We start from the raw sequence: 120,173 nt of genomic DNA, 5'->3' as shown, positions 1-120,173 counted from the left end.
CTCTTACCAAAGTCCTCAAAATCCAAGTACCCATGGAGTAAGAAGTCCAGTAGGTTGTTTAGAGAAAATGTGTTTTAAACAGTAGTTAATTAAATGACCACAGGAAAGACCCATTTTCCAGCATGGCTTTCTCTAAACAGCCAAGCCTGGGGGCCTGTGAGGCCAAGCAAAAGAGAACTGGCTCTCTGTGCATCCCACTTCAGAGAGAAACAGGGCCCAGCACTGCCCTGAGGTGAGGACAGAGACTGAGCCATCTGGGAATCTGTAGTAAGCTCAAACGTATACTGAAAACATGTATCCTTAGGAAAATTAGAATTCAGTGAGCCTCCCTTCTGTTGGACAGTGTTCAGAAGGTCCTGCAGGATGGCATCAAAACATTCTGAAGATTCCTTACAGGCTCTGCGGTTAACAGTCCTTAGTAATGCCTTTGTAATGCAGATCAGTAGTATTTGCCTGAAGCTTCCTGAATCAAGGCCTAAAAGTAAATGATTGCCCAGAGTGGACTGTGGAGAAAGCCTGAGACTACGCTGCTGACAATATATGAAATTTACAGTTGTAACCAAATCCACATACAAAGAAGGATTTGATCAACTAGCCCAAGAGACTACAACCCAAAGACAACAAATTCTTGCATTTACAAGAAAGAAAATCTCTCCCACCTCGGCCAGATACATCAGCTGCAAAACCACACAGATCAGCACCTTGAGCTAATAAAAGTTTTAGAAGTCAACTTCCACAGTGAAAATCAATGTAGGCAGAAGGTTTAGAACAGAATTCCCAGGTAGGGAGGAAGTGAATTTCAGAACAAGCGCTTAGGGAAGGAAATTCCTCTGCACATATTAGCCACATTGAGCATAGCCACCGTGCCAGCCTCAGTAGTGAACAGAACGTTCATTTGCTCTGTTACCGGTGGTAGAGAGATAAATGGCAAGGCAGGGCAGCTGTGAAAGCTGTGACTAGAGCTGTGAGGATGAACCACAGCAGTCCTACAGTTTCTGCTAACCCCTGTGACTTGCCAAGGTGTTCAAGCAGTAGAAATAAGGAAGCAGGTTAAGAAAAAAAAAAGGCAAGAGCCTTCTGATTTAAGTAAAGGTAACCAGACACAACTAAAATGAAGCAGTACAAAGAGGGGGGTGGTTTATAGACCAGCTGTTGGTGGCTGAAGGCACATAACTAATCAAGAATATAATAGGGGAGCTCCTGAGTGAGTGACAAAGATCCCAGCCAGTGACATCTGGAGGTCAGGCCTGCTGATCCACCAGCACTGGAGAGGAACACTGGGCCTAAGCCTTCAAGGAACCAAGCAAAAGTTGGCTCAATTCAGCAGATGCTCCCAACCAGATCAAAGAAACACCACAGTGCAAAGCTAACAAGATCAAGAGGGGCCACATAATCAGCTCTGGACCATTCTGGTTGAAGATACAGAGGAAGAATCCTAGGTTTGGGGAGGGGGAGGAGAGCTACAGCAACCGGATGCCAGGCTGCTTCTGCTGCCCCTCAGACAGCACTTCCAGGGCTGCTAGCTCTGGAGCCTTGGCTGTCTCACTATCAGGAGTCACAGATTCAAATGGCCACAGGGGCTGGACAGGAAATGCAAAGGAGTGAGGCAGTCCAGGTGGAGACGGGTGAGCTGGAGACCATAGTCCCCCTACGAACAAGGCAGGCCCTGCTCAGGTGCAGCTGATAGGCTGCTTCATGGGGATTCAGGTCCAGCGTTCCCTAAACTACTGTTTCAGAAGCCATTTTTATGTCAACTCTTGACTTTAAATGTTGGCAGCAGACCAAACCAAAGCACAACTGCAGGCCACGTCTCGCCCACAGGCTTCCCAGTTTGCAGCCCCTGATCTGGAGGCTGAACAAGAATCGCCCAGGTGCCTTAAACACCCCCACCGCACTTCTGAGGCCTTGGGGGAAGAAAGGTCTCGTGAATCTGACTGGAGAACAGGCCCAGGAACTGCAGCAGCTGGTGACGTTCCTGTTTACTTGCTACTCCATTGAAAAGAGAGCAGACACCAGAGGATCTTTCTAGTAGAAGCAAGTGTGGCCTTCAAGGAGCCCCAGACAAGAGTCAAAGATGAGATCACTCAGGTGGCTCAAGAAAGGAAAAGGATTTATTAGCCCATTTCCTGGACAGGGACCCGGGGGCAGTGGCCGGGTTCAGTGTTCTCACATTCAGAGGGAAGAAGAGGCAGCAGGGAAACCCGCCTGACCGCCTTCACTCGTTCTCATCTATACAGCTTTGTGCTCACAAAAACCATCCTCTTCTCCTGAAGGGAGGACACAGGGCCCGGAGGGAGAGAATGGCTTGGCTTTACTCTTGGCCTTTACAGACAGAGCCTGGGCTGGGGACCCAGGGCATCAGCCATTCTGTTCACACAGAGCAAAACTTGGGTCTAGAAGGGATGGGCAGCGGGGCTCTGGCCAGCCCTTCTGAAGGTCTGCTGCACCTGCATCATGCCCAAAGCACGGGCTGCTCCCGCTCCTTGACGCTTCAGGCAGATTTTAACTTTATTTATAAACAAGACGAAAATCCAAGCAGCATTAATTTAGGGGAACAAAAAATGGTTTAAAAAAAAACCATGGAGGGGCAGGACAAGGAGGTGGTGAGCATCCAGAAGAGGAGGAGGAGGAAGCAGGAAGAGCCAGTATCCCACTGGGTGCCGAATGTGCTTCTGCGTCTCCGAGGCCGGGGAGGCCCTTCCTTCCTGCTCCCCCAGCTGATGGCCAGACAGCAGAGGGGATGCTGTAGTGACTTTAGGACAAGCCCTGGAGCCCTGTCTGGCCACTGACATGGGGAGTACCATGGATTGACCCCAATCAACTCCCACCTTCACCATCACGCATGTGAAGAAGGTTTTAACTCTCCTGTCCAAAGTCCTCTGAGAATTTCTTCACTTTCAGGAGGTCATCTGCATTCACGGTGGGCCGAGTGGTGGCCAAAGACCGGAGCATGTCCGACTGCAAAGACAAGTGCTTGTGGGTGAGGGAGGCTGGGCTCCAGGGCCTCAGCCTGCCTTAGTCTCAGCCCCATGCAGTCCAGGGTGGGAAGAGCCCTGCCGCCGAGGTCACGCCCCAGCCCCTAATGCAGAACTCCCGTTGCCTGGCTTCTGCCTGAAGGCCTCCTGGGGCAGGGACACTCCCCTCCTGAGGCAGCTCATGTCATTTCCAGATAACCTACTTCCGGTTGAGAGAATCTAAGTTCCCATTATTTCTTAACTCATGTGAGAAACTCTTTTCTAACTGCACGCCCACCACACCAGGCCCAATGGCAAACACTTGCCTCACAGAACAGGCAAGACCAGGATAAGGAGAGGCCAAGAACAGTCAGATGAGAGGCTGCCTATGCAACTACACCAAATCAAACTGTGCTAACAGACATTTACTGGTTCCTTCTGTGTACAAAACAAGCTCTGTGTAGTCCTCTTTCCCCGCTGGCCACTTACCATGCAAACCACAGGCTCTAAGAGTTTGTCACCGGGAACATCCATCCAAGTCATCTCCATGGCCCCTGGGTCCCCTGGTGAGCATGGGGTCAGGAGGTCGTCGATCATAATGCTAGGGTTGGTGCGGGAAGGGCCACAGACCTGAAACCAAACAGGAGTTTGACTGGCTGGAGGGGTTGCCCCTTGGCATTTGGCGAAGGGGCAGGACGTCTCAGGTTTCTGAGTCCTGAGCAGAAGGTAATAGCATAGTATGAACAAATGCCTGGGTTTCTAGATCATCAGTCTGATCTGACTGATGCCCTTGGGCTGGGCAGTCAGTGTGGTTCCAAGTCTGATTTCAGAGGTTCGTGATCAGCATGCTATTCCAGCTACTATTCTCTGGAATCTCAATCTGTGGCCCAAATCCCTAGAAAGCTTCCTCTTCCTCATCAACTCCATCAAATCTCACCATAAGTGCAGTGACATCAAAATGTTTTTCCAACTGAAGGCTGCGTGCTCCATTGGCAACATCTCCCCAAATATCCCCAAGGCTCAATCCCTCCCGTCCTTCAACTCTTGACTCAGTGTCACCCAGTATGGCCTATCCTATAAGAGTGAAAACTACCCACACCCCCTCCAAACCTCAGAAACACCAGACCTCCCTCCCCGGCTCTGTCTTCCCCTCATCAGCCTCTAAAAAATGAGTCTTTTTTGTTTGTCGTCTGTCTCCCCCACTAGGAACGAGGCTCCTGTAGGGCAGGGATTTTTGTCTGCTGTGGTCACAAGTGTCTCCCCAACACCTAGAACAGTGCCAGGCACACAGCAGGACCCTCGGCGACACCTGACAAACACTTGCTGTGTGAATGGAGTTCCTCTTCATGGTGTGTGATTTTGTACCCACTGCTTTCAGACATGCAGCAGGGTCTACCACGCACATCAGCACAGTGCTGACTGCAGGGGTGGCAGAGGTGACAGTCACAGTGCCCTGTCCTCTAGCATCACACAATCTGAGATGGTCGCCCTCCAGCCAGAACTGCAGGGGAGGTGGAAGCAGGTGCAACCCCAGGCCCTGGAGTCAGAGAGCTCACTATGCACTTACCCTTGGCTCCCCAGGAGACCCAAAATGTGTCACCCAAGCAGCCAGAAAGCCAATATCCCCTTTCCTGTGACACTTTCTAAGCAATTCCTTGCTGGCCCGCTCACCTTTTTGAAATGTGTTGCTGACTGTACTTTCCTCACGGGCTGCATGAGGGAATCCCGCACGATGATGCTGATGTCTGCACCCGAGTAGCCTTCTGTCTTCCGGGCCAGCTCGTGGATGTTGGCGTCTGTGAGGTTGTGAGGAGTGCTCCCCAGATGCAACCGGAACATCTGGGCACGGGCAGCCTCCTCCGGCAATGGGATATAAATTCGCTTTTCAAACCTAGAGAGCCAAGCACATGGCAGGACCTGAGAGCGGATGGTGGGATGGTCTCAATGGAGAGGCTCGGGGGGCCCTCCAGAAGCCGGCTTCACTAAGGGCTCTGCAGACACGGAGAAGCCGCCAGAGAAATGGGGTCAGGCTGCACCCGCTGCTGCCAGCAGCAGGTTGACAACGGCTGGAGACAGATCTCGGCCCCTGGCTCCTACTGGGGAAGACTCACCTCCTTCTAATGGCTGAATCCAAAACCCACGGGATGTTTGTGGCACCAAGTACCAGAGTCCCATCATTGTTATTCCCCACCCCTGTGGAGAAAGGGAAACACAGACGCCAACTCAACACCTACAAGGATCAGTCAGAACCTGTGGGAAGGACCTCAGGGACTTTGAGTCCTGAACTGGAGCTGTCCCTGTGACACCACTGGCAGGGACCCGGCTGGCTTTACTTGGGTGAAGAGCCCTACAGCCCTGCCTGCCTTGGGAGGGGTGGAGAGGTGGCCGGCCAAGGCCACAGTAACCTCTCCTCAACGAGAAGGAGCTAAGAATTGCTTCTCTGATATCCCCTCCACCGAAAGGACAGTCAGATCCAGCCACAGCTAAATAATGACGCCCTAGGCTGGCTTTAGTGGGGGACGAGAACCAGGGAGGGGACCCGGGACTGGCACACACCCTGCATCTGGACCAGGAACTCCGTTTTGATCCTTCGGGCGGCCTCACTCTCATTTTCATTGCGGGATCCGCAGAGCGAATCCACCTCGTCGATGAAGATGATGGAGGGCTTGTGCTGCCTGGCCAGCTCAAACAGGTTCTTGACTAGCCTGTGAGGGTGAGACACAGGGTTGGGATCCACACACCTGCACACATGCCCAGCCGGGGTCCCAGGCACCACCTCTCCTCTCGCCCTTCCCTTGGAGAGACTGAGACGACAGAAAAAATGGTGGTAACAAGTCCTCCGGCAGCACTGCACTGAGAGGAAGAGCAAGACTTGGCAACAACTTCAAATCCTGGCAGCCCCGTTCATTAGCTCTGGACTGAGGACAAGTCACTTCCCTTCCTCCCCGCCTCAGTTTGATCATCTGCAAAACGGGAGCCGGTGTGGGGAATAAGTTAACTGCATAAAGTCCCCAACAGAGAACACTCAGCTGAAACCCAGTTCCTGTGAGCGCCTTTCCCTTCCCTTCATGAGGACTCACGGCTCCCAAGTTCCCTTCCAGTCTCTGCTGGCTCTGTCAGGACCGTGTCCCACCTGACGAGCTAGCAAGATACCCCTCTCCCAGCTACTCTTCCCGGCCATCCACAGCGGCTCCTCTGGGAGGTGATTCCAAGGGCAGGGAAGCTGGACCACGAGCAGCTGCCAGGGCTGCCAGGAGAGTGGAGCCTGGTGGCTGACTTACTTCTCACTCTCCCCCAACCACTTAGACATCAAGTCTGAGGAGGACACAGAGAAGAAGGTAGAGTTGTTGGCCTCCGTTGCCACTGCTTTGGCCAGGTAGGATTTCCCTGTGCCAGGGGGTCCAAAGAGCAGTATTCCCCGCCAAGGGGTACGCTTGCCTACGAGAAAGAATGAACTGAAGTAAGATTCTTCCTGATTGGGGAAAGGGAACAGAAAAAAGCAGAGGGGCCTTAGTTATGGTAAACACAGTCAGAAATGAAAAGTTCTACCTGACAACTTTGCTCTAGGAGCAAAGGAGTAAAGGGAACTAAATCACCTGCCAAGGGCTTGATCCTAGCCGTGGCTCATGACCCCCAGGACCTGGCAAAGTGACACTGGCTGGCACTGGTTCCTGACCCTGCCTACCACTGAGATGGTCGAGTCAAAGTTCTAGCCACAAAAGTGTTGCTGACACTGGAGAGAAGCCAAGGAGTAGATGACCGTGATGAGCAGCCCTTGGGCCCTTGCCTGCTAAGGGCAAAACAGAGCCGAGTCACCATCTGCCACCTGGGCACCTTCATGATGGGGGCCCTCAGCTGGTGGCCTCAGAAGCCTGATTTTTCTTTTTTTCTTTTTTTTTTTTGGCCACGTCACGCGGCTTGCGGGATGTTAGTTCCCCGACCAGGGACTGACCCGAGACCACAGCAGTGACAGCGCAGAGTCCTAACCACTGGACCACCAGGGAATTCCCAGAAGCCTGATATTTTTGCATCTGGGCCTAAAGTGGCTTAACTGTTACCTGTGAACAAGTGTGGGAATTTAATTGGCAAAATGACAGCTTCTTTGAGGGCCTCCTTGGCCCCCTCCAGCCCGGCCACGTCATTCCACCGAATGTTGGGCTTCTCCATCACGACAGCACCTGCAAGATGAGGGCAGAGCCTTCGACCTGGAGCCCGACTCGCCAGGGGGTCCTTGCCACGTCCCCCTCCCGTCACCACAGGCCTCAAGCCTCTTACCCATCAGCTGTTCTTGCAATTTCTTTTTCTCTGGATTATCCCCTTCACTGTCACTATCGCTGCTGGGAAAGGAGACAGAAGATGACAGGCTGGAGCAAGAGGCAGTTGGCAAGGGGGTTCTCAGAGCAAGGCCAGGCTCTGGCTGCCAGCCTGATGCTAAAAAGATGCTTTCCCTGATCACCAGTGGTGAGAGACCCGCAGACAGGCACGTCGGGGATGTCGGGGCCACACATCACCAGCACTCCCCTCTGGATCCTCCAGGAAACACTCTCATAACCCACCCTCGCTTCTTCATCAAGGGCATAAGAATCGTGGCATGTGTCCTCTCTAGGAGGCTGGTGAGGGACCTGTGCTTTGGCTGGACTTCAAGAGCAGCCAGGCAAGCACTTGGAGCTGTTACTGGCCTTTCATAGGCACTCAAAACAGGACAGCAAGTGGCTATGCCTCCAGGGCCAATCCCTATTCGGACATAAGTAACTTGCCATCCTTAAAACTCTTCCAGCCCTCCTGCCGCTACCTCAGCGTTTCTCGTACTCTGGGGAGTCTAAGCACAGGCGTGTCCTCTCCATCCAGGAGCAGGGCCTCCCCCTCCGGGGAGTCAACTGACACACCACCTTCCTCTCTCCTACTCCCCAGCTGGGCACCCTCCCCTCACCTCCAGGACACCACTGGCCTTTGTGCTCAAACCACAGATGGGAGGTGACAGGCTGTAGAGGGAACAGTGGCTTTAAAGTCAGAAACAGAGGCCCCGGGTGTGGGTCCAGACTCCATCAAGTACCAGCTCTGTGGCCATCCCTGAACCTCTCTGCGTCTGCTGCCATATCTGTCAGATGAAGATGAGAATAACAGCAGCTGACATTTATTCGATCCTTACTGCGCTCCAAGCCCCTCTTCTCAGGGCCTTACCCGCATCATCTCATTTGCTCCTTAGAGCAACACTAGGGGGAAGTCCCACCACCTTCCTCCTCCTACAGATGAGGACCCTGCAGGCGCAGGAGGGTCATGGCACTTGTCCGAGGTCACACGGCTAGAAGTGGCAGAGCCGGGCTAGATCCTGAGAGTCTGGCTCCCCACCTTGCCCGCAGCTTTTCCATACAGATCCAATGAGATGATGTATTGATAAGTGGAAGTCTCCTGTAAAATGCCTGACGAAGGCAGCTGCAGGCATTATCACTATTTTTTGTTTTGATTTGTTTTGTTTTTTTGTGTGTGGTATGCGGGCCTCTCACTGTTGTGGCCTCTCCCATTGCGGAGCACAGGCTCCGGACGCGCAGGCTCAGTAGCCATGGCTCACAGGCCCAGCTGCTCCGCGGCATGTGGGATCTTCCCGGACCAGGGCACGAACCCGTGTCCCCTGCATCGGCAGGCGGATTCTCAACCACTGCACCACCAGGGAAGCCCCATTATCACTATTATGAATAGAATTTCCCAAAAGGAAGGTGCCGGGAAAGTCCACAGCAGCATCAGCACCAAGATGATGGCGACACAGGAAACAGACAGCTGTTTGTGGGGGCTCTGGCCCCCACCAGGTCCTCCGCTCCTCCATACTCACCCCTTGCTCTCACTCTGGTTCTCTTTGACTGGCTTCTTGCCATGCTTCTCTTTATTTCGTAAATAATCCTTCAGCTTCTCTGCCCGGTCTAGGTACTGCATGCACTTGGCTCGAATGCTCTCCTTGGCCTTGTCGCTGTGTGCCTCATCTGCAAAGAGGAACCACGTAGGGGCCCCTGCGAGCCCCTGTGTGCCTGCCCTCCTCTCGCAGGGGCTCTGCGGCTGGGGAGGACCCCACGTGGGACTCACATTTGATAGCGTGCAGGAAATACTCCACGGCATGCTGGTAGAGCCGGAGTGCCTCCTCGTAGTTCTTGGCTTTATCCTCTTCTGTGGCTTTTGTCACCAGATCAATGGCTTTCTGGAAAGGCAAAACATGTAATCCAGTGCTTCCCAAGAGATCCCAAAAGCCCCTGGGTTCCAGGCAGCAGGAATACACTGATAAGAGATATTGCCAGGCCCGGGAATCTGTCAGTCACAGACCTTTATGTTGGCCTACTTGTTCAACATCAACTAGAAAGGCCCTGAAAGGAAGCTTTAAAAGACAGCCGTTCCTCTTCACAATACACTCATACAGTTAAAAGCAACCTCCTTCTCAGTCAAGCAGAAGCCTGATCAAATATCTCAGGTTAGGGCTCAAAGGGAGAGTTCACTTTCTATTTCACAGCTTCGGGGGAAAGAGAAATAGACCTGGACTGAGAGCCTGCAACAGGGCAAACCCCAGAACCAACTGATTGCTGTGCGGTTCAGCATGGAGGCCAGAAACCGCCCTTGACCTCATGGGCCAGAGAGAAGCCAGCCAGCTAGGAAAGTCCTCCATCGACCCAAGAGTTTTATGAGATGGACTTAAAGGGATCTCTGCTTCTTTCTACTGGCCCAACTCACTTCTCTAGGCATATCCAGTTTTAGAAACCACAGCTTTAACAACCCGGGAAGCACTACCAGAATTATCCTCTGCAGGCTGATACAGCACTAGACACCAAGGCAGGCAGAACCCACTGTATACACACAGTTCCGTCCACAGTGAACAATAAGCCTCCTGACCAGCTCTTGGCAGGGCCTGGGCATCTGTGCAGCCCTTTCTCATCTGAAAATAAGAAGTCTCAGAAAGACACAGGGAGTGCTACACAACAAACAGACTGGGACAGATTAGGCCAGGCTGATGTTAAACAAACTCACCAGGTTGAAGAGATGAGGAAAGGTGAATGTTGGCTACTGTTTTCAAGCTTCAGCTCCCTACAATACTTACAAATAGATAATGGCTAGGCACCCTGAACCTTCCTGCATAATTTGTTTAACCACAGCTTCACGTGTCTACTCTCCTCCACGAGGCCCTTTGTCCAGATAGACGTGAAAGTGGTGCTCCTATCACCAGTGGCTTCTAGTTTCCAGAACACACACCCCCAGTTCCTTGGACTTTTCCACTCTATACACTTTGCTTGGGTCTGTCCTTTTGAAAGGGGGGTTCAGAACGATACTCCAGGTATGCTCTGCCTCTCACATGGCAAGGCAGGCCCATCCCCTCCCTCCTTCTAGATACTCCATTAATTAATGCACCTCAGAGTACCTTCGGTTGTTCTGGCAACCATAAATAGTTTTTCACATACAAGAGGACTGAGTTGCAACTTGGAGACAAACAGTTTTGCATAACAGGATGGAAAGGTGACAAATAAAACTACCAGCCCTGCTGAATCTCTAGTAACAGGTGTGCCAAAGGATGAGGATGAAAGAAAAGGGTAACAAAGATTGCAACGACTCAACTCTGCCTTTGTAGCTCCAAAGCAGCCACAGACAATATGTAAACGAATGAGCAGAGATGTGTACCAATAAAACTTTATAGATACTGAAATTTTAATTTCATGATTTTCACATATCATGAAATATCCCTTTTTTTCAGGCACTTAAAAACGTAAAAACCTAGGACACGATGTTTAAGTGAAAGAAGCCAGTCACACTGGACCACATATTATCATTCCATTTATATGAAATGCCCGGAATATGGAAATGCATAGTGACAGAGAGTAGATTAGTGTTTGCCTAGGGTTCGGAGGAATAGAGCGATCAGGAGGGGGGGGGTGTGACTGCTAAAGGGGCCAGGGTTTCTTTCTGGGGTGATGAAAGTGTTCTAGAAGTGATTGTGGTGATGGATGCACAACTATGAATATACTAAAAGCACTGAACTGTACACTTTAAATAGGTGAATTGTATGGCATGTAAATTATATCTTAAAAAAGCTGTTCTTGGGCTTCCCTGGTGGCGCAGTGGTTAAGAATCTGCCTGCCAATGCAGGGGACACGGGTTCGAGCCCTGGGCTGGGAGGATCCCACATGCCGCGGAGCAACTGGGCCCGTGAGCCACAATTACTGAGCCTGCGCGTCTGGAACCTGTGCTCCGCGACAAGAGAGGCCGCGATACTGAGAGGCCCGCGCACCGCGATGAAGAGTGGCCCCCGCTTGCCGCAGCTAGGGAAAGCCCTCACACAGAAACGAAGACCCAACGCAGCCATAAATAAATAAATTTTTTTAAAAAAGCTGTTCTTTAAAAAAAAATTAAAAACATTCTTATCTCACAAGCCCAGTAAAAACTGGGCAGGTGGGATCTGCAGGCCATGTTTGTCGACCCGTGTGATAACAGCTTCTGCTGGTGGATGGTGGGGCTTGGCTTTGGACTCCAGCAAATTCCTGGCTTAGTACCCCACTGTATTCCACGCCTCTGTTCCTCTCTTTTTGTCCACCTGGAGTAACCATCCCTCCTCCACCTCCAGGTATCTGCATGCCCCCCCCCATCCTTTGACCACCCAGCCAAATGCCTCTTCTTCCATGACCTCTTGCCCAACTCCCCCAAGCACTGTGTCTTCATCACTTAATGAACACTTAGTATGTAACCGACACTGTTAAGAATGCTTTTTACCTGACTTACTCAATCTAGAGCCACTATCACAACAACCCTATACAGGGTATTACCCCACTTTACTGACAGAAAACCCGAGATTCCAAGATCAGCTAACGCTTGCCCAAGGTCACATGCTAGTGAGTGGCAGAGCCGAGATTCAAACTCAGGTTTGAGGCCAAACAGTTTCTGTTTTCCGGCCCAGCAAAGGCCGGCAGCACCTGGAGGATGGGTCAGTCATGCATCCAGGTGGCGCCACCCCAGCACCACCCGACACGATCTAGGGAATGAATGAAGGGTCTTTGCCCGAGAAGAGGAAATCGGAGACCGTGGAAGGAGCGGGGGTTTGTTCGAAGGGAAGCAGGAGGAGGAGAAGGAGGAGGAGGAGGAGGGGAAGCCAGCGGCCCGACCGCAGGCCCGAGCTTCCCGGGTGTCGCTTGTGAGGCCCGGGAGAAGCTGATCCCCAGGGCAGTCCCGGGGCGCCGGCTACACGTAGCGGCCTCGGGGCTCTGCGCGGCCGAGGGAGTCGGGCGTTCTGGACGGGAAGCGACCCTCGGCTCCGAGCGCGAGAAAAGAGAAACGGGCGGAGGCGACGACAGGGCGACGGGGCGGGGGCGCGAGGCCAGGGCTCCGAGGAGGCCGCTCGCCCGCCCGCTCGTAGGCCCCGCCGCGCCTCCTTCGGCCTCCTCAAGCTGGGCCGGGCCGCGCGGCGCCGAGGTACCTGGAGGGTTGACGTTGTCATTTCATCTCCTGGGTCCGCCCCACACCCCGCGGCGCTGCTTGCAGCCTCGGTCCGGCCCCGAGAGCCGAGGAGCTGGTCCGGCGCGGGGAGCCCGGCGGGTCGGCGCTGGGCGCGGGCAGGGTGGCCACTCGCAGGGGAGCGGAGTCCGAGGACGAGCGAGTAGCGCGGCCCAGAGCGGTCGGGCCCGAGCCGCGCGGCTTCCCCCCGGCGGCCACGACCGGCACTGCAGGCGCCGCTCCCCGCCGTGGCTGTGGAACTAGGGCCCTGACGGGGCAAGGGGCGTGTCGGGGGTGGGGCGGGACTGGGGTCCCGAGGGGGCGGGGCCAGACGCAGAGCGGAATGGAATCCTCAAGTCCTGGATCCCACTTTGAATAAAACAGCACCTATAGGGCAGTTTTTACTCGCACAATAAGCCTGACTTCCCAGAGCTTTGGGTTCCTGATGTTTAATAGGGTATAATAATAATTAGTATCTACCTTGTCTGCCTTTCGGAGAAAATGAATGAGCTAGCTAATGTAAACAGTGTACCCCACACTGGGGCTCTGTCCCTGGTAACGGTTATTATGAGGCCGGTGGCGCTGTCTGAAGCCAATTCTGTTTTCCTTTATACTACTTTTCTCCTTAGGAAAGTGATTTTCTTAGGCCTCCAAAGCTGGGGGCTCTACCCAGGTGAACTTAAGCAGAGCAGATTGGTTGTTTCACATTCATTGAGTTCAGCATGTCTAAAAAACCAATAGGAAGGATCTAGTAAAGAAAGCTAGCCTACGGGAATAGGACCAAAGCCTAGGTGGGTGGATTGGCTGCAGACCTTACAGTGGGAGCAGAGAAGATAGGTAGGCAACTGCCTACCTAGGCTGGCCAGAAGGGAACAAGAAGTTGGGAGAGTACCTTTGGATGGATTCTGTTTTCTTGGTGAATTAGAAGGAAAGAGGATCTGCTGAGAGAGAGGGAGAGAAGGTAGAAGGCCTGGGGTGTGAGGAGAGTAAGAATGGTTTGAAATCATTTCAAGTGAACTGTGTTAAGGGCAAACCTGGTAAAGGGTGGCAACTTCTATAAATGTATAGAGATGACAATTTGCTTTGGATTTTTCTCCCCGGTACTCATCCGCTCGAGTGCGGGTTCATCCATGAGGCTGCCATGAAGATAGAGCAGCAAGGGAATTCACAGGTTTGGTGAGTGTGGTACTGCAATGGAATCAGGGCCAGGTAAGGTGGGAAGTGAATAGGGAGAAAGTAAAAGTGTCAGGGGACTAATTGAGGACTCCAAAGACTGAAGGATCTCCAGTGGGAACACACTGGAGAGGGATGCTTCAGTTTTTAATTTTGGAAATGGCTGTTTCAGGTATAACACAGTTGAGGGGCTACCATGGGAGCTGGAGGATGGGTGAGATGGAGTGAAGGGGCCATCATCACACACGGGGAGTTCAAGGAACCAAAACACCCGGTGCTGAGCATCCCTGTGGACACCGGAGTCAGGATAATGGCAAGAGTGGCAGGACAAGGCCTTTGAGGAGTCTAGGTGAGATGAGGAGGCAGACACCCTCCAAATCATGGCTTCTCAGCTTCTACCCTGAAACACTGCTCTTTTAGACACTCATGGTTGAGTGGGGAGGCTTTCATTTGATGTCTGGCACCAATGATGTTATGTTATAGTCACTATACTTTTGCATCATTGAGAGCACAGGGCTGGGGTTTTTCCAGGGGCCTGGCACAAGACAGATACTCAATATCTGCTGGAAGAACTAATAATTAACTAAAGAATTAATAAGCAAACAAGAGAGGGACCTAACTGGTGGATAAGTGTGAAACAGAGAAACTGAGAACATATTAACTCCACTTATTTGATAGACTGTTCCAGCTGGAAGACAGAATTAAAATGAAAAGGCCCTACAATTAGAGAGGTTTGTATTAGCCTGCTAGGGCTGCCATAACGAGATACCACAGGGTGGCTTAAACAATAGAAATATATTTTCTCACAGTTCTGTAGGCTAGAAGTTCAAGATCAAGGTGCTAGCAGGGTTGGTTGGTTTCTTCTGAGGCCTCTTTCCTAGGCTTGCATATGGCCACGCTTTTGCTGTGTCCTCAGAGTCTCTCCTCTGTTCACATGAGCCATGGTATCTCTTTGTCCAAATTTCCTCTTCTTATAAGGACACCAGTCAGATTGGATTAGGGTCCATCTTAATGGGATCATTTTAACTGGATCACCTCTTTAAAGGGTCTATTTCCAAATACATTCTGAGGGGCTGAGGGTAGGGCTCAATGTATGAATTTTGGTGGGATACAGTTCAGCCCATAGCAAGGGCTGGCAGGGTTGAGATCCACTGGCTGTGTTCATCTTCCCTTTGTTCTGCCTACTCTGCTCTGACCTCTTGCTTAGCTTGTCTTGCGTGAGCCTGCTGTCCAGACACTGACTGCTTTATAAGGCAGAGCTTCCGGGAGGAAGCCCCGCCTCCTAGAGGAAGTTCTGTCCTGAGCAGCCACTTCTGATGATGGGAAAGCATAACTCCTCCCCATCCCACTTGATCACTGGTCGTTGACCTTCTCCTAGGATGCTAGCTTGAACACAGGCTCTGAGGACACCTCATTGCAGTGGTGTTGCCATTGCTGGGGATGGAGGTGTGAATGATGGAAGGAAAGGAGGAATAAAGGCACTAAATCTAAGTTTTTTTGTGGGCTGGCACATGGAGCACGTTTAGGCTTGATTCTGAATCAGATCAATAACTTCATGTTCTAACTTTTCACTAGAGCAAAAATCAGATTCTCAGCTCCCACATTTTAGGTAGAAAGTCATTGACTTGCAAATGCCCAATTCCATTTGCTCTTTTTATCTTTAATTTAAGTAGTTGATTTACAATGTTGTGATAGTTTCAGGTGTACAGCAAAGTGATTCAGATATATATATATATATTTTTTCAGATTCTTCTCCATTATAGGTTATTACAAGATGTTGAATATAGTTCCCTGTGCTATGCAGCAGGTCTTTGTTGTTTATTTTATATATAGTAGTGTGTATCTATTAATCCCAAACTCCTAATTTATTGCCCCCCCCTTCCCCTTTGGTAACCATGTTTGTTTTCTATGTCTATGACTCTATTTCTCTTTTGTAAATACATTCATTAGTATCATTTTTTTAGATTCCACATATAAGTGGTATCATATATGTCTTTCTCTTTCTGACTTACTTCGCTTAGTATGATAATCTCTAGGTCCATCCATTTTACTGCAAATGGCATTATGTCATTCTTTCTTATGGCTGAGTAATATTCCATTGTATATATGTACCACATCTTTATCCATTCCTCTGTTGATGGACATTTAGGTTGCTTCCATGTCTTGGCTATTGTAAATAGTGCTGCTATGAACACTGGGGTGCATGTATTTTTTAAAAAATTATTTATTTATGGCTGTGTTGGGTCTTCATTTCTGTGCGAGGGCTTTCTCCAGTTGTGGCAAGCGGGGGCCACTCTTCATCGCGGTGCGTGGGCCTCTCACTATCACGGCTGCTCTTGTTGTGGAGCACAGGCTCCAGACGCGCAGGCCCAGTAGCCGTGCATGGCTCACGGGCCCAGTTGCCCGGCAGCACGTGGGATCTTCCCAGACCAGGGCCCGAACCCGTGTCCCCTGCATTGGCAGGCAGATTCTCAACCACTGTGCCACCAGGGAAGCCCCACATGTATCTTTTTGAATTAGAGTTTTCATCTTTTCCGGATATGTGCCCAGGAGTGGAATTGCTGGATCTTATGGTAAATTTATCTGTAAGGTTTTTAAGGAACCTCCGCACTGTTCTCCATAGTGGCTGTTCTTTCTTGCACAGCACTTTTCTATACTGGGTTCTGTTGATGCTGAGAATGTGGCACTTGTTGTAAACCCAAGCTTGGACCAATGAATCAACTCTGCTTAGCCAATACAACCTCATAAAATCAGACTATACAAACTCCAGCATTCTAGGGTTCATGCCAAGGAGTAGGTTCTGAGCAATTTGTTAAGGAGCTTCTTGGTTGGGGGCACGAACAGTGTGGAGGAGGAGGAATAAAAACAAGGTTCAGGGCTTCCGTGGTGGTGCAGTGGTTAAGAATCCGCCTGCCAATGCAGGGGACACGGGTTTGAGCCCTGGTCCGGAAAGATCCCACATGCCGGGGAGCAACTAAGCCCGTGCACCACAACTACTGAGCCTGCACTCTAGAGCCCGCGAGCCACAACTACGGAAGCCCACGTGCCTAGAGCCTGTGCTTCTGCAACAAGAGAAGCCACTGCAATGAGAAGCCCATGCACCGCAACGAAGAGTAGCCCCCGCTTGCTGCAACTAGAGAAAGCCCGCGTGCAGCAACGAAGCCCCAACGCAGCCAAAAATAAATAAATTTATAAAAAACAAGGTTCAGGTAACATTTTGAAGAGGTAGGGCCAGGGCAAAATTCTGCTGAGATATCACACAAAGTGATTGATACCGAAATAAATGGAGCACTGATCTCCAAACATGATTCTTGAGAAACCATCTCTCACTTGCCCCTCCTCTGTGTGACTCGAAGTTTGATAAAGCTCAGATTGATCCAGTGATTAAGCTCCCATCACAAAGATGGTCAGTGGTAGAACCAGAACCGAAACTAAGTTCTTAAGAGTTTGGAGTTGTTCTAAATCTGTTTAAAACTGGCACCAGGGGGCTGGCCGCTGAGCCTGAGCGTCCAGAGCCTGTGCTCCGCAACGGGAGAGGCCACAACAGCGAGAGGCCCGCGTACCACAAAAAAAAAAAAAAAAAAAAAGGCACCAGAAGAGGCCAAGATGTGACAACCAAACACATGTGATGCTGGATAGGATCCTGTGCCAGAAAGGAAAAGGAGACATTGTTGGGACGATTGGCAGCACTTAAATGGGGTCTGTGGATGGGTGGTAGTGTTGTACCAAAGTTGACTTCCTGATTGGGAGGGCTGTAGGGTGGCAATACAGGAGAATGTCCTTGTGTTTGTAAAGTACACGCTAGAGAATTTAAGGGTGATGAGCATCATGGCAGAAAAAGACAAGAGAGGGTAATGGAACAAATGTGATAAAATGTTAACAACTGGGAAATTTGGGTGACAGAGATGTAGGAGTTCTTTGTACTGTTCTTAAACCTTTCCTGTAAGTTTGAAACTATTTTAACATTCAAAAATGAAAAAAAAAGTCTAAAAGCAGTTGTTTTATTTACAGTATAAAGGTTACAAAGGTATATATGTATTTATATATATAATACCCTTAAGTTGCAAATTTCATTGTAATGTACAATGCTCTATGTTGATGTGCAACTCAAGGGAAAGTGTTGTCTATGCATTATACTTACAGAGTACACATAAAGCTTTTTTATTATTACGAACACAAATACTGCCCTGATTTATGCCATGGGTTTTGATTTGGTAGTCTGGTGATGCCAGAAGACTTGAGACCTAAATTTTAAACAACACTTAAAAAGAAGTCTTGTTTAAATACAGGGTTCCAAAAGGAAGGAAAACACCAGAATATCACATACTTCTAATTCTTTGTAGAAGTGTCATCCTAGCTTTCTAAGTCTTAATACTTAAAAAAATGAGAGTTGCGTAGGATGGAATACATACAAGAGGGTATAATCAAAGTTTGCACAGATTAGCCAAAACAGGCCTTTATAGGTAGTGGTTTGCCACATTATTTTTTAAAGGACCTTGGGTCTGGTACCACAAGGGAAACAGATTCTTTGGGCACCCAGGTCTTATCACGCTGAATCCATCCAACAGACTGTAAACATAACACTGGAGTCCTAACTAGAGAAAAACAATCAGAAATTGGTTCTTATGATAGGGCAGATATGCTTTAAGGTGTAAAGAGTATCATCAAGATTGATGACTGGGCTAAACCCCAAACTTAGTTTAGATCATTTCTCCTCCTCCAAATTCTGTTAATTCACAAAACAGAGGTGAAAAAAATGTAACTGACACCCACCTGAACAGGACTAAGATAGAAGGAAAGCACTTCTTCCAACCTAGGAGGAACAGACACTTAACATGACAATACTTATGTGCTGGTTCCAATAGTATAGGATACAATCATTAGCACCTGATTGTCAAAGGGTAGGTTTAAAGTAAAGACCAAGACATCGAAGGCATGACCTAATTTGTGTGCACAACTCCAGGATGCTGAAAACCAAGGGGAAGGAGCCCATGAGACTGTCTTCCCTATGCCATTCCAATCACTGACCTCTCAGGGCCTTTCTGGGCATGACAAAGGATGTTGCCTGAAAGGCTGCCTCTAGTGATAGATGGAAGGCAAGCTGGATAGAAAGGGACTGTTACTGAAGGAAAATATGGAAAAACTCACACAACTGCTCTTGTTTTTTTTTTTAGGTGCCCTTTCTACTGAGTTTGAATGTCCGAGAGTGTTCTAGAATAAGTGGAATTTTTTTAAGTTTTAAATATCTTCATTATTTTGGTCTCTCAGATGGAGCAACAGTCTATCTACCACATGTAAGGACTTTCAGCAAATGAGATGTTTAAAGGCTGTAAATGTGAAAATGACTGGGTCAGCACAATCTATAAAATGGGTAGATGAAATATACATTTATCTTTTCTGTTTATAGTTAAAAGAAACTTTTCTTTAAAAAGGCTTTCTCACTGATCCACTTTGGGCAATAGAGCTAACTTTTTGTCATTGTTGTTGTAATTTATCTTACTAAGGATATTCTACACTAGTCTCCTTCCCAAACTAAAGCCTGATTTTGAATTAAAAAATGATGCATGATGAAAAGACAAACCTACTAAAATGTGCTTGGAGTTCTTTCATGCTGGCAATGGATCAAAGACTGAGCATCCTTTTAAATATTTTCCAGTTTGCCAGATAAGCAGAACTGCAGATATGCTTTGGTAAAAATATGAGGTGGTTACTTACATAACCCCTGACTGATAAATAGATGGCATGGTGTGATTGAGAAGTAATGAATTATGTGCTACTTGAGGGCAGGAACTTTCTTTTGGACCTTTCAGAGTGCCTGTGAAGAACCGTACATTAATAAATGCTTATTAGATGAAAGAATCCATGAATTAATATATCATTAACTAGGTTTGCAGTTTCAAAAATTTCTCTAGAGTCCCAAAGAACCTTTTGTCTATTCATAAGAGACTTCTATCACTTTGGAAGAGGTGATAATCAGGTTCCAAAGGTGTACATGTGACTAGGATAAAAACTTTTGCATTTGTGTCAATGGCAGGGAGGTAAGATTATTACAAAACTGAGTAAAGTACTTACAGGACTCAGAAGTTAGAAATCTACCAGAATACCTAATCTTACAATAAAATGAAGCATCATTTCTCTGTTACATCCTTTTAGTTTCAACCAATCTATTTTGTGGCAATTCAAGGATTACAGTTCATTTGGTAGATTTTTGTTGACTACAATCAAATGTTCATTGGAGAGCAAGCAATCATTTACAAATGGCATATTTATGCGTTATATCAAATGTAGATTCACTTTTAAAACCAGAATATGCTTTGGTTCAGTCACCTAAAATGGAAAGGAAGAATAGAGGTGACAAGAAATTAAGCTCACGTTTATCAAGTTTATAAAAGAAGAAATCTTGTTCAAATATTTTTCAAGTTAATACATAACAACCATTCTTCCAGTTGGCAGTGTCAAAAAGAGACAGATGTGTTCTATTGTCTATTAATTGCACCCTACTTTAACTTGAAATTATCACTGATCTGCTAGATGTGTGTATGTGTGTGCTTTAGAGAAAGGGTTTCAAATCAACCACTTAAATAGTCTATTACTAGTGTAAAATAAATTTCACTGAATATCCTTATACCATAGGAATAGCTATATTGCTCAAAAACACGTAATCCTGATATATAGCATAATTATTTTAGAATTGTCTGTCATCACACATTTATTGAGTGTCTCTATGCCCAGCACAGTGAAATATATAGCTTAAAAAGGTGGGCGAGGGGCTTCCCTGGTGGCGCAGTGGTTGACAGTCCGCCTGCCGACGCAGGGGACGCGGGTTCGTGCCCCGGTCCGGGAGGATCCCACATGCCGCGGAGCGGCTGGGCCCGTGAGCCATGGCCGCTGAGCCTGCGCGTCCAGAGCCTGTGCTCCGCAACGGGAGAGGCCACAACAGTGAGAGGCCTGCGTACCGAAAAAAAAAAAAAAAAAAAAAAAAAAGTGGGCAGGGGTTGGGGGACTGCTGCTGTCAGTTTTTAAAGACAGTATGTATAACAAAATAATTCTAGATTACCAAAAAATTAAAATAGGGACACAGAGAGAATGGTAGCAGATGTCAGATTCCTCTACTTTGATCTAATGGAGAAAAAAAAAAAAGCCACAATAAGAATTCAAATTTAAATGAAAGAGATTTCCAATCTCAAGGTAGGATATAATACCACCTGGCATGTAATACACCTGACAGAGATATATAAAACAAATGAATATGACTATAAGCAAATTCAACTTAAAGTTTAAGCAGAATCCCAAAGAAGTCTCTTTTCCTTACACAGATATGCAGATCTCAATATGCTTTGAGACCAAAGAGATCCGGCATTTTACTTCATTGGATATTGAAAAAAAATGACCTTTGGCTTTCTAACCAGCCATTTCAATCATGGCATCAACAGTGGATGGCAGCGACATGGAAATGTATGCTGGATATTTGGATGGTTTAAATATTATGTACAATCAATAGCTTATAACCAGTGAAAATAATAAGAACATAATTCAGCACAAGTGTCTAAGATACAAAAAATGGAGAGAAAGTGCTTAAGTCTACAGGTCTTCCCTGAAAGCTTCAAAAATGTTTAACTCTTTGAGTAAGTAGGGCTTTTAATAGATTTTGCATAGCAGCTTACAAGATAATTTGAATTAAAAATATGGATATAAATTAAACAAGGAGACCTGGAGGTTCTCTCAAAATTAAAAAAATCCGTTATAACCTTTTCTCAAAAGTGGACACACTTTTGTCCATCAAAACCATTTACAATGAAATGTATTTTTTCTAGGAGAAACATAGTCTTGTCCAGATTCCACACAGTTTAAATTTTTTTTAAAGAGTCAATTTTGGTTTATTAGCTAAGTGCATTTAATCGGCTGAAAAAAGCTTTGTTACCATTCTGTTAGGAGGATAAATTAAGAAAATAATCAGTAACAACTTTAATCATTTGTTGGTTAGAGAGATTTTTCCACTTATAAAAATATAAGAAATAAATAATTTGATCCCTCCTGCATGCAATAATTTTCAATAACAAACTTTGTGAGAGTACAGATGATAAAAACAAGCACTATCAGACTTTAGCTAGCCTAAAAAGTGCTAAAACATGGCTTTACAATAGGTGAATGACATTTAAAGTAATATTTTTGATTCCTGTACATGTCCCAATATTTAATCTGAAACTCTACTAGGTAGCTGAGTTTACAGTTACAACTACCTAATAAATACTGTATAAACATACATTAAAGTATTTCTTCATATAAAATATTAGATACTAATTTCCAGGTGAGATTTGTTTGAAGACTTCAGGAAAGGACTCACCTTTTCCAGAAAAAGTATAATTGAGCCTTTTCTTCCTTTCCTTACCGCCCCCCCCCGGGGGGAGAGGGAGCGGAGACGTTTTAGAGAATGAGGAGGAAGAATTTTCACACACCAATTGGCTGCTCGTAGGCGTCTGTGTGGAATGTGGAGAAGACGTCTAAGCCCCGGTTCCCGAGGGCACAAGGAGTGTCCATCGGAATGAGGGGGCACTACTCTGCAGCTCCATTCCACTCTACACATGGAAGCCCACCACATTCTCAACAATTGTCCTATTTCAAAATGAAAAAGAAATGAAAAGTCAGCTGTTCTATAAAAGATGTGAAATATCAAAAATGCCCCTCTTCAGTTATCACTTGAAAATAATTTGCCACACTTTGGCGTCTGAATACAAAATACTTATTTATCAAGGCTGTCCCATTCATAAAAAGCACTTCATTTGTGGTTTGAAAATCCCACAAACTCATTTAATTAAAGAACAACCTGGTCACACATGATTGGAAAGCTGCTGAAGTATGTTAAACAAGCAGCTGAAGGGCTCTTGCTCTTGGGGCGCTAGTGGTCAAAAGAAACCCTCCATACACTTTCATTTCACATTAAGACTCAAAAGATACTAGAAACCTATGGATCTTGGTGCTATGACAGCTAAAGCTTGAGCAAAATGAGCCGAAATGCACACAATGCTTACCTCTCCTGCCCACATTTTAATCATACCTTTTAACAGATCTTTTTCATCATATAAGGAATGAGCAGCGTGGCTCAGAAGTTCTCCCAGAAAATATTCTCAGTGGCTTAGCCTTTCATACTAACACAGAAAACCTCACCACATGGCTTTGCTGCAAAAGTCTGTGACTGCATTGTTCGACTTTTCAGATTAATAATACTCTCACTGCCAAAAGCGTCTAAGCTCACTTATCTGAGGGTATTGTGTGTTGAAATCCTGCTTCCAGAAACCACAGCTGGATCTTCAAGATTCTTTCTTCTCTGATTTGCAAACGTATCCCAGATGGAACCAAACTTAGATTTATGAATTTTCAAAACATAAAAAAGCTCTTAAAAGATATATTCTAGTCTAGATTTCAATTTCCAGTTTTAAGTAGATGAGACTTTGGGGACTGGAGCTGGGGGAAGAACTCAGTTATGGGGCGGGGGGAAGACAATGCGGTTACAATGTCCAACTACAACTCTCTCTGTTCATGAGTCTGCTCTTTTATATGTCCCACCTATAGGCCAGTCTGCACTCAAACCAAACAACTCTTGCTTTGCAAAGAGTACATTTGTGGGTTTGGGGTTTTTTTTCTTTTTCATCTTTGGACTGCTACCCTTCTCCACCCTCCATAGTGCTCATGTCCTCTTATGACATTCCTGATAACTCTAGTAAATGAGAACTATTCCTAGAACTCTCTTCAGAGAGCAGAGAGAACATAAAAGTCAGTGTTACCTTTTCTTTCAGATCTGGGGACTGTGCTAACCTTGACATTTTATATAGCTATTATACTATTTTAAATGTTTTCAGATATATACTCCTTCATAATTAGGAAAAAGAAGCTGAGTTCTCCAGTACCACAAAATCAGCAATCTTACTGCTGCTATGTCCTAATGATGATACCTGGCAATGCTTAGCAAAGCCCAGGTAGCTGTTCCATGGTCTCATCACCCTGCCCATTGTAGGATGCATCACTGAGCCAGCACTGAATTAGAGTTGCTGATGCATGCCACTCTGCTGCCACAGAGGGAGAGGGCCAGGGCCAGGATCCTGCATGGACTCACACAGCTCAAAGCAATGTGACATGATGTTTGTGCTAAAGAGTGAGCTGGCTTCGCTGACAAAGTGTACTCTTTAAACAAGCTGGCTCTCCAGGATTTGTCTTCCTTAAATAGATCTGCCAGCTAAAAAAGATACCGCACTAAGGAAACCCACCTCAAAAATTATTCTTCAATATTAGATAGACGATCTCCCTGGAATGGCAGTGATATCCAGTCATTCAAACTAATAAAGCTCCACTAACCCTAACCAAAGGCACATTTGGTAAGCAATAAAAAATGGCTTAGGCTAAAATGAGGATTTTCCTTTAAAATAAATCTTATCCCCTGGCTCCCACCAAAGATAAAATCAGAAAATGCTAAAACAAGCAAAACTTTTCTTTCAAAGCAGTGGTTTCCAACTTGTTTTTCAAGTTGGTCACTACTAGAAAGGGAGTGGAAGGCAAGGTAAATCAAATCCTGCAAGTTCTAAGCCTTAAAGTTAGCACTTATGAGTGGCAAAGCCTGTGATGCAGTGGGAAGTGATGGCCAGGGTGGGATGCACGGAGAGCCAGGACAGATGAAGAACCCTTTGGTGATGCAATTCAAGGACTTCCTAGGGTAGAAGGAGTAAGTGAGGACAGTAAAATCCAACAAAATGTATAAACTATATGGAGTGACCAAGAAGCATGGGCTGCTGCACACTAGCACCTGGTAAGAGATAGTTGTCCTAAGCAAAAGATCAAGGCTAAGCCTGAGACAAATTCTATTGGAAGAAGAAAAAGAAAAAAAAAGAAACTCTTAGATGTTTGATTATGTCCAAAACCAAAAAGAATGAGCCACCCTTCTTATCAAGGGAAATAAACCTAATTACTTAGAAACCACATTAGGAAACTAGACAATAAATCAACAGCCTTATTTTGGAGCTTACTAGAGTCCTAGAATTTCTGGCAAGGTAGCTTGAAAAAGGCAAGCTCTTCTTTAAACACGGTTGCAGTTCAGCAGTGATTTGCAGGTCCTTGTCAAGGCACTGTGCTGGAGGAGAGAGCAAAGAGCTTTCTTTTTGTGCTTTGAGGTGGAAATACTTCTTGTGACATTCAAGGCTCTTTACTGATTTTTTTGCTGCTCATACAAGCAGTCCCATGCGGGTGACTTTGGCCGACAAGAATGTGTGCAACACAAATACTATCGGCTTCGGACAGGAGTGCAGGTCCATGGTCTGTGGAGAAAGGACATTATCACTGCTATATACAGATGCTTTAATAAACAAACATGCAAAATAAATAAATTTGGACGTGATGTTCTACTTTTCAAAAAGAACTTGGATAATGGATGTGCCAGATTTATGGCAACTCTTTGGAACTTAGAGCCGCAAATGGAAGTGTACTCTGAAGTAAGGTTATTCTATGTCATAATTAAACACCAATGTGAAATTTCACATCCACAATTAGGACACTATTGGTGGTGTACTAGATTCCACCATGCCACGTAGGAAGATGTAAAGGAAAGAGGAATATACTATATGAAAACCACTGACTGTAAGTATATTTCCCAGGGCGAATCACAGTGAATTCAGCTGAAGTGTGACCATCTATGTGTATGATTTTTGATACCCCTTATCGGTTTGTGGTGGGAATGACAACCCTTGAAGCTAGTTGGGAGGGCTAGTTATACCCTTCTCAGCACAGGTCTCTAATTTGGACAGCTGACACCAGATGAACAGGCTTTTGAAGTCTATGGCTATCCATAGTTTCCTAAAGGTTCATCATTTAAAATAAGATTTCTAGACACAGTTTTCTCATTTGGAGTTTGAACTTCATTATCCCTAAGATCTGTTTCAGTTCTAAAATTTCAAGATTCTGTTTTCCAAATTTATACCTATCGTGACTGTGTCAGTGGACATAAGATTTCACGTATAAGACAAGACTTGAACTACTGGCTCAATACTGTTAAGAGAGAAAACACATGACTTTGACTTCTTTATCATGATTTCTGAAGTACACTTGACACATTTCTCTAGCTCTCCAAGGGGACTCATGAATTCCTGTCGATATTTCCTTTAAAGGACAAGGAAGTCAAAAAAGATGATGGCTGTATGTACATATCTCCCTATCTTTTTTTTCTGATCAGCAGAATTTCTGTAGCAACTGTCGCTTTATTACTTTTAACTCTTATCCCAACAAATTGCTGATAATATCAATGGATAGAATTCATTTATTAAAGTTTGCCAGGTTTAGTATTTTGTATCTTATATTTGTTAAAAGCCTGTTTCTTAAAATGGCTATCTATTTTTTCTTTCTAAAATTCAAACAAAACTTTTAAAAAAGGGAATGATTTCCTAATGGGAAAAAAAAAACAGTGAAACCCGAAAACCAAACCCATGCACCTTTGAAAACTGAAGAAGAATTTCCTGGCTCCAAATGGAATATCAGTCTGTAAGCCCATAATTTTCTATAGAAGAGGTAAGAAGCAATAAGGAAGAAAGAGAATACCTATAAGAATAAACACGTTTTTCAGAAACACGCTTACCAGTTCTCCTTCAGGACCACCAAAATCCAGATACAGATTTCTGATGCCATCATCAGCAGACATTTTCAGCCTTTCGAAGGGGTAGCGGTACAATATGCTGCTGGAACCTCCATTTTCCCTGGAGATAGTGAACCCACTTTCATAGTGGACAGTGAGTCTTACCTCTTGGCCATTTAATGTGCAGCCTATTGAAGACAAGAAAAAACATCATTAATAAAGTTACTACTTCAGTTACAAAGTGATAAAGGCTTCTCCTGACTTCTAAAAAGGGAAAAGAATCTTCTTGAGAATGTGTGATACCTAACCTATTTGGAACATCCTGAAGTGAGTTTTCTTTTGGTCACTCAAGTCAACATCTTGATTGAGATGAGGAAGAATTTCTAACTTTCCTTGACATCTGATCTGATTTAGTTCAATTCAGTGAGTACCAAGTGAATACTTGTGCTGACAATAGGCTGTATATGGTAATGGAGAAGTAAGAGGTATGGTCCCTGCTCTCAACACCTCACAAACGACAAGCATAGACATGAAATCCCTAACTGCTTAAGGTAGATGGTATAGAACATGACTGAACACCAAACTGAATAAGGCCAAAGTCAAGGAAAGGTTTCCTAGAGATGGGACTTGAGAAAGGCCCTAAAAAACGGTCACACTTGATAGGTAGTGAGGAGTAAGAATAAGGTTTCAAGTGGGCAAGAAGGAGGAACAACCAAAGGAGAAACAGCAGAGGCACCTTTCAGGGGCAGTAACATGGATTGGTTGGTATTTGAGAAGTCACACTGTCCGTCCTATCAAAGATAAAATTCAGAAGATATATCTGAATTGATGGAACTAAAAAAACTGATCATCAAGACTGGCAAATGTCTTCTGTCAAGACTGGTGAAGTCTCTGTTTCACTAACACTTGAGCAGTTTTGTTCTCAGTACAGAGGCTACAAGTGAAAGGCCCTCTGCAACATGGGAATTAACATAGTCCTCTGAGAGCTGAGTTTACAACCACCTAAAGGACCAGAGTCGAGTGAGGCCTGGTCACTGTGAACAGGAAGAATGGCTCCCAAACAAGCAAGTCCTCATACTCAGTGCAATGTATCCTTGCGCTGGACATGAAAAAACAATTAGTCAAGGCAGCTGGCATGTTCAAGAGAAAAGGAAAAGGAATAACAAATATTGGCATTGTCCCTTTTCAGCACTATTCGAATAGGAGAGTTTTGAACAGTGAACTTTGAATATTTATTACCTTCAGAAAAGGAACCTGGTCAGGGGGGGACATGGATAAAATTAACTACCTGTGGAAGTAATCCAATGCAATAATCTCTAAACGACTGGCTGAGGGGTTTGGAAGAAGAACAAAAAGATCCCAATCAAGGCAACCAGGGTACAGTTTTCAAGAGAATTTTACTCTATTAATATCCCTGAAGCTATAGCTTAGTAGGGTATTGAGGTCTGATGAGAAGGGTCAGTTCTAGTCTAGAAAAGAAAAGCTCAAAGAATGAGGTCCACCCAAGTCCTTACAGCACTGGCTGGAGAAGGTCCAGTGCAGGCGGGCGAGGATTTCTGCCTGCAGGTGTGTCCCTAGTGGAGCGAGATCTGGCCAAGGCAGCCAGCAAAGGCAAGCCATTAATCTTTTTGTATAAGAGATTTCTTACATGTTCTGCTTAGGATTGTTTCCCCTCAGGGGGGAAGGAAAGGAAAGGAAAGCAAATATCAGTGTCTGTGTGTGTTACTTTAAAAAAACAGCATACTGTTTAAGATTACCTCAACTTTGAAAAGGAGAAGTAAATGTCATACTGAGTATGTTTAGGTTTAGAACTCAGTTTGTCAAAAACTTATAATATCAGATTATATATATATATATTTTTTTTTTTTTTGCGGTACGCGGGCCTCTCACTATTGTGGCCTCTCCTGTTGCGGAGCACAGGCTCCGGACGCGCAGGCTCAGCGGCCATGGCTCACGGGCCCAGCCGCTCTGTGGCATGTGCGATCCTCCCGGACCGGGGCACGAAACTGCGTCCCCTGCATCGGCAGGCGGACTCTCAACCACTGCGCCACCAGGGAAGCCCCAATACCAGATAATTTTTTTTTTTTTGCGGTACGCGGGCGTCTCACTGCTGTGGCCGCTCCCGTTGCGGAGCACAGGCTCTGGACACGCAGGCCCAGCGGCCATGGCTCACGGGCCCAGCCACTCCGCGGCACGTGGGATCCTCCCGGACCGGAGCACGAACACACGTCCCCTGCATCGGCAGGCAGACTCCCAACCACTGCGCCACCGGGGAAGCCCCACCAGATAATTTTGAATGAGAATATGAACTGGCCATAAAAATGTTGTGCCTAATAGTCTTAGTTAAATAGCCTCTCCCTGAATAGTAATAAAACAGTTGAGGCAATGTGATTGCCTCACCCTCAGAGGGTCTCAGGAGTAATGAACCAAAGAGAAATAAGCCTCTGACTCTGATTTTAATGGGGGCGGTGGTGGGGGTGGGGGTGGGGGATGGGGGAGGGAGGGAGAGAGAGAGAGAGAGAAAGTGTGTGTGTGCGTGTGTGTGTGTGCGCGCGTGTGCGTGGGCAGGCACCTATGAGAAGTGGCCCTATTCTGATGGGACAGAATCTGGGCCTCATTAACAAAGCTCTGAGCTGGTCCAGGTGGCTTGTTATAACCATCCTGATGTCTTTTTTAAAAAATTAATTAATTTATTTATTTATTATTTTTGGCTGTGTTGGGTCTTTGTTGCTGCATGAGGGCTTTCACTAGTTGCGGCGAGCAGGGGCTACTCTTTGTTGGGGTGTGAGGGCTTCTCATTGCGGTGGCTTCTCTTGTTGCAGAGCACGGGCTCTAGGCACACAGGCTCAGTAGTTGTGGCTCACGGGCTTAGTTGTTCCGTGGCACGTGGTATCTTCCCGGGCCAGGGATCAAACCCGTGTTCCCTGCATTGGCTGGCAGATTCTTAACCACTGCGCCATCAGGGAAGTCTCCATCCTGATGTCTTGATTCAACTAAAATCTTCAGCAAGATGGGGGCCCCCGAATCTGGCATGGCAGAGTATCTCTTTGACAAGCACACCCTGGGAAACAGTGATAATGAGAGCTAAGCCTTAGGCTGGCTGGCTTCCTGTAGCCACGGGGATGACTTCCCTGCATCAAGGCAGTGCACGCATGTTTGGGTTACCTTTACCTTTTCTGTAAGTTGTACCAAAACATCTACAAGTTCTTTCCTTAGTACCATTCTTTAAAATAAAGTAATTTGGTACCCCCCCAAATAATAATAATATAAACTATTCTGTTTTTCATTTGAAAATCTAGAGTAGTGGTTCTCAACCCATTAAAGTTCCCCCAAACCTTTGGACCTTTTAATGCCCTAGCCTACTGAATTAAAGTCTATGGAGGAAGCAGGAACTAACACACCATTGTAAAGCAATTATACTCCAGTAAAGATGTTAAAAAAATAAGATAAAATAAAATCTATGGAGGTAGACCTTAGGTATCGATATTATTAAAAAGCTCTCCAGGCTATTTCACAGTGCAGTTGGGGTTGAGAACTACTGATCTAGAGCATTAACACCTGTTTTGGAGGTACAATTCTAGATGATTATGCTGACCTTATTTAATTGGGTAAATATTAGACACTGGGATTGGGGAAAGAGGGCCAATCTTTGGGCCCCAGTACCATCCATTATTTTCAGCCCTAGACTTCCCAGGAAATCCTCAAACTAAAATTCTAATATTTTTTAGTTTCTCAGTAATATTATATTATAAAATTCTTTACAATGATGGTTTTGGTGTATGGGACTAATCAATGGTTCATTAGGCAAAAAAATAAAAATTGTTTTTCAGGTTATACAAGTATGATACAACTTTAATAATTCAAACAACATAAAATTAGCCTGCAATTGCACTTGGTGTTAGGGATGGAGTAACAGCCAGGGGTGTCTTTGGCACAAATTACTCAGGAATGAAAGGCAATGCCCACTTCAACAGCTAAGATATGGGTGTACATACATTTCCACCCAATTCCTCCTCTCTCCCCTCTGTCCCTCTTCCAGGCTAAGACCAATCCCTCCATCTGTGTTTTGGATCCCATCCACTGGGATCCCAGATCCCAGAAACTGTCCAAGGTTGATTATTCCTTCTTCCTTTTGCATTTTCAACACCTCCCTCTAAGTCAGATCCCTTCCATTAACTTTTTTAGATGTTCAGGTCTCTCTCATTATTATAAGAAATGCCACTACTCAACTCTTTACCTTCTTCTTTCTACCACTCCCCTCCCCTCCTCTTCACAGCAAAATATCTTAAAAGAGCTGTCTACACTCAGTTTATCCATGGTTCACCTTCCATTCAACCCTCAGCCCTCTGCAGGCTGCCAGTGCCATCACACCCCTAAAAATCTCTCTCCAAGGGCACCAATTATTTCCATGTACCTAAATCTGACCCACGTCTTTAGCTAGTCTTGATACTTGTAGGACTCATTGTTGGCTGTCTACATTATTCCTTTATAGCCAAACTACAATTTTATTCAGGTTTCTAATCTCTCCTAATGTGTTTCAGGGAAGGACGACCTCAACTTCAAGGGAAGATAGTCTCTGGGCCAGTCAGAGCACAGCTTTCTCCTGGTGACTGCCATTGGTCCAGGGTGTGGATATGAACCTATGACTGGGAAGAGAAGACCCACTCCCCCTTTACGCTTGCTCTCTCTCTTCTATCTAAAATACATTTCTTAAATGTTTAATCTAATTTCAGAGGGCATTTTCTCTTAATTCCAGCCTAAACCATCCAACTGATACATTTAACCCTACTGGCTATTCCTCTCCTTGAAATCCTCTTCCTTGGGCTTCCATGACACTTACTGTCCTCACCTGCCCTGGTTTTCCTTCTACTGCTCTGGTTACTACTTCACAATCTGCTAAGTGGCAGGGACATTGGCTTTTTCAGACCATGGGGATATTGTTGAGTGTAATTATGTATATTAAAGATAACTTTCGGGCTTCCCTGGTGGCGCAGTGGTTGAGAATCCGCCTGCCGATGCAGGGGACACGGGTTCGTGCCCCGGTCCGGGAAGATCCCACATGCCGCGGAGCGGCTGGGCTCGTGAGTCATGGCTGCAGAGCCTGCGCGTCCGGAGCCTGTGCTCCGCAATGGGAGAGGCCACAACAGTGAGAGGCCCGCGTACCAAAAATTAAAAAAATTAAAAAATTTTAAAAAAAGATAACTTTCTTTAAGTAGTTCCCTAATGGTAAAAAATTTAATAAAGCTAAGAGGAAAAAAAGGCTCATTAACTAATAATAAATAATAATCCATGTCATTGTTACACTGAGATGAATACTGGTAAATACAATCTATGTTTTCTACTTTGTGTCTTTTAAAATGAGAGACTGCTGGTGATTACCAGTGTATTATGAAGAACAAAGACGCTAATGTTAGGACTTTCCTTGCAGTCCAGTGGTTAAGAATCCTCCTTCCAATACAGGGGACACAGGTCCGATCCCTGGTGGGGGAACTAAGATCCCACATGCTGCAGGGCAACTAAGCCCCGGCGCCACAACTAATGAGCCCACACACTCTGGAGCCTGCGTGCCACAACTAGAGAGAAGCCTGCATGCTGCAACGAAAGATCCTGCGTGCTGCAACTAAGACCCGATGCAGCTAAAAATTAAATTAGTTAATTAATTAATTAAAAAGGACTCTAATGTCAAAGTAAGTCCATGCTGCAAGTCCTGTTTCTGCTGCTCTGGGGCCAGTTACTTGGTAGGAGGGCTCTGGGGGCTCCGATGTTTCCAGTAAGACCCTTCAGTGGCTGCAGAGCTGTGTCACCCTGGGCTCCTCTGGGCCTTCCAGAACAACCCAGAAGAGAGTGGGTCTTGCAGGCTGGGCTTTGAGTGGGCTGCCCAGGATGCTCTCAAAGAAAGGATGAGGTAGCATTCTCTGTTACTGCATGGAAAAGCCAGCCCATCAAGTATAATCAGTGGGCTAATCACACTCAAGAGTTAAAAAAGAAGAACATGACGCTGTGTTCCTTTCTTATAGCTATTTGGTCAAAGGCATGAAGCAGGTCTTATTTGTTTCTATTTCTCTCATCACAAAGCATAGTACTTTGTAAACAATTAAACACTAAGCATTTGTTGATTTAATGAATTAAGAGAAACTGATAATGTATATGTCCTCCAGGAGTTTAATCTGCCCATAAGAATAAATCATTTAGAGGAGGAAATGCAGAGGCTTAAGACACTGCATTTTGAAAAGATCCCAGTTCAAGTTCCAGCCACACTAACCCAAATTTCTTTATCTTGAAAATGGAGGTAATAAAACTTGCCATACAGAGTTGTGTGTTAGGGTTAGATGACACATGTATCTCACTTGTGACTTATAACAACCCCAACATGTACTTATTATTCTTTTTGTTTCTGTCTTTCCTACTTCAAAGGAAGGGGCTACACTTACCTTATTTATTTTAGTATAGTCAGTAAAAGCAGAGTATATACTCAATCAATATTTGTTGAGTAGAGGAACAAAAAGAGATTCAAGAGAATTTCTATGAAATTGAGAACAACATGGTTAAAGCAAACTTTTTTCATATATGCTAACACTCTAAATACTTTAAAATGCCCATTTTTCTTCTCCTCTTGCACAGTCTCTGCATACTTTTTAACACAACTCCTACCTATATCTTCTACTTCTTAGTCTTCATATCACCAAGCTACAGAAATATAAAGTATCTTCATGAAGTTCATGTATGATTTAAAAAATTTAACAGCATGGGTAATTGTTATGATGAAATTAAGCTTTTTTTTTTTTTTTAAATTTTTATTTATTTTTATTTTTTTTGCGGTACGCGGGCCTCTCACTGCTGTGGCCTCTCCCGTTGCGGAGCGCAGGCTCCGGACGCGCAGGCTCAGCGGCCACGGCTCACGGGCCCAGCCGCTCCGCGGCACGTGGGATCCTCCCAGAACGGGGCACGAACCCGCGTCCCCTGCATCGGCAGGCGGACTCTCAACCGCTGCGCCACCAGGGAAGCCCCGAAATTAAGCTTTTAAAAGCATACTTATTAAAGTTCAAACAACTACACACACTGAAGTGTATGTATTTTCATATTTTCAATTCCTGTGACAAATGGAAAATGGTTTTATGTACCTGAGGGTATTAACTGCATTCTCTGCCTAGTCATCTTAAAGTTATATTTGCTAGAAGGAAAAAGTCCTTGTGTACCAGAAGGATTACTGATCAATTCTACTCTAAGTATAATCTAATAAAGGCTTAAAACTAAATGCACATTATAAAGATAACGTATGGCATTCACTAGTCAAATCTTACAAGTAGTCACTGAAATTCTTCTAAATGCGTAAACCATAACCAAACACATAAGAGACAAAAAAAAGCTCAACTGATTTTTTTGTCAACTTCCTGACTTTCTTTAGACCATAAACACCTGAATATGTAGTACGATGTGCTTCAAATATAGTTTTAAATAAACCTTTCTGAATCTCCCAATAGTTTAACAGTAGGTGATAACATGCATCTGAAGGACATGCTGGCTTATGTATGTATGTGTACATACATGTATGTGTACACTAAGCATATACATCACATTAAGACGTAACAGACTACGTGCCTACACGCATGAGTACATGCATGCATGTATGCACACGCACACACACACACAAACACATTTTAAAGAAATTCTGGTTCTCATCAAAGCAGTTTACTTTCAGCCAGTTTAATATTTCTGGCACAACTCTAAATACAGAGTAAGTGATTCATAAGTACATCAATTGATCTGAATTGTGGAAATGAAAGTCTTACCAAGGTAATATTAAGATAGAGCTGTGAATGACAACAAAAAAGTTCAAAGTTACCAAAAAATATGTTCTTTTGCCCATTTAAAAATATAAGGAAGCAGGTGGTCCTTATTCTCCCTCTCCTCAAGCCATCTGTATTTAAAACCGTAAGCCAAGGACTGAATAGACTTTGGTTTCCTGTAGTATGAAGTTTAGCTGCCAGACACCAAAGAAGCAACACGAAACTAAAAAGTGTTAAAAAGCCACATTGCACTCTTTGTTTTGTGAAGCATATCTCTCAGGATCCTTGAAGAAGATTATGGTGACCCCATATGCCAGCGATGAGTGTGCTGGCCTGACCCCTCGGACTCCACACAGGAACACAGAGCATCCAGACTTTCCAACTGAGGACTTCCCCATCCCAGAAAGCACATTCTGCGGCCAAGACAAAAACCAGAGCCCCACAGTCCTTAATGTGGTGACCAACCACTCCACAGAGAAAATGGATAGGAGACAGGCAAGTGAGAAAGTGAGAAACCACACTGCTGATGTGGTGGCTTTGGCCAAAATCCAAGGTGGGATCTAGGCACTGGTGTCATTGCTTGAATCATCATTGTGGTTGTGAGGAAAATATAGAGTAGGTCCTAAATAGATGAAGAATTGTGCTACTTTGACAACATTGAAAAAGCTCTCCTTGTGCCAGTGTTAGATGACCCATGGAAATGCTGCCCAGGCAGTTCTAAAGCCATGGAGATCCCTAACTTTCCAAAAGCAATGGAAAGGAATATAAATCACAAGACATTCTGCTCTCAAAACATTTTCTCTTTTTGTATAAATTCTGTAAAACTATGTTTATAAAATAAAATACTTAGAAAACAGGAGCAAAACTAAGTAAACCAACTTGCAATCAAGATATTCAAAGTAACTAAAACCATATTAGAAACTGTAACTGTGTCTTCATTTTGACTACTCTCTGTTCTTGTTAAAATGAAAAGCAATCTGGAAATATCTATACATAACCATATACATAAATATATATGTATGAAACCATACTTCCAAATTCATATAGACAAGCCACAAGAGGGCACTTCAACAATAGAAAGAGACCATGAGACTTACTTCCTTTAGATGCTTATTTCAGTACTTACTGGGCAACACATTTTCAAACTTTGGAAGAGAGACTCCTATTCCAAATTCTCTTTACTTTTCTACAGCTATAAGCTTTGCCAGATGCTCCTCTTTTTTTTTTTTTTGCTGTACGCGGGCCTCTCACTGTTGTGGAGCACAGGCTCCAGACGCGCAGGCTCAGCGGCCATGGCTCACGGGCCCAGCCACTCCGCGGCATGTGGGATCCTCCCGGACCAGGGCACGAACCCGTGTCCCCTGCATCGGCAGACGGACTCTCAACCACTGCGCCACCAGGGGAGCCCAGATGCTCATATTTTTAAAGGTGTCTATCCATGTCCCAAATCTTAACTAGAGGGTCAATGCATCTAGTATTTAGTAAATGAGTCCTTACACTATAAAGATTTAAATAATGAACAGTAAAACTACCATGTTGTACAGAGAGTGTTGTAAATGTGTTCAGAGCCACGTAAAAAGCTCATGAAAACTTTGCTACCGAAACAGAGAAACCCAGTTTCTTTCCATCGTGATCACTTTAAGGTGCCTTATTTCAGAACATTTTTAAGTCTGGCATACAGGATAATGGTTTTTACCTTAAAATAAAGTATAACAGTTCCATTTAATTACTATTAGAAATGAAATGCTAGGATCTGTACCTAGAGAGACTTCCTTGATCAGCTCAGCAGCAGCATGGCAACCCTGAACAAGTATCCGGGTCCAGGTCGATAGATCCCGATGCGTCTCCACCCGGAAGAGATGCATCTCAATGCCCTGCCGAGAGCCTGTCCTGGTAGCAAACGTAAGGTCAGATCCAAGTGAGGGTGATCGACATCCGGAGCCAGAATGAACCAACCTAGAACCACAAACAAATATCAAAAGTAATTAATGCACTGTCAGAGGAAAATGTCCTCTGATTTTATGCTGATTAATAAGCAGAAAATTATAAAAGCCATCAGCAGTTTTTAGATAAGTGTATTTCAAAAAAAGATTATAGTCTTTGAAGTAGATACCATTCTGTTTTCCCATAAAATGACCCCTGGTGTCACAGGCAGAACACTAGGCTGGATGGCCCAAGGCCCCCATTTCCCATTAGCTTTGTTTATGCTCCCAAGAGGCCATGCGTATCAAAAGATTCAATTCTGATTAAGAAATAGGCCCCCACACATGCGTATCCTCCCCCATTATCAGTATCAACAGCATGGCACTTTTTTACCAAGGATAAACCTATACTGACACATCATAATCACTCAAAGTCCAGAGTCTACTTTAGGGTTCACTCTTGGTGTTGTGTATTCTATAGGTTTTGACAAATATATAAAGACATATAGCCATCACTATAATATACAGAGAATTTTCATTGCTCTGAAAATCCTCGGTGCACTGCCTATTCATTGTCCCTCTCCGTACAACCACTCATCTTTTTATTATCTCCATAGTCGTACTTTTTCCAAAATGTCACAGTATAAAGCCCTGTCAGATTGGCTTCATTCACTTAGTAATATGCATTCAAGGTTCCTCCATGTCTTTTCAGGCTTGATAGCTCATTTTTTTTTAGCGCTGAATTGTCTGGGTCTACCACAGTTTATTTATCCATTCACCTACTGAAGGATGCCTTGGTTGCTTCCAAGTTTTGACAATTAAGAATAAAGCTGAGTATACCAGAAATTAACACATTGCAAATCAACTATACATCAATTCTAAAAAAAAAAAGAATAAAGTGGCTATAATAAACATCTTTGCATAGGCTTTTTTAAAATATAATTTTTCAACTCCTTTGGGTAAACCAAGGAGTGGAATTTCTGGGTTGTAAGGTAAGAAAATGTTTGTAAGAAACCACCAAACTCTGTCAAAGTGGCTGTACCATTTTGCATTCCCACCACCATTGTATGAGAGTTCCTGTTGCTCCATATCCTTGCCAGTATTTGGTGTTGTCAGTGTACTGGATACTGGCTATTCTAATAAGTGTGTAGTGGTTTAATTTGCATTTCCCTGATGATATGTGATGTGAAACATATTTTCATATTCTTATTTGCGAACTGTATATTTTCTTTGGTGGGGCATCTATTCATGTTGTCCTTGGTCCATTTTTTAATGAAGTTGTTTTCATTCTTTGGCCTGTGCTGCATGGCTTGCAGGATCTTAGTTCCCCGACCAGGGATCAAACCCATGCACCCTGCAGTGGAAACATGGAGTCCTAACCACTGGACGGTCAGGGAATTCCCAAGTTGTTTGTTTTCTTACTGTTGAGCTTCAATAACTCTTTGTATTATTTTGGATAACAGTCATTTATCTGATGTGTCTTTTGTGAGTATTTTTCCTAGTCTGTGCCTTCTCTTCTAATTCTTTGACACTGTCTTTCACAGAACTGAAATTTTTAGTTTTAATGAAGCCCAGCTTATTAATTATTTCTTTCATAAATCATGTCTTTGGTGTTGTATCTAAAAAAGCCATTATAATGCTCAAGGTCATCTAGGTTTTCTCCAGTTACCATCTAGGAGTTTTATAATTTACACTTAGGTCTATGATCCATTTTGAGTTAATTCTGGTGAAGGGCAAAATTTTTTTACATGTGGATATCTAGTTGTTCCAGCATGATTCATTGAAAAAGACTATATTTGTTCCACTGTAGTGCCTTTGCTACTTTGTCAAAGAGTAGTTGATGATATTTACAGGGGTCTATTTCTGAGCTCTCTATTCTGTTTCACTGATCTACATATTTGTCTGTACTTTCATCAACACTACACTGTCTTGATTACTGCAGCTTTATAGTAAGTCTTGAAGTTGGGTAACATCAGTCCTCCAACTTTGTTCTTCAATTTTGTGTTGGCTCTTCTGGGTCTTTTGCCTCTCCATATAAACTTTAGAATCAGTTTTTCAATATCTATAAAATAACTTGCTAAAATTCTGACTGGGAAAAACTGACATCTTGAAAATATTGTCTTCCGTTCTATGAACATGGAATATCTATTTATTTAGTTCTTCTTTGATTTTGTTCATCAGAGTTTTGGAGTTTTCCTCATATAGATCTTGAACACATTTTGTTAGATTTATATTTAAGTATTTCATTTTGGGGGGTGCTAATGTAAATGGCATTGTGTTTTTAACTTCAAATTCCACTTGTTCATTGTTAGTATATAGGAAAGCAATTGACTTTTGTCCACTGATCTTGTATCCTGCAACCATGCTATAAGAGCTTATTAGTTTCAGGAGTTTTTTGCCAATTCTTTTCCATTTTCTACATAGATTATCATGTCTTCTGAGAACAAAGATAGTTTTATGTCTTCCTTTTCAACCTGTATACCTTTTACTTCCTTTTCTTGCCTTACTGCATTAGCAAAGACTTCCAGTATGATGTTGAAAGGAGTGGCAAGAGGGGAACATCCTTGCCTTGGGCCTGATCTTAGTGGAAAAGCTTTGTGTTTCTCATCATTAATTATGATGTTAGCTGTAGATTGTGTGTGTGTGTGTGTGTGTGTGTGTGTGTGTGTGTGTGGTATGCGGGCCTCTCACTGCTGTGGCCTCTCCCGTTGTGGAGCATAGGCTCCGGACACGCAGACCCAGTGGCCATGGCTCATGGGCCTAGCCTCTCCACGGCATGTGGGATCTTCCCAGACTGGGTCACAAACCTGCGTCCCCTACATCGGCAGGCGGACTCAACCACTGCGCCACCAGGGAAGCCCAGCTGTAGATTTTTTGTAGGTAGTCATTATCAAGTTGAGAATTTACCATTTATTCTTAGTTTACTGAAAGTTTTAATCATGAATGGGTGTTGCATTTTGTCACATGCTTTTCCTGTATCTCCTGATATGATATGATTTTTCTTCTTCAGCTTGTTGACGTGATGGATTACACAAATTCATTTTCTTTTTTTTTTGTGGCAGGGTGGTCACACCATGCAGCATGTGGGATCTTAGTTCCCTTATCAGGGATCGAACCCGTGCCCCCTGCAGTGGAAGTGTGGAGTCTTAACCACTGGATCACCAGGGAAGTCCCTGTGCAAATTGATTTTCAAATGTTGAACCAGCCTTGCATATCTAAAATAAATCCCACTTGGTTGTGATGTATAATTATTTTTATACTTTTTTGGATTAGATTTGATAGTATTGTTTTGAGGATTTTTACATCTACGCGCATGAGAGATATTGGTCTGTATTTTTCTTATAATGTCTTTGTCTGGGTTTGGTATTAGCATAATGCTAGTCTCATAGAATGAGTTAGGAAGTATTCCCTCTGCTTCAATCCTTTGAAAGAGACTGTAGGGAATTTTTTCCTTAAATGTTTGGTAGAATTCACCAGTGAACTCATCTGGGTCTGGTGCTTTCTGTTTTGGAAGAACTTACACTCTTCCCAAAAATTAACTCAAAATACATCTTAGAGCTAAACGTAAAATGTAATAGTGTAAAACTTCAAGAAGACATTTTAACAGAAAATCTAAGTAATCTAAAAAGATACAACACCAAAAGCATGATCCATAAAGGAAAAAAATGATTAAGTTGGAGTTCATTAATTAAAAACATTTGCTCTTTGAAAAACACTGTTAAGAGAGTGAAAAGACAAGCCACAAAGTAGAAGAAAATTTATGAAAACATATACCTGGTAAAGGACTGTATCCAAAATACACAAAGAAGGTTTTATTTTTTTAAGAGATCACTTTTTAAATAAATAAATAATTAATTAATTTTATTTTTGGCCGCATTGGGTCTTTGTTGCTGTGCGCGTGGGCTTTCTCTAGTTGTGGTGAGAGGGGTCCACTCTTCGTTGCAGTGCATGGGCTTCTCATTGTGAAGGCTTTTCTTGTTGCGGAGCACAGGCTCTAGGCATGCAGGCTTCAGTAGTTGTGGCACAAGGGCTCAGTAGTCGTGGCTCGCGGGCTGTAGAGCACAGGCTTAGTAGTTGTGGTGTACGCACTTAGTTGCTCCGCAGCATGTGGGATCTTCCTGGACCAGGGATCGAACCCGTGTCCCCTGCATTGGCAGGCAGATTCTTCACCACTGCACCACCATGGAAGTCCCCACAAAGAACTCTTAAAACTCTACTTGCCTATTCAATATTCATTCTCTCATTCTTCCTTAGAAATAGAAAGCTGCCTTTATCCCGAATGACAACATGCACAGATAAAAAGAGTATTTCCCAAACTTCTCTGAAGAAAGAGATGTCCAATGAACTGCAAGCTGTTAATGGGTAGGATTACCAGAAAAGCCCCACAACTGGAGAACAAGGCAGCAGGTATGTACCCCTTCTGTCCTTTTCCTCTTCTTCCTCCTGGCTACAATTTGGATACGATGGCTAAAGCTTCCAGTAACCATCTTGAGCCATGACGCAACCTTGAAGGGTAGAAGCCTCTTGCTAAGGATGGCTGTTTTCTTTTACATAAGAAAGAAATAAACACCTATTTTATTATTTTATATTACTTTTGCTACAGAGTGTGCTTCCTAGTGATCATAAATATGCAAATGATGTGTTAAATAGGCAGTCAGAATATAAGTCTGTGATTCTGTCTGGATATATAAATTTGGGAGTTGTCAGTGTATAAGTGATATTTCAAGCTATGGTATCAGATACAATCACCAGAGGGACAGGGTAGTTGATAGAGATCTGAGCCCTGAAATAAGCCAATGTTTAGAAATCCAGGGGACTTTCCTGGGGGTCCAGTGGTTAAGACTCTGCGTTTCCAATGCAGGGGGCTCGAGGTTCAATCTCTGGTTGGGAAACTAAGATCCCTTTTTTTTCTTTTGGCATGGTGCGGGCCAAAAAAAAAAAGAAAAGAAAAGAAAAAAAGAAATCTGGAAGATAAGTAGAGATCAACAAAGGGGGATAAGAAAGTGTGGACAGGGAGTTTAGTGCAGAACTGACAGAACCAGGAGAAACCACTAAAAAAGTACAAAAAAGAAGCTGCAAAAAATTTTTTTCAACTACTTTCAGTAATTATACTGTTGGTGATAACGTTGTAGTAGTAATAATAGTAGTACTATTCTGATATGTAATGTGGGATAAAGCAAAAATGCAATTATGGGATGTTCTACTGTGATCATCTCTGGTGTCCTTAAGATCTGCAATACTGGATATGGGAAAAAGGAAAACCAGATTTAAGATAGAAGACATTAAGTGATTACACTGTAGTCTCAAACTTGAAATGGAGTATCAGTGTGAACTGTGTATTTTATGTTTAAAAAATATATATATGTATATATATACACACTTACACATACTTCCTACCTCTGTCCATCAACAAAGGCCTATAAACAATAACTAATCCAATAGTAACAAATGTAGTTAGTGCCCAAATTGAACCCCCATCCCCTCAAAAAAATAAGAAAGTGAGGCTTCTTGGAAAATGTCAGATCTAGAGCAGAAAATACACAAGTTAAGTCCTGAGTATTCTATCATAATGGATAATATGGCAATTCTCAAACACTTTTATATATTTTAAAAATCCCTTCAACTGGGCTTCCCTGGTGGCGTAGTGGTTGAGAGTCCACCTGCCCATGCAGGGGACACAGGTTCGTGCCCCGGTCCGGGAAGATCCCACATGCTGCGAGCGGCTGGGCCCGTGAGCCATGGCCGCTGAGCCTGCGCGTCCGGAGCCTGTGCTCCGCAACGGGAGAGGCCACAACAGTGAGAGGCCCGCGTACCGGAAAAAAAAAAAAAAAAAAAAAAAGAATAATCTTAAAAACTATTTTCAGATAAAAGGGAAAGAACAGAGCTTCATGTGCCACTCCCCATTGCTTGCATTACCACCTTAACCATCCCCGCCCCGCCCACCCCTGCCCAGTCCATGGAAAAATGTCTTCCACAAAACCAGTCCCTGGTGCCAAAAAGGCTGGGTGGTTTAAAACATATTTTAAAAATCCCTTCACCTGGGCTTCCCTGGTGGCATAGTGGTTGAGAGTCCACCTGCCGATGCAGGGGACAGGGGTTCGTGCCCCGGTCCGGGAAGATCCCACATGCTGCAGAGCGGCCGGGCCCGTGAGCCATGGCCACTGAGCCTGTGCGTCCGGAGCCTGTGCTCCGCAACGCGAGAGGCCACAGCAGTGAGAAGCCCGCGTACCGCAAAAAAAAAAAAAAAAAAAATCCCTTCAACTAACAGTGAAAAACTTGCAACAAAGAAAATCTTAATCCCAGATGGCTTTGCTAATGAATTCTACCAAATATTTAAAGAAGAATCAATGCCAATTCTTTATAAAGTCTTCCAAAAAAACAGAAGAGGCAGGAATACCTCCCAACTCTTTCTATGAGGCCAGTAATATCCTAACATCCAATCCAAAGACAGCTCGAGAAAAGAAAACTACAGACCAATATCATGTATAAATATAAGACACGAAAATCCTCATCAAATTACTAGCAAATTCAATCCAGCATGACCAAATAAGATTTATCTCAGAAGTGCAAGGTTGGTTTAATGTCCAAAAATCAATATTGTAATTGATTTATAAATTAATTTGATTTAAAAAATTCTTTTTAAATTGACTGACTTATAAATTGATAAGTAAAACCATATAAATAGACTAAAGGACAGAACCCACATGATCACTGTAATAGACATGGAAAAAACATGCCCCAGGGATTTTGAATTGCCAAAATAATCTTGAAAAAGAACAAAGTTGGAGGACTCACACTTCTGATTTCAAAACTTACCACTAAACTATAAAACTGAGAGTCCAGAAATAAACCCTCACATTTATGATCAACTGATTTTTTTTTTTTAAATTTATTTTGGGCTGTGTTGGGTCTTCGTTTTTGCACGAGGGCTCTCTCTAGCTGTGGCTATCGGGGGCCACTCTTCATCGCGGTGCGCGGGCCTCTCACCGTCGCGGCCTCTCTTGTTGCGGAGCACAGGCTCCAGACGCGCAGGCTCAGTAGTTGTGGCTCACGGGCCCAGTTACCCCGCAGCATGTGGGATCTTCCCGGACCAGGGCTCGAACCGATGTCCCCTGTATTGGCAAGCGGATTCTTAACCACTGTGCCACCAGGGAAGCCCGATCAACTGATTTTTGACAAGGATGTCAAGGGACTTCAATGGAGAAAGAAGTCTTTTCAATAAATGGTACTGTGATAATTGGATTTTCACATGCAAAAGAATAAAGTTTGACCACTACTTCACACCATATAATAAAAACTGACTTCACTTGGATAAAAGAATGAAATGTAGAGCTAAAACTATAAAACTTTTAGAAGAGAACACAGGATTAAGTCTTTGTGACATTGGATTAGGGAAAGCCTTCTTAGATATAACACAGAAAATGCAAGCGATATAAGACTGATAAATTGGACTTCATCAAAATTAAAAAATTCTGTGCTTCAGATGACACTATCAAGAAAGTGAAAAGAGGGACTTCCCTGGTGGCGCAGTGGTTAAGAATCCGCCTGCCAATGCAGGGGACATGGGTTTGAGCCCTGGTCCGGGAAGATCCCACATACTGTAGAGCAACTAAGCCAGAGCTCCACAACTGCTGAGCCTGCACTCTAGAGCCCGTGAGCCACAACTACTGAGCCTACATGCCACAACTACTGAGTCCATGTGCCACAACTATTGAAGCCTGCTCTCCTAGAGCCTGTGCTCTGCTACAAGAGAAGCCACCGCAATGAGAAGCCTGTGCACCACTCTCCACTAGAGAAAGCCCATGCACAGCAACGAAGACCCAACACAGCCAAAAAACAAAAAAAAATAATATGTTCACACAAAAAGTTGTACCTGAGTGTTACAGCAGCATTATTCATAACAGTCTAGTCAAAAAAGTGGAAATAACTCAAATGGCCATCAACTGATGAATGTGCTATATCCATACAATGGAATATCATTCAGCCTTGAAAGGGAATGAAGTTGTGACATGTGCTCCAACTTGGATAAACCTTGAAAACATTACACAAAGTGAAAGAAGTCAGACATAAAGGGCTCTATAACATGATTCCACATATATGCAATGTTCAGAATAGGCCAAATCTATAGAGCCAGAAAGTAGATTTGTGATTGCTTAGGCCTGGGGGAGGGGAAAATGAAGAGTGACTACTAACGGGTAAGGAGTTTCTTTCTGGGGTGATGAAAGTGTCCTAATATTGATTGTGTAACTCTGTGAACATATTAAAAACCATTAAACTTTATACTTTAAATGGGTGAACGGTATGTTATATGACATATCACAATAAAGCTGCTAAAAAAGTAACAGTGAAGTATACATATGGAAAAAAGAGAAAGCAGTTCTCTTTAAAGTCATTAAACTATTCAACACTTTGTTTCAAGACAACCATTTAATATAGTTTAATTTATTCACTTCTTCTAAAAATATTTTCCCTATTTTTAACAAGTTCGAGGTAGATCAGTATAACAGAACAAACACGGTACCTCACTATAAGGAATCACTCAGCAGATAATGTTTTCCACATAGGATTTTTAAAAACTTGGGTGAGAAATGTATACCAAAGAGAAATAAATAAAATGGCTTGTTCTTAGCTTCACTGTAGGCTGTATACCTGTAATATTTTTTCTACAAATTTGCTAGTTCCTTCCTTAACTCCTCTAGCAGTAACCTGAGCAAGATGACATCTAAGAGTAAATGGATGCTCCTTCACATTTCCTTTCATTGCCAGGGAGTCACTACTGGTTCAGATAAAAGACAAGCCTGTGTATCTCAAGGAAAAGGCAGTTTCTTCTGATCTACCAACTGGTTTAGCCAAGTTAATTACTATAGTTCTCAGTCCTGGCTCTATATAGAATCACCTGGTGCACAGCTTTTAAATATTACTGATGTCTGGCTCCGTCCTCAAACATTCAGATTTAACTGGTCTAGGGTGGGGCCCAGTCAACCGTATTTTACTAAAAGTTCTCCAGATGATTCAAATGTGTAGCCCCAGTTGAGAAGCGCAAAACTATTGGTTTGCCAACTTTTTGGTCTTCAACAAAGGAGGACCGTTTGTTGAGGACACTTCAACACTCTTAAAAACTGAGGGGGCTTCCCTGGTGGTGCAGTGGTTAGGAATCCTCCTGCCAATGCAGGAGACATGGGTTCAAGCCCTGGTCCGGGAAGATCCCACATGCCGCGGAGCAACTAAGCCCGTGGGCCACAACTACTGAGCCTGTGCTCTAGAGCCCGCAAGCCACAACTGCGGAGCCCCTGTGCCACCACTACTGAAGCCCGAGCACCTAGAGCCCGTGCTCCCAACAAGAGAAGCCACCGCAATGAGAAGCCTGCGCTCTGCAATGAAGAGTAGCCCCTGCTCGCCGCAACTGGAGAAAGCCTGTGCTTAGCAACAAAGACCGAACGCAGCCAAAAATAAAAATAAATTAAATAAAATAAATTTATTTTTTAAAAAAGTGTTTAAAAACTACTGAGTACTCCAAAACACTTTTCTTCATACGGATTATATTTATTGATATTTACTATAATGAGAAATTAAAACAGAAAATTTTAAAATATTAATTCATTTAAAAATAAAAAATAAAATGGTTAGATGTTAATATAAATAACTTATTTGTATTAAAATAATATTTTCCAAAACAACAACAAAACATTAATGTGAAGAATAGCATTGTTTTAAATTTTTTGCAAATCTCTTTAATATCCAGCTTAATAAAAGAGAGCTGAATTCTTATATGTGCTTCTGCATTCTGCTGCACTATGCAGTTTAAGTATGCTGAGCCTCACACAGCTAGGCAGTTGGACAAGGAAGGAGTATTTAATCGCCTTTTCAGATAATTGTGGTTATCTTTCTGTCTACCAAACCAAAACTCAACAAGCGGATTCTTAAACGTTAGTTGCAGTGTAGGATCTGAAAACTTATCAATAAAGTTTTCATATCCTGTTACATTAAATAATCCTTTGGTCTCTCTTGTAGCTTGAATAGATCTTTCTTACCCTCGCATGATTTTGTAGCATCATGTATTGGTCATTTGGAGTATATTTTTTCATTGAGTTATGCACATTTTCCAAATGTTAAAAGCATTTTATTATATCAAAAAATCACATTTGCTAGTATCACCAATGATCTCATAAGACAAGTCTTTCAGTATTGGGAAGCCATGAAACTCACAGAGACAGATACTAGTTTTCCAGAATTCTAATTTTTGTTTGAAAGCTAGAAATTTATAATTGTTAACAAATACCATCAGTGTTTTCCTTAAATGACAAATTCATTTTGGTTATTTTAGGAAAAAAAAGTCTGACAAATACCAAAGTCTGACCAGCCACAGTTTTGTCAGCCAGTTGTTTTTTCAAGTGAAAAATGGTGTTGCATGAAAAAGCCCGCTAGTTCAGCTTGCAACTCAACCATACATGCTTTCCTCTGCAACAACTCTCATACCTCAGTATGCAGCAGAAGTGGACTCTGAGCACTTCCCACTTCATCTCACAGATTATTAACAAGATGAATACTCAAGGGTTGAGATTAAATAAAACTAGTAATTTTTACTGATTCAACAAAGGCATTTTGAGGTTAAACTGGCATGTTTTCTCCCTGCAAGTCCATACAGTTTGGTGCCAACTGCCTTGATTCATGCTAAGGTACCAGCAATTTTACCAACCCTCAGTGCAAATGTCAACAATGAAAAAAGCAAACAACATCTTAGTATTACTGTGAAAATAGTTTTGAACTTACAGACCCCCTGAAGAAGGAATCCCCAGAGGTATATGAAAGTATAATTTGAGAACCACCTCCCTGGGCTGATCCCTGTAGAACCAACATGCCAATTATACATTAGCTATCTCAGCAAGAGTTAAATAAGTTTCAAAACTACTCCACATATGATCCAAGTAAGACAAAGTATGAGGAAAGTGATAGGGTGTATTCTACCAATTCAGTTTGATTGCTAATCCCAAATCAGACATTAAAAAATATAAAGTCCAGGATAATTTTTCCTACAGATTTGATTATGAAATATTTGGCAGAGGGAATCTAATTCAAACCAGCTGCTGGACTCTTGCTGCACAGCAGTTGGTTAGAACACACTGCCAAAAGGCCCCTTTAGTGGGGAGGCTAGATGAGCTCATGCAAAGGCGTTTCAGCAGCTTTTGCCCCGCAAGTCCCATAAGCACAACACCACTCAATTTTCCACATCATAAAGCAGCCACACTTTCTCTGGATCGTTTTCTTTTCCAGTCAAAGAAAGATTATAGGAAAACACTACAAAATTCACATCCTGCAAAATCCATGGCACCTATATCTATTTTTCTACCTGTATCCTGTACCTGGCTTTAACCTCAAGAAATGTGTAAAATAAAAATAAAATAAATAAAATAAAAATCCTCTTCATTTATCACTTTCATGTTTTTACTTAATTCCTCAACCATCCCAAAATATCAGCTATTAAGTAAACACACACACACATACTTTTGGTTTCCAAGAATCTATAAATGTGCAAGCCAATATAAATGGTTAACTCATGTTAATTTATATGACCCTAACAGTGTTCTTTGATTTTTAAAATTTATTTTATTTATTTATTTTTGGCTGTGTTAGGTCTTCATTGCTGGGCGCAGGCTTTCTCTAATTGTGGCGAGCAGGGGCTACTCTTCGCTGAGGTGTGCAAGCTTCTCATTGCGGTGACTTCTCTTGTTGCAGAGTACGGGCTCTATGTGCGTGGGCTTCAATAGCTGTGGCATGTGGGTTCAGTAGTTGTGGCCCATGGGCTCTAGAGTGCAGGCTCAGTAGTTGTGGCGCACGGGCTTAGTTGCTCTGCAGCATGTGGGATCTTCCTGGATGAGGGTTCGAACCCGTGTCCCCTGCACTGGCAGGTGGATTCTTAACCACTGAGTCACCAGGGAAGCCCTTCTTTGATTTTTTTTTTTAAATTTACTTATTTTATTTATTTATTTTTGGCTGCACGGGGTCTTCGTTGCTGTGCGCGGGCTTACTCTAGTTGCAGCAAGCGGTGGCTTCTCTTGTTGTGGAGCATGGGCTCTAGAGTGCAGGCTCAGTAGTTGTGGCACACAGGCTTAGTTACTCCGCAGCATGTGGGATCTTCGTGGACCAGGGCTCGAACCCATGTCCCCTGCACTGGCAGGCGGGTTCTGCACCACCAGGGAAGTTCCCTTCTTTGATTTTTGAACTGCAATTAATTCTTAATTTATCAGGGACTATCTACCTTTGCTACTGGATCATCAAAGTCCTTAATCTTTTCCTTCTCTGTATGTTTATGTTACCCTTGTGTGTGTGTATGTGTGTGTCTCATCCACTCATAAGAACATGTTCCAAAGTATTAGAATTAGTGAAAGTGAACAGTCAGCCCTTTCTCATTATGTATCTCATATGTATCTCAAACTGCCTCTTTCCTCCACACTAAAAAGACATAAGCACACCACTTTCTGGCTTTGCTTCTCTCTACTGGATACCTTCTGGTCTGGGTTCCTCCTCTGGTCTCTTTCAGTGGTGATACTTTAACCCCTCTGGGAGGCAGAGGATGATTAAGCCCCCTTAATTCTATCAAGAAGTGACTTAAACCAATTCCATCTGGCCGACACAGCCACATGGAAAAACTAAACCTCTCATCTGCCTGTCACCTTTGCTCCTAATCCACCAGTACTTCCTAAGCAAGGAGTGAAGAATCCTTTCTGTTTCATTAATTAATTAAACGTATTAAGAGGGACTTCCCTGGTGGTGCAATGGTTAAGAATTCACCTGCCAATGCAGGGGACAAGGGTTCGAGCTCTGGTCTGGGAAGATCCCACATGTCACAGAGCAACTAAGCTCGTGTGCTACAACTACTGAGCCTGTGCTCTAGAGCCCTTGAGCCACACCTACTGAGCCGGTGTGCCACAACTACTACAGCCCGTGTGCCTATAGCCCGTGATCCACAAGAAGAGAAGCCACCACAATGAGAAGCCCACGCACCGCAACGAAGAGTAGCCTTGACTTGCCGCAGCTAGAGAAAGCCCACATGCAGCAATGAAGATACAATGCAGCCAATAAATAATAAAAAACAAAAACAAATATATATCTGAATTCCTCACATTAATATGAAACTTTCACTACTCGTAAAAACTGTTGGTTTAGAGCTAAGCTCTTCTTTTAACAATGTCAAAAAACCAATTATACTTTTTACACAAATTCTTCCTTGACATATTTTCACTTAATAATAAATAATTATTATAATTAAAGAAACTAACACTTACTTGAGCACCTACAATGTGTCAGGTACCACTGTAGGCATTTTAAAAGTATTGACTCATTAATACTCACACCCACTCTATCTCATTAGAGTCCACTTAACAAATGAAAAATCTGTGGCACAGAAAGATTAAGTAACAATGCTCCTAATTACCTAATATAAGTAGCTATTAGGAACTCAAACTCAGTTTAAGGATTGGTCTTATTCCCTTCTATTAAATCTTGTTGGCTTTTGGGGTTTGTTTTATTTATAACAGCTTTACTGAGATATAATTCACACACCATATACTTTACCACTTAAAAGTGTATATAGTTCAATGGACTTTAGTGTAATGAGAGTTTTGCAACCATCAGCACAATCTTAGAACATTTTCATTACCCTAAAAAGAATCCCTATAACCACTAGCAGTCACTCCCTATTTCTCCCAACTCCCTCCCCGTCCCCCGCCAAAAAACCCCTGGCAACAACGAATCTACTTTCTGTCTGTATAGATTTGCCTATTCTGGACATTTCATATAAATGGAATCATACAATATGTGGTCTTTTGCATCTGGCTCCTTTCACTTAGTATAATGTTTTCAAGGTTCATCCATGCTGCAGTGTGTCTCAGAACATTTTTTTTATTGCTGAATAATATTCCATTGTATGGATATGCCACATTTTGTTTATCTGTTCATCAGCTGATAGACACTTGGATTGTTTCCACTGTTTAGGTGTCATGAATGATGCTGTTATGAACTTTCATGTATAAATTTTTGTGTGGACATTTTTCATTTCTCTTGGATATACAACCTAGGAGTGGAATTGCTGGGTCATACGGTGACTCTATGTTTATCCTTTTCAGGAACTTTCAGATTTTTCCACATCAACTGCACCATTTTATACTCCCACCAGTAGTGTATGAGGTTCCATTTTCTCCTACATCCTAGTCTACTCTTGCATACTATCTTTTTAATTATAGCCATCCTAGTGGGTGGGAAGTGACAGCTCATTGTGGTTTTAATTTCCAAGTCCCTGATGGCTAATTATGCCAAGCACCTTTTCATGTGCTTATCGGCCATTTGCATCTCTTCTTTGAACAAACGTCTACTCAGATCCTTTTCCCATTTTTTAATTGGGTAATTTATCTTTTTATTATTGAGTTGTAAGAGTTCTTTATATTTTCTAGACACAAGTCCCAGATTAGATATATGATTTGCAAATATTTTCTCCCATTCTGTGGGTTTTTTTCACTTTCTTAATGGTGACATATGAAGCAAAAAAGGCTTTAACTTTGATGAAGTCCAATTTATTTATTTATTCTCTTGTTGCTTTTGCTTTGGTGCTGTATCTAAGAAGGCTCTGCCTAAGCCAAGATCATTAAGATCTACTCCTGTATTTTTTTTCTAAGAGTTTTAAATCTTACTTATATCTTTTCCTTAGTTGCAAATTAATACCACACTGAGAGTACCCACACAACCACCCCATTTCCTTGTTTAGTACCAAAGTACCTTGGTGGTCTAGGTCCAGTCTAGTCAATGTCCAGAAATTATTTGTTTATGAGATTGTAATTTCTATATTGAACAAAGGCTCATCTAGGGGATGTCATAGGTTTCTGCTCCATCCCTCCAGTAACACCCAGTTAAGGAAATGTCAAAGGATATAGCTACCCTCCTTGCATTCTATGATCATAACTAGAGCATAAGCCTCTTCCATAAAATTTAAGCTTAAGAGATCTGGACAGTCATATTCATAAGCTCTAACTCTTTAGAAAATATAAATTTAATTGCTCTAATTATATCTACTGAGACATGTCTACATGTTTGTTACAATTCCTGTCATGCTCCCAATATAACTTAGACAGAGAAACTCTAATTTAAGTAAGAGAATTTATTTCAACTAAGATTTATTGAAGGCCTACTATACACAAAGCATTATGGGAAATGCTGAGCTAAGTCAAAGTTCTTGACCTCAAGGAGGTTATAATTTAGTGAGAATTTTAAAAATAAATAAATAAAACCAGAGAAACTGATGGTTAAATTCAGTCTTTCTGAAGGACCATTATGTCCTGAAGGAATTAATGAGGGCACACTTCCCTAACTCTGAGGCTCAATAAATCCTTTATCTCTATTCTGTGATCTAAGGCCTCCAGCTCTAAATTACACAGAAACTCCTGAAAAGCTATGTGAAAATTATATTTTTATAAAAAGAGTGATATATGTAAGGGAACTTGGCAAATTGAAGGAAATCCTACATAACATAGAAGTCTTCCTGGAATAGAAGAATACTCTGCCTCACGTGACTCTCTGTCTGCTGAAAGCAGGAGCCCCCATACTGTTGCCAATGGGACATACCAGATGGCTCCACCATTTAGCCTTTCTGACTACCAAGTATTTTCTGTGGGGCTCCCTTTTAATGTGTAGTTTATGAGCTAGATCAAAACCTGATTCTTTTTTAAGCCCAAATAACACCAAACATGAACATGTTTTCTAGTTTCACACTAGATAACTACTTTCTAGTTATTTCTTAAGACATCTTGGTCCCCAAATCTACATTTCTCTATTCTTTTCCCTTCCAACTCCCCATATTGGACATGCTAGAAACATCCTGTTGCTTCAGGTCAAATAAACGTTTATTTGATGGAATCAAAATTATGTACTCTTATACTAGAAAGAGACGCTGAAGAATGTTTTGGCTGAGTTGTGTGGTTTATCCACGGTACCACAGTCTTGTTTAAATGATTTCATCACTCAGTCAAAATGCTGCCACTATTTCAGTGGTTTTCTAGTCACAGTCAATAAAGTAAAGGAAAAAAAAACAATTTACTTATCTTCATGACTAAGCAAGTCTTGAAAAGAGCAGTTAGGAAGCTGCTTCAACAACTTAAAAAGTACACGCAAAAATACTAGTGACAGAAACCATTTATTTTGAGCTAGGAGCTGCAAAATAATCAATAAAGTTGTGAAAGAAAAGTTTTTGTCTAAATCAACTACATCAGCTACTTAAATGTTATTTTAGCCGCCTAAAAGATAATAGAGTTCATTTTAAAATTCTTTAGTAGATTTAGAGGAGGATAGACATTTTATTTTTTGTCTTAAGTCTTACCTTGTGGCAACAAGAGGGTAGCTATGACACGGTGATGCCCAGGCATCCCTTGTCCACGGCATACAGTCATAAAGCAGCAAATCCTTTTCAGTCACAGCCATGAGGACAGGTCTCCACTGTTGTCTTCCACCATCTAGTTTTGCCTGTTACAGTGGTGAAATCCAGAAAGTAGAGCTAACTATAATGATCTGTAACTGTAAAAGTTCCTTCAGTGACGGCCTAAGATAGTGGGTCTCTATTCTGTTTCCCCTTCCTAACAGATGAGAGGAAAAGGAAACATCCCATCAGGTTCCTTCTCACTGGCAGGGATTCTCCACTGGGAGGTGTGAGGTGGATTGTGTAGTTTGAGAAAGCTCTCCCTGAGTGAGTTACAGACAATTTTCTAATGATATGACACAGTTTTTTCCCTATTCCACAATAACTAATTATCACCAATTCTAATTAAATACATAGTACTCTATTCAAAATGATAATAGTTTTAATATGTCTGATGTGGGAGTAACATCTTCTAAGTACAGGATAGAAACTATTACCCAATGAGTCTGTATAATATAAACATCATTGTTTTTCCAAATATTTTTGATCAAGACCTACAATAAGAAATACATTTTACATTGCAACTCAACACATACATATAAATACTGAATTTAAAAATTTCCCAAACAACACAATTCCTTTACTTTGTACAACGTACTCTGCTCATTTCTATTTTACCTTTTTTAAATGCCAATATTACCAATTATGCTGTATTTTGGAAAACACTGATATAAACTATTGTCAAAGAGTTCCCCATTATAGTTCAGGAAGTTTATGTTTCAGTTTCAAGTGTACCATTGCATTTAATTGCATAAAGTTCAGTTATCTCTATGATGGTTTAAAAATGTAGGAAAACAACCACTATTTATACATATTGTCAAGGATCCAAGACTAAAAAACAAAAGACTATGTTCAAGAAAAGCCCTGGTATCATCAAAATGTTTGCCTTCATAAGAATAGACCTTTGAGCAGGGAACGCTTAACAACAGGGTATTTTAACCCTCATCTTTTCTGCTCACTATCACTGATGGCTTCAAGGTGAATTCAAATTGATGAACCACTTGTCTCTTACTTGTCTTCAGATCCGCTTTTTATTTTCTCTTCCTTAATGGCTTCTGAAGGTAATTTGAACATGTCAGAACACCTTAAGAATACATCTATAATCTGAAAAGTGACCTGAGTGGTTCGGTTCTGTGCTATAACATCTACCACTGGGACACTTTTCTCCTAGCTAGAGCCATGAGCTGATTCCAGGAAGGGGAAATGAATTCCAGCCAGTGAAGTCACCCATGTTCGACCCTGTGCTGAAAGCACAAAATACATGACCCAACCCTGAGAATTCAAGCAAAGTATGGTAGAAATAATTAATACTTTCCTTACCAGTGAACCCAAGTTTTCTAAGACTCTATATTAGTCTAAAGTAATGTCTGGAGGGAGAGTATCAGCTGTAAAGAGGTTCTCTTGGATTCTTAAATTTTGGGGTCATAGATACCCCAAAGGGATTTCTAGTTTATGTGCACTACTAAGTCTTTGTCTCCGAGATTGTTATGGATAATATTTCATAGGGAAAATAATGTAAAAATGTATCTTCCCAAACGGATAAAATGACTATCTGATTTTTTAATTAATTTTTTTTTTGCTAAGTTATAAGAGAGATTTTGAACACTAGATCAGAGTATATGCATTTAGAAAACCTAAATTAAATGTATTTCTTCCCAAAGAAGAGAAAGGAAAACTGCTAATGCCAATACAAGCAATATGCAATTTCAAGACAGAGAACTTTTCTTTCAATTAACAATTTTTAAAAAGTGTTTATTCTTTAGCTCTTTTGAGTCCTTAGTTTTTGGAAAGTATCTTTTCCCTCTTCTACTTACCATTGGAGAAAAATGAAACCTCAGTTTAAGTCATTCTGTTTGCCTGTTTGCCTTAACTCATAAGGATACTGTTTGCTTTCACTGGAATCAAAATGCCGCCTGCTATATGTAATATGTGTTTTTGGTTGTGGTATCAGTACAAGCAACCTTGGGACTCCACTACATGGGTGCAAAAGACTGTAGGTGTCCTCACAGCAGAAGAAGAAGGAAACCTCATGTCCACCAGACATCCTTCAGGACTTTTCTGGCACCTGCAACAGTATGGCTGGGGCTGGTCTGCCTCTGGTGTCTCTAGAAGGGATGGCAGGTCTCTTGATGTTTGGACTATCATACTGGGACCAACTTCTGGCTCTGGCCACTAGCCTCTTGTTGCAAATTACGTGTCCTCTGAGTCCTCCTGGCTCTGATCCCAGAGGTGTTTTTTTTCCCCCACTATCAAGTTTTTGGCCAGAGAAAAAAGGGATACTAAAGTTAGGGTTCTGGTTTGCTTGTGTTTTCAATACCCACACATGTATACACCTGGCCAAACAATAGCCTTCTCCAAATTTTATTTTCTAATAACTAGAGTTGAATAGCACTAAAGATGAAAAATTAATAATAGTTATTATTCATTCCCTAAATCTCTTCATCCCACAAGTCTTTTTAAGAGGTGATGTACTCCTGCTATTCATGTATTTTATTATTACAAGAGAAAACATAGAGCAAAAAATAAATTGTTCCACTAATCCTGATTTAGTGCATATGTTCCTAATTTGAGTCTTTACACAGTTTGAGAATAACCAGGAACAAGGTATGAACTGTGAAAACAAAGCTTTCTTTGGCTGTCTTGGCTTTTCTACCAACACTCAAATGCTTAAAAATACTTATTTTGTAGGTAACATATGTCCCCTCATTTGGTGGACTTAAAGAAGATTCCCTCTTAAGAATATAACCAACTAAAAGGTAAACCATCAGTCACATAAAAATCAGTATCAATAAAGATAGAAGTGCCTTGCACAGAACAGATTATCTATTGGTTACCAAACATCTGTAGCATAGGTTTTCCCTATTTTAAGCAAACTCAATTTATAACAATGTGAAATAACAAACAGATAAGTTAAGGAGAGATCATTTAAAGTTAAATAAATGATAACTATCTTTTCTTTACAACTGAAACAGTTTCATTCATATGCAAGCTTTTCAGGAAACACATCTATTGCTAAAATAAATGCTTACGTATTTTTAAAAGACTACATGATCTAAAATTATCCTGACCATTTTCATACTCATAGAATTAAACAATCTTACCGTTAAAAAAGGCAACTCTTATCAGATACGTAAGTTCATTATAATACCTCTGAGGAATGGTATCCAGTCTTGCTTGAACAACTTATTCTAAGTGTATTTGATTTGGGTAACCCAAACAACTACTTGGAAAAAGTAAAAATCATGAATAGTTTAGAAACAGCACTTTGGATTAGTTCCATGATACTATTTTTAAAGAAGTTGAAACTTTTCGACTTGGTATTATTTTCCAACCCTGAGCTTGTGTTCTTGGACAGTATTTTATAATTAATGACTTGTTTGCTTGCTTTTTGCATGTATATATGTAGACAAAGGAAAAAAATCAGTGAACATTTACTATTTACAAAGCATTAGGCTAAGTTCTCTGGGGGCTAAAGATTTGGGAAAAATGTGCTCCTATCTTCCAAGAGCTCACAACTGAGTGGAGGAAACACACACATAAATACAGTCCATAAAGTGCAGATTGTGATGAATTTGTGGCTTTATTTTTCTCCTCTCTACTTGTCTGTATGTAGCATAAACCAAATTAAGTTCACTTTAAAGGTCTGGCAACTCTCATATGTTGCTGGTGGGAATTTAAATTAGTTCAATCTTGATGGAAGGCAAATTTGGCAATATTTATCAAAATTACAATCGCATATATCTTTTGTGGTAGTTTAAAAAGATGTCCACAAATTCTTTACCATTCTTCCCTTTAAGAGCCAGAGCCCTGGGGTATAGACTGGACTTAGTAACTCACTTCTAATGAAAAGAATAGAGAAGAGACCAGGTCATAAAAGGTATTGTGGCTTCCATCTTGTACTCTCTGTCAGATCACTTGCTCTGACAAAAACCCACAGCCATGTCTTGAGGACACTCAGCCAATCTTGTGCAAAGGCCGGCATAGCAAGGAACTGAGGACTTCTGCCAATAAGCAGTAAGAAACTGAGACCTCCTGCCAACAGCTATATAAATGAATCATGTTGAAAGTGGACCTGCCAACCCAGTCAAGCCCTCAGATGACTGCCACCCTTGCTGACAGCTTGACTGCAACTTCATGAAGCATCCCAGACCAGAACCAGGAAGGTAAACAGCTACGATTCCTGATCCTTAGAAACTGTGGGAGGTAAATGTTATTTCAAAGTCACTAACTCTTGGGGGTAATTTGTTTTATAGAGATAGATTACTAATATACCCTTTGAACTTGCGCTTCTGGGATTTATCCTACAGGTATAGAAATATCCCCTGTTCTATGAACTCTAACTATCAAAGCTCAGGAAATGATGTAAAACTTTGGATAAATCCCTTTCTAACCAAAGTTTTACTGCTCACTACTAGAAACTTAAGAACCAAATACATTCAGATAATGTGTGTTCCCTTGTTATCTGATCTATCTGAACTCAGGAACCAAAGAGTTTGGAAAGCACATGTGTGAAAGGACAAACTACAAGGTTATTCATTATAGCATTCTTTGTAATGGCAAAAGATATGACAACAAAACTGGGGGGAGTGCTTATTTAACTACAGCCACACGATGGAAAACTATACAGTTGTAAAAAAGAATGCTCTCTGTGCTTTGATATGGAAAGAAACCAGCAAGGTATAAAGTAGTGTGCATAATATGCCATCTTCTTTTATAAAAGAGAAAAAGAAGAATATATATTCATAACTGTTTTTATTTACATAAAGAAATCTCAAAAGACTCAGTAGAAAGGAACGAAAGTGATTACCTCTCTGGGCGCAAAGGGGTAGGAATTAGGCGGATGGGGGACCAGAAGGAGAGTAAGACATCACCTATTAACTTTTTATTCTGACCTTGGAACTATGTGAATGTATTACCTTTTTAAAATCATGAAGATTTCTAACATTGCTGAAACCACAGAACAATTACCACTCAATCGAGGTTTTCAAGCAGCATATAAAAATACAGAAACAGTGATAAACACAACTAAAAGACTAAAACTTTCAAAGTCGTAAATACTTATACCATGATTTTCATTAGTTTCTTCTGCTTAGTTACTCTAATTATGCCTCCTAGAAATCATCACAGTACTAATTCTGTGTTCTAATTTATTAAAATCATTATTTGGAATGTTCGTAAAATTTCACGGCTGAAAAAAATCTAAATCGGTGGAGTCCGAAATCCACTACACAATCACCTGGGGGGCCAAATGAGATTTCCAGGCCCCGCCATCGGTCCACCAAATGTGAACTCCTGATGGGGAACATGGGGAGCCAGACCTGGAAAACTGTATTTAACACAAAACAACAAAATCTGTCTGGGCTGATACTGATGCAATCCCTGCCCCCTTGCACACACGAAGGAACTCGGATGCAAAGATATGAAGGCACTTTTAAAAAGATCTACAACCAGTGAAAAACAGAGCTAGCACTTGAACAGTCATCTCTGAATCCCTATTCTGTCTTCTGTTTTCAACTCCCTCTGGCCCAGCTGACAGTGAAGGACCAGAAAGAAAAAGGATGTATGGTAACATCATGTAGAACTTTTAGTTTCCCGTTTGCCAAATTTGGATCTAAACTAACTTGGATCATATCCTTCCTTTCCCTTCACCCAACATCTACTTAGGTTTTCTTGTTTCTCTTCTTTTCATCTTTCAGTTGTAGAAGACAACTATACATGTGTTTAATGGCTTGTAAAGTGTTTTGCATATTTTATAATTTTCCCAGACCAGGGGAGTAAGCCTGTTGTCCCTGAAACTCTGTCAATAGACTAGAACAGGAATTGGGAAACTGACTTGTGGGCCAAATACAGCCCACTACCTCTTTTCATAAATAAAGTTTTATTGAAACAGTCACATCTATTCATGTTCGTATTGTCTATGACTGTTTTCTTGCTATAATGGCAGAGCCAAGTAGTTGTAGCACCAATAGCCCTTTGCAGAAGAAGTTTGCTGATCCTATTCTAAAACCGTGAAAATTATCTTCAGTCATTAAGGACACAGATGTTACTAAGAACCCCTTTTTAGTTATGTTATGATGATGATGATCATGACAGTCAATTCTTCTGGTGGAGGTGATAATTAGCAACAAACAACTAAACACTAGGGGAGGAGAAACAAAAGACTAACAAAAGATCTGCAAGCTAGACATCCAGGGCCTGACTGCATGATAAACATTACAGACATATGAAATGGGGGAACCATCCTGGCTCTGAGTAGTGACCTGGTGAGACCCTGCCCTGCCTCCCAGCCTACCTGTTCTGCCAGCCAGGCAATGTGCTTAACCTCCTTGCTGCCTCCTGCTGTACTGGTTGCACCAAGCATGGCATTGAGTTCAGCCAACACCTGTGGGAGGAGAGCCATTATGTTGGTGTGGATAGCTACGAACCAGGAGTGTGCTGTGGCTGTATCCTTGCAACGTAGGATCAACGTGTTCCTGCTATCAGGAGAATGTAGCTCTATCAATCTGTGTGGAAAAAGAAAAAAAAAAGTGAGCTAGATCAGAAGCCATCAAACCTGCCATGGTTTAACATACATAACTGAAAATCTACTTTTACATTCCAGAATATAAATACTTTCTCTTAATTCCTTAGGGTCTAATTCCAGAGAGATCCACATGTGGAAAGATCATCATTGGAAAGACTAACTACTGGGTCTGTTGTTTCAGTATTAATGTAATGATCTAAGATAAGGGAACCTATCGTAGAGTCTGTAGTAGAACACTGCACTTTGCCTTAATTTCCATGTCAAAGAAATGAAAAGTGTGTTTGCTGAATCTCATAGGCACATTGTAAAGAAAGAACTAATGTTTTTTTAAATACTTAGAAAACTCTGGTATACAGTATTGCTAGGTATATAGAACCTACTGCCAAACAGTGAACTGAAATTTCCACTGTGTGAAATAAAGAAAATAGCTGAAGAATGACTCTTTACGAAAAGTTGAAATTGTTTTTGAGGGTCTGGGTAACATTATATGATTAAATCATCCACTGAGTCATGGTAGAAGAATAGTTAAGAGATTTTCAACTCTATGACTATTATTTGTTAATACTCAACTGTGAACAATCTATACTTCAAAAGTAACTTTTAGGAATTACATAAATTTTTTTTAAAGTACACTCAACAAATTCCTTATGAAGCAATCTGTTGGGTACTACTTTGTGTTTTGATCAAAGTTTTTGCCAAGATGAATTTTAAAAATCATTCAATAGGGGCTTCCCTGGTGGCGCAGTGGTTGAGAGTCCGCCTGCCAATGCAGGGGACACGAGTTCGGGCCCTTGTCTGGGAGGATCCCACATGCCGCGGAGCGGCTGGGCTGCTGTGAGCCATGGCCACTGGACTGGGCCTGTGCATCTAGAGGCCACAACAGTGAGAGGCCTGCCCACCGCAAAAAAAAAATCATTTAATAAATGACTAACATATATACACTGCTGTGTTCTAACAGTGAACATACATATCTTTTAAAATGGAAAAAGAATTTGGTAGGCTGGAAATTTACAAACTGCCACTGACCCAAGGAGAGATCTTTTTATTCTTTCATCTTTCTGAAGATAGTTTTTGCTTCCTTGAAGCACTGTCACCAGATCCCACACCACCTGTCAAAGATGACCGGCTTACATGTACACTAGCATTTCTGCCTTGAAGCTTGCATCCCTCTCTTTTGTCCTGTTTAGAAATTCCTTTACAATTCCAATATTTTAATTTGCCATACTTAATATGGCAAATATTCATTCTCATTTGAACTCTGGTCAGTCTACCCTTTCTTAAATAAACACCTATTGAGAGCCTACTGTATGCCAGATACTATGCTTCACACTGTGTTAGACATACAGCAGTGAAAAAGATAGGCAAAAAAACTAGTCTCTACTCTCACTGGGACTATCATCTAATGGGGAAGGCACAAAATTTATAATTAACTAATACACAATTACAGGTTACAAAAACTACTTCTATAAAGAACTGTGATGACTACCACAAAGTTCCTGGCTAAAAAAGGCACTCCCAAGACGGTAGTAGCAAAGCAGGACTGCAATGGAGGCCTCTACACCTCTGGGGCACACTTACCAAGCTGGTGTCATGCTGTGAGTCAATTTATAAACACATCTACCTGGTAACCTACTTACCCACTCACGTGCCTTCCCACTAGACTTACCCTTCTAGCTACCTGAAGGTCTAGCCACCCGTCTATCCATGTTTCATATGCCTTCACAGTTCTAGGACAATAGCTAAGTAGGCCAGAAAGTTCTAGAAAATAGTCAAAACATAAAATAAGATCTGTGACCAGCCAAAACACTTCACAAAGCCCACACCTGAAGTATCTTTAGACAGCAAGTCATAAGCTATCCTGCTTTCTGTTTTAGTTACAGTTCTGATGAATTTATTTGATTTCCTATCCTATAGCTAAATACAGTGAGAAGTAGCTTGGGATTAAAATTTAGAGGGTTTTGAATAGTAGGTTAAGTCTGCATATTAATTGGTAAGCAACATGGTATCACTGAGGATTCTCAACAAGGGAATGATATGACCAAAACAATGAATTAAAAATAATTTTATGAGATATCTGTACACCTAGGTTCACAGCAGCATCATTCACAATAACCAAAAGGTGGAAACAACCCAAATGTCCATTGATGGAATGGATAAACAAAATGTGATATATATATATATATATATATATATATATATATATATATATATATATACCACAAGCTACTTGGCATGGCCAAAAATAATAATAATAATAATTTTATAGTGGGATGTAAGATGGATTACAATAGAGAAATGGCCTGGGGAGGTTTAATTGGATCCAAGAAGGATGAGACTACACAGAGCTCACCAGCAGGACACATTCCTAGTCAGGAGGAACACCTCCATCCTAAAAGCTCAGCAAAAGTAGAAGAAGAGAAGAGATTTCTGACAAATAGCTTAACATTCATGTTGACCTTTATTTAGTCCTCTATATTACTTTATAATGTTTTTTCTTTCTAATGTTATTTTCCGCTATAACAATTGTTGCCGTCATGGTCCTTAACATAAATATTTGTTGGCTAAAAAAAGATTATATTTTCTAAAAGAAAAAATAGTTATACATTTATTATGGGAAGATTTAAAATAGTATATTACACTCACTCCCTGGCTCTGAACTCCTGGAAACTGCTGATCCTTTTACTGTTTCCAAGGAATCAAACTGTACATAAGCTTTTCAGACTGGCTTCTTTTACTTAGCAATATGCATTTAAGGTTCCTCCATGCCTTCTGTGGCTTGACAACTCACTTCTTTTTATCACTGAATAATAATAGTCTACTGTCTGGATGAACCACAGTTTGTTTACCCATTCACCTATTTATTGAAGGACCTCTTGGTTGTTTTCAAGTTTTGGCAATTATGATTAAAGCATTTGTGTGTAGGTTTTTGTGTGGACATAAGTTTTTGACTCCTTTGTGTAAATACCAAGGAGCACAACTGCTGGGTCACATGGTAAGACTACGTTTAGCTTTGTAAGAAACTGTCAAACTGTCGTCCAAAGTAGCCGTACCATTTTGCATTCCTACCATCAATGAATAAGCCTTCCTGTTACTATACATCTTTGCCAGCATGTGGTACTGTCAGGTGGATTTTGGCCATTCTAATACGTGTATAGTGGTATCTCATTGTTTTAATTTGCAATTCCCTAATGGCATATGATTTGAGCACCTTTCATATGCTTATTTGCCATCTGTAGTTCTTCTCTGGTGAAGTGTCTGTTCAGATCAGGTCTGTTGTTCATTTTTAAATTGGGTTGTTTTCTTATTGTTGACTTTTAGGAATTCTTTGTAAATTTTGGATATCAGTCCTTTACCTGATATGTATTTCACAAAGATTTTCTCCCAGTCTGTAGCTGATCTTTTCGTTCTCTTACCAGTGTGTGACAGTTAATTTTATGTGTCAACTTGACTGGGCTAAGGGATGTCCAGGTAGCTGGTAAAACATTACTTCTGGGTGTGTCTGTGAGGGTGTTTCTGGAATAGATTAGCATCATCAGTAGACTGAGTAAAGAAGATGGCCCTCGACAATGCAGGTGGGCATCATCCAATTCACCGAGGGCATGAATAGAATAAAAAAGTGGTGGTGGGGGGCAAGTTTGCTCTCTTCTTGAGTTGGGACAACCATCTTCTTCTCCTGTCCTCACACATTGGCATTCCTGGCTCTTGGGCCTTTGAACTCGGGGTGAATTATAAGACTGGTTTTCCTGTTTCTCCAGCCAGCAGACAATGGATCATGGGACCTCTTGGTCTCCACAACTGCATGAGCTAACTCCTATAATAAATAAATAAATCTATCTAACCATCCATCCCGTTGCTTCTTTCTCTGGAGAACACTAGTACACAGTGTCTGTTACAGAGCAGAAGTTTTTAATTTTAATGAAGTTCAACTTATCAATTTTTTCTTTTATGTACTGTGCTTTTGGTGCTGTATCTAAGAAGTCACCACCAAACTTTAAAGGGAATGTTTAAAAAGCATAATCCTACAAGCTCAGGGAGAAGAGAAGAGCGACTACAACAAAATTTTGGAAGCTGGCAAACAGACAGAGCAGACCTAAGAAAAGTGGGGAGAGTCAAATCCAAGCCGATCCATGTTGCAAAATCCTGAAGAGGCTGGGGAATTGGAGGCACCAGTTACCTCTGGAAGTGGGAGTAAAGCACTCAGCTAAAATAAAGAGGCCGGCTGACTGTTTCAGCATTCCCCACCCCCAGCGGCCAGTGACTGCCACACCCTCAACCCAGAAGAAGATTCATATCCACCCTCATTCCACCAAACTAAGTGCAAGAGCCAGTGATGTCCTTAATTTAGACCCTATACCAGGCTAGTTGTTTTCTACAGAGGCTATTTATTTCCAGCTGGTTGTTTTGGCACTGTAACCAGCTTAACATCCTTAATCGCATGCTAAAAGTTGTTGCAAAACTACGACAAAAAATTTCTTTCACTCCTCCTACTGACCTACTTAGCGCTAAAGGCAGGAATCAGTTCATCCTTCTCTGGACACAAAACATTCACCTTCTGAAAAAGCCTTTATACCTCATGTAGTTCCTGGGAGAGTCTCTCAGACACAGCTCCTCTGCCACAGTTTAAACTCTGAAAATCCCGATGTTAAAGATCCTACTTATTAATAACTGAAAGAAAGGAAAATAAGTCTGATATAAAATAAACTTAACCTGATTAAGCAGGAAAAGATCATGTGACCACTAGGCTGGAAAAAGATGAAAACAGGAAATAAAACAGTTCCCAGGACAGAATCACCAATTTTTCATGAAAAGAGAAATTTTGCAGTATTTCTTAAAAAGTGATTGTAAAATAGAAAATTAAATTAGAAGAAACAAAAAATAAACTCCAAAATAGGACTAATGATTCTAGGATCCAGAAGTCTGCCTTTAAAGAAGCACCCCTTAGAGCTGATAAAGGGGATAAAATGTTTCCTAACGTCTACTGCTGTTTTAAAAGACAAATTCAAATGAAAATTCTACGAATAAGAGTTTGGAGGCAGTCTGCCAGTCATTGTTTGGGCCCACAGGAGAGAGGAGGAGACAGCTACAGTGTGAAGAGTTCTGGCCTCTGGTCAAACCACTGAGGATTTCCTGAGAAATGCAATTGCATTCTGATCAGATGAATCAGATCATGGTTAGGTCCACAGAAGCATAGGATTCATAAGTCTAGCCTGCTTAGTAAAGTCTTTGACATAACTTATGTGTTCAATTTAGTAATAATCATGTTGTTTTACACATCATAAAGCCAAAATTTACCTTTTACATGGAAAACAGACAAAGTGAAGATGACCCAGACACTGTGAACCAGCTCAATGATAACAGATTTACATTTCCGAAAAGCAGCGTTTAAGAACTCCTTGTCCTCGCTAAACTCCGCACTGCCCACAATGCTGTTTGCTAAGGAACAGGCTCATGTTCTCTCCCTGGACTTTGTCATTATTTATTTAGCTTTCACTTTCCACAATGAACCGCTTATAACTATCAGAAGCATCTAGTGAGGTCTTGAGGACTAGAGGTGGAAGAAGCGAACAAACTTCCTCCCCCTCTTTACTTATTCATTCTGATGGTCAGCACTTTTTCTCAGCTTAAGATAGTGAAACTAAATCAATGTAGTAAAACAGAAAAAAGGACGCTTTCCTCTCATGTCAAATAAGTTTTTTATCTAGCAAGTGAAGTCTTTACATTAAAATGAAGGATGAACCACAAAGAGATTCCACTACATACACATCAGAATAGTTAATATTAAGAAGACTGACACTACCAATACTGGCAAGGATGTGAAGCAATGGAAACTCTTGCACAGTGCTGGTGGGCATGTAAAATGGCACAACCACTCTGGAAAAAAGCCTGGAAGTTTTTTAAAAAACTAAACATACACCTACCCTTTGAGCCAGCAGTTCCTAAGAATTTATCCAAGAGCAATAAAAACGTATGCCCGCAAGAGCTGTACAAAAATATTCATAGTAACTTTATTAATATTAGCTCCAAACTGGAAATAGCTCAGGTATCCATGAATAGGAAAATGGATAAAGAAACTATGTTATATTCATAAAACATAACACTACTCAGCAATAAAAGAGAGTTATTGTTACATGCAACAAGAAGAATGAATCTCAAAATTCTTACGCTGAGTTAAATAATTCTATCACAAAAAAGTACATATGATATGACTACATTTACATGAAGTTTTAGAATAGCTGAAACAGATCTATGACAGCAAGTCAGAACAGTAGTAGCCTTGGAAGGTGGGAGAGGGAATTGACTGGGAAGGGGCAAAGGAAAACTTTCCAAGGTAACAGTAATGTCCTGTATCTTGACAGGCTTGGGTTACATAATTTTATGCATCTGTCAAAATTTAGGATTTGTGTATTTTATTGCATGCAAATATTGTCTCAAAAGAAAAAAGCTACAACGAAAACACTGAACTCTATATGCACGCTTGAGTAGAGAGAAGTATTCTAACGTGTGCAATTCACTTTGAAATGCAACAAAGAAAATTAAGATGGATTGACGGATGGATAGGTGGGCCAATCCATGATAAAGTATATATAGTAAAATGTTAATGGTAGAATCTAAGTGATGGAAAAATGAGTGTTGGCTATAAAATTCTTTTGACTCTGCTGTATGTTTGAAGATTTTCATAATAAACTGTTCGGGAAAAAATGATGATGGGAATCCACTTGCCTATGTAGGGCTTAAATACCAGATTCATAATTATTTTCCAGATTAGCAAATATCTAAGCCTATTCCTTGTCAGAGTTTTACAAAAGACTATGTGGAAGATTAAGATTTTCAAATAGAAATATGATCAGTTATATAAGGCTGCAATGTGATAAATATCTTGGTGACAGATGTCCTGATGAAACTTATTTTTGCTGTTCCTAAATGAACTGTTTTTCTCCATGGCTTTAAATGTTGCAGCTGTGTTACCTGTCATGACATTTCCTTTGACAGAGCTGAGATAAATTTAAGGATCAAAGAGCTCCAAGTGATTTTACAGATACTATCTTATTTATCCTTGAAGTAAAAGAACAGAGTTGAGCAAGCATTATTATGTCCATTTTACAGAAAGAAAAAAACAGGAGGACAGAGAAATTAAGGGACTTATTTAAGGTCACAAGGACACCAATAACACCTATAATAATAATATATTGAGAGCATACTATGCCAATTTTATAATTGTTCTCTTATTTAATCCTCATATAACCTTTCATTTTATACAGGAGGAAACCAAGGCTTATGAAAACAAATAGTTTGCCTAAAGTCACAAAGTCCATCACCCTAACTTCAGTCTAATTAGTCAATGGCTCTGAACATATTTTTCTACCAAGACACTTAGGATAGATGTTCACATTCCTGTGGGTATAACCAAAGTTAAGCATAATTTTGCCAGGTACCTGCAATTCTACTGCTTTTCTTTTTCTCCAGAAAGCCCACTGGAATGCAAGAGTGACATTAGAATAACCTTGAATCTCTTCCAACTTATATTTTACAAAAAGCAGATCATTTGCAAATTTGGTACTTTTTTTTCTCTTTTTGGCTGCGCCATGCAGCATGCTAGATCTTAGTTCCCCAACCAGGGATTGAACCCGTGTCCCCTGCACTGAGAGCACTGCACGTGGAGTCTTAACCACACGACCATCATGGAAGTCCCCAAATTTGGTATTTTAAGTAACTTTGGAAACGAATTACTTTGCAGCATTAAGCCTGATAATCTGCAAAAGCCTAACTCTTCTAAGACCTATCCTTGTAGAGTAATAAGTAGACTGATCATCTTACTGAAGAGCACGATGTGATGCAACTCTTGTAGCCCAAACTGCCCTCTCCTGTTGGTTCTGAAAATCTACTTCAAACTTGACCATCCACCAAATGGCTTTAGCATATACGCTAAAGAGAATGCAGCCCCAAGTTTTAATAAAGGTCAAGGTTACTGAGCTCTAAAAGATGTCTTAGTGGATGATAAACAAGCACCACTTTCAGCAATACAGCCAAGTCATATCACCTTCCTCCTTCCTCCTCTCCCTACTCCCACAACCCCAGCGTGCTATAGAAATATATCAGCAGCACTACAGGTGCTGTAGACTGAATGTTTGTGTCCCTGCCTCAAATTCATGTTAAAATCCTAACCCCAAATGTGACAAAATTAGAAGATGGGGCCTCTGGGAGGCGATTAGAGCTATCTAGATTTCTCTGCCATGTGAGGACATAGCAAGAAAATGGCCATCTATGTATGAATCAGGAAGTGGGCCTTCACCAGACACTAATATGCCAGTGCCTTGATCTTAGACTTCCAAGGCTTTTCCCTAGCTGTGAAAAATAAATTTCTGTTGTTTATAAGCCACCCAGTTTATGGTATTTTGTTACAGCAGCCTGAACAGACTAAGACAACAATCTATTCTCATTCTCAGAAATGATTTACAGGGACTTCCCTGGTGGCACAGTGGTTAAGGATCCGCCTGCCAATGCAGGGGACACAGGTTCGAGCCCTGGTCCGGGAAGATCCCACATGCCGCGGAGCTACTAAGCCCATGTGCCACAACTACTGAGCCTGTGCTCTAGAGCCCACGAGCAACAACTACTGAAGCCCACGCGCCTAGAGCCTGTGCTCCACAATAGAAGCCACTGCAGTGAGGAGCCCACATATTGCAATGAAGAGTAGCCCCCGCTTGCCGCAACTAGAGAAAGCCTGCACACAGCAAGACCTAAAGCAGCCAAAAATAAATAAATAAATACATTTATTTCAAAAAAAATTATTTATTATGAAGGGACTTAACCTGAATACTTTCCTCAGCCTGACAATCAGCTGACAAATTTAATGTCTATTTGTTCTCTTTATCACATTGTAACTCTATTCTAAATCCTTCTCCATAGTCCTAACTACATAATTGTTTTTAAGTCCATGATTAACAGATCAAAGTCTCTACATAAATATATCTCACTTGAGAAAAATTTTAATTTGGATTTAAGAGGCAGAGTTGATTATTTACTTTACAAATTAGATTCTTTTATCTTTATTTTTATTGGAGCATAGTTGCTTTACAATGTTGTGTTAGTTTCTGCTGTACAACAAAGTGAATCAGCCACACATATACATATTTCCCCTCTTCCTTGGATTTCCTTCTCACTTAGGTCACCATAGAGCATTTAGTAGAGTTCCCTGTGCTTTACAGTCTATTCTCATTAGTTATCTATTTTATACATAGTAGTGTTTATATGTCAATCCCAATCTCCCAATCTATCCCCCCCCCGACCCTGGTATGCTTAAGTGCAAATCAGATTCTTACTGTATGAAAAAAAAGAAGCATTTCTTTAAAGATCAAGCAGTTCTGTATTTATATATGATTCAATATACACACAATCTTTCACAAATAAACCTGTATATAACAAGAAGTAATTTCTATGTCTTGAACTTTTAAAAGAAAGCAAATAAAAACAATACAAATATATCAGAATGTAATTTTCAAAATATGTATACATGGGAATTCCCTGGCGGTCCAGGGATTAGGACTTCGCTCTTTCACCTCTGAGGGCTTGAGTTCAATCCCTGGTCAGGGAACTAAGATCCCACAAGCTGCATGGCATGGCCAAAAAAAAAAAAAAAATATATATATATATATATATATATATATATATATATATATATATATATATATGTATGTATACAAAGTTAGCAGTTAAGACTTTTTAAGCTGCTATTTCTTGAGAACCTACTACGTGTTTGGCTCTATGCACAGGGCTTCATGTGTGTTATCCCGTTTAATCTGCCCACTGAGTTAAGCATTATTCTTCTTATTATTATTTTTTTAATCACTGAGAATATGGAGGTTTATAGAGGTGAAGGAACTCGCTCAGAGCCTCCCTTGGAGCAGGTGACCTAGTGTGGATTCAAACCAAGGTCTGTGTGTTTGCAGAGCTCAACTCTTTCCAGCATACACATAATATATTATAGAGCAGGAGCTTCCATGTCCCCATGGCCTAAAATGCCCAAGAAGGTCATTCAGCTTCTTGCTGTCTTCTGTGAACCATCCCATCCTGATTAGGCACCTGGCTGTGCATTCAGATCAGAGGAGAACATAAAAGCGAAAGTATATTATAAAAAGTTTGTCCTTAACTATGTCTTTGGACTAGTTTCTTTATCTCTTTTTTTCCCCTAATCTCTAACCTAACACTAGGTTTACCAGTACCACATCATGGCATTAATGAAGACAAAGTCATAGAACCCAAATGGTGATAGAACTAGGAGGGACATTAGAAATTATCCAATCCAATGCTCTCGTTTCACAAATGAGGAAACTAAGGTCAAAAGAAGCTAACTTGCCACAGTCACGTTACTAGTTGATGCAGCCTCACCTATAATGAAGATCTCTGATTCTTTTTTCTTTTTCTTTTTTTTTTTTAAAGATCTCTGATTCTTTACACTAACTATAGTATAAGGAATTTCCTCCTATGATATATTTTTTTAAATTTCTTGGACAAGACTTTTTAGATTATTAAGTAATATTCATAATGAATAAACTAATAGTAACACTCCAGAAAGGTTTAAAATGAAAAGTAGAAGCCTCTTCTTTCCTTCTATCTTCTAATCCCATTTCATTCCCCAGGCATAACCATCATTAAGCTTCTTGTGTGTTCATCCAAAATTGATCTATATATGTACATATATGTGTGAAGTAATTTAAATATGGAAGTCCAAAAATGATTCTCTCATCTCAGACTGACGTTTTCCTCTATATAATTTAGTCAACAGTCATATTATTGCATAAAAATACGCAAAGGGAGAAAGTAATATTGCAACATATCTGTAAGTTTGCAAAGCTATGAGTACGATGTTCTCCTTAGGTACAGCTCACCTGTTTTCCAGGTCCGGCATGCTTAGGTTTCTAGCAGCGAAGCACATTTTGAGAGGGATGACCTTCCTGTCCTTGGTGCTGTTCTGGTGTTTTGGAGAACCGGAGTCCTCACTGCCACTAAAGCTAGGTGACTGGGGAGCTGCACCTTCCCATGGCAGATCTGATACTAACGATGGCTTCTTGATATATGGTGTTACTTCTCGGATGAATTTAACTATGAACAAAAATCAAAGAAGAATGTTAGTATTTTTACTTCCTATGAAAAATAACAACTGAAATATATACATACACGAACTATCTGGCATGAAGTGAAAAAATACACGAAGTGAAAGAGCCAGCACACCTCCTTAGGATTGGAGGGTGCTTTAAGAGCACGTAATACAAATGATATACCACTACTCTATCCTAAAAACTTTAACTTCTGAGTCTTTGCATATTGTTGCTTCTTGCTTAGGACTCCTTTCTCCCTTTGTCGGCCTGGTCAACTCTACTCAAGAGTCACCTCCTCAGCAGCCTTTCCTGTTCACTCTCTCCAGGGTATTACCATTACTCTTTTGAAGCAACCTCTATGCACCCTGGGTTGTAATCCTTTGTTAATACTTCAGTTTCCCTGCTGGCTGCGAGTTAGCCAAAGGCAAGGTTTACAATTTATTCAATCTTGGTGTCTAACATCCAGACCAGTGCCTACTCAATAAATGTTTGAATAAATGAGTGAAGGAAAAAATGAACAATTAAATACCTGAATTATTTCAGTAGTTGGCCATCATGAATGAATCTGGAGATAGATTCAGTATCTCCTGAGACAGCCCCATCTAGCTTTAGACAACTCAACATTTAGAAACTTGAAACTTCCACCCATTGGTTTGCTGACTACAGAGGCCATATAGAACAAACTTAATCTCTTCCACGTGAGAACGCTTCAGATATCTGAAGACTGAGATGATCTCTCTCTTCTCCAGACTAAGCTATGAATCTCTACTTCAATTCGATTCAATTCAGTCAACATTTTTAGCTACCTTCCAAGTATCAGGCATTAGGCTAGCCACTGAGAATACAAAAGCAACTTAGGCATGGACCCTGCCTTCAAGGAATGCCCAGTCTAGTAAGGCAGACAGCTTTGGAAACAAACCATTATAGCTTTGAAAAACAAGTACAAAAACAGAGTCAAAAACAAGGTATTTCTATTAACGGTAGCCCCAAATTAAGATATAGCTTTTAATATACGTGAAACGTTTTTCTTTTAAGTTCAATTTTAAGACATATAAAATACTTCTTTTACCTCATTCATGACTGGCAACTACTATCATTTGAGGCACTGTGCCCTTATTTCAAAAACTAGATAAACTGAAGATTATTAAATCCTTTCTTAGTAAAATATTAAAAAGCATTAAAATGTCAATAAATCGTTGAATGTAGATAAATCAGTCACCATTTCCTCTTCTAACATCAATATACGTTACACCAGTAATCTACCTCCTCTAAAATTCCACTGTGGTAGGTCATTAGAGTAGTATCATGGGAACTGAAAAACTAGAAAGATATGATCATTATCAATGCTTATCAATGACATAATAGCTAGTATTAATATTTTATAGCATTAGAAGCTTTACAAGCCTATGAAACTTTACTAAGAAAGAGATTACTAAATCTAAAAAATAATCAGCTATGTTTCTAAAAACATAGGTAACAAGTCTTTAGAATATTGTTTCATTTTTGAATAGGTAATACATGCATATAAAACAAAATTCAGGGTTTCCCTGTTGGCACAGTGGTTAAGAATCCACCTGCCAATGCAGGGGACAAGGGTTCGAGCCCTGGTCTGGGAAGATCCCACATGCCACGGAGCAACTAGGCCCATGCGCCACAACTACTGAGCCTGCACTCTAGAGCCCTCAAGCCACAACTACTGAGCCCATGTGCCACAACTACTGAAGCCCGTGTGCCACAACTTCTGAAGCCTATGTGCCTAGAGCCTCTGCTCTCCAACAAGAGAAGCCACCGCAATGAGAAGCCCACGCACCGCAATGAAGAGTAGCCCCCACTCGCTGCAAATAGAGAAAGCCCGCATGCAGCAACAAAGGCCCAATGCAGCCAAAAATAAATAAAAATAAATAAATTTTTTTAAAAAGAGAGAGAAAAAAACAAAATTCATAAGGTATAAAAGGTTGTATAATAAAGAGTACGTATTTCTAGCAGCCCATTTCCCATCCCTGGAGGCAATTACTGTATGGTCTTCCAGCAACAGGCTAAGCATGTATGAAAATAGACACCCATATGTGTATATACATAAATACACATAATGGTAGTATATTATGCTTACTGTTTCCACATCTTGCTTTTTTTACTTAGTAATATTGATAATAATCTTTTATAAGCATAGCATCCTACCGCTCACTCTACATGATGTGGTGACAGAGAGGCCTTTGGAGTCAGACCTTGTTCAAATACTAACTACTAACTGTGCTTGCTACTTCAGAGCTATGTGACCTCACCTGACAGTTCTGAAGTCCTCATCTATAAAATGGCAGTATCACTAAGCAAGTAAAAATTCTAGGCACATGCTAAACATTCAATAAATAGTAGGTGCCTTTCTTCTCCTTCCCTTAATTAAAAAGCTAGAAAAGTTAAAAATTTTAAACAGCAATCAGTAGAAGAGGCAAAATTATTTTCCTATGTTATTCAAGAAGATCTGCTGAAGTTAAGCATAATTCTAGAAAATATAATAATGCTAATGCCAACATTTAGAAAGAGTTTGTGTGTGTTTGTATGTGTGTGTGCTTTCTATGTATAGTTATAATACGTGTATTTCTAGGTGGAGAGAGTAAAAGCTAACTGCTTCAGGTCACCAAGGAGATTTTTTTCATCCTAGAAAAACTAGCAGGGGCACAAGCAGTGTATCCCATGAGCAGCTGACTCAGGCATTTCAATACATGCTTTAGTTTAGCTTTGTGCTTTCAAGAGAGAATTAGATCACAATAACTTTAGCAGAAATTCTTACAGTTTCTAGTCACTGCCAATGGCAGAGAGTTACTTTTTAAACATTTAAGGCAGTATACTAACTTTTGGGCTACCAATTGGGGGAAACTAAAGACATTCTAAATGACTACTCCTGAATACTACAGTGGTTAGAAAAGCACGCTTTATGATATACTCAGAAGTTCGTTTGATCACAGAGTAGCATCAATGAGTTGATTACTACACATATTTAAATAAAATAGACATACACACATAGCCTATTGCATGGCCTTATTAAAAGAGCAATGAGTTTCACTTGAGTTGATGACAATGGCACCCATATCCCCATCTAACTGGTTATTCATAATGGCTGGAGAACCATAAATAGACATCTGTTTCTAATTTACCTGAGATTCAGGAAAGGTGAAAAGTTAAGGGTGCTGTGTCTGAGTCCTGTTCTTAGACCTCCCCTGTTGCCACAGTGCTTTAACCTGGATACCCGGCAGGATAAGCAAAGTCTCTACACCATCACATGGCATTCAGGTCAACTCAGAAAACGTGATATGGGGACTTCCCTGGTGGCGCAGTGGTTAAGAATCCGCCTGCCAATGCAGGGGACACGGGTTCGAGCCCTGGTCCGGGAAGATCCCGCATGTCGCGGAGCTACTAAGCCCGTGTGCCACAACTACTGAGCCTGCGCTTCAGAGTCCGCAAGCCACAACTACTGAGCCTGTGCACCTAGAGCCCATGCTCCGCAACAAGAGAAGCCACCGCAATGAGAAGCCCGTGCACCACAATGAAGAGCAGCCCCTGCTTGCCGCAACTAGAGAAAGCCTGTGCACAGCAACAAAGACTCGAAACAGCCAGAAAGAAATATAAATTAATAATAATTCAAAAAAAGAAATATGGGACTTCCCTGGTAGTCCAGTGGGTAAGACTCCGTGCTCCCAATTCAGGGGGCCCGAGTTTGATCCCTGGTCGGGGAACTAGATCCCGCGTGCCACAACTAAGACCCGTCGCAGCCAAAATAAATAAATAAATAAAAATAAAATCTTTAAATTAAAAAAAAAGAAACTGTGATATATTTCAGAGTTATTTCACTTTTCCTGATAGTTAAAGATCATCCTCAAAATGCTTAAACTCTGATGTTCATTGTAGTTTAGGTGTTTAGTTGCTGAAGTTAATCTTTCTTTTATGCACTGCTCGCTCTTATTGAAAATGAAGGGGCTTCTCCCCCACCCTAAAAGCATCACTATAATCCCTTCTCTTTAGAGTGACAAAAAACATACACATGTACTGTACACACACCTGGAAAGACATCTGGGAAGATTTTCAGCAAAATATCAATAGTGCCTAGAAATATGCATATGACTGCCTTTTTTTTCCTTTATGTAGTTGTGTATATTTGAAACTTTGATGAGCCCATATCATTTATAAAAAAAACAAAAAACCTTATTTAAGAAAGGAAGAAAATTTATTCCTAAAACTTGCTCAAACTTTAAACATGGAACCACCTTAAACTAAAACCTTGTTGAACCTTCTAAAACTATAATGCAGGGGATAGGATCCAAGATCCAACTGATTCTTACTGAATTCCATGCTCTAATGAATAAGGTTACAGGGGTCCATGTATATTAACAAGGTACACAGCTATCCTGGTTTGGGGCATTAGGCAGAATCTGATTTTAAACCGATGCCATTTATATGGCTTTTAAAAGCTTATCCAAAAGATAATTTATAGTGCAGAAGTAGCCTACGGCTGTAGACACAAGTACTCTGGTATATCAATCACCTTCCCTTATAAACATCAATCTCTCATATAATCATTATTTTCCTCTCTAATTTCTAATGCTTATCGTTTTCCTATCTCTTCAAGTGACCTTTACTATGAGTTTAACTGAAACTAAATGGATCAGACAACGTAGGGAGAATCGTGCCAATATTTCCCCTGCTTTTGCAAACAAGTTTGTTTCTGACCTATCCTTAGGGTGGAAGAGCTGGCTTTTCATTTGTCTCAAAAGTGAGTTACGTTGACATCACTGTTCAAGTATTCTCCCAAGAAGTTTCTCCTCAACCTCATCCCAAGCCCCTCCTCCAAATCAGGAATCTGGTAGATGGCCACCAAAAGCATTAGGGAGGAATTATTTTATTTTTCGTAAACAGCCTTTTACATTCTCAACTTGCAGGTGTCTTTCAGCTCAAGTCTCTTGCCATTTAGTGTCTGAGTAGGCCGCACAGTCTAGGGTTTGGTGATGTAAACCCTACACGTGTTCAGAGTGACTCTGGTTTCATTATACCTTTCCATTTTAAAGTATCAATAACATTGCACATTCTCTAATTTATTGAGCTCCTGCTATGTGCCAGGAACTGTTTGGGGAACCTAGAATAATACACCCATGAACAAAACATGCAAAAATAAAAAAGGATAAATGTAATGAATAAGTAAATTATATTCTAGAAAAACAAAAACTTACATTCACATAAACTTATGTTCATATATGTTCACATATATAAATTTTTTTAATCAGCTCTATTCCTAAGTGCCCACACTGGAAACAACCCAAATTTCCTTTAATGGGTAAATGGAAAAATTGCAGTATAGCCAGGGAACAGAATATTACTCGGCAATGAAAAGGAAAACAAGAGGCTTCCCTATGGCACAGTGGTTAAGAATCCGCCTGCCAATGCAGGGGACACAGGTTCGAGCCTTGATCCTGGAAGATCCCACATGCTGTGGAGCAAATAAGTCCGAGAGTCACAACTACTTAGCCCGTGTGCCACAACTACTGAAGCCCATGTGCCTAGAGCCCATGTTCCGCAACAAGAGAAGCCACTGTAATGCAAAGCTCGCAAACCGCAACAAAGAGTAGCCCCCACTCGCCGCAACTAGAGAAAGCCCATGCACAGCAACAAAGACCCAACGCAGCCAAAAATAAATAAACTAATTTTAAAAAAAAAAGGAAGATTAACTGAGCAACTTGGATGAATCTCAAAGGTATTATGCTGAGTAAAAGAAGCCAGTGTCAAAAGGTTACATACTGCATGATTCTATTACTGAAAAGACAAAACTGTATGAAGACAGCCATGGGGAAGATGTGATGAGTTTTTTTTGAGTGTAGAACTAGCTTATATCCTTATTATGGTGACCGTCACAAGAATGTACACATTGGTTAAAATTCACAGAAGTGTATACCATGTGGGGGGCAGGGGGGAGCCAATTTTACTGCATAATTTAAAAATTAAAATTAGTAAATTATATTTAAGTTATGAAAAATTAAGTGTTATGGAAAAGCGTAAACAGTAAGGGAAGGCAGATCAGAGTGCTGCAAGGGGGTCAATTTGCGACTGTAAATATGGTGGTTAGGTGAGCCACCTTATGAAGACATTTGAGCAATGACTTAAAGAAGGCGGGGAGTCAGTCAAGGGAATATTTGGGAGAAGCATTCCAGATGACAGAAAAGTGTTAAATTAAGTAAGGCCAGTGTGACTAGCACAGGATAGTAGAGGGGGAAAGAGAGAAAAGAGGGACATAAGGGTAGAGGGAATGGGAGGCAGCTCACGTAGGTCACTGTAAGGACTGTGGCTTTTATTCTGAATTGGGAAGCCATTGGGAGGTTTTAAGCTGAGCAGTGATATGATCTAACTTGTATTTTAACCATTCTCACTACTTTGTTGAAAACAGAGTGAAAGAGGGCAAGGGCAGAAGCAGGAAGACCAACTGGGAGGTTATTAGAGGTGAGAGATTATGGTAGTTAGACCAGGGTGATAGGAGTGGAGGTGAGAGGGGTCAGATTCTCTACTGAAGGTAGATCTACTCAGATGCCCTGATAGACTGGAGAAGGGAGGTTGACTTATCCTTAGGGTGGATAAGGGGGCTGGGGAGAAGAGAAGGAACAGCAAAAGAGACAGGAGACCCACGAGAGACAAGTCTTCCATAGAAATACCAGCCTAAATTAGTACCAAGTTTACCCAAACTGGAAAATGCCTTGTCTCGATCTTTCTCTCCCTGACTTGGTTCCTTCCTCTCTTTACCACTCCTTGAAAATAAAAACTTTATGCTTGCTGTTTCTATTTTCTCCTTTTGCTCCTTAATCTCTTCTGAATAAAACTGCATTCTAAAGACTAGCTCATGTTTTCTTACTCACCCAATCTAAAGACCCTTTTTCTCAATCCCTATTCTTGACCATTCCAACATCTGACAATACCCTCTATCAACTAGTTTTTACTCCTCCTTTCTGGCCATTTATTTTCTAATGCCTGCTTCCTCCTCCTAGCCCTACAGGTATTTGTTCCCCAAGGCTCTGATTTTAGCACTTTCTGCTCACTTTATCCTCTACTCTCTAGCAACTTTTTTTTGTTAATATTTATTTATTTCGCTGCACCGGGTCTTAGTTGTGGCAGGCGGGCTCTTCAGTTGCGGCTCCAGTCTCCTTAGTTGTGGCTCACCAGCTCCTTAGTTGCGGCATGTGGGCTCCTTAGTTGTGGCATGTAAACTCCCAGTTGCGGCATGCATGTGGGATCTAGCTCCTTGACCTGGGATCAAACCCGGGCCCCCTGCATTGGGAATGTGGAGTCCTATCCACTGCACCACTAGGGAAGTCCCTCTCTAGCAACTTTCAGTACTGGATCTTTAGATTTAACATACATCTCGAGAACCAATTTCTCTTGTTGGCCCTGATTTCTTTCACCAGAGTGCTGCCCCAACCCTTCAAACTTAACATATGCACATGTGAACCGATCTTCGTGATCTTTAATCTCCTCCTGTGTGCGCTGCTTTAGTTATTAGCATTAGCAGCACCATCTTCCTAGCCACACAGTGGCTAAACCAGTAGTGTAGCAAGTCTGGTGTAAAGCCCAATAATCTGAATTTTATTAAAGCTCCCTCAGGTGGTTGATTCTCATGCCCATGATGCTTTGGGAACCACTTCTGTAAGCCTTTGTAGACTCCTCCCTCTCCCTAGCCCCCACATCCAATCAAGTGCCAAACCATCTCATCCCACCTCTGCAATTTTTCTCTAAACTACCTACTTCCCTCAATTCCTACCACCGACATGCTCTGGATCACCCAAACCATTGTAATGGCCCCCTCTTTTTTTGTTAATTGTGGTAAAATACATATAACATAAAATTTACCATTTTAACTGTTTTTTACGTGTACAGTTCAGTGGCATCAAGTACTTTCACACCGTTGTGCAACCATCACCTCCATCCATCTTCAGAACTTTTTCATCTTCCCATACTGAAACTCAGTACCCTTTAAACAATAACTCCCCATTCCTTTTCCCCCAGCCCCTGGCAACCACCATTTTACCTTCTGTTGGCCTTATCCTTTCCCCTCAGATAATTACACTGGCAAATAATGAAAAGAAAATGAAAACAAATATAAAAATTCCTGATTCTACCCCATTTCCTTCCACGTGTTTTAGTCCTTTACTTAACATGGTAACATACATCTTCCCATGTTAAACTCTTCATAAGCATCATTTAAAAATAGCTATAGAGCATTCCATCGTGTTTACCATAATTTATTTAGGCGTTCCCTAATTTATTGGGCTCTTACTTTAAGTAATGCTATAATAAATATATTTTTCAGGAGAGAAATTACTGTATCAAAGGAATATTTAAGACTCATGATAAATATTGCAAATTTCTCCTCAAAACGATTATACCATTTATACTCCCACAAGCAGTATATGAACATGTCCATGTCAGTAGACTTGTCAACAGGAAGTAACCTTATTTAAAACAATCTTCGCTATTTTAATGGGTGAAAAATGGTATGTATATATGGCAACCCAATCTTGATCTCCTGCTTCAACAAATGCAGGATGTTTTTATTTTCTTCTCTTTAAAAGCAGGAAATTCATGTCTCTACACTTTTTTGTCTGAAGACATGGGAGGAATGATTTGTGATTTATGACAGTGAGGAGTTACAGAATTATCACCAGAACCTTAAATCTAACACAAATTTGAGCAATACTTCTTTGGATGTGCTGTACTAGCATTTCCAAAGTCATACTTAATTTCCCATTATTGCCTTATCATTTAACTCTGTGAAGTTAGCTCCTTTTTCCTTGCTAGTCATCAGGAGGAAAAACTCCCCAGCAAAGAAACCAAGCATGTCCTAAGAAGCTGTACATGTGCTTATGTGATTTCAATGTTCTGCTTTAAAAAAATAACTATAGTTTGTGTTTGTCCTGAGATTTTCAGTTCACTTCATTACCCATGTTTCCTTCTCCATTTCACTCCAAGGCCTGTCCAAGTCAATAAAAGTAGGAGATATATTCTTTCTGAGGATCTCAAATTACTACTAAGATGACATGGAGAATTCAAGTTTCCTTTTAAACCTCTTAGATACAGTGGAATAAATCCAAACAAACCAGAAATAAGGTATCTCTGAAATTTGTCCCCAGCAATTAAAATTTCAGGATTTTAAAATTATGGCCCTTTATAATAAATTTATGCAAACTGGCAAAAAAAAACCCATATTTTTTTGGCCTCAATCAAATTCTAACATGGATATCTATTACTTTTATTCAAAAGTATTAGCTTTCACGCTTTTATGTATACAAACAGAACAAACTAGATTGAAATAATTTGCGTCTTTGGACTCTTTACTGTATAATTTCTCCTTGGCAGTCTTCTTCAACTACTAATCTTATATGGTAAAACCAGTTGTGGGTCATTTATAAAGTAAATATTTTAAACATGAATTTAAAGTGATTTTCTTTGGACTGTTTCTTCAAACTGCAAAAGAATATGCAAGCTTTTCAATTTTTTATAAAAAAAAGTTTTAAACACCTTAGTTTGCATTTTTAAATGTTTTTGTAAGGAAGACAGCTACCGGCATATTTCCCTGTGGAAACTGCTAAATAGTAAGTATGTGTGTTTAGAATCCTTTATATAACTAATCCATAAACAGGAGACACTGCATTTGAAAAATTACTTCAAATTACCTATTATTCTTTTCCTTTTGGTGTTGAGATTTATATTTATTTCCTATGACAGGTCTCTGTTTTTATAAGTCAATTCTACTTTTAGTACTTCTCCCTCCCCTGAAAGGAAGTACTGCTTTATGTGAAACAATGGTCCTATCTGTTTCATACCCTTCTTGCTTACTTCAAAACATACAAAGCAGAGAACTGTTGACAATGGTAGAGAAGTCTTGACCATCGATAGGATTAGAAGAAATAGAAAGATAAAGACTTCAATTTCATTTTCACTAGAGTAGAGGCAATAAGAAAGGCAATTTGCATAAGGCTGGTTAAGAATAATTTATATTGCTTCGGAGTCTCCTGCTGAAATATGAAAGCAGAGGCTAGTTTTGCTTTTTAAATTTTTTTTAATAAACCCTATCAGATTCTTAAAAACATCGTAAAATGACTCAAACTCTATAAAACCAAAGGTAAAACTAAGGGTATCAGAGTTACTAAGTGAAAAAAGTAAGCCCTCAGTTTCATGGGTTTTTTTGTTTGTTTGTTTGTTTTCGGTACGCGGGCCTCTCACTGCTGTGGCCTCTCCCGTTGTGGAGCACAGGCTCCACACGCGCAGGCTCAGCGGCCATGGCTCACGGGCCCAGCCGCTCCACCGCATGAGGGATCCTCTTGGACCGGGGCACGAACCCACGTCCCCTGCATCGGCAGGCGGACTCTCAACCACTGTGCCACAAGGGAAGCCCATCAGTTTTATGTTTGAAAAAATTACATATACATTTGTATGTTCATAAAGTACTCAAGAAAAATATGCCAATTTGCACCAGGACATGGAAGCAACCTAAGTGTCCATCGACAGATGAATTGATAAAGAAGATGTGGCACATCTATACAATGGAATATTACTCAACCATAAAAAGAAACAAAATTGAGTTATCTGCAGTGAGGTGGATGGACCTAGAGTCTGTCATACAAAGTGAAGTCAGAAAGAAAAACAAATACCATATGCTAACACATATATATGGAATCTAAAAAAAAAAGTTCAGAAGAACCTAGGGACAGGACAGGAGTAAAGACGCAGACATAGAGAATGGACTTGAGGACACAGGGAGGGAGAATGGTAAGCTGGGATGAAGTGAGAGAGTGGCATGGACATATATACACTACCAAATGTAAAACAGGTAGCTAGTGGGAGGCAGCCACATAGCACAGGGAGATCAGCTCTGTACTTTGTGACCACCTAGAGGGGTGGGATAGGGAGGGTGGGAGGGAGATGTAAGAGGGAGGAGATATGGGGATATATGTATATGTATGGCTGATTCACTTTGTTATAAAGCGGAAACTAACACACCATTGTAAAGCAATTATATGCCAATAAAGATGTTAAAAAAAGTAAACAAACAAAAATATGCCAATTCACTAATAATGGTTATATCTACATTTCAATTACAGTGACTTCTATTTTTGAAGTTAACTATTTCTACAATGTTTGAACTTTTAAATAATAAGCATATGTTCTATCAAATAATAATATTAAAATTAATTTTAAATATATGCCATCAAATAACAAAGAAAAACATGGATTAGAACGTAATTTCAGGAAAAGATTCAATAGCAGAAACAACGACAATGGGGGGAAAATCACTATTCAATAAATGCTGAAAGAACAGTGGGGTATCAGTGTGCAATTGTCTTATATCTGTATCTCACACCCTACAATGCATTTGCTAACCTACAGTTGATGCCCTTTGGATAATTTTTGTAAAATCACTGAAGTGTAAATACAGAGCAACAAATATTAAAGTCAAATGAATCTCAGTTCAAGTCTTGATATTACCACTTAACTTTTGAGAGGTTTGAAGCACATAATTCACTTGTCTGAGCCTCAGTTTCCACATTTGTTAAACACTGAATACCACCTTCAAATGGCTGTTGTGGGAATTAAATGAGATAATGTATGAAAAGTGCCTAGGCCTGTGTACGAGTACAATTAATACAATATACTCTGGACAAAGTATAGTAGAGTAGACAGAGGCTAAGATATGAAATTAAATAGACTAAATTTGAATTTCAGTTCTGTTAATTATAAACTTAATGATTTGGACAAATAATTTAACTTTTCTATCTCAATTTCTAATCCACAAAACTCTAATACTAACCCTAATACCAACTGTCCTGAATAACTGAGAGGATTAAATAAGATTAACTGATAAACTAAAAGTAAATTGGTTAAGACAGCCTGGAAGATAGCAGGCATTAAACATACATAATCTACAGAATGGGATCATTATGCAACATCAAAGAATATCTGCAAAGGGTAGTTATCTCCAGGAAAACAGCAAGTCAATTGTTCTTTGTCTCCCCTTTCACAAAAAGACCAATTTTTGACAGCACATAGCCTTCCTCATTAATATTTCTGTAACATTCCACGTATCACTATTAAGGCACTTCTCATATGTCACAGTTTCTGTTTTGGCCATCTTTTCCATTTGACCAAGGGTCTTTGAAGGGATTAAAAGTTAAGACCAGGGCTTCCCTGGTGGCGCAGTGGTTGAGAGTCCGTCTGCCGACGCAGGGGACACGGGTTCGTGCCCCGGTCCGGGAGGATCCCACATGTCGCGGAGTGGCTGGGCCCGTGAGCCATGGCCACTGAGCCTGCGGGTGCGGAGCCTGTGCTCCGCAGCCAGAGAGGCCACAACAGTGAGAGGCCCATGTACCGCAAAAAAAAAAAAAAAAAATTAATCTTATTATAAGGAGTCAATAACGGATTAAAACAGTTCTTCTATAAGTAAAGAAAATCCTTGTCTCACAAATCCAATGTATATACTTTTATATATTCCTGACATAAATGATAGGAAACAGTTTTTTACTCTTTAAAAAAACTGTAATGTTTCCCCCTCTTCAACAACAAAGAACTCTCTCCTATATGCAAAGCATGTAGGATATTTTTAAAGTTTAATATACAGACTGTGTCCTCAAGTTGTTCAGTTGAGATGGAAAAGGAAGATATGTACCCTCCCCCCCAAAAAAGACCAATTAATAAAGGAATAACGACAAAAGGTAATATGTGATAAATGCTATAAAAGAAGTATAAATAAAATGTTACACGTAATTGGATGTTAACAACAGCAAACAAAATGAAATAACTGAAAAATACTTAATAAAAACACTAATAATGTTTTTCCACTAGACCAAAAAAAAAAAAAAAAAAAAATTCTAGCAGTTTAAGCACAAGGAAATCCTTATCCGTTGCAAAGTGGATGTCCCGGACTAGCTGGATAACACCGGATGGTTTGTTTTAGATCGGCACTCCGAGTGATAAACTATAGACGGAAACAGAATATTAACCCAGCACAATAGCTGTGTTCAAGGGGTCAACAAGCACTCCATCCTGAACATCCAGTCAGTTACCACTGGGGAACAAGAATACCATCCAAGTTTCCCTCTCTTTAAACACTTTGTAATTTTTCTTATTGTACAAAAGAACTGCTATTAGTAACTGCCAAGCTTTTGTTGTTACTAGGGATTTTCTGACCAGACTGGCAGAATTAACTGAGTTCAGGAAGAGGAGAAAAGACAAAGATGTGTTCATGTTCTTTCCCTCCTCATTCTTATATAACACATGACTAAGGAGTTCAGCTGTAGTGGACTGAGAATTGTCAGAGTGCACAGAAACCAGATACTGTACTGAATGTTAAGCGACAGTATAATGCACTGGTCAACCCACAACAAATTACTGTTTTCACTTATAATTTGTTTTATTACTTTTTAAAATTAAGGGGTAATTTTTAAAAAGATGGAACAATTTGAACATCAAAAAGATAATAGTGGTATGGGATTATAAATATCCATGAGTCCACACTGATATAAATAATTGAATAAATAAATAAATGGGAGAGATGAAACAGCTCTTTTTTTTTTTTTTTTTTTTTTTTTTTTTGCGGTACGCGGGCCTCTCACTGCTGTGGCCTCTCCCGTTGCGGAGCACAGGCTCCGGACGCGCAGGCTCAGCGGCCATGGCTCACGGGCCCAGCCGCTCCGCGGCATGTGGGATCCTCCCGGACCGGGGCACGAACTCGTGTCCCCTGCATCGGCAGGCGGACTCTCAACCACTGCGCCACCAGGGAAAACCTCGAACAGCTCTTATAGAAGAATTCCAATTAGGGAATTCTCTGGTGGTCCAGTGGTTAGGACTTTGCGCTCTCACTGCCAAGCACGGAGGTTCAATCCCTGGTCTGAGAACTAAAATCCCACAAGCCATGTGATACAACCAAAAAAACAAAAAGAAGCATTCCAGTTAGTAAGTGTCATGGGACTTCCCTGGTGGCACAGTGGTTAAGAATCCACCTGCCAATGCAGGGGGCATGGGTTCGATCCCTGGTTCGGGAAGATCCCACATGCTGCAGAGCAACTAAGCCCGCAAGCCACAACTACTGAGCCCGCATGCCATAACTACTGAAGCCTGCACACTCTAGGGCCCTTGTGCCACAACTGAGCCCACGTGCTGCAATTACTGAAGCCTGCGTGCCTAGAGCCCATGCTCCACAACAAGAGAAGCCCGTGCACTGCAATGAAGAGTTGCTCCCGCTCGCCCCAACTAGAGAAAGCCCGTACACAGCAACGAAGACACAACGCAGCCAAAAATAAATTAACAACTTAAAAATAATAATATGTTTGACTGTACATAATTTTTTTAAAGTGTCAAAGGAATGAGAAAAGGAGAAAATCATCATTAGAACACTACAGTAATAACTGTTGCAGGCCAGACCCACTGACAAATGCTAAAATTAGTGAGAAGTTTAAAGAATAAAGGTGAAAGTTCAAATAGTTATAGGATACCTGCAGTCTCAACAAATCTCTCCCAAGATATTTATTAATTACAAAAGGGAAAATAGTAACTTTATGTGGAGAAATTCAACAGTAATCAAGGTTTACATCACTAGTATAAAGACATATTGATGTCATGCACCCTATCCTCCCATATATACAGAGGATATATCACTTCTGTAGTATTCTTGCTCAAAAAATACATAAGCTCTGTGTATTCATGATAAACCAAGAGATAAATCCAAATTGATAGACATTTTGTAAAATGATTCAAATGTTTCAAAATCAATTACCACAACAAGGTTAGTTAACACATCCATCACTTCATATAATTGCAATTTTTTGTGTGTGGTGAGAACAGTTAAGATCTATTCTCTTTGCAACTTTCAAGTATATAATACAGTATTGTTAACTATAGTTACCAGGTTGAATATTAGATCCCCAGAACTTATTCATCTTATAACCGGAAGTTTGTACTCTTTGACAAACACCTTTCCATTTCCCCTGCTCACTTTTACTTTTACTTCATTCTTAATGAATCAGAGTAAATATGAGAGGTCAGAATAATGACAAAACCAAAGAATAGTGTCATTCTAGAGGTATCTACATTTAATCCCAAAATTCCAAGACAAATATTCTTGTCAAATAATATTAAGTAATATTATAGAGCAGCTTTGGATACGTGAAAGTTTGCCCTTCCAATTGACAGCCAATTTGTGTCAATATTAGCTTCCTATAATCAGTAAGAGTGCTTATCGTGACATTATATTTATCTTCATGCATGCTAAATCCACCTCTCTCCTGGAGATTATTCTAGGAAAGGAGAAAGATTCAGCAGTGTAGTAAGTACATTTGAATCATAGAGCTAGAGTCAATATAGCCTAAAAAAATTATCATATTTGAGAAGATTCATGAAATAGCTATCAATTTCAAGTGTATTACGTTTGGCCCCCTATACACACACACAGCCATCCAGAGTGTCCTGTGGACAAATACTAATCTAAAAATAGCTAACTTACAAAATTTCAGAGATAGAGGAGACCTTAGTGATAATTTTGTACAAACTGTTCATTTTTAAAGATGCTAAACTGAAACCCTATGAAAAGTGAAGCTCAAAGAAATCAGACAACTTCTTGCAAGCCACAGTCTGTGGCAAAGCCATGGCTAAAAGCCCGTGTCATCTTTTCCTGAATACATCCTTAACTTTCAGTTTGGTTTTTGAGATAGTGGAAAATCATAAAACACTATTGGTATAGATTACTCAGCCGCCAGTACAAATGAGTCATAACAAATTTGCTCACTGGGTCTGTATAGTTAAAAAATGGAGTAATCAGGTCTTATCTAAGATTAACATGATAATCTCACGTGTGTGAGAGCAAGTGAGCACTTCAATTCATGTTTCAAGAATGGGAAAAAAGAAAAAGGACAAAATACGATGCTGGCTAACAATCTCACAGAAGGGTACATTTTACTACAATTACTTTGCCATTAGCATATTTTAAAAACGCAGGTCAGAGTCCTTTCACCCTGTGGTAATTCACTTTTTCTACATCAGACACAAAACTTTAAAATGAATAATCAGGGATCAATACTTAACTACCTAACCTGCCCACACTGAAAGCAAATGGTGCTCTCTGAGCCCTCAGCAGCACAGAGGAGACTGAACAGTCAGAACCATTGTTTCCTTCCCTGCCGTGGGCATGGCAGCAACTTTCACTAAAAATAGAACTACCATACGACCCAGCAATCCCACTACTGGGCATATACCCTGAGAAAACCATAATTCAAAAAGAGTCATGTACCAAAATGTTCATTGCGGCTCTACTTACGATAGCCAGGACATGGAAGCAACCTAAGTGTCCATCAACAGATGAATGGATAAAGAAGATGTGGCACATATATACAATGGAATATTACTCAGCCATAAAAAGAAATGAAACTGAGTTATTTGTAATGAGGTGGATAGACCTGGAGTCTGTCATACAGAGTGAAGTAAGTCAGAAGGAGAAAAACAAATACCATGCTAACACATATATATGGACTCTAAGAAAAAAAAAATGTCATGAAGAGATTAGTGGTAGGACGGGAATAAAACACAGACTTACTAGAGCAAGGACTTGAGGATATGGGGAGGGGGAAGGGTAAGCTGTGACGAAGTGAGAGAGTGGCAGGGACATATATACACTACCAAATGTAAATTAGATAGCTAGTGGGAAGCTGCCGAACAGCACAGGGAGATCACCTCTGTGCTCTGTGACCACCTAGAGGGGTGGGATAGGGAGGGTGGGAGAGAGGGTGACTCAAGAGGGAAGAGATATGGGAACATATGTATATGTATAACTGATTCACTTTGTTGTAAAGGAAAAACTAACACACTATTGTAAAACAGTTATACTCCAATAAAGATGTTTAAAAAAATAAAAACTTTAGTGAAACTCAGAAAAATGACCACTGTGCCTTTCTGAGTCTGACCTAAACATGGTGGAGAACTACTATGAGGGTTAATGAGATAAAGCTCACAAAGCAGACCGGGGCTCTGAGGAAACAGGCTCCTCTCAGCACCACCATCCCTGAATGATGAATAAAATATATCCCACGTCTTCAAGAAGCTCTAGAGGACACAAATATTCAATCACCATCCTCACTACTCATTTAATGTTCAAAAACAGAGTTAAGTGTTTTGTTTTATGTGTACAATTTCAGTTAACCTCATAATAACCCTATGAGATAGGTACATTATTACTCCCATTTTACAAATGAGGAAACTGAGGTCTAAGAGGAAAAACTTGCCATGTGCTACTATGCCATTAAATAGCAAAAAGAAAGACCAACCATGTAAGTACTACTATTATTTTACCAATGAATAATTACAACTCAGTATATTAAGCACTATTACGGAACTATATATAGAATGTATTATACAAGGTAATAGGAGACTTGATCACTGAAAGATAGCAGAAGTGCCCCAGGCAGACAAGGTGGAAGTGAGCATGCCTGGCTGGGATTATAGCATAAAGTCAGGACACGAAACATTCAGAGAAAACTAAGTAGTTAGGAAAGGCCAGAGTGCAGAGTTCAATGTGAAAAGCTGTGATCTGTTCTTGAAAGGTTGTTGATATTTAGTTAAGGGTTATCAGATACCATGAAAGGTAGCCCTGGCTGTTATGGATTATTCCTCCTTAAAGAGCTACCAAGGTAATTATACAAAAGAGAAGAAGTACTCTAAAAACTGTAAGACATTTTCCCTCAAAGCAGAGCTTGAGATCACTACTGAAACACAGATCACAAACTTCATAATAGAACGGATAAACGTATATTTTTTAAAAATTGAGTTAAAGAAAGGATACAACATAGATCTCGCTCATGAACTATACACATCACTTGCGTTGTGAATAGGACATTAGTATAAGCTGTGTGCTACAGAGCCCCTGCCCTCAAGTAGTAAAATGTAATCAGGTCAAAGGGTTGCCTGTTTGCACTCCAAAGATACCTGCACAGGATATCTCAAATTTGGCCCCAGCCTAATCTACGAACCTATGTAAAAAAATAACAAAAGCCACATAGGAAATGTTTTCCAGTGCAACTTGTTTCTTTATTTATTTCAAGTTTATACTGAAGAGTAGCTAAAGAATGATTTAACAGCATTAGGATCTTTACGTTTGAAATGGTTAATTAAACAACCTTAAAAAAAATACACATACACACACACACAACTGCTGTTGACATTTATACTTAAGAAAACAGAAGTTGTTTCTCTCCAAAGTATCCCAGAATATTCTCCTAAGCACTGGTCCAATGAATGTAAGATTTCTTTTTTTTCTTCTTCTTCTTTTCATTGCTTTAAAACAATTTAACCTTTATTTTATTTTTTATTTATTTATTTTTTTGGCTGTACCACACAGCATGCGGGATCTTAGTTCCCTGACCAGGGATGGAACCCGCGTCCCCTGCAGTGGAAGTGCGGAGTCTTAACCACTGGACTGCCAGGGAAATACAACCTTTATTTTTTTATTACAAAAGTACTCTGTAAATATTTTAATATTATAAAAAGTACATAACATAGTAGATGAGAGGGCTCTGTGAAACCTCCCTAAACAGAAACAAGGCTGGGGAAAGGTGGAATCTTTAATTTTATATATTTTCCTATTGATTAGGTTTTTAAAGTATTTGATTATTTTGTGATAAAAAGCTATTAAAAATAATTAAATAATAAAAATGCAGCCCATTCCTAATTAACAAATGCTTACAGAAGACATTTTTCTGTAGGGAAATTGGAGATTAATTACCTACATCTTGTCCAAATAGTATTACTTACTGGAGAGATGAGTAATAATGATTGCTAAGCAAAAAGTTAAAAGGTAGGAGGCCAAGAGTTGCTTCCCATACTCCCAACGCTCCCTAATGAGCATAGTTTAAATGGTTGCATTTAAGTATTTTTAAGAAGCATTATTAAAAACTTCAGTTTTATTTGAGGAAAAGTCATTATCCCACCTTTTCCTCTCTTAAATTCACCTAAAGTTACTAGGACCTTAAAATTCTTTTGGGAGGATCACTAGGGAGCCATGTGTGTAAAATCTGAAAGAAGTAGGCTGGAAATGCTAGATACTGAGAAGAGGAAATGGGAAGGAAAATATTATCCAATTAAAAGAAAAAGCCATGATGTTGCATCTCACAGACAAGATGCCAGAAGCACCCCCCACCCAGAAGGATCAGTGGGCAAGAGAAGGAAGGAAAGAGGAAAGAGAAAACTGGAGGTCTTTCTCCCTGCCTTACTAGGGGTCTGTGAAATATGAATTCTGGTAACAACCTCTTCCCTGGGATGGGACTGAGGGCAAATGAAGAGGAAGTATTTCATATTACTTCCCTTGAACTCTAAGAAAGTAAATTAGGTCATGCATATGAGGATTCTCCTTTTGCTAAAAGGTCTGACTCTGTAAATAGCCAGTTAAAAATATAGCTTCAGGGAAACAAACTGCATAAATACCATGACCATACCTGAACAACACAGCAGTAACATAACAAATAATTTCCATTTCCACTTCCATAAGTGAATTCATCCCAACAGTCAAACTAACGATTTGAACTAAGTAGAAAGGTAATTTGATGCCAAGAAAGATGTGGTAAGCTGAAGAGTAGAAAAATATTTGTTTAAGCCACAGACTATTTAACTGAGATGGATTAATGAAGGGGCCAATGTTACAAATTTCCATATGTTGGTAGAACATTGAAAATATCTTGCTTCAGTTTAAGACCGGATGTTCTTAAATGTTTTAGGTTTCCCAAAGCTTAAATCTGTAGTCAGTTCATTTAGGTTGTGGGCAATGTATTTAACTTGAGATCCTTTCTTTCCATAGAGCAAAATTAATAAATCATCTGTCCCTGTGAAGAATTTGTGTTTCTGAAAGAATTTTAAACCTAAGCTAGGAAGGCCTGAGGTGTTAGTCTAAAAGGCATTGTGGCAAAGTCTGACTTCTTAGAAACTACTTGTCTCAACATGTTTTTCTTTTGAGGAGCAATAAAATTCCATATATGGAATAAGACCTGATGGCATGAATACAGCCCAATGAATCTGGTGCCAGGTGGGAGATTTCTGGTGTTCCTAGTGACCTTATGGAAGCACCAGGACCAAGCAGCAATGCTATCTACTTCTGCTTCCTCATACTCCGAGCAAAGGGCGACAGTCCTCACCATTCTCTAGCTTATAAGACAACATTAAGAGAAGGTTCTCAATAAATAACAGATTCCTATTGCAAAAGAAGAAGAAGAAGAAGAGGAAGAAGAAGGAGGAGGAGGAGAAGGAGGAAAGGGTTTGAGGAACTGTTTTAAATGGAAAATGCAAAAATCCAAAAGATAACATTTTTAGAAATTCCAATAGTGCATCAAATTCACAACCTATATTTAGTATGAATAGTAACCATCACACTATCTTCTACTATAAGCTCTTTAAAGGTAGGAATTTTTGTTTGTTCAAAATAATTCCAACTAAGCAGGGAGATGTGAGGACTTACTCCTGCCATCTTCATAAGCCTTAGGTGAAAACTGGGAAGGATAAGAAAAACAAGAAAGCCTCTAAGCCAGAGAGAAGAGAGGAAGGAGACAGGGCCAGCGGCTACACACACTTAAACAAGTAAGTAACTGTAAAGAAATTTGCCTAGGTCATGGTTGAATTTGATATGCTGGTAAGGGACCACAGAAAGGCTGGGAACAAAAAGATGTAGCTAAACATTATAGATATTCAGTAACAGCCGAAATTATAGGAGCAGATGACCTAAACACTGGGTGTCTACGAGGGAGATGAATCATGGCCTTATCGGCTCCTATTGCTTTCTTGACCTGCTCCTAAACTAGCTAGCACCAGTTTCTCCAGACAAGCAGAATGAGATCCTAAAACGATCCAGGTATGAAGCATAGAAGAGAAGAAAGATTAACATTGTTTGAACATCTATTATGTGCTGGTTACTTTATATATTTTATGTAACCTTCACAATCATTTGACTGAAAAAGAAACTGAAGCTTAACGATTGTAAATTATTGGCCTTCCCTGGTGGCGCAGTGGTTGAGAGTCCGCCTGCAGATGCAGGGAACACGGGTTCGTGCCCCGGTCTGGGAAGATCCCATATGCCGCGGAGCGGCTAGGCCTGTGAGCCATGGCCGCTGAGCCTGCGCCCCGCAACGGGAGAGGCCACAACAGTGAGAGGCCCGCGTACTGCAGAAAAAAAAAAAAAAGAGTGTAAATTATTTTCCCCACATCATTCAGAACTCTAGGTCTGCTTGGTTCCAAAGCCAATGCTATTTCTACAATACAACGCAATTATCCACATAGATTCAGTCGGGTGTATTCTGTTCTACAGTACTTTTTTGTGCCCTGGAAGAGAGGCAATGCTGGCTTTCTGATCACCTTACTTTGTTGACCCACAAATTTCTGGACCTTTTAATTTCTACTGGACCATAATAAGCCACTGATCCCTAGCTCTTGCCTTGATGATAGCCCCCAGGCTGTGCCTATACTGGCTCATGACAGCTGTGCAGCTTACTCCTACTTCTGAGGAGACACTGCTGGGACAGGATCATGAAAAGGCATGCATGAACAGCCAGCAAGTTAAAGACATGTAAAAGCAGAATTCTATGGGGGTCAAGACTTCTAACTCTACCATTCTCACTAGTGGAAGGGATAAGGAAAGAGTTCACAATAGTGGATATTTCAGAAATACTTTAAATCTATGGGATTTTTTTTTGTTATTTTGTAGCGGCAGCTTTATCTCCAATTACATTGTGCTCAAACAAATATTAAAATTCATCTTCCTTCTCACAGTAAATGCTGCAGATTATCGCAATTCACTCTCCACCCAGAACCAGAGAGGGCAAGGGAAACCTGACTTGAGATGAAATATTTTAGGAAAATAAATAGCAAAATTGATCAATCAATTGATCAATGAATAATTAAGAGTTGATTGCTCAAAGAAAATGTGTTAAGACAAACTCAAGATTATTACCCTCCAAATAAGAAACCTAAAATAACTGTTCAAACTTTTTCCTGAAAATCTGAGAATAATTTCAGGTTGGTATTTTTTTGGTAGTGTTCTTGTGGACAATAAACACAATCTAACAGGATTAACATTCCTTCCAGCTGTAATCTGTACCCTAACCTGGTTAATACCCAATGATTCAGCAACTGTTCCCCACCCCCAAATTAAAAATACATTCCTTTCATAAAGAATTTCAGATTTCTTCAAATGGATAAAATGAATATCTTACTAAGCAGTATTAAAGGATTTTATGTCCTTGCCTCCTTAATCCTTTCTATTTTGCCAATGCCATCCCCCACCTCCCCCCCCACCCCCGCATTCAGTACATCAACATCACAAAAATAAGTTAGCCCGCTGCTTTAAGTACAGATCTGCATTTAAGAAAGTCTTACAAGTTATAAAGACTGCTACTTTTGGTTCAGTGCATTTTCTCCCATTTATTAGTGTTAATGAGTGGTCCTTCCAGTTCTGTGACATTAATAACATTACAATGTTAATACTGTACAAGATGCTTAAATAAAAGGTAAGGCATCAAAAAAAAAGGTAAGGCATCAAAATCCTTTAACTCATCATACATTCACATGTAATACTTCATTATGTCAATGGCAACTTTTAGGCCAGGATGCTCTTTTCCTGAATGGAAAATATGGCTTTCCTGAATATTCTGCTTTAAAATCAGGCCCTTAGAGGCCCTGAAGGTGTGATGGGGGGCAATTACAAAAAGCCAGAGAAAGATGACTCAGTTTGTCTCAGATTCCAATGACACACCACTGAAGAGGGAACATACATAAATAAATAGGCAGCAGTAGTGTTTAGTAAAGGGTTTGGTAAAAGTTACAGTCTCCTGCCACTACCCCTCAAAGAGAAATAATGAGAATCTTTAAGGTAGAAGAAACTTACCAGTCAGGTGAGGGCTACATATAGCAAAGAAAAGTAGTCAATATACAAAAAATTATTTCAAGATGAATCGATTGTAGGTCTAAACTTGAAACACAACCATAAAGCCTCTGGAAGAAAATATGGAGCTTTGTGCCCTTGAAGTAGGCAAAGATCTCCTGGACAGGAAACACAATACTACCATGAAAAGAAAAAATTTCAGCTCATGTAAATCCACCGTTAAGAAACTGAGTAGACAAACTACAGGATGAAAAAAATAGCCAGGGCTTCCCTGGTGGCGCAGTGGTTGAGAATCCGCCTGCCAATGCAGGGGACACGGGTTCGTGCCCCGGTCCAGGAAGATCCCACATGCCGCGGAGCAGCTGGGCCCGTGAGCCATGGCCACTGAGCCTGTGTTCCACAACGGGAGAGGCCACAGCAGCGAGAGGCCCGCGTAGCACAAAAAAAAAAAAAAAAAAAAAAAAAAGTCACAACACACACGTCTAACAACATACCTGTGTCCAGAATATATAGAGTTCTACAAATCAACAACAAAGACATAAACAACTATCCAGTAATAATGTAGGTAAAAAGACTTGAACAGACACTTTTGATTCCATTCCAATAAATTTCAAAATTAGACAAATTAGACAAAACTAATTTATGGTGAAATAAATTTTAAAATGGTTACCTAGGATAGGGGTGGGGAGAGGAATTGACTGGAAATGGCCATGAGGGAACCTTCTGGAGGTGGTGGAAATGTTCTATAGCTTATGTAGTGGTTACACAGGTGTATACAACTGTCAAAATTCATTGAAATGAACACCTAAGAACACATTACTGAATGTTAATTATACTTCAAGTTTTTTAAATGTTAAAGAGTCAGAATCAATCAAAGTGATAGTTAAATGATCCAGCATAAAGAAAAATTGGACAACTGTTAAATTTTATCTGAATTTTTAAAATTGAGAAATATTTAAAATACACTAAAAATAGAGAACAATACAATGAACATTCATGTAACTCAACTTTATCAATCTCAAAATTCTGCCCTATTTGTTCAGTTTTATTTCCTAACAAAAAGCCCCCATGAAACTCTCTCCCCAACTCCATTCATCTTCCTTGTGCCCTAGCATTAATCACATCCTGAATTTGGTGTACAAAAAATTTGTTATTTTGCTTGCATTTTTAGGTCACCTATATATATATATATATATATATATATATATAAATTTTTTTTTTTTTTTTTGCGGTACGCGGCCCTCTCACCGCTGTGGCCTCTCCCGTTTCAGAGCACAGACTCCGGACGCGCAGGCTCAGCGGCCATGGCTCACGGGCCCAGCCGCTCCGCGGCACGCGGGATTCTCCTGGACCGGGGCACGAACCCGCGTCCCCCGCATCGGCAGGCGGACTCCCAACCACTGCGCCACCAGGGAAGCCCTACCTATATTTTAAACGACCTTTTTATACTTGAGGTTTGATGCTCTTCTTTCATTTAACAGACATACATAATACCAATGATGTGATTAGCACTTTGTTAGGTACCAAGAACACAGTCTAGAAGAGCAGACGGCTGACGTAAAGATAATTTCATGCCAATGTGAAGATGCTAATAGAGAATATATTAAATTTTTTTGCATGAGAAAAATTCCCAACCTTGTCAAAATATTCCCAACATCTAAATTCCCAAATCATTGTGAATAAATTTGCTTGACAACAATGGCCAACACAAATAAATGTAATACACGTGTAAACAATTTCTCCCTTTCTCTAAAAGGGCACACTAAAAAGGGCAGAGAGGAAGGCTTTATTTGGCATCTAAGTCCCAGGCTTTGGCTATTCTTTGCAATATTCATTAAGAAAGTCTTGCCCCTCATGCAGCTCAATATCAAAAAAACAAACAACCCAATCCAAAAATGGGCAGAAGACCTAAATAGGCATTTCTCCAAAGAAGATATACAGATTGCCAACAAACACATGAAAGAATGCTGAACATCATTAATGATTAGAGAAATGCAAATCAAAACTACAATGAGGTATCATCTCACACCGGTCAGAATGGCCATCGTTAAAAGATCTACAAACAATAAATGCTGGAGAAAAGGGAACCCTCTTGCACTGTTGGTGGGAATGTAAATTGATACAGCCACTATGGAGAACAGTATGGAGGTTCCTTAAAAAACTAAAAATAGAACTACCATATGACCCAGCAATCCCACTACTGGGCATACACCCTGAGAAAACCATAATTCAAAAAGAGTCATGTAGGGCTTCCCTGGTGGTGCAGTGGTTGAGAGCCCGCCTGCCGATGCAGGGGACACGGGTTCGTGCCCCGGTCCGGGAAGATCCCACGTGCCGCGGAGCGGCTGGGCCCATGAGCCGTGGCCGCTGAGCCTGCGCGTCCGGAGCCTGTGCTCCGCAATGGGAGAGGCCACAGCAGTGAGAGGCCCGCGTACCGCAAAAAAAAAAAAAAAAAAAAAAAAAGAGTCATGTACCAAAATGTTCATTGCAGCTCTATTTACAATAGCCAGGACATGGAAGCAACCTAAGTGTCCAACAGAATGAATGGATAAAGAAGATGTGGCACATATATACAATGGAATATTACTCAGCCATAAAAAGGAACGGAACTGAGTTATTTGTAGTAGGATGGATGGACCTAGAGACTGTCATACAGAGTGAAGTAAGTCAGAAAGAGAAAAACAAATACCGTATGCTAACACATATATATGGAATCTAAAAACAAGGAAAAAAAATTGGTCAGAAGAGCCTAGGGGCAAGAAAGGAATAAAGATGCAGACCTACTAGAGAATGGACTTGAGGATATGGGGAGGGGGAAGGGTAAGCTGGGACAAAGTGAGACAGTGGCATGGACATATATACACTACCAAACGTAAAATAGGTAGCTAGTGGGAAGCAGCCGCATAGCACAGGGAGATCAGCTTGGTGCTTTGTGACCACCTAGAGGGGTGGGATAGGGAGGGTGGGAGGGAGGGAGATGCAAGAGGGAAGAGATATGGGGACATATGTAGATGTATAACTGATTTACTTTTTTATAAAGCACACACCATTGTAAAGCAGTTATACTCCAATAAAGATCTTAAAAAATTAATAAATAAAGTAATTATTCATAAGGGGGAAAAAAAAGAGTCTTGCCCTTGTTCACTAAAGGACAATGAACAAACCTCAACTTACACAGTAATCAGTGGCAAAATTAATTGCAATCTAGATTGCTCAATATTCCTTCTTCCTTAAGTGATTCTCTTCTGCTTGGAGAAAAAGATAGCTTTATAAATGCTGCCTGCGTTAGTCTAAAGGAGATTAGTTACTAGTTATAATGAAAGGTAGAAGAGCAAAAGCTGATTTATCTGCAAATCTACAACATAAAATCTTTTATCTGGCACTTCTGTGTATCTCTCTCACAACAATAAAGTTCAGGGAATTCCCTGGCGATCCAGTGGTTAGGGCTCCACACTTCCACTGCAGAGGGCACGGGTTCGATCCCTGGACAGGGAACTAAAAAAGCCTGCCTGCTGTGCGATGTGGCCAATAAATAAATAAAGTTCTCAATAAAGTATTACAAATGCTGAGGTTCCATCTGAATGATCAAAGAGAGATTTGCTATATTTTGAATATCTTTAGTATTAAAATTAATCTGATTACATTCTAATTCTCTGACAATCCATGTATTTTTTTAAAATATAGTCAGTTTATAGTAACTATAACTCTTCATTCTCTATCTCATATTTAGAACTATAAAATATGAGAACTAAAACGTATCTTGGGCTTCTCTGGTGGCGCAGTGGTTGAGAGTCCGCCTGCCGATGCAGGGAACACGGGTTTGTGCCCCCGTCCGGGAAGATCCCACATGCTGCAGAGCGGCTCAGCCCGTGAGCCGTGGCCGCTGAGCCTGCGCGTCCGGAGCCTGTGCTCCGCAACGGGAGAGGCCACAACAGTGAGACGCCCGCGTACCACACACACACACACAAAAACCAAACAATAAAACGTATCTTATTTTTAATAGATAAGAAAGGTAAGGCTTATAATGCTAACATTATTTTTTCCATTTTTCTAATGGCCATCAGAAATACTTTGCTTTTTTTTTTTTTTTTTTTTCTTTCCAAAGTATTTTGTCCTCTCATGCTTCAGTTTGGGACCAGAGCATCTTTGGTACAAGACTCAGTTTCTGTGACCACATCCCGAGGGGTCACTTAAAGATCCCAAAGATTTCTTCTGAGTCCCAAGCATAAAGGAAGTAGGAAGGAATATGAGAAATAAAATGAAAATAGTAGGAGGAAACTGGTAGGTGGTAGAATAAGAGCAAATTAGATCTTTCTCCAACCACAATCTCCTTAGAGAGAGCAGAAGAAAAACATGCAAGGAAAACATGTTTCTTGTCAAAATATATATGTGAAAATATACATACAGGTATGGCTGTCTGAGAATACCTGCCAGACCTGGCTGCTACAATCCAGCTTGGTAGCATTTAAAACTATTTCACTTCTTTACTATCTAGTATAAACGCTTTACACTCATCTTGTGAGGACTGCCATTATTCTGTATCCTAAGATGAAATTAATGACTATAAAAATCAGCTCTATTGCACTGTAAATGGACAAAGCAGATCAATATTAAAACCTCTGTGGTGGGCTTCCCTGGTGGCGCAGTGGTTGAGAATCCGCCTGCTGATGCAGGGGTCACGGGTTCGTGCCCCGGTCCGGGAAGATCCCACATGCCGCGGAGCAACTAAGCCCGTGAGCCATGGCCGCTGAGTCTGTGCGTCCGGAGCCTGTGCTCCGCAACGGGAGAGGCCACAACAGTGAGAGGCCCGCATACCGCAAAAAAAAAAAAAAAACCTCTGTGGTGAGCAGTCACTTTTAGAAATTCACTTTAGTCTTTTTTGTTGTTGTTTTTCTGCAGAATTTATATTGCCCAGAGTCAGCTTAATTTTTTCAATTACTTTTACTTTATGTTCACTGTAAAAATAAATGCAGTTATAGAATTCCTCGGCAGTACAGTGGTCAGGACTCTGTGCTTTCACTGCCCACTGGGGCCTGGGCTCAATCCCTATTTGGGGAACTAAGATCCCACAAACCGCACGGTGTGGCCAAAAATAAGTAAATAAATAAAAATAAAGCAGTTTTACTCTAGAACGTAATCAATAATCTTTGAAGAAACTAATACAGAATATTTATCCTTAGTTTGGCTAGAATAATTACAAAAGAAAAATTGATTTTTGCATTACAAAGCAGTGAGCAGATAACGAATAAAATTGTTACAAGAATATCTAAGAAGTTGGTTTTATCATTTTTACTAATACATTAAAATTATTAAAAAGTCAGTGTTTCAGAGTCTTGAAAATCAGCAATTTCATTCAATGTGTTTGCTGGAGTTTGATCACCTGCTTGTTCCCATCTTCGTCCTCTGGATGTGCCATTCCCCTCACATAGAATACCTCCATCCTCCAGACCTCCCACACCCATTCCACGGCCTGCCCTTCTCTCACCTGAAACACATTCCTAACATTCATCACTCCTGCACCGCAAGTTCTCTCAGCATTTGTCTTTCACTTGTATGACATGTATGAAACAATTTGGATTAATTTTTGTGCAGTTTATTAGCATTCATGAAGCCATTTGGGGTGCTTCTTTAAAGTATGGTTGTTGGGCTCGTGTTTTCTTTCCATTTCTCCCAGACTGCCTAGCAGAATGTGGGTATTCAATGAGTTGAATAATCACATACAGCTATCTATTTGTGCCCAGCATGGAAAAATCAGAGACAAAGACTGGGAGACACTAACAATAACCTTCAGACAGATGCAACAACACAGAATCCAGAGCACAATTTCCTGCACATTAAGCCAGTCATAGTGGTCTTTAGACTTGCTAGCTTCTTAACCTAAACTGATCCATTGCAGAAGCAATCTATTATAATGGTAAATAACAGGAGCTGTGGAGTCTGATAAATCTGAGTAACTACTGTGTCTCTGCCACCCAAGTGCTGTGACCTTGGGCAAATTATTTAATCTCTACAGGCCCCAATTTCTTCATATTTAAGATGGGCATAATGATACCTGCCTCACAGGGTTGTTAAAAGAAATTGTGACAATGAATGTAAACAGCTCAGCAGAGTAAAGCTCTCAGTAACATCATTTATTTCTATTGTTTTTAACTTTTAAAACTTTACAGTTTAGCTACAAAAATATTTCAAGCACTACGGCTTCAATGTCTGCATTATTAAGAGTGGACATAAGTTTGCTTAGCAACCACTCCATTCCACATTTCATAGTTTGGTGATGCTGCCAATCTCAATACACTAAGGATGGGTACATGATGCAGGCCTAGATCATAGTCTCCATCATCTTGGAAATAGTGATACGTCCAAGGAGTAGACAAAGCAGAGTTAATCAGAGTCCTTCCCAGAGACTGAAGGTGCTAGGAAAAAAACTTTCCTTTTTTAACAGGGTTTATTAAGTTAGGGCAATATATTCCTAGAACTGCCGGCGCCATCTTAGCTGACTACACAGAATTAGATTCTCCACAGCAGATGTTGCAGCCAAGATAATTTGAGCCTTTGTATCCCTCTGGACCTAAACCTAGATCCACCCCCAGTCTTAGGAGTTATATGAGGCAATACTTCCCAATTCTGCTCAGTTTGGTTTGGGTTTCTGCAACAAAAATAATTCGTACTAAGAAAACTGTGTATGTCTGTTTTGATAGATGAAGATTTTTCTCCATCCCAATCTATCTTTAACTTCAGGGCCTGTCATAAGCTCTATAGATTTTTTTGTCTAGTTATAAAATGATAATCATAATGCAACCTTGAGAAGTTGCTTGAAAGGTATACAAAAGTGATGTTCAAACTACCACTAAAAGAAATGCTGAGAATAATTTATTATTCACTTCAGAGTTTAAAGAGTCTTTGAAAACCTCCACCTAGCTCACCTATACCCAAGCAAATGTATTCTTCTTGCTGTCCTTTTACAGCTGTCCGTAAAGTTTCTAAATCTCTCAACTAATACGGTAGATTCTTGTTTAATCTCTAATACCATCTTTTGATGTGTTTGGAACATTGTAGTGGATGTCTGTTGTTTATGCCTGCCTACCATCCACTCCCCCTTCTTTTGGTAACATCACCTTGATTATCTTTTGAGAAACCACCACTTCCAGTCCACGTGGAGCCGGGGAGTTGCCCTATTCCCTGGCTCCAAGGTGAATATGTGACTTAGGCCTGGCCAATCGAAACATCCCATATCTCTCGTCATATGCTTGAACATGTATGACTGAGGTCCAATATTTCTGGCAAAATGATTGGGAAACAGATATTACAAGGACCTCAGTTCTCTTCAAAATTAATTTATGGATTTAATACAATTTAAATCAAAATCCCAAAGGATTTGTTTAAAGAATGATAAAATCATTCCAAAATTTATCTGGACATATAAGTAACTATATCAGCTTGCAATTGTTTATTGTTATTTTTCACATTCTTGACTGGTATAGTCCACTTGAATTATCAATTATTAAATGTTAAAGTTATAACACACAGTGTGGTTACAAAACACTCAAACAGAAAATCCAGAATCAGACTGCAGAATATAAAAAATTAAATATATACAAAATGGTGCAATTCAAATCAGCAAGGAAAGGACAGGTCATTCCTATGGTGGCATATACGTAGCATATTGTACCTCACCCTGGCACACTCATTGCAGACATCACTAATTAAGCATAGCCTTTCCTGCTGAACCCAGATATGACTTTGGAATCTTTCCCCACATGGCACTCCAGGCAGCCCCACCAATCTATCCAACAATGCATCCAAGAGGATTATTTGACAAATGCTGAGATAATCAGCTATTTGGAAAAGTATATAAAGTTAACTCTCTTGCATACCTATGTTAAAATAAACTCCACGTAGACTAAAGAGTTAAATATAAAAAATGAAACCATAAAAGGACTAGAGCAAAGCTACTGCAAAAGAACATTCTCAGAGAGAAACAGAGAAACTCTAAGATGAGGAAACGTGAAGCAAGAGTGGAAAGCAGAGTCTCAGCACTGCCTGGGTTCGTGACATTTCTGAGGCCTGGCTGCTCAGCTTTTTCTGGAGTCCTGAGACCTGTGGGTACCTTTACAATACCTCCACCCTTTTATTTGAACTAGCTTGAATCGGTTTCTGTGCTTTGAAACCAAAAGAGCCTTGACTAAGGCACATGCATTTCTTAAAAAAAAAAATTTGTTAGTTATCAACTGATTTTACTAAAAATAAATAAATAAATCTTTAATTTGTCTGAGTCTCTTTCAATGAAAAATCAAAGCTTCCCATCTTCCAAATGTGAGGTGTAATATTTTATATACATGACATTAATTAAATTGAAAGATAAGGATTTAACTTTCTCATCTCTCTATCCCATCAAGTTTACTTTCATAAAGCATTCTAAAAAACTTGCAGGGGCTTCCCTGCTGGCACAGTGGTTAAGAATTCGCCTGCCAATGCAGGGTACACGAGTTCAATCCCTGGCCCAGGAAGATCCTACATGCTGCAGAGCAACTAAGCCAGTGCGTCACATCTACTGAGTCTGCACTTTAAAGCCCGTGAGCCACAACTACTGAGCCCATGTGCCACAACTACTGAAGCCCGCACACCTAGAGCCTGTGCTCCACAGCAAGAGACGCCACGGCAATGAGAAGCCCTCACACTGCAAGGAAGAGTAGCCCACGCTCACCGCAACCAGAGAAAAGCCCACGCGCAGCAACGAAGACACAACGCAGCCAAAAATAAAATAAATAAAAATTTAAAAATTTACTTTAAAAAAACTTGCAAAATTAAAAACAAGAGGGTAAAAGGTGGTAGAAAGAAAGAATGTTGCAGAAAAGCCAAAGTAATTTTTTTTTAAAGCTGCACTTCAGGAATTCCCTGGCAGTCCAGTGGTTAGGACTCTGCACTTTCACTCACAGGCCGGGTTCAATCCCTAGTCTGGGGAACTAAAATCCCACAAGCCACGGGTGCAGCTGAAAAAAAAAAAGAAGGCTGCACTTCGCATATTCTTAACTAGTTATATGTCAAAACATTCCAGTAATGTCTTGGGAGCCGGATCATAGAAACCAAAACAAATTTGAGTTTTATAACACTTTACTCTTCCTAAAAGGTCAATCTACGGATACCATAATCACTGGCACTTTGTTTACATACAAAATTATTTCACAAGTTTTGTTTTTACACTGAAATCAAGCACATATTTTATGAAGGACTCAAGTGTATATTCCTTAGGATGGCAGTTAGTAATTAAATCAACTGTATTTCTCCAGACACAAAATATTAAACTCACCTGAATATACCATCATTTCTGCAGAAGAAGCCAACAACCCCTTTCACTAACCTAGGGAAAAAACCCTTTAAAGGAAGAATATGCTCTCATGCTGTGTGTGACTATGTAGTGTTTATAAACTAAAATTTTTCTTCTCAATCCCCACAGCCAGCTGACAGAGTTACACTGCCTAAGTGCTTTATAACAAAGCTAAGTGCTTCTGCTGTCCCTGGAGAGAAATCTCAGTGCTAATTCACTATATCCAACCTGCCCTCACATCCTGTCATTTCTTCCTTTGAAACAGTGGCTCTCAATTTTCCACTCCAACATCTCTGAGGCATCAAACGCCCGTGCTAGTAACAGAGGCCAGAGATTCTCTACAAGTATGCAATCTTTGGGTGCCCCAGGCAGTCAGAAGGAGGCTGTCTGGGTAGGAAAAGGTCCCCAGTGGATCTGCTGTCCCCTGGCAAGAAATCACCTGCTTTAAACGGTTTCTTGAATTGAATCTTCCTCTCTATTCTCAGGGCCACCACCATCACCCACTTCAATGGTTATCACCTCTGCTTTGGATTGTTTTTCACTACAACAGCTGTAGATTTTCCTACATTTGCTCTTTCCTCTTTGCATTACATCAAGCGCATCCACTGCTGCCAACCCAAAATTCTGTTCCCATCATGTCACTTCCTGGCTCAAGAATGGATTGCATCAGTTCCCCATCCCTTCTATCTCTTCAACCTCTCCCTTTCTTGGCCAGCCTTTTCTCCTTGCTGTATAAAATATGTCCCAATTCTTTCCCTTAAAACAAAACAAAATAAAAAAAACAAACAACTACAAAAGTAAAATCCTTCTTGGATACTTTATTCAACTCTAGTTACCACCTTTGCTTCTTTTGTTTTTCTGAGAAACTTTTAAAGAGTAAGGTCTACTCACTGCCCTCTGCTCTTGTCACTCTGATGAAACTGCTCTTAACAGAACTCTAACAATCTTGTTCTCTAATCACCAAACCCAACGGACTTGTTTTTCCTTCTTGACTTCTCCAGCATCTAAAGATGTTGATCACCCCCTTCTTTCTGAAACTCTTGCCTCCCTGACTTCCACTCCCTGGACCATTTCTTTCCAGATTTCTCTTCTTCCACTCATTTTAAAGGTAGGGGTTCTGCAGGGTTCCATCCTGTTCCTACTTCTCTTTTTAATTTGCACTGGTAATGATTACATCGACACTTATAGCATTAATCACCACTTCTACCCTAACATCTCATAAATCTTCAACTCATTTCTGACATTTCTCTGACTACAGACAGTACCAGCCTTTTGCACCAGGCTGTCACACAGGTGACTCAAATTCAACATGTCCAAACCAAACTTCTTCTCTTCACCCAGAAAACTAGTTCCTCCCCCATTTTTTTTGGTTTCATAGATATCCACTTTCCCAAGCCAAACATCTAGGAGTTATCCTCCCTCTTTTTCTCTCCCCTTAGGTCCCCAAACTGATCATTTAGACCTGTTGTTTCCATCTCCTTAACATCTTTCAGCTTCATACTGTCCTATCCAGTCTCACTATCCTAATGGTGTCACAACAGCCTCCTAACTGCTTTCCCTTACCTCATGTCTTGAGCTCCTAAACTCCCCATCTGCCACTCTCTCTAAAAGATTGCTTCTTTGTTTAAAGCACTCGTCATTTAAAGCATTTTAAAACCTGGGTGGCTTGCCAGGCCTAAAACTTTTTTTTCTTAAGTGTTTTTTTTTTAAATTAATTAATCTACTTTTGGCTGTGTTGGGTTTTCGTTGCTGCGTGCAGGCTTTCTCTAGCTGCGGTGAGTGGGGGCTACTCTTCGTTGAGGTGCGCGGGCTTCTCATTGCAGTGGCTTCTCTTGTTGTGGAGCACAGGCTCTAAGTGTGCGGGCTTCAGTAGTTGTGGTGCACGGGCTTCAGTAGTTGTGGTGCACGGGCTTAGCTGCTCCGCATCATGTGGGATCTTCCCAGACCAGGGATTGAATCCATGTCCCCTGCATTGGCAGGCAGATTCTTAACCACTGCGCCACCAGGGAAGTCCCTAAAATTTTTCGTAGTACACACTCATCAGTAAACATGTGAGTCTACATGCTCATCCTACGCATATTCATTAATGCATACATATTATAGAATATATACAAAATGTAAACATCAAGAATGAATGAGGGCTTCCCTGGTGGCGCAGTGGTTGAGAATCCGCCTGTCGATGCAGGGGACACGGGTTCGTGCCCCGGTCCGGGAGGATCCCACATGCCGCGGAGCGGCTGGGCCCGTGAGCCGTGGCCGCTGAGCCTGCGCGTCTGGAGCCTGTGCTCCACAATGGGAGAGGCCACAACAGTGAGAGGCCCGCGTACCACAAAAAAAAAAAAAAAAAAAAAAAAAAAAAGAATGAATGAGATAAAGATGAAATACATACACTAAATATATCCCTGATGAAGTCATACTATCTTAGCTACTGTATGATTCAAAGTACAATACAGTCTCATATAGTTCATTATTCATGATAATGTATTAATCCACATTTCAAATAGTATTCTTGATAATTTCATTTTTTAGGCTAACTTTTTTTTTTTTTAATTTATTTATTTTTGGGTGTGTTGGGTCTTCGTTTCTGTGCGAGGGCTTTCTCTAGTTGCGGTGAGCGGGGGCTACTCTTCATCGAAGTGCACAGGCCTCTCACTATCGTGGCCTCTCTTGTTGTGGAACACAGGCTCCAGATGCGCAGGCTCAGTAGTTGTGGCTCACGGGCCTAGTTGCTCCGCGGCATGTGGGATCTTCCCAGACCAGGGCTCGAACACTTGTCCCCTGCATTGGCAGGCAGATTCTCAACCACTGCGCCACCAGGGAAGCCCTAGGCTGACTTCTTGACAGGCCTACCTTGAAATGTGACAAAGAGCTCCTACTAGGAGAAATGTAAACTCTACATTTTTATTATTTATAGTGTTACAATTATCTTCAATCCACGGTTTCTCTGTGCAAATCTTTAAGCCACTTGCTCATTTTGTGAAGATTAATTTAGTTAAAAGCAGATAATATATCATAAATCCATTCAACCAGGCTCAAGTAAACTGCAATAAGTTGCAATATGATAATAGCAAATTAATAAGGTCACCACATTCAATTCCTGTGCTTTGTGAAGCTCTTTCACTCTTCCCTCGAGACATCACCTTGTGTATCGAGTGTGTAATGGCACTGTCTTATAAGACTGAGGAAGAGAACCAGGGTTATTTATACATTAAATATTAATAAAATTCAAGTTCTTCTTTTTTTGGGTTGAAAATATAAACCCTACTAGTGACCACTGCTTGGCACTGCACACAAAGCCCTTGATGATCTGGCCTCTGCCCACCTTTCCAGCCTGCTCTCCAGCTACACACTTCCCGCATCTTCCCACGCTTTACCTCTCTCAACACACCAGCTACTCATCACTTTCTTACTCTGACATGCTGTCTCCTTTGCACTTCTACCGCTGCTTCCAGGGCACCATGTTCTCATCTCTTTTAAAGCACTTATCACAGCCTGCTATAACTGTTTCCCTACTAGCCTAAAGGGCAGGGATTACTCCCAATTTTGAATTCCCAGCATCTACCACAACACCTCGTTTGCAGTAGGTAGTTAAGGTTGACTGATAGAATGAAAAAGGTCCAAATTCCTCTGGCTTGCTTTCAAGGCCTTTCATAATCTGGCTCCAATTTATCTACTCAGCTTAATTTTCTTCCCCCAAGTCCATTCCTGTTCTCCTTACTTCCTATCATAGGTCATGCTCATTTTGGCTTTAGCTCAGTTTACCTCCTCAACTTGGACTACCTTCCATCTACAGAGAAGCAACTTGTCCTTTAAGCCTCAGACTAAACTCTCCCTTCCCCAATGAAGTCACACTTGACTCTTCCATCCCCCAACTGATCACCTCTTCAGAGAACTATTGAAGAGTGAGTACTACACATTTCAGCAATTACTCTCTATGTGGTGGTTTTCCCTCCCCAATTTCAGTCTAAGTTCTTTGATGCCAGAGACCACCTTCAACTTCTTTTGCACACTGATCTCTCACAACACACTGCAACATGATGATGCATCGGAGATGCTAGAAGTTCTGAATGACTGGTTGTAGGTATCATGGTACAAGGGAGACAGCAGTGAACTGGGTTTCAGTCCGGGTTCCACCACTGATTACTTAGGTGACCTTAAACATGCCACTTAACCTCTTTGGTCATTAATTCCTCATCTGAAAGATGAGACTTCACAATTTTTTAAACTCCAGGTAAGATTTTTCCTCTTGCCCAAAGGAAACAACATTTTTCCCCTAAAAATCAAGAGAAATTCTTAAACCTTCAGTAACTCACTTAACATTAATGAACTTCAGTGTAATCAACAACAGCCCACTACCTCAAAGGACTGTGTAAAGATCAAATGAGAAAATACACATAAAATGCATAGATAATTTTAAAATCTGGATAAAAACAAACTTAAGGCACTGTCATACTATTTAGTGGGAAATGCAAGCAAGCAGCATCATTTGTTGTTCAGTTGGGTAGGAGAGTATGCTAGCCTAGCCAAGGACAGTGATTGGATCCGTGAATGACTCAGTCTGCTCAGCACAGCAGAACACTGTTCCATAGCCACAGGCTGCACCTCATCCCTTAGGTACAAAGATACACATTTGATCACCAAGTAAAGTAACCTTTATCCCGTAAGGACTACATAGCAGGGAATAGATCAGTTGAAGTTACTGAGTTATCAATTGAGATCTAAATTAAAGCCTGGTTATGGTTTCTAAAAATGCTCTTAGAATTTTCGTAACCACTCTGTATTAGAAACAATAAATTTCTCATATTTTTCTAATAATTTAGAGGGCATATTTTAGCAAGAAGGGAACTCTATAAGAAATAATGTGGTTACAAAGACATGGCTTCTCATATAAACATGTCTAATCATTCAAGTGAAATACAAAGAGGCCAGTTAAAAAGAAAAAACAGAGAAACACAAAACGTCCTAACAATTTAGTGGTTATTTAAGAGATACACTGATGAATGTACATGGCAAAGTCTCAAAGAAAATGTAAAATGTTTTCAATAGGAGACTGTCAACTTTTCCAACATACGGTGAATTAAGTGGCATTGTAGGAACCCAAACTAGCTTCTTCAAATGAGCAGCCTAATAATGTCAGCAGTATTCATTACACGTCCCCTAACGTACACAAAGAGCCAGTCAATTATATAAGACACTCAAAATCTCAATCTATTCTAGATATAAAAATTATTTTCAACTCTGAAATTAAATTTCATGTCAGACAACTTCCTCTATACACCTAACCATTTTCTTTTCAATAGATTTGATTAACAATACTTTTAGAATCATATTTACACAATAAAAGATGAGTTTCCAACAATATTCCAATGAGAATTGCTTCAAAAATTTATTGATCTGGGCTTCCCTGGTGTCGCAGTGGTTGCGAGTCCGCCTGCCGATGCAGAGGACACGGGTTCGTGCCCCAGTCCGGGAAGATCCCACATGCCGCGGAGCAGCTGGGCCCGTGAGCCATGGCCTCTGAGCCTGCGCGTCCGGAGCCTATGCTCCGCAACGGGAGAGGCCACAACAGTGAGAGGCTCGCGTACGGCAAAACAAAACAAAACAAAACAAGATCTTTTCTCAAATATCAAACCTTAAGCTGGGAACTTCCCTGGTAGTCCAGTAGTTAAGACTCTTCACTCTTAATACAGGGGCAATGGGTTCAATCGCTGGTCAGGCAACTAGATCCCACATGCCACAACTGAAAGCCCGCATGCCCAGACACTATAAATATCTTAGAGGAAAACATAGGCAGAACACTCTATGACATAAATCACAGAAAGATCCTTTTTGACCCACCTCCTAGAGTAATGGAAATAAAAACAAAAATAAACAAATGGGACCTAATGAAACTTAAAAGCTTTTGCACAGCAAAGGAAACCTAAACAAGACAAAAAGACAACTCTCAGAATGGGAGAAAATATTTGCAAACGAAGCAACTCAGAAAGGATTAATCTCCAAAATATATAAGCAGCTCATGCAGCTCAATATCAAAGAAACAAACAACCCAATCCAAAAATGGGTGGAAGACCTAAATAGACATTTCTCCAAAGAAGATATACAGATTGCCAACAAACCCATGAAAGGATGCTCAACATCACTAATCATTAGAGAAATGCAAATCAAAACCACGATGAGAGGGCTTCTCTGGTGGCGCAGTGGTTGAGAATCTGCCTGCCGATGCAGGGGACACGGGTTCATGCCCCGGTCCGGGAAGATCCCACATGCCCCGGAGCGGCTGGGCCCATGAGCCATGGCCGCTGAGCCTGTGTGTCTGGAGCCTGTGTTCCGCAACGGGAGAGGCCACAGCAGTGAGAGGCCCCCCTACCACAAAAAAAAAAAAAAAAAAAAAAAAAAGAGGGAGGGGATATGGGGATACATGGATACATATAGCTGATTCACTTTGTTATACAGGAGAAACAAACAAAACATTGTAAAGCAATTATACTCCAATAATGACATTAAAAAAAAAAAAGAAAATGAGATCCAATAAAATATGTATACACATTTGAAAAAAAAAAGAGCCTGCATGCTGCAACTAAAAAGATCCTGAATGCCACAATGAAGATGTCACACGCAGCAACGTAAGAACTGGCACCACCAAATAAATAAATTAAAAAAACAACAACTTAAGCTGGACACGATGCTCTCTCCTAACCTCCTCTGGAACACTTTTTGATGTGTAGTCTAATTCAAATATAAATTCTAGAAGCTTTCTGGATAGACCCCATTTCCAGCTCACAGGATACAGTAAATTCAACATACAATATGATAGAAGAATAGTCATCCCTTCATGCTGAGAATCTGTGAATTTCAGCATATCTTAATATCAGTGCTAAGAGACGTTAGTCAAAACTACTAGCACACGGTTATTAGCAAGTTTTAAGGTTCTGAACAGCAAGTGTGAAGGAATAGGAAAAATCAGAGAGATGAAAAACTAAAGGGAAAACTTAAGGATATAAAAGTTGGCCTATACAAGAGATGACAGGAAAACAAGATTAGAAAAAGGTGTTTGCACGCAAGAAGTGCAAACTCATTCTTGAAGTGTTCACTTAAAAACAACTTATTCTTATCATGTATGTCTTTTCAAGTAAAATGGAGCCTTGGATTTTAACAACTTGTTATCCTGGCTATTCTGAGCGTGTCTGTTAACTCACAGCATACCCTCATGACCTAGACCTACCTCCCTCATTCAGACTTTGTTTTCATTGCTGTTGTTTACTGCTGTATTCCCAGTCCCCAAAAAGGCTCCCAGCACATAAACTGTCAAATGAATAACAACCCTGTGAGGAGGTATTATTACCATGCTGGTTTTACAGATGAGGAAACTAAGGTGGAGCAAGGGTGAGTAACTTGCCTAGGGGTTACAAACCACTAGCCAGAAACATACCCAGGTCTAGCTGACCACAAAGTCCTTATTCATCCTCTACCCTCACTGGGCAAAATGACTTCTTCCTGTCTCTCACCTGTGTCTTTACTGGTGACAGCTTTCTCCTTAGGGGAAGGCTCAATTCAAACTGCAACTTCTCCATCAGCCTTTTCCTGGGCATCCTCAACCTCTGATGCCCACTACGGTCTTTCATAGATCTCTCCTTCCTTTGTGCTGCGCCCTCTCGAGAGTTCTATTCTCACACCACTTTTAGCACTTCGCTGTACTATTTCTTTTTTCATTTTTTTTTTTTTGTGGTACCGCGGGCCTCTCACTGTTGTGGCCCCTCCCGTTGCGGGGCACAGGCTCCGGATGCGCAGGCTCAGCGGCCATGGCTCACGGGCCCAGCTGCTCCGCGACATGTGGGACCTTCCCGGACCGGGGCACAAACCCGCGTCCCCTGCATCGGCAGACGGACTCTCAACCACCGCGCCACCAGGGAAGCCCAAAAATCCATCTTTTAAAAGTAGCCTTTGGACTTCCCTGGTGGCGCAGTGGTTGAGATTCCGCCTGCGGATGCAGGGGACGCGGGTTCGTGCCCCGGTCCGGGAAGATCCCACATGCCACGGAGCAACTAAGCCCGTGTGCCACAACTACTGAGTCTGCTTTCTGGGCCCGTGAGCCACAACAACTGAGCCTGTGCTCTAGAGCCTGGGAGCCACAACTACTGAAGTCCGCACGCCTAGAGCTCGTGCTCCACAATGAAGAGTAGCCCCTGCTTGCCACAACTGGAGAAAGCCCGTGCACAGCAACTAAGATCCAACGCAGCCAAAAAATAATAATAATAATAATAGCCTAACTGGGACTTCCCTGGTGGCGCAGTGGTTAAGAATCTGCCTGCCAATGCAGGGGACACGTGTTCGAGCCCTGGTCCGGGAAGATCCCACATGCCACGGAGCAACTAAGCCCGTGCTCTAGAGCCCGCAAGCCACAACTACTGAAGCCTGAGCGCCGAGATCCCGTGCTCCCCAACAAGAGACGCCACCGCAATGAGAAGCCCGTGCACAGCAATTAATAGTAGCCCCCCACTTGTTGCAACGAGAGAAAGCCCACGCGCAGCAATGAAGACCCAATGCAGCCAAAAATAAATTAATTAATTAATTTTTTTTTTTTTTTTAAAGTGGCCTTCCTGGATGGGACACTCGCTCTCAATTTTACATGTTTGGTTCAATTAAATCACTGTTTTCATGATTTTACATATTCTAAGCAATTTTATTTTTATATTCCTTGGCTTGAAAGTTCAATTTCATACTTCCCACACATATAAGAACAAAAACTACTTGTGTTTTACAAAATGGGAAAATAAAATAGAACCTGTGTGTTAGGTAAATAGGCATTCAATAAATGTTATGCTGCCATTTGTAAACCCTCCTTCTAAAAGCACATGTGGCCTATTTTAGGCTAATGAATATTGGGAAGCATTTACTAGATGATTTTCATTTAATTGGTATGAATACCAGGTTCAAATTATATCTAAACAAAAACTGGATTTTTTTAGAAATATGTGGTAAAGAGTTGAAATGTCTGCCCACCACCACTGAGCACCACATAAATAGTACTACATTCAATATTCTGGCTCTAAGAATTTATAACCGAATTCTTAGCTAGCCCAATTTCAATGTACACATTTATGGATAACAATTTTTTTACACACATACCACCCAAGCCATGATCCATAATTTTACTCCTTTTATTAGCACTAATTTCTGAGCAATGTCTAGCCCCACCTAAGTGAGATAAAATAAGATTTATAAATAGGATATTATAAAGGTGGGACACTGGAATTTCATAACTGGAGCACATTAAAATATTTACTTGCAAACTAACATTTCCCCAAACGTTTACCAGGAGATTTAGAAAAAGGTGACAATCACTTTGCCAAGCTGGACTTCTGGCCTCAGTTTGATGATTGGCTCCTTCCTACCTCCACTCCCCACCCCTTCCCTTCTCTTCTTCCTCTGCCAGGAATACCCTCCTGACTCATCTCTGCCTATGTCCATCACTTCCTTGGAGACCTGGCTCAAGATTCAGCTCCTTGAAAAATTCCTCCCTGACCAATACAATTTCCAGTACTTCCTAACTTTGCATTCCCTTGGCATTTATATAGTTTGCACTCCGTAATCTATAAACTGTAAGTTGTTTTGCACTTTTCTATCATTTCCCCAACCAGACACCAAATAGACACATCATCTTTTATATTCTGTTCTATATAGCCAGCAATAAATGCTTCCTTTTTTTTTTTTTTTTTTGCGGTACACGGGCCTCTCACTGTTGTGGCCTCTCCCGTTGCGGAGCACAGGCTCCGGACGCGCAGGCCCAGCGGCCATGGCTCACGGGCCCAGCCGCTCCGCTGCACACGGGATCCTCCCGCGCCGGGGCACGAACCCGCGCCCCCTGCATCGGCAGGCGGACTCCCAACCACCGCGCCACCAGGGAAGCCCAATAAATGCTTCTTGAATGACTGAAATCATCAGTGAAAGAAGGCCGATTACTCAAAAATTTCTGAATATTACCTCCAACATGTATGAGTCCTTCAAGTAGATGAGATTGAATTGTGAGATTTAGTAAATCATAAATTTAGTAAACATAAATTCATCACAAAAGAGCCAAGTAACAGATCACATGTATACCTAAAGAATAATCCTAGCTTTTCAAACGTAACTTGAGATTTAACATTTCAGGCTTCTAATAAGCTTAAAGTCTTGAGGCCTGTGAACGGCAGGAAGCTGGCACCAGTCTCCTGCAAAAGGGGCAAAACTCTAGTTGGCAGTAAATGTTCAAACACGTGAGCGTCCACTGTTAAACAAGGCTCATTAACCACACAAACTTGCTGTTTCAGCTTTCTGGCTTCAATGAAGTGCTATGATCTCCTTCGGTAATTGTTGAGAGCCAATGACGGGTTAAATTCCCATAAATTAACCAGCGTTTTGGTGGTTTGCCCAAGCATACCGCTGGCACCGGTGTGGACGATTTTTTTTTTTTTTTTTTTTTTAAACAGACCCGCCTGCCCTGGGGAGCCAGAGGTGAGCGAAGAAAGTGCCAACCCGGCACTTCTCAGGAGGCAAACGGAGACCTCCAGAGCTTCGTTCCGTCCCCCTCTAGTTCTTAGTGTCAGCTTATCGTGCAGAGCCGGGGCTTCCAGCACGGCTGCTTCTTACTAAATCTCAACCGAGTCTTCCTTGGGGACTGCAAGCCACACTTCGGCGGCCGCCCAACTTTTCCTGTAGGGAGCATCAATTTTTCCATCCTCAAAGCTCCAACAGACAGGGTTTGGGGAGAGCCGGACTACCAGTAGAGAGGAAGGTGAAGACCCGGGGGGTGGGGGAGAGGGAAGGGGCTGGCCCAGCAAAGCGGGTAGGGTGGCAGAAACAAAGTGAGCGCCGGTCAGCCCAGCGCCGCCCGCCCTCCCGCCCGCCCGCCGGCCCCGCTCACCCTCCAGCAGCACCTCCTTGCCCGCGCGCTTCAGCGCCTGCACGGCCTGGTCGTGGGTGGCCTGGCGCAGGTCGGTGCCGTTCACCGACAGGATGGCGTCGCCCAGCCGCAGCGCCCGGCTCTGGTCGGCCGCCAGTCCCGGGAAGATCTTGGAGATGAGAATAGGCATCCGGTTCTCGCGGCCGCCCTTGATGCTGATGCCCAGGCCGCCCGCCTCCTGCTTCACCACCCGCACCCGGCGCACGGGCGGTGACGCGCCCGCCTCGCCCCGCGGCGGCGCGGGTGGGCTCGGGGGGCCCAGGCCGCGGCTCGGGCTCCCAGGGAGCGAGTCGCCCGCGCCGCCGCCGTTCGGGAGGCCGTTGAAGGCGGCCGCCGCGGGCCCGAGAGCGGGTTCGGGCTCAGCCGCCGCGGCGTCGCCCGTCAGGCTCAGGCTCTCCCCGCTCAGCTCGGCCACCACTCGGACCCAGCGCTCCCTCAGGAGCAGTTCCACCAGCCCCGCTTTGGTGGCCCGCGTCCACACCGCCATGGCCGGCCCCGCTCCCGCCGCCGCAGTCGCCGCAGCTACCCTCATTCCAGTCAGGCAGCCTCGGCGCTTCCCCCTTCCCGCCCGAGGGGGCGGGACCGCCGCCCCCGCCTCGGCCACCGCGGTGATTCATTATTCATGAGGGGCCACGCCCACCTTCCGGAGGGGCGGGGAGAGGCCGGCCGAGCCGCTTCCGGGAGGTTAAGGAGTTGACCGCAGGCCAGTAGGTTAGTTTACCGGACGTAGGCAGCTCTAGCGAAGTGGGGCTTGGTCTCACCTTCTCCCTCGTACGCCTCCGATCTCCCCACCCCCAACTCCTGACCTCTATCGTGCAATTCACCAGAGCTGCCTGGGCACGGAAAGCAAAATCAGCTTTGAGAGGCACTTTGCAATCCTGCAAGACCGAGTTGCACGTTCACTTGCATTGACTGGTTCGTTACGTATTTACAGAATGCTCCGCGGTGTGCTCCTTTGAGGCCTGGAGAGGAGCTGGATAAAACGTGCCACAGCTGAGAGCCGGCGGTCTAGTGGGGGAGGAAAACGGAGAACCAACCAACCTGATGTGATATTATGTGGTTAAGTGACATGTAGAAAACGCCCTGAGAGCAGAGTAGAAGAAACATTTAGTTGGGCCTGGGGACAGCTTCACAGAGGTGACAGTGGAAGCTCAATAGTCCACCTAGGCAATAGGTCCAGAGGCATGAATCCAAGCATTTGTCACTCTACTTTGTAATCCCGTTAACTTGCCAGTAATGCCAGAGAAGACCATATCTTCTTTAGCCCTGCAGCCACAATAGGTAGGCCTCAAAGATATTTGTCGAATGAGTTACTTAGGAAGATGCCAGAATTCCAATGTGAACAGAGTACAGGGTCAGTGGAGATGGCAGAATATGAGTGTAAAAAGCCTCATATAACCAAATATTGGAGTGTTTGGACTTGAATTTGTAGATCTTTCTCACTCTGGAGGCCTTGGCCTTATGTTGGAGCAAGTGCACATGAGCCTCCCCAGAAACTGCACACTGCAGGGCCTGCAGCAGCTTTTATACAAAGACATGGGTGATATAATCCACCTGGTTCTTCCAGTTTCATGGGCTTGAAGAGCTGAGGAAACTGAGGCCCAGAAAGCCAAAGACTCTGGCTGGAAGCCCACGGTGGAGAAACAGAGACAACTCAGGTCTCCCATCCTCCTGATCCAAGGCTTTTAAAAACAAACAACAGGGCTTCCCTGGTGGCGCAGTGGTTGAGAATCCGCCTGCCAATGTAGGGGACACAGGTTCGTGCCCCGGTCCGGGAAGATCCCACATGCCGTGGAGCGGCTGGGCCCGTGAGCCATGGCCGCTGAGCCTGCACGTCTGGAGCCTGTGCTCTGCAACGGAAGAGGCCAAAACAGTGAGAGGCCCACGTACCGCAAAAAAAAAACAGACCTCCAAGATGAGGATCCAGAAATCACGCTGCTGAGAGAGATCTGAAAAACGTGAAGTCAACGAGCCCTCTTTCCTTCTTTTTTTTTTGAAAGAAAAGCAAAATCCCCATATTTTCATTTGTGTGTGTGTGGGGAGGTGCCAGCAGAGGTAGCGAGTACCAGTTCCTGTAAAAGGGGCTATATACCTGCGTGCTCATGAAGTACATGTTGAAGCTTGTAAGCCATGTCCATGCAGCACTCTGAATGCACATTCGTGTGTGGGCGGAAACTTTCAAAGAGCCTCCTATACCAGGAGTTAAAACAATAAAAATGGAGACTGGAAATCACCCAGAGCCCAAATGAAGAAAGAATTCAAAATGAGAAAAGTATCTTACCCCAAAAAATCATTACAGCAGAATCCTCTTTGCAATTAGCGAGGCATAATTTTCCAAGCTGCAAGTGTCAGCAGAAGCTCAACCCTCCAGCCCTCTCCTAAATCAACTGCAGTGAGGCCATCTCACTGTTCCGGCAGGTCCCAATGTGCTGAAGTGCACCTGCAGTCACAGACATTTCTGGCTTTGCTCCAGCTGAGGCGCGAACCCCCAGATGCCTGAGTTATGTGAAATTTCTGCTTATTAGAGAGCACCTGGTAGCTGACTCCTTAGAGTATGAGCACAATTTTGAAACTTTTATATACGTAATTGCCCAGAGGTTGGGCACTTGAGGACACCTTTATTAGCAAAAGGGAAATGCTGGAAATTCTTTCCAAAAGTGTCAAGACCTTTTGGTCAGTAGAATTGAAGGAAGTCAGCGATCTTCCAAATAAATAGTAAGTGAGGGCACTTACATAAGGTAGTAATTTAATCCCGGGAAGAGGAAAGGTAATCGAGATTGATATTGGGATTACTTGGGGTTATTTACTTTAAAAATTATTTTCAAATATATCCATAAAAGTTTTCCAAACTATTGGGCTGTTTTGACAAGGTCTTGCATCAGAACCTAATTTTCCACATTCTCTTTCATCACTACAGATTGGCCAAATTCATCCAGTCAGTCTCCCAACGATGCCTTGCACATTCCTGCCAGAGTCCATCCTTCCAAACACTTCCTGCCCCTTTCAACCACGTTCCCACCGAGCAAGATCTCATCTGTTTTCCCTGGCTGCCCAATTTGCTGGGATTTTTCCTTTGAACAATTTTATTCTATGCCTCACTTGTTGGTCCAAGTAGATTATAAAATACAAGAAGGCAGGAACGACCCATTGACTTCTTTTTGTTCCCCACTCTTCCAAAAATACTGCCTTGCAGGGAAGGAACTCATTAAACATGTGATTGATTGAAATTCAGTGCCTCCTGCGCTGTAGTCATTTCAAATAATCCCTCTGAAGGTTACTGGTTCCTTGAAGAGTGAAAATTACCATCTTGGAAATCTCAAATAGTCAGTGGAAATCTACTTCCTGTGGATAATGAAATCTGAAATAAAAAGGGTACACATCTGTTCCCACGGTTTCTTAGGGATGGCGAGACAAACTTAGATAATTCTTTGAACAGGCATGTTATTTTATCTACCTCTAAAAAAGGGAATGGCTGAGGTAAATCCCAATCACCTTCCATTCCTTTCACCTTATCAGTAGGTATTCTCCTCTGCTCAAGCTATTATTTGTTTTCTCAGAACAAGGCAGGCATCATTGCTTCTTCAAAATGAGGGGGTTGGATTAGCTCTCTCAGTTCCATGATTTCCTACAATTCTATTACTCAGGCTCTGATTCTATACTCTCTCAAAAGCCAGTGGTCTTTTTTTTTTCCTTCTCCCTCATAGTAGACATACCATATAGCATGGTAATTAAAAGCACAAGATTCAAATTGTAGTTTGGCCACTTACTAGTTATATGACAATGGTCAAGGGCCTGAGGTCATGGGCCTCAATCTCTTCTTCAGAAAATTTCAGACACCTTCTACCTCAGAGTGTGGTTGTAAGGGTTGACTGGGGTGATGTCTGCAAAGTGCTTAGCAACACTGTACCTGATGCAGTGTAAGAGTTCCATAAAAAGTACCGCTGCTGTTATATTATTACCTGTTGACCTTTAGCAGCAGCAACAATAAAACCTTTAGTAGAAACTCTATAGCTGAGAGTCTATACTTTATCTAGGAATGAGTCTGCCATAATACTATTTGACTCCAGGCTTAAAGGGCAAATGGCCAAATTAATTTCAGTGACAAACAGATCTTGTGTAAAGCTACACTTTGGCTGAAAGTGTGTACATATTGCCAAAAGTCCGTCAAAGGAAAGAATTAGTGGATCTGGGGCTGCTTCCAAGGTTTGAGTGTTGTGTAATTTCATAAGGAAAGAGGGCCCCAGGCAAAATTGCAGCCCTTAGCAAGCCTGAAGGTCATACCACAAAGGCAGCCGGATGCCAGAGGAACAAAAGAGCTGCTCAATTACTGCTAAAGAAGAGGCCAAAGGGAGAAATAAACTTGTAAGATAACGAATCCAACATCCAACTCTGAAAAAGTACCCATGCATTCTCTTCCCCATTAGATGACAGTGAGATCAACTGTCCCTTTCGACAGTACTCTGCCTTCCAGTAGAAATATCCTAAAATGTATTTTTCTCTCCAGCACAACATGAAGTGAAAGAGAAAAAGGTGCATATATCCTTTAGCTGATGCAAGCGCATTTTAAAATTCATCCTGCCAAGATAAATCACTATCCATCTGAAACCCACAAAAATGGATTAACTATCTCAATGCGTTATAACTATGAAAACCCACATCTGCTAACCACATTCCTAATGAGAAGCAGCTGGTGACAGTTTTGTTGCTCTGTGACTTTCTTTTTAGGAAAATATTAACAAGGATATAACAAGAAGGTTAGTTTCATTGAATTCACTTAGTTATGGAAAAACACTGGTGTTTTTTTATTGACAGTCATGGAAATTACATAATTTCCCATGAAATTCAAATAAGGTCCAAAAATAAAAATCCACTTTCCTCCCATACCAGTTCTAACAGAATTTCTAGTGCCTCACAGTAACACTTGTAGTCTTCTAGTCAGCGTAAACTCTCATTCTTCATATACCATTGAACACCAGATTGTGTTTATTGATGCCTGTGGCATTTCCAGGACTTGGTCTCACATCTTTAACTTCCTCCTGAGTAAGTGAATGCAAACAGCCAACTGGGGAGGGATCACAGACACCTTTGGGAATGAGCTGCCTGCTGTGGACCCACCTCAGACAAATGCACATTTGTGTAAAACTCAGCATTCAAACTCGGGGGCTCACAAAGCTCCTGAAGCCCTTCCACAGACTGTCATGGGCTGAATTGTGTCCCCTCAAAATATACAGGTTGGGGCTTCCCTGGTGGCGCAGTGGTTGGGAGTCCGCCTGCCGATGCAGGGGATGTGGGTTCGTGCCCTGGTCCGGGAGGATCCCACATGCCGTAGAACGGCTGGGCCTGGGCCCGTGAGCCATGGCCGCTGAGCCTGCACGTCTGGAGCCTGTGCTCCGCAGCGGGAGAGGCCACAGCAGTGAGAGGCCTGCATACCGGAAAAAAAAAAAAAAAAAAAAAAAAAAAAAAAATATATATATATATATATATATATATATACACACACACACACACACACACAGGTTGAAGTCCAGACCCACAGTACCTCAGAATGTGACTGTGTTTGGAGATAGGGTCTTTAAAGAGGTAATTAAATTAAAATGAGGTCATTAGGGGGGGCCCTAATCCAATGTAACTGTTGACGCAGTGATTAGGACACAGACACACACGTAGGGAAGACCATGTGAAGGCTCAGGGAGAAAAGGGCCATCTACAAGCCAAGGAAGGGGGCCTTAGAAGAAACTGACCCTGTTAATACCTTGATCTTGGACTTCTAGCCTCCAGAATTGTGAGAAAATGAATTTCTGTTAAGCTACCCAGTCTGTGATACTGTTATGGCAGCCCTAGCAAACTAACACAAACCCCCAAGTCAAGAACCTACACAACAGCCTGTTTTTTGCCTAACTTCCAGTCTCTTCTGTCCCTTACTTATACAAATGGGCATTTTTACTGTACCATTCCTTTGAATATGAGTGGTTCATAACTATATCTTCTACTGAGTGATAATTCTTAACCACAGACTTCAAGGCCCACTCCTACCTGGCCTTATTTCTCACTATACATTGACTTAAGGGCTCTTTATCCAAATCTATTTATCTAAGCTACTTAGCTTTCCTCCGTGGAAACCACTCTACACTTACCTTTCCTAGGAACCTCCCCTGATTCTTAGTCACCCTCCCAGGTGCACCCAGTACTACGGCCTGCCCTTCAGCCTCATTTTCCTCCATTTCTGATCTGTGCTGTGTTTCAGACACATGGAAGTACTGGTGAACCCTTGGAGAGGCTATGCTCTCGTTTCAGACCTTTGCACTGAGAATGCTGAAGGAAGGCCTCTTTTCTTCTCCTTCTCACGTTGCTAATTACTACCCAATCCTCAAGGACTATCTCCTACCTTCAACCCACCGGTTAGGTGCCCCTTCTCTGTGCTCATCTCTAATGTTGATCAGCTTGTTTCTCTTCCGGACTGACTAGGCTGTGAAGTTCTTGAGGGCTGAGATCATCTTAGCAGGCACTCAATAAATGTATGTTAAGTGAGTAGTAAGTTCTAAAAACAAAGGACTGACACAAAGCTAAGCCTCAATATCTAGATTTGGGTACTTCCCTGGTGGCATAGTGGATAAGATTCCAAGCTTCCAATGCAGGGGGGCCCAGGTTCTAGATCCCACATGCATGCTGCAAGTAAGAGTTCACATGCCACGACTAAGGAGCTGGTGAGCTGCAACTAAGGAGCCAGGGAGCCGTAAATAAGACCTGGCACAACCAAATAAATAATATTAAAAAAAAAATCTAGATCTGTGCTGTCCACTAAGAAATCCACTAGCCACACATGGCTATTAAAATTAAAATTAAAAAAAAATTTGGGGGGGCTGTGCCACACAGCTTATGGGATTTTAGTTCTCCAACCAGGGATTGAAACGGGGCCCTTGGCAGTGTGATCACAGAGTCCTAACCACTGGACCACCAGAGAATTCCCAGATTAAAATTAAATAAAAGTTAGGGCTTCCCTGGTGG

At 41.5% G+C, this 120,173-nt stretch overlaps 2 protein-coding genes across 5 annotated transcripts; both read right to left on the bottom strand.

The window, feature by feature from the left end:
• Positions 1–2,093: 2,093 nt before the first annotated feature.
• On the bottom strand, positions 2,094–12,679 carry VPS4A (vacuolar protein sorting 4 homolog A). 2 transcript variants are annotated; one of them, XM_059044881.2, is made up of 11 exons: positions 12,391–12,679; positions 9,030–9,141; positions 8,782–8,929; positions 7,230–7,291; positions 7,013–7,132; positions 6,236–6,392; positions 5,511–5,659; positions 5,066–5,147; positions 4,626–4,845; positions 3,444–3,584; positions 2,094–2,958 (listed from the first exon to the last, which is right to left on the bottom strand). In XM_059044881.2, exons 1-11 carry the CDS (start codon positions 12,409–12,411, stop codon positions 2,857–2,859), a joined length of 1,314 nt encoding a protein of 437 aa, XP_058900864.1. In that variant the 5' UTR covers positions 12,412–12,679; the 3' UTR covers positions 2,094–2,856. The 2 variants fall into 2 exon arrangements, with proteins under 2 accessions (XP_058900864.1, XP_058900867.1); XM_059044884.2 differs by having other exon boundaries at positions 7,230–7,288; positions 12,391–12,661.
• Positions 12,680–19,724: 7,045 nt separating this feature from the next.
• On the bottom strand, positions 19,725–113,748 carry SNTB2 (syntrophin beta 2). Of its 3 annotated transcripts, XR_010837701.1 has the most exons (8): positions 113,130–113,748; positions 69,768–69,981; positions 58,651–58,861; positions 52,263–52,405; positions 35,737–35,933; positions 26,194–26,378; positions 24,596–24,883; positions 19,725–22,193 (listed from the first exon to the last, which is right to left on the bottom strand). XR_010837701.1 is itself a non-coding variant. In XM_059044861.2 (7 exons), the coding sequence occupies exons 1-7, from the start codon at positions 113,698–113,700 to the stop codon at positions 24,791–24,793; spliced, it is 1,614 nt and encodes a 537-aa protein (XP_058900844.1). In that variant the 5' UTR covers positions 113,701–113,748; the 3' UTR covers positions 19,725–24,790. The 3 variants fall into 3 exon arrangements, 2 of the variants coding, with proteins under 2 accessions (XP_058900844.1, XP_066874764.1); XM_059044861.2 differs by having other exon boundaries at positions 19,725–24,883; XM_067018663.1 differs by lacking the exon at positions 52,263–52,405 and having other exon boundaries at positions 19,725–24,883; positions 58,784–58,861; positions 113,130–113,740.
• Positions 113,749–120,173: the final 6,425 nt, after the last annotated feature.

This window comes from Kogia breviceps, chromosome 18 (assembly GCF_026419965.1).
Source record: "Kogia breviceps isolate mKogBre1 chromosome 18, mKogBre1 haplotype 1, whole genome shotgun sequence".
Classification (NCBI taxonomy): domain Eukaryota; kingdom Metazoa; phylum Chordata; class Mammalia; order Artiodactyla; family Physeteridae; genus Kogia; species Kogia breviceps.
This window is presented reverse-complemented; position numbering and strand designations above follow the sequence as displayed.

What these genes read in the sequence shown, in the direction of transcription:
- VPS4A (XM_059044881.2), bottom strand. Translation starts at nt 12,411, where the DNA reads ATGACAACGTCAACCCTCCAG. An exon ending in TGGTTGGGGGAGAGTGAGAA is followed by an intron (nt 5,660 to 6,235) that starts GTAAGTCAGCCA and finishes TCACCCTCACAG; the next exon opens with GCTAGTCAAGAACCTGTTTG. An exon ending in GATTCAGCCATTAGAAGGAG is followed by an intron (nt 4,846 to 5,065) that starts GTGAGTCTTCCC and finishes TTGGCTCTCTAG; the next exon opens with GTTTGAAAAGCGAATTTATA.
- SNTB2 (XM_059044861.2), bottom strand. Translation starts at nt 113,700, where the DNA reads ATGAGGGTAGCTGCGGCGACTGCGGCGGCGGGAGCGGGGCCGGCCATG. An exon ending in CAAGGAGGTGCTGCTGGAGG is followed by an intron (nt 69,982 to 113,129) that starts GTGAGCGGGGCC and finishes TTTTGTTCATAG; the next exon opens with TTAAATTCATCCGAGAAGTA. An exon ending in GATCAAGGAAGTCTCTCTAG is followed by an intron (nt 26,379 to 35,736) that starts GTACAGATCCTA and finishes TGTCTTCAATAG; the next exon opens with GCTGCACATTAAATGGCCAA.